General features: G+C 47.4%; 8 protein-coding genes across 14 annotated transcripts in view; 5 read left to right on the top strand and 3 right to left on the bottom strand.

Moving 5' to 3' along the window:
• Positions 1-3,740: 3,740 nt before the first annotated feature.
• Positions 3,741-14,994, bottom strand: ppp1r13l (protein phosphatase 1, regulatory subunit 13 like). 2 transcript variants are annotated; one of them, XM_076146373.1, is made up of 13 exons: positions 14,808-14,994; positions 9,545-9,606; positions 9,308-9,420; positions 8,647-9,220; positions 7,636-7,728; positions 7,382-7,470; positions 6,679-7,030; positions 6,100-6,518; positions 5,856-5,993; positions 5,628-5,761; positions 5,355-5,521; positions 5,045-5,238; positions 3,741-4,940 (listed from the first exon to the last, which is right to left on the bottom strand). In XM_076146373.1, exons 2-13 carry the CDS (start codon positions 9,579-9,581, stop codon positions 4,905-4,907), a joined length of 2,346 nt encoding a protein of 781 aa, XP_076002488.1. In that variant the 5' UTR covers positions 9,582-9,606; positions 14,808-14,994; the 3' UTR covers positions 3,741-4,904. The 2 variants fall into 2 exon arrangements, with proteins under 2 accessions (XP_076002488.1, XP_076002487.1); XM_076146372.1 differs by having other exon boundaries at positions 8,647-9,223; positions 14,808-14,993.
• Positions 14,995-15,812: 818 nt separating this feature from the next.
• Positions 15,813-17,801, top strand: opa3 (outer mitochondrial membrane lipid metabolism regulator OPA3). The gene is made up of 2 exons (XM_076146131.1): positions 15,813-16,006; positions 16,813-17,801. The coding sequence occupies exons 1-2, from the start codon at positions 15,865-15,867 to the stop codon at positions 17,139-17,141; spliced, it is 471 nt and encodes a 156-aa protein (XP_076002246.1). The 5' UTR covers positions 15,813-15,864; the 3' UTR covers positions 17,142-17,801.
• A 222-nt stretch (positions 17,802-18,023) lies between these two features.
• Positions 18,024-26,914, top strand: hnrnpul1 (heterogeneous nuclear ribonucleoprotein U-like 1). Of its 2 annotated transcripts, none has more exons than XM_076146471.1 (16): positions 18,024-18,113; positions 18,588-18,852; positions 19,127-19,744; positions 19,927-20,143; positions 20,657-20,730; positions 20,831-20,970; positions 21,075-21,174; positions 21,268-21,380; positions 21,491-21,757; positions 21,873-21,995; positions 22,095-22,223; positions 23,862-24,030; positions 24,852-25,118; positions 25,285-25,433; positions 25,551-25,826; positions 25,949-26,914. In XM_076146471.1, exons 2-16 carry the CDS (start codon positions 18,621-18,623, stop codon positions 26,060-26,062), a joined length of 2,988 nt encoding a protein of 995 aa, XP_076002586.1. In that variant the 5' UTR covers positions 18,024-18,113; positions 18,588-18,620; the 3' UTR covers positions 26,063-26,914. The 2 variants fall into 2 exon arrangements, with proteins under 2 accessions (XP_076002586.1, XP_076002585.1); XM_076146470.1 differs by having other exon boundaries at positions 25,285-25,445.
• A 91-nt stretch (positions 26,915-27,005) lies between these two features.
• Positions 27,006-37,977, bottom strand: rasgrp4 (RAS guanyl releasing protein 4). Of its 2 annotated transcripts, none has more exons than XM_076146474.1 (17): positions 37,445-37,977; positions 32,853-33,028; positions 32,567-32,678; positions 32,131-32,193; positions 31,917-32,048; positions 31,649-31,787; positions 30,889-31,062; positions 30,591-30,707; positions 30,140-30,415; positions 29,754-29,834; positions 29,399-29,503; positions 29,156-29,265; positions 28,909-29,059; positions 28,769-28,805; positions 28,322-28,450; positions 28,029-28,231; positions 27,006-27,846 (listed from the first exon to the last, which is right to left on the bottom strand). In XM_076146474.1, the coding sequence occupies exons 1-17, from the start codon at positions 37,459-37,461 to the stop codon at positions 27,736-27,738; spliced, it is 2,133 nt and encodes a 710-aa protein (XP_076002589.1). In that variant the 5' UTR covers positions 37,462-37,977; the 3' UTR covers positions 27,006-27,735. The 2 variants fall into 2 exon arrangements, with proteins under 2 accessions (XP_076002589.1, XP_076002587.1); XM_076146472.1 differs by having other exon boundaries at positions 31,649-31,790; positions 37,445-37,976.
• A 4,620-nt stretch (positions 37,978-42,597) lies between these two features.
• ryr1b (ryanodine receptor 1b (skeletal)) lies at positions 42,598-98,229 on the top strand. The gene is made up of 109 exons (XM_076146380.1): positions 42,598-42,668; positions 55,522-55,644; positions 55,788-55,889; positions 56,091-56,111; positions 58,355-58,429; positions 58,525-58,603; positions 58,738-58,850; positions 58,970-59,069; positions 59,612-59,708; positions 59,808-59,882; positions 60,135-60,291; positions 60,404-60,568; positions 60,790-60,911; positions 61,261-61,447; positions 61,571-61,706; positions 61,804-61,899; positions 62,052-62,170; positions 62,430-62,563; positions 62,653-62,894; positions 62,991-63,183; positions 63,641-63,857; positions 63,955-64,059; positions 64,275-64,378; positions 64,471-64,554; positions 64,646-64,805; positions 64,897-65,044; positions 65,146-65,351; positions 65,448-65,622; positions 65,732-65,940; positions 66,022-66,368; positions 66,473-66,605; positions 66,710-66,870; positions 66,969-67,131; positions 67,218-67,304; positions 67,578-67,804; positions 67,970-68,414; positions 68,509-69,048; positions 69,146-69,346; positions 69,437-69,548; positions 69,632-69,775; positions 69,927-70,200; positions 70,316-70,433; positions 70,543-70,675; positions 70,953-71,047; positions 71,135-71,270; positions 71,363-71,546; positions 71,716-71,827; positions 71,907-72,027; positions 72,126-72,295; positions 72,474-72,694; positions 72,788-72,878; positions 72,971-73,111; positions 73,203-73,366; positions 73,525-73,603; positions 73,739-73,828; positions 73,979-74,119; positions 74,242-74,319; positions 74,414-74,489; positions 74,603-74,726; positions 74,818-74,933; positions 75,029-75,096; positions 75,230-75,351; positions 75,621-75,670; positions 76,626-76,686; positions 76,804-76,930; positions 77,026-77,134; positions 77,232-77,313; positions 77,507-77,637; positions 77,743-78,063; positions 78,151-78,391; positions 78,536-78,623; positions 78,725-78,817; positions 79,226-79,240; positions 80,758-80,928; positions 81,119-81,178; positions 81,269-81,403; positions 81,594-81,706; positions 81,802-81,898; positions 81,997-82,103; positions 82,208-82,259; positions 82,472-82,552; positions 84,640-84,739; positions 84,866-84,945; positions 85,058-85,134; positions 85,296-85,369; positions 86,453-86,470; positions 89,192-89,272; positions 89,446-89,534; positions 89,664-89,792; positions 89,913-90,017; positions 91,428-91,457; positions 92,280-92,309; positions 92,497-92,578; positions 92,717-94,023; positions 94,113-94,192; positions 94,362-94,539; positions 94,623-94,709; positions 94,812-95,066; positions 95,215-95,345; positions 95,453-95,495; positions 95,617-95,750; positions 95,832-95,892; positions 95,980-96,126; positions 96,323-96,457; positions 96,541-96,697; positions 96,816-96,880; positions 96,994-97,094; positions 97,221-97,272; positions 97,374-98,229. Exons 1-109 carry the CDS (start codon positions 42,621-42,623, stop codon positions 97,467-97,469), a joined length of 15,264 nt encoding a protein of 5,087 aa, XP_076002495.1. The 5' UTR covers positions 42,598-42,620; the 3' UTR covers positions 97,470-98,229.
• Positions 98,230-101,440: 3,211 nt separating this feature from the next.
• On the top strand, positions 101,441-106,073 carry LOC142995075 (galectin-4-like). 4 transcript variants are annotated; one of them, XM_076145974.1, is made up of 14 exons: positions 101,441-101,573; positions 101,765-101,853; positions 102,801-103,005; positions 103,401-103,514; positions 103,880-103,975; positions 104,053-104,079; positions 104,174-104,352; positions 104,389-104,398; positions 104,702-104,737; positions 104,857-104,883; positions 104,975-105,004; positions 105,135-105,223; positions 105,324-105,489; positions 105,769-106,073. In XM_076145974.1, exons 1-14 carry the CDS (start codon positions 101,532-101,534, stop codon positions 105,913-105,915), a joined length of 1,257 nt encoding a protein of 418 aa, XP_076002089.1. In that variant the 5' UTR covers positions 101,441-101,531; the 3' UTR covers positions 105,916-106,073. The 4 variants fall into 4 exon arrangements, with proteins under 4 accessions (XP_076002089.1, XP_076002088.1, XP_076002090.1 ...); XM_076145973.1 differs by having other exon boundaries at positions 104,174-104,398; XM_076145975.1 differs by lacking the exons at positions 104,174-104,352; positions 104,389-104,398.
• A 33-nt stretch (positions 106,074-106,106) lies between these two features.
• On the bottom strand, positions 106,107-131,504 carry axl (AXL receptor tyrosine kinase). The gene is made up of 20 exons (XM_076145971.1): positions 130,936-131,504; positions 127,871-128,081; positions 126,545-126,645; positions 126,255-126,437; positions 123,666-123,746; positions 123,447-123,562; positions 121,289-121,472; positions 116,533-116,672; positions 115,695-115,839; positions 115,570-115,587; positions 114,733-114,862; positions 114,083-114,174; positions 111,853-111,948; positions 111,110-111,187; positions 110,790-110,882; positions 110,324-110,445; positions 109,564-109,673; positions 109,289-109,448; positions 108,935-109,071; positions 106,107-108,838 (listed from the first exon to the last, which is right to left on the bottom strand). Exons 1-20 carry the CDS (start codon positions 131,015-131,017, stop codon positions 108,370-108,372), a joined length of 2,748 nt encoding a protein of 915 aa, XP_076002086.1. The 5' UTR covers positions 131,018-131,504; the 3' UTR covers positions 106,107-108,369.
• A 4,187-nt stretch (positions 131,505-135,691) lies between these two features.
• Positions 135,692-137,488, top strand: part of LOC142995364 (uncharacterized) — a 5,194-nt gene continuing 3,397 nt past the window's right edge. The window contains exons 1-2 of the mRNA XM_076146376.1: positions 135,692-135,985; positions 136,308-136,376. Of these exons, the coding sequence (XP_076002491.1) occupies positions 135,931-135,985; positions 136,308-136,376 (124 nt within the window). The 5' untranslated portion in view covers positions 135,692-135,930. The remainder of the gene's footprint in view (positions 135,986-136,307; positions 136,377-137,488) is intronic.

The following is a 137,488-nucleotide window of genomic DNA, read 5'->3' as shown; positions in this document are numbered from 1 at the left end:
GAGAGAGAGGGGGGGGGGGAGAGGGAGAGACAGAGAGACAGAGAGATGGAGGGAGGGAGGGAAGTTCAGGCAGGATGGGAGATGGAGACCAGCATGGTGGTCTCAGGCCTTTTGGCAATTAAAGTGATTAAAGCGTCCTGTTGGATCTTAATGGAGCTGGATTAAGAAGAACAGCCTGTGTGTGTGTGTGTGTGTGTGTGTGTGTGTGTGTGTGTGTGTGTGTGTGTGTGTGTGTGTGTGTGAGAAGGAATCAAAGAGGCTGAGAACACTCGGCAGACACGGAGGAGAGGCGGCGGTGAAACGCTGACGCCGTTTCCTACAAAGCAACAGTGGCCAGAGAGGATTTGTGGGTAATTTGGCAGCGGAGGAGCGAAGGAAGGAAAGATGAAAGGAGAGGAGGGACAAAGGAGGACATCAGAGAAGCTTTCAAACTGTGTCCCCGTGTCCATCCTGGCACTCGGCCCTCATCTATCATTTCACATCATCTTTGTTTTGTCTCCTGCTTGTTACTTTTTGGTGCAGTTAGCTCCTAATCTCCTCTCTTCCTTTCTTTCCCTGCTTCAATCCTTCATTATCTCTGGACTTCTTTCATGGTATATTGAAACTTAAAGTCCAGTCTTGAGTTTTAACCCAATTGCTTTTACTTAATGATGCAATTGAACCCAACAGAATGCAATCAGGTGTCACATGTCGTCACCCTGAGGCCTCCACATGTTTACTTTGGTAAAGATGGTTTGTTTTGTCTTCCAGCGCTGGGGAGAAGAAGATGTAGGAGATGAGTCATCTGAAAAGTGGTGGCAGGGCTGATAGTGAGCAGGGGCTGTCCCTGGAGAGGAGGAGGAGGAGGAGGAGGAAGAGGAGGAGGAAGGTGTTATGGAGGCTGTGTGCTCCTTGCTTAGCCTGCACTTGCAGACTTGTCATCCTGAAGGCCCGAATGATTTATTAAAGTGAGGAGTGGCAGGAAAGAGGGCAGCCAGGCGAGCTCTGATTAACTAGGGGAGTGAGGGAGGACAAGCACTCCTCTGTTATTCATTACTCCAGAGGAGCGCTGAGTGGGAGCATGGCAGGGATGGAAGACGAGGAGGAGGAGGAGGAGGAAGAGGAAGAGGAAGAGATGCTTTTGCATGCTTTTTTCATGTTTGCTGGTTTGTATCGTTAGAGTTCCATGAAGCCCCAAAGTGCAAAACATCCCCGAAAAGAAGCAAAACATTACGCAATCCAGTTAAGTTTAGGAGAAGATTGCTTTAAACCATCATTAAAATCTTAAAAACAACAAAACAAGATCTGAGCCGAGGGCAAATCTAATGAACCCAGTGACATTTCCCTCATTCTGCTTTGGTGATTCTGCCTCATTCTGTCTTCTTCTTTCCATTATTTCAGGAAATTATACTTTCAGGATTCAAAAACACAACATTTCCCTTTTGTAAGAATTCACAACATTGGTCTGAGCTTGAAAATAAGCAAATGTTGGCTGAATAACAAGACCAGTTATCTTGATGAGAGTGGACGCAGGTAATGCTTGATGATTTTCTCTGAGATGTTTGAATTTGCATCTTGAATTAGCTTTTTCTTTTCTTTTTGCAGTGTGTGAATCTGCAGGTCATGGATCTGTCTGCTCCCCTCAGTGTCTCAGAGTGGAGCAAGCAGAGGGCAGACATGAAAACACACACACACACACACACACACACACACACACACACACAGACTAAATTATGGAGCCCAGTCCTGGCTGGGATCACGTTAGGAGACGCATCCCTGCAGTCCGGGTGACAGAGTTAATGCTTCAGAACACAGATATACAACATTGATGATGCTCGCTGTCATCTGAGGGGGGCGCTGCTCTCCTCAATCACATCTGAAGCAGCCCTTTGTGTGTGTAAACATCTCAAACAGCTCCCTGCTCTCAAACACACACATTAAATAAACATTCCATACATGTTTCTTCCTCCATTACACTTTTTATTTCTCCTCATTCTTTCTTCCACCTGCTGTTTCCTGCTCTCATCTCGTTGCTCTGTTGTTGAAAGTCTGAATACTAACACACAGGTGGGTGGGATTTGTTGCACTTTCATGGTCAATTAGAGTAAAATAATATAAGAGAAAGACAGAATTATGTCAAATTAAACCTTCAGAGAGACGTTTACCTTAATAGGAAAATCTGTGTGTGTGGTAGAGCAAAGAGATGAAGGATCAAGTGGTTGAGTGGAAGCAATAACAGGTTTGGGGTTGGCTGGGTGTGTGTGTGTGTGTGTGTGTGTGTGTGTGTGTGTGTGTGTGTGTTGGGTGGCGGGGCAGTGAGGCAGAATTGACTACTAGAGAGTGAGAGTGGAGAGACATCAGATAAAAATAAACAAGTGTGCACCCTCGGCACAGACGAGGAAGGTGGCCGCTCAACCTACCTCCGGCCTGAACCATCTGCCTGCAGGCCACGTCGATAGCTGCTCATTCGGCTCCATCTTGGTTCTAATGGGGTTTCAATGAGGCCTTAAATGAGTTCTGCTCCAACAGAATCACTATTCAGCACAAAACTCGCCGCCGCCGCCGCTGCTTACGGCTGCAGATACAATTCTCTCTCTCTCTCTGCTGCAGCACTGACCAAGGACGTGAGGTAGCAGAGCCACAGTGAGTCAGGATGTTTGTGATGGAAATGCATTTGTGGTTGCAGGAATTAGTGCGTCTCTCATTCATCATTCATCAAACAATCCGCCGCACGAGGCACTTCAACGCCACTTCCTTCATCAATTTGAGCAAACCTTCAACAGAAAATACTGCAACAAAACATAAACACACATACACATAGTCTTCATTCTGTATTGACTCATATTAGGCCCATAGGGACTCTCCATGTCACAGTTCTTGATGTGGACATTAAGAGATCCGTGATGTTCATACACTAATAATCATTATTGCTTATTAGTGATTGTTGATATTGAATTGTAAGTTGGTGTTTGCTACAATTGTTGTGTCTCGTTCATGTTGCAAACATCAAACGATGGATTTGTGAGCTGAGATGTAAGATAAAGTGAAAACAATGATGATGTCATGGGGCTGTTTGTATTGGAATGCACAAGATTTGTAAAAGTGTATCCAAGTAAAACTGCTGCTGCTGCTGACAAAGCTCCAAACTGGAAAATTACATTACATCATCCCTTGTAGTAGAATTTCTAATAGATTCAATAATATTTAAATTAAAGTAGAAGACTGAGATGATAATAATGGCGTTCTTGCATTAGCCACTTCTTCTGGGTCTAACAGTGATGAAAGGAAGCAGATTCTGTATCTTTCAGTGGGACGAATGGAGTCAGCTCACTTCAATCACCTGAATTATTCAGCAGAAAATTTGAAACACTACATAAGCTCACCACAGTGTGTGTGAGTGTATGAGTGAACTGCGCATGTGTGTCTGTGTAAAGTGTGTCGTCATACGTCGGTGCTTTTACATTTACACTCAATTGTAAAAGATGAGGAGCAGTCGTCTTCATCTTCTTCACATGTTGACACTTACCTTGTAATGAACCACACAGGCCTTTGTGTTTTAAATAGCATCAGGTTGGAGTTCAGTCAGCAGATCAAAAGACTTAAAACAGTATATCATTTGAGTTATTAATTGTGTAGTTGTATGTATGTATAGAAAGAGATCTACTGTATGCAAATTGAAAGAGACAGAAACCAAACTTGATGACAGCACAGAGAGCAGCCGCTGTGACTCTTAGTTGTGAGGAGACAGTGACACCTGCTGGTCAGTATAGGGAGCTTCACAGTCTCCCTTTTCACATGTTTATTTAGGGTTTTGGGTTAAAAGCTTTACTATGAAAGCACAACATGAAAGTAAATGTCTCACTAAACACTGATTTCCTAACATGCTCCTGTAAAATGATTCTGTTTAGTTTAGTTGTTAATGATCTTTGTGTTCCTTTCACAATACAAACACAATTCATTACAGGCAGCAGAAAACATTTGATGTGGCCGACAACATCTAAGGACAGTGGGAGAAGGAACCCAGCCAGACAGAAGTGCTGCTACGTTTTTAGTGGCTAAAGTTATAAAAACACATTATAGCCAATCTGCCGCATCAGCAAAAAACAGTGGACGTCGCTCCTTTCTATACGTTTACAACTAAAAACGACGTTGGGAAGTACAAATCTAATCACACATAATTGTTATGTTGCTTAACGTGACACCCCCCCAAAAACAAATCAACCATTTGGGACCTTGAGAATCAACCTTGAGAAGTGGTTTAAAACCGGTGCGTCCTCACAGGTTGAGCACCAAAGCTTTGCTCGGCCTCCCGGAGGAGAGAGAGAGACTTTGATCATCAAAGGAGGGCGTGTCACTGACATAAGAGCTCTGCTGCTGTGTGGAGGAGAAAAGTGAAGAAACAATATGTACATAGAGACTTACAGAGCCAACACACACACACACACATATACAGACAGAGGTTCAATCTAGTCCAGTCTAGCTCGGGGTGTTTACTGTAGCAGCAGGCTCGTTATGGAAGCGAGGGGGTTAATTTGACCTATAAACTGAACTGAGAGGCGACAGCTCATGTTTGTTAATGGTGCACAGGTATGGTGAAGAGGACAGCTACTGTACAAGATGAGTGTGAGCCAGTGAGTGAGTCAGAAACATTAACACAGCATCATAGTTGACTCATTAGAGAGGAGAGTCCTGGAGGATCGACCAGCAGAGCCAACACACACACACCAGCAAGTCTACACCTGCTCCACCTGCTTACAGGATCATTACAGCCCAAAACATAGTGAGTGACTGAGCTCATCCTCAACATTCCTCAACTGACTGATTGACACATTATGACGCCATTCTGTGAATCAGTCTTCAACAACACTTGGGCAGGCTCTGTAGGAGGAGCCGGGAAACGAACCAGGAACCCTCTGATTCACCACTTAGCAGAGGGATTTGGGCCGGACCTTTGGGAACAGCTGGAGGGAAAAAAAACAAAAACATTAAGGTCTGTTGCTTTAGGATTATAAACTGAAATGCTGCAAATTATTATAAACTATTCAACTTGATATCTTCATTTTACCCCAAAGTAGTTGTTGGGCACAAAGCCCTCCCTGCCACAGAGTGAAGCCCACCACCAGTCTGAACCCTCGGGTTTCTGCAGGATGGTCACCATGTCTCCGTCTTTGAAGCTCAGCTCGTCCGGATTCTGAGCCACAAAGCTCCACAGTGCGTACAGAACCCCGCTGTTCTCCACTCCCATGGCCTCCCCCATACCTGTCAGCATGAAGGACACGTTAAGGGCTGGAGCTTCACACAAAAAACAATGCTGCTGTATGTGTGTGTGTGTGTGTGTGTGTGTGTGTGTGTGTGTGTGTGTATGTGGGCCTCACTCCTCAGGAAGCTCTCGCACTCCTCAAACCCAACAGCGTACGGGTCGCACTTCTGGTAGGCGATGGTTCCGTCACTCTCAGTCATGGCCATGATAGCGGCTCCATTCCTCACCAGGAACTCACACAGAGGACGGTCGTTACAGGAGGCAGCGCAGTGTAATGGAGTCCTGCGGGGCAAAGTGCCAATCAAACACACTCAGGACACACAACACCATGGAGGGAAACAATAGAGGGTAGAGGATAGGTGGGACTGATCTATGATGGAGGGTTTACCAGCCATGGCTGTCCGGTGCGCTGACGTTTGCTCCGATGCGAACCAGGAAGTCCACCACGTTGTAGTGTCCCCCACAGATGGCGTTATGAAGGGCAGTGATGCCTTCATCGTTGGGCTGGCTGGGATCACTTATCTATGGAACATGTGTTTAACAAAGGAACATTCATCAGCTGGGATTCATTATTTGTGTTTGGAAGTTTGCTGCACACACACACTCTCACACTCACCTCCTGCACTGCTTTCTGCACCGTGTCCAGCTCTCCCACCAGCGACCCGTCCAGCAGCAGGACCAGTGGACTGAGCCGAGCTCGCCTCCCCGAACTTTTACGCTCCCGACTGGAGCGCCGCAGGATGGAATGGTAGTGCTGGAATGGAGTGTCACAAAGGAACGGGGGTAAATCTCTGCTAGTGTGATTGTGCATTAATAGAGATTTCATAACATCATCAGCTGCAGTATTGTGTGTTTCTTACCTTGTAGTCATAGGGCACAGCTGTGGGAGTGTGTGTGGCAGGTAAGGTAGGAGACATTTCTTCGTCTGAGGAGCTGCTCGTTCCGCTCCATTGCTCCCCCTTTCTCCGGATGCCCTTCTTGCGAAAAAGCTTGTTGATGAGATGTTTGTACTGGTTCGGCTCGTACTGGGAGGCCATCTTTAGAGGCTGGCACAGGTCCTCCGAGCCCCTTTTCTTCAGGGCCCGGGGGATTTCAGCCCGGATGCGTAGCAGCTCCTCCAGGTTAGCCTGGATCTGGGCCTCGTGCGCTACAACCGGCTGCAACCTGGTGGGGCTGAGCGGCCGGGGGGCAGCGGGGACGCTCTTCTCTGATACGGGAGGCGGGGGCTGAACAAGGTCCAGTCGCTCTAATTCAGCATCTACGTCTCCTGGCTTCAACACTGCAGAGACAAGAGACCAAACAACATGTTTAAAGCCAAGTCAGCTGATCAAAGAGCATAGGAAACAAAACATTTTCATGTGAATGGGACTTATTAACCCCTTAAATCTACTAAAATATAGATTCTGTGTGATGTATCTTTTTCAAACGCAGTGTTGTACCCTCGCTGTAGATGGCGGGCTGCCTCAGCTCTGGCGGCGGTTGCTGTGGCTGAAGAACAGACTTGAGGAAGTATTCCCTGGACATGGGTGAGGCCGGTTGGTAAGGAGACATGTCCGCTTCTCTCTGGTGGTGGGTCGGGCGAGCTCCCCAGTCAGGGTTCTGCAGACGCATGATGACAGACAGGGGGATGGGTTTGCGCTGGCGTGACTGGTTGGAGATTGGAGGGATAGAAATCCTGGAGATGATGGGCTGAGGGTGGTAAGGGGAGTGGACGGGGGAGGAGAGGTCAGGAGGAACGGAGACACGTGCGTTACGGGGCAGAGACGCATGATGAGGTCGGAGGTGGGAATCCTGGAGAAGGGAAAAGAGAAGACGGATAAGAAAAATCACAAAAATGAACGTGAAGGATAAAGGAAACATTGTCTATGTGAGTTTAAGTGAGTTCAAGCATCTAATGAAGGTGTGTGTCATCTTTAATCTCTCTTGTGGAAGGTGTGAATATGTAATTCCACCCTGTGAACATCGACGCTGAGGGAGGAGTGATGCTGATTCAGTGCTTATCTACGTTATCCCCAGAGGGAGACGTGACACATTTTATGTTGCTGTGTGTAAGCAGACGGCTCGGGTGGAAGAATGTTCACTCAGACAGGACAAAAGAGGCACAAAGAAGGCTCCCACAGTTCTTCTGTGAATGTCACAGACCTTTTTGAGGCTGGACGCTGGAGGGGGGCCATCTAAGTTGGATTCTCTCCAGTTGCTGTTTGGCACAGACGGCCGCAGCCACTCAGTCTCTGGAACAGGAAGGGGAAAAGAGAATTAAGACTATGCAGCGGTGGCACAGAGCCAGTCCTCCTTAAGACAGGCTTGACTACTTTTAATTGTTGCTGTACTAAAAACACAAAGTAAACGTTGAGTTAACAAGCTGCACAACCCAAATATAGGTCAGGTCTACTAACTGTCATAGGAGTGTTGAGGCTTTCTCTCGTACGACGCGTCCAGATCTGTCTCATTCCACTTGGCAGGAGTTTTTTGCCGCTGCACGCCTTCATCTGACAGAGAGGGAGGAGGAACAGGAGGAATGAGAAAAGCTCACAGTGAGTTACAGCTGTGTTTGTCAGGCCTGGTGAAGATTCTGAAAACAGCGCTGACTCCTTTGCTGAAAGGAAGACTAATGAAATTCTTTTGAGTGTGTTGTCAGGCTATTTTGAAACAGTGACATCATGCACTCTATGTGAGGTAGAGTTGATGTTTTGCAGGCTATGTTATAGTTATAATTGGTTTACCAGTAGTAATGTGGAAACTCAAGCTAATGAAACTCTTTGTTATGGTTTAGAATCTCTTTAAAGCTGCAATGTGTTAAAATCAATCAGTTAGGTGGATTTTGCTGTCCTCAATATATCGGAATCCATAGGATAGGAATCCATTAACTGAGTGAAACCTGTTCCAATTGGTGGAATCGGATTTGGGAAGAAACCCTTGAGCCCCCAAAATACCACAATTCACCAAAAGGGGCGTTGCTACCTCACATGTCAGTCATGTCTCGTGTTCTGTGGTGTGAGGAGGGGTGAGGAGGTGTGTGTAGGTGTGTTGGTGGGACTCGGGTGCAGCAGGATCAAGGGGGAAGGATGAGTTTTCTCAGGGATTACAGAATGTTGCTTAGTAAGCCATATGATTTCATGTTCTTGCCTGTTTACTCTAAATCATGCAAACTTGGCAATCATCCTGCAGTCTCACATAAAACATGGAATTTTGACAACACTCATGTCAGAGTGGCAGAGTGAGTTCCAGAACCTGCTGAATATTTGTATATTTCATGCAAAGCAATGGCTCCCTGGAAGATTGCAAAGTGAAATGCATTCAAAAATGTTTACACCTGATGTCTGAAGGCCCAAACAGGAAGGATCCTTTATCAAACGGTGGCTCAGATCTGATAGCTGGTCTATAAATGTGACATTACAGGGACTCACCTGGTTGTGCGAAACTGGTAAAGTTCCGGGGAAGAGTGCTGGACATTGGCTGGTTGAACGACAGAGGGGAGGGGCTTCTCTCTCGCCGTGGTGACCTGCGGCCCATCTGGCTGTTGTCATACGGGCTCAGCAGGTTGGAGGAGGTGTGGAAGGGGCCAGAGCGAGGTGGCTTGTCAAAGGGAGCACCTGTGTGGTTTGGGGACGGGCTTCTGTCCATGTAACTCACTGAACCCCGGGGGCTACTGTCATAACCATATGGGGAGGAACGCCTCTGGGTACTGGGCGAATGTCTGGGGCTGCGCTGGCCGTACGAGTAGCTGTCAGATCTCATTTGGGGAAGCGGAGACCTTCCCTCCCTACGAAAGGTAGGAGATGGTAGCGAGCTGGTGGAGAAGATGGGAGGGTGGGCTATGTTTTTATTGCTGATGGACTCCATGGGATGTAATGATATTAAACCTGGAGAGGAAGGTTGAGAGCTGCTGCCATTGCTGCTGTCAGTCGACGTATTTCTAGTGTTAGAGGTCCAGGACAGCTGAGGGGACTGAGGTGTGTCCCTTTGGATCAGGGAGCTGGTCTGCTGGGAATACAAAGGACAGGATGTGAAATATTATAACACTGAAACGCAACAGATTCTAAAGAGCAGGCGTGTGTGTTTGTTTACCTTTGACTTTGTGTTGTTGTTGTTGGAAGCCTCACTCAGCAGGGAGCTGAACTCTTGAGATAACTCATCAGCTGTAGCCAGTGAGGCATTCAGGTCATCATTTATGGATTGGACTGAATATGAACCACAAAGACATCACAGTCAATTAGAACAGGACATTAGCCTGATGCACACAAAGATAAAGAGCTACAGAACACATTTTAGGGATGAGTGATTAGGAATTGGATGTGCACTCACAGAGCATGCTGCTGCCCAAGGTCCCCTGGGAGCTCATGGCTGTGCGGTTGCAGGTCCGGCTCCTGTAAACAGAACCACAGCGGGTGAACACACTCTACCAGCTTCCTAATCTAACCTGATTTCACAATCTCATTAAATCAATGCTTGTCATTCAGCGCCGTCTGCATTTGTTCATGACTTGGCACTTAAAGCATTTGCTGACAGATTTGTATGAACAGGCCCAAAGCTTCCCTTCATTCATGTTGACAAGTTTCAAGTTTTTACTGTGAGTTTGAAGTCATAAAATAATGTTCTGATGTTCTGATCAGTTCAGAACCAAAGAAGCCTTTCAGATGAGAAGTGAAACGTCTTCAAGCCTTCGCTGGCAAGTCCAGCTGCCTGAGATGAACTTTCCTTGGACACCATGATCTGAAAGACTGAGACCTTCACAGACTGTGAAAGTGAAGCAGGTATGCTCCCTCACACCCCTGAGGCCCTGTGCCTGACACAGAGCCATAACCGGAATGCCTTCAAGTAGGAACAAGTCACGATTGATTCAAACCGTGCATGAAACCTAACCTTCTATGACATATTACCACACCACTGCATCATTCAGAAGCTTTTGTCTCATTCACCCACAAAGACTCTGGTAACGGATGTCTGCCATCCTTGCTGACTCAACTCCATTATCTGCCGATTCTAGGTGCTCTGGTTAGTTTGACAGGCAGACAAACAGGTGTAGCACACATCGAGTTGGGATGACAGATTGTATTTACGCACGAAAACGTTGAGGATGCCAACTGATGAGAGACAGCATCTGCAGGGGAAATCATTCTTCACAATTTGTGGTTTGACTTCTTGTTGTTTAACATCTCAGTCAGACATATAGACAGACAGACAGGCAGGCCGACAGGATGTGAAATCAGTCTCTCGGTCTCTGATGTGGTAGAATGTAATGGATGACTCAATAAGGCTGCACCATGTCAACACAAGACATTTTATAATGTTTAGAGAATGATGGGCTGAGCTAACTCGTCCACCAGATGATCTGAACGGTACAAAGTACATTTCTCTGTTTTCAGGTCGAGCATCGCAGGAGTGGCTTCACTTTCCTGTATGCATGTAGCTACACAACATCATGTTGGTAGTAAATAACCCAGTTTAGAGGACGTTACATTCCACAATCACCAAACATGTAACATACAGATTGATTGTGTGGCGTTCTGCTCCATTATAGATGGTGGCAGTGCACGCAATGGCATTTGTAGCTAGGGTCACTCGTGTGGCTCTGTGTCTGCTGAATGAAAGGCAACTGTGAGCTGGGTTTGCTGACATGCAGGCCATTTTGTGTGATGGTATTGTGTCCATGCTGTGTGTCACTCGCTTGTTTTGGTTCCACTGACCAGAACTACTGTATAGTTATGCAGATTTAACTTTCAGTGTGTTACAAGCCGTGTGTGTAGCAGTCCGTTTAGCTAATGGACTCACGTTTAACTTGGACCAAGAAGGAACCACGGCAAGGAAGGAAGGAAGGGAGGGAACGGCTTCTATTAAAACAGTCGATATCGTATCATACAATCATACTTTAATTTAAACTTTAAACTTTAATACCAGTTTAATCTGTGTCTGGATTTGACCCTCATGTCAATCGGTGAGAAGTTAGTGTGTGTTATCTAAAGTGTCTTATCACACATGAGGCTGCAGGAGGGTCAGATAGGAACTCTCCCTCTCTGCTGATTACTGAGGCGGGGACTTGTTGTATCTCTGTCACCTGGGTCGCACACTCTCACATTCCTCACCACTCCTCCCCGTGAGGCATTCACATACAGCCCGTACCAGCTTATCTCTGTTAGTCAAGAGCAGCACGCACAGAAACTCTCGCTGACTCACAGTTAAGGTCGAACGCTTTGTGAACTCTCCCCTTCCTGCCCTGCCATTCATTCCTTCCTTTGTTTTGGCGAACACTCCCTGCTGCGGCTCTGCCTCCATTTCACTGCACTCACGTGGCAACATCTTCTACTGTACAACCTCCAACTGTGTCAACACCACCAAGACCATCATATGTCTTTATTTACTCTCATTAGCTGTGTTTTGACCTGAATAGTAATACTAATATGAGCATGATTACATATATCACATACATCTACCATAGTAGTTTGTTAGAATGCTAATAGTATGCTAGCTAAGATCATGTTTGACTTTATTTAGCAAGGCAAGTCCATTTTATTTTGCCCAATGTCACACACAATGTCTCAAAGGGCTTTACAGACCCACAACATCCGAAAAGTTCCTGACCCCGCCCAAAGCTCTCTAATGTATAAGAGAGGAGAGGAAATTCCAAGAGTGATTCCCTCTCCGTGAATGTCTGCGTGCAATAGGAACTTCCAGTGGGATTATACAAAGGTAAAAATGAGGAATGCAAAGCAGGACACACAAACAGTCATGCATTAGGAAAATTCATGCAAGACAGAGACGAGGGAGAGAGAGACAGGCAGAGAGAGAGAGAGAGAGAGAGACAGGCGGAGAAAGAGAGAGAGACAGGCAGAGAAACTTTCAACTTTCCACCATCATAATTAAAAGAGGTCACTGAGCTGAGACGCCAGTGACGATGATTGACGACTGAATCTTATCAGCATATATTATTGTTATTGTGCAAATAAACTAACCATAAGCATTTAGTTCAAGACAGAGAGAGGATATAAGAATATAATGCATTTGGATTTGTTTCCCAGCAGCTGGTTCACTGCATGTACAGTTGTATACACACACACTCTGCAAACCTATCATCTTCAAGCAGAGGAACATTAATCATCTAAGAGCTTAAAACGGGCTGGCGGCTGCGGTCACTGCTGCTTTCTATTCCCAGATTGGTGACCTGCCATCGCACTTTGGTTGCTTCCTCAAAAGACGTTTACTAAAAGAGAAACTCCCTTTTGCTGTGTTTACATGGAGCAGATTACAAAACCAGCTGGCTCCATCATTTAGCACCTAATAATCAACCTCCCCTAGGACTAATGTGAAGAATCATGCAGGAGTGACAGTTTGCAGACAGACAGAAAGGCAGAGAGATGCTGTGGGAAGCAGAAGAAAGGATTTAAGGACTGCAGAATAATCATTAGGCTGCACATGAAGCCAGCCAGGGTGTGTCTGACCACAACTACACACAGTCTCTCCCTCTTAACCCCTCTTGTGTTCTTCACAAAAAACGATTACAGGCTTGACTCATTCTCAGGACTCTGTGCTGAACTCCTCATCTGAAGTCTCCATTCTTCTCCTCCCTTTACTGTTCCGGTGTCAGCCCCCCTTCCTTTCTTCAGATGTTTATCAATCACAGTGTGTTCAACACAGGTATGTAAGGGAACTTGGCTCACTCTGAACTGGGAGAATCCCACAGATATGAGTGAAAAACTGTTCTTGGCTTTCTTCTCTCCGGTCCAAACCATCTAACAGTTGGATTTATTGAAGCATACAGACAACTCAGACTAAAGTATGTCCCATGAGTGTGAGTAGTATTTCTCCAAACCTCACAGCGGAGTTTTTACAGGAAGCCAGTGATCCACTCTGTTATGTTGCAGTAAATTGCAATTTTACACACAAGCTTACTTGATTACTTTCACACATTGGAGATATTTGGAGCATCAGTGGTCTGAATTCCATTAAAGGAGTTTGATTCTCCTTGACATCCTTTAATAAAGCCAGATAACATCCAGCACAATGCTCACATGGACTCAACACTATCTCGTGTGATGGGAAGCATCTGAACCGGCCTGTTGGCACGTCTGGATCCTGACCGGGAGATTAAGGTCAAGGCAGGAGGGAGGTGCTGTGTAATTATTGTGTAAACAATTGGGAATGTGTGTCACTGAACTCTAGGGAGGAGAATCATTAATCTGCTCCACTTCTGAATCCCTTCTGCATTGCGTCACGTTTATATGAAGTATATAAACCCCCCTCACTCTTATATGACTGTCACAGAGGAAAGACTCCACCCAAAGTTCTGTTTTCTTCTTGCACTCACACCTGTCTGTTCCAAAGGAAGACCCACACACACATACACACACAAACAGCACATTCTATTCATAACCGTGTCCTTCACTGCAGATGAAAAGGTCCTCACACAAAGAAGCTCCATTGATCCTTTAAATCAAAAGAGAACAATCGTCTGCAGACTAAATGACGAACTATGGACCGAAGAATGTCTCTGAGGTGATAACAACTAATCCCCAATAGAATATAACTGGCCTATAATCCTCTGTGTGATTGTAATGCCGCTGGGTCCCGTTTGTCTTCCACCTTCCAACACTCTTAGCCAGTGAACCTCTTCACACCTAAAACCACACTGTTCTGCAGCAACATGTGACTTAGGAATCTCTCAGCGCTCCACAACATAACAGGCTGACATTTCTGGCAAATGACAAATACATCAAATGCCTACAGGCAGAAAAGAGAAGTCAATGTCTGCTGCTGACGAGTGAGAGACTGATGGGTTTGTCTGATAGGCCCTTACATGACCTATTTGACACTTGACACATTGGCACTGACGAGATGTCAAATCACAGATCTGCTGGTGTTATAATTAGTGGTGTGTTTGTAAAACACAATGCAAGCCAGCTGGTTTTCACTGAGACATAGTGCAGAGCTGTAAAGAGCCAGTAAAATAAATCCTGTTCAGACAGGCAGCGTTGGTTGGTCTACTCTACATGCTGGAGTTGTTTAGTTGTGAACAATCCCCCACAGAAGCACAGGAAGTAACTGACATAGTGTTCGTTATACAGGAAGGCATCCTAAAAGTAGAGTTTTACTAAATCGGTGCACTTCAAATCACAGTGTTTCATTCGAAGACATCCCAGATTGACGCCACATACATGAAATGAACATAAAGTCATTATGAAGCATCACAAATACAACACAGACTCCTGATTGGTTGGTTGACCGTTTGCCTCTGTCTGTCTGCTCGTGTGTGTGTGTGCAGTCTGAGAGGTGCGCTGGGCAGAAATATGGCAACATCTGATTTTCATTAGTTTGAGGACAAGCTCGTCCACATTCAAGACGATTTACGAGAAAACCGACAGAAAGAAAGATGTGAAATGAGGAAATTCCAAGTTTTCAGAGCTGTAGACTACTTTGGAAACAGCGACAAACACATACACACATACACACATACACACACACGGCCACACTGTAACAGAAAGATACAGTTACATTAACACGCAGATGAGAATGGATCCTGAGGGTTCCCACGCAGTGAGAGCTGTGAGCGCTACAGGGCGAATGAAGAACTTACCCAGATGGAGGCGAGCCTTTAGTTCTTCAGATCGAATCTCGGGAGTTAAAATGAGCTCCGTTCAGGTTCCTGGCTTTCCTACAGTCGGATTGCTCAGTGTGAGTGTGTGTGTGTCTCGTCTGGGTAGTTCCAGACATTTAGTCATAGCTGCGTGAGTTCCTCTGGCTCGTAGTCCGGCCCCTCTGGCTCTCTACGCGGCTGTAACCCGAGCCAGGTGTTTGCTGCACAGCTGGCTCAGGTGAAGCGGCACCAACAAATACACTCAAGACATTGTTGTGATTTTTTGTGTTTGCCAAATAGAGTTTAAGCACATTTGTAAGGTTGGTGTAGTGCTGATAAAGATTAAACGAATAATGAAAAGTAAATAAATAAACCCAAGTGAACAAAAGTTGTATCGGCCTCATCCGAGCCAAAGTGGAATAAAGCCTGAAACACTGCTGTACAGATATGAATGAATGACTTAATGGTCTTTAACAGACATCAGTTCACATCAGACATCATCAAAAAATACGTTTGAGAAATGCAGAAATCAACCTTTCATTTAGTTTTTTTTCTTATTTTTTGTATTTTCAAATGTATCGTGTTCGACTTATTTCATTCATTTTGATAAACATACCCTGACTTTTCCACCCTGCTGTTCCCATTTGTCCCCAGTTCTGGCGCCACCCTCAGGTCAAGCGTTGCTCCAACGCTAATAATCAAAGAATTGTACATTTAAATGCATGTTTCCTTCCCCTAATAACTTTGATTCCTTGCTACGTGCTGTCTGTTACATGGATTGGTGAAGTGTGCATTGATGGAAACACTAAATGGAGTCATTTCCGGGATAATGTCACAACATCACAGTTTATGGGGACAAACGCCTCAAATGAAAGGTCACACTTTAATCTGACCCTCGGAATTTACGCCTGTGTTGACGCTATTGCAGAGAAATTTGATTCATAAGGCAATGACACAACTGGAGGCGGATCTCTGATAGAGCTGTCCATCATTTAACCGGCGTCATTACGTCACATCTACGTGTTCCGCCCCTCGGTGGTGAAGGGTTTCCGCCAAGATGGTCGTCGGTGCCTTCCCTATCGCCAAGCTCCTGTACCTGGGAGTGAGACAGATGAGCAAACCCGTGGCGAACCGGATCAAAGCGGGCGCCCGGAGGAGCGAGTTCTTCAAGAACTACGTGTGTCTGCCGCCGGCACAGCGTGAGTAACCGAGCTAACGACGGCTAATGACCGCTAGCTTACAGTTAGGAGAAGGTGGGACAGCCTCCAACAACCAATGGGATTGTAGCTTAGGAAACAGTTCAGCCAATCATGTCCCCGCGTTGACGGCGTTGACCAATAGCAGCAGAGCCAACTGTCACAGGGAGAGTTCGGTCTGTCATTGAACGGTTTGTGTTCAGCCTCGAACACTGTCACGCACACTGTTCACATTATACTATAACTGAGTTAATGATTAATAATGGAGATTATGTAGTGAAGTAATGGAAATGATCAAAGCTCTGCGATCAGTGAAAGCTTATTGATCGTCAGGCACAGATCCATCAGTTTACCGACCCTCAACAATGTCAGTGACAGCAAAAGCCATTGTTATATAAATGTGTTTATTCATTTGTGCTTCATAAGGAAGAATGTTTGAATGGATCAATCCTGTCCAGACGTCAGCAAATAATATAATTTCATATAGACTTAGTAATGCAGTTGTCCTCGATTTATTTTTTGACATTTTCGTTTCTTTTATGACAAAGCTGGTTACTGTGTTATTCAGAAGATTATGAGGAAATACGTTCATATTGGCCCTCAATTGGCCTTAAAATGCATCTTGTAAACATTGCAAAGTGCATATGATACTATATGGGCAAATACAGCCTGAGTGATCAGATCCATATATGTCCTCGTATGTTTATAACTGTCAGAACTGTATCTATAACTAGATCACCTGAGAAGCATGAGCACGTTAAAATTGAAGACATAATGTCAACTATCCTCTTTGTTCTTCGTCCCGACAGTGTACCATTGGATCGAGATGAGAACAAAGATGCGGATCATGGGTTTTCGGGGTTCTACCATAAAGCCACTGAATGAGGAGTCGGCAGCAGACCTGGGCGCAGAGTTGCTGGGAGAGGCAATCATCTTCCTCGTTGGCGGCGGCTGTATGGTACTGGAATACAGCAGGCAGGCTTCCAACGCTCGCCGTAAAGAAGATGAGCTGACTGCGTCAATCACAGATCTACAAAGTCAACTAGCAGAGTTAACATTAAGCTCAGAGACTATGGATGCCCAGCTGAGAGAGGTCAACAGGCTGCTGTTGTCCTTCCCAGTTCCCACCAACAAATGATCAAATTCTCTATTTGCTAAATGCACAGGACAGGAACAACATTGTACTGCAATATGTGCAACCTAACAGCAGCCCTGTGTCACACATCATGCCCCCGGCCCACAGAGGCAGGGGGGAGGGGGCGTCACCATGCCAGTGTGCTGTGATTTGGGGTGCCAACACTCGCTCATGTTTGAGCAAGAAATTGTGAAGGGGATTGCTATGATATTCATAGTGTATTTCTATGGTTTATTTTGCTTGTGCACCACAAAACTGACTGTAAATAAAAACTGACAAGGCAGAGGTGACATTTAAAGTAATATATTTGATAAGATTTCAGCATATCTTTGTGCTTCAGCTTCTTCTTGTGGATTTTAAGTACTTAAAAATACTGGGATGAGCCTGTCACCTTCTTGCTCTGGTTATCATGCTTTTGTGATTTGGGTCATCAGTGACATTTCAGCACAGACAAAACAGCAAAGTGTTGATCATGCCAGTGGATTGAATTCAGGATATTCTCCCCCATCCAAGACATCACAGACATGTCATGTGTTGTTTATGTGGTGAATCCCTTTGCTGGTGTGTGTATTTTGCAGGTCATGACATGTCAATGGAGGATTTACAATAAACAGATTGTATGCTGAACATGAAGAGTGTGGGCATATGTCTCTCAATTTTCAAGAGTTGTGAAAATGAATTGAACTGAATTTGGAAAAATATCATAACTTTAAATATATTACAGACCAAATCAGTACATACAGACATAATTACTCGAAATAACCCAAAATCAAACGCATATGTCAAAGTAAGGCATGATTAGTTTGCTAGTTTGGAAACAGGAAGCCTAGTTACCCGGATGTAAACATCTGTGTGCCTATCTCGGCTAACTTCCGCTTTGAGGTGGCGTCATTCTGGACTTCCTCGCTAGGGGGCAATAGCGAGCAACACTCTAGTTTGTATCACAGTTGACCCGCGCAACTCGCGTGAGAAGAGGTAGGCCGCAACTTTATCTTTTGTTCAAAATACATGTCATAACCGCATTATACACTCGGTAGGTTATATATCGCTTCAAAGGTTTGTATGCGAAACGGAATTAGTTTGTTGGAAGCGTGCATGTTGTTGCACTTAGTCGCTCTGCCTCTCTGTTTGGTACATAAAGTAACGCTAGGCTAAGATGCTTTCGCTATCGTTAGCCGCGTAGCCTTAACCTGTAGCGAACTTTGCCAAATATTATAGTTGTAGTTTCAGTTTGCGGACCACTCGCATATTGCTGTGATCGACCAGAATTTCAGAAGAACTTTGTTAATATTTTGCATTCGCCCAGGTGCAGTAATAATGCAACAATCAGTCAGTTAGCTTAGCACTGGTAGCCTAGCGAACCGCTCGACTAGCAAGTAGCCGCGCAACAGACCCACACCGTAAAGTGAAGCGTTTATTCATCGTCCTCCCTTTGCTTTGTGTGAACAGCAAACAACTACAAGAACAAGAATCTTAAACACAATGAGTGTCGACGTGAAGAAACTGAAAGTCAATGAGCTGAAAGAGGAGCTCCAGCGCCGCGGCCTGGACACCAGAGGCCTCAAGGCGGACCTGGTGGAGCGGCTCAGAGGCGCGCTGGAGGCGGACGCGCAGGCTGATGCTCCGGAGCAGCAGCGCGGCCAGCAGCGGGAGGACTACAGCCGCGACTTCCATGGTGATGAAGACGATGGAGAGGAAACCAAAGAGTCTGAAGGTGAGTGCACCTGAAACCTGCTGGGCCTTAAGTTAAAGGAGCTTTTTTCAGCCTCCACAGCCCCAACGGTGGCCTGAAAGCGAGAAGGTCACAGGTTCACTCTAGTGGAGTTGCTGTGTTCTCCACAGGAAGTTTCATCAAATTAAAAAAAAGTTAAATTGGTCTGTTTAAGTCTGTGAAAAGTACATTTAAAAATGAGAAATTCAAATATTGTGATCACACAACTGCATTGCGCTTGGTTCCATCTCTGAATATTAAACTTTTGTACTTTTAGATGTGGAACCACCGGAGGACTTTGATGGTGAAGATGATGTGCTCCAAGACGATGATGATACCCCCCTAGAGGAGAGCGATGCCCCCCTAGAGGAGAGCGATGCCCCCCAAGAGGAGAGCGATGCCCCTCAAGAAGAGAGCGATGCCCCTCAAGAAGAGAGCGATGCCCCTCAAGAAGAGAGCGATGTCCCTCAAGAGGAGAGCGACGTCCCTCAAGAGGAGAGCGACGTCCCTCAAGAAGAAAGCGACGTTCCCCAAGAGGAGGATGATGTTCTCCAAGAGGAAGATGATGTCCCTCAAGATGAAGATGATGTCCCTCAAGAAGAAGAAGATGCTGTTCTTCAAGAGGAAGATGATGTCCCACAAGTTGAAGCTAATGTCCCCCAGGTAGCAGCCAATGTCCCCCAAGAGGAAGATGAGTGCAGGGACTCAGGTGGTTACTATGAGGAAGAGGAGGCAGAAGGTGGCGCTCTAGAAAGCCAGTTGTCTTCAGACTCGGGTCACGGTGTGCCGGACTTCACAGCAGACGTAGAGATGCAGAAAACAGAAGTGGCGCCTGAGCCCGAGGCGGAGGCCGAGGCTAAGATGGAGGCTGAGGTGTCTGCTGAGACCAAACAAGGTGAATGTTTAACTTCATGTGTTCAACACCACTTCTTACTCCAGCGTCTTTGGATTAAATTTTGTATCTGCTTGGCATGTGCCACCTTGATGTGTGAACTTTTGAATGAATGCACCCACACATGCACACGCTCTGTTCTGTGTGTTATCTTCTAACACTGATCCATCACGTCTCCTTGATAGTGGTAGACGTCAAAGTGGAGGTCAAAACCGAAGCTGACACCGAGGCTGCTGCGGACGGACAGCAACGGGAACGGGAAGAACGTCACCGCGAGCAGGACGGCTCCTGGCAGGGCGACCAGGTCAAATCGGAGTCAGAGAAAGGCGGACAGTACGGACGCAAGAGGCCGTACGAGGAGAGCCGCAGCTACGGCTACTACGAGCACCGCGAGGACAAGAGGTACGCTCATAACTGTATTAGTTTACTTTATACTTTTTATTTGACATTAGGGATGTGAGAAAAAAGTAGCTAGAGTTACAAATCAGGATTCCTGAGTGTTCTGTGCCTAATTGTGCACAGAGAGCTCTTAAATCTGGAGCAGAGCGTGAGCTGACACTGCTGACACAGCGTGCAGCAGCCTCTCGCTTTCAATCTGAAGTCTAGACTCTTGTTGGGTTTACAGCCTAAGTGGGCAGCTTACATTGCAAACCCCTGTCACAGAAAAACTAATGTGGTCATAAAAGTAACTTTGGAGCGCCGGTTGAGCTCCGATGCTGCAGAGAGTCCAGTAACTTTGGCCAACAAACACTGAAGCTACGCTGCACAAATCACCCAGTGAATCATAACATTCTGTGCTTTACTGTGTTTTCACTGACGTTCACCCATTCAGCTGTTTTCTCAGTGTTATTGTCTCCTGCTGAGGGACTGACTTTACTCTTCATATGCACTCACATCATCATCACCTGTCTGCAGGTCTCGCACTCCACAGCCCCCCGCAGAAGATGAAGAGGAGAACATCGACGACACGCTCGTCACAATCGACACCTGTGAGTAGGACGTTACAACGCACCTCGGCAACAGTAAAGATTTATTTGTGAAGAATGTAAGCGTTTTTTGAGGAATTAAACAATCCTTCTCTTTTCTCAGACAACTGCGATCTGCACTTCAAGGTGTCCCGGGATCGTTACAGCGGTTATCCTCTGACCATCGAGGGCTTTGCTTACCTGTGGGCCGGAGCGCGGGCGACGCACGGGGTCACCCAGGGACGCGTGTGTTACGAGATGAAGGTGTGAATAATGAGCTTACACCATCACTTGTTTATCACAGTGATTGTATTGGGTCTGTTGTTAGGCAGGCTGGTGTTCTTCAATGTTCCTCTCTCCCTCTCTAGATCAATGAGGAGATCCCTGTGAAGCATTTGCCCAGCAGTGAGCCGGATCCACACGTGGTCAGAATCGGCTGGTCCCTCAACAACTGCAGCACTCAGCTGGGTGAGTCTGGAGCAGCGACGCTCTGTTTGGCACAAATGAAGGCTTTAGGGCCTCGAGAGAACAATGAATAAGTTTCCTTCTGTCTCGTTTCAGGTGAGGAGGCTTTTTCCTTTGGTTACGGAGGAACTGGAAAGAAATCCTCTGACTGCAAGTTTGCAGACTACGCCGAGAAGTTTGGTGAAAATGATGTCATCGGCTGTTATATAGTGAGTAGCAGCATCATTCTCTCTCTCTCTCTTACACTCCATGTAACCTGCAGGACATTGTTAAAGCTCAACCAATTCTCTTTTTTAAATGGTCTCACCTGCACTTTCAGGACTTTGACAGCGGTGACGAGGTGCAGATGGCCTACTCTAAGAATGGAGTCTGGTTGGACGTGGCTTTCCGTACCACCAAGGAGGACCTGGCAGGTCGCGCCCTCTTCCCTCACGTTCTGGTGAAGAACTGCGCCGTGGAGTTCAACTTTGGACAGAGGCGGGAACCCTACTTCCCCCCTCCAGAGGGCTACACCTACATCCACAACCTCAGCATGGAGGACAAGATCAGAGGCACCAAGGGGCCGGCCAACAAGTCCGAGTGCGAGGTACAGACGCGCTTATGTGGTGAAGCAGCTGACCTGTCGTATAAATGCCTGCATGATCATGACGTAAAGGTGTAGAATGAGGAATGAAGCCGCCTCCTTCTCTGTTAACGTCTAGATCTTGTTGATGGTGGGCCTGCCTGCCTGTGGAAAGACCACCTGGGCCATAAAGCACGCAGAGAGCAACCCTGACATGAAGTACAACATCTTGGGCACCAACGCCATCATGGACAAGATGAAGGTCTGTGAGCCGACGGCACACTTCCCTGACATTACCACACATCCTGCCCGCTCTGATCTCACGTCCCTCCCGCCCGCCCGCCCTCCCTCTGCTCCACAGGTGATGGGTCTGCGTCGACAGAGGAACTACGCCGGGCGCTGGGACATCCTGATCCAGCAGGCCACCCAGTGTCTGAACAGGCTGATCGAAATCGCGGCGCGCAAGAGACGAAACTACATCCTGGACCAGGTACTGCGCCCCCACGCACACACACTCTGTCATACTCACACCACAGTCAGTCAATGTGCCCTGATGATCACTCTCTAATGGCCTATCTATTTATCTTTCAGGGGGGCTCTGTGTATTATAGAGTAGAAGAAGCATTGCTCAGCCTCTTGTCACTCGCTTTGTCATGTTATTGTAAAACCGAATGCTTAATGGCTCTCATACGTGACAGAACCTCTCATGTTTTCATCCCTCCGTATACTTGCACATGCTTATTCTCCTGTCATGATACAGTATTGTGTGTCTTGTGAATTCTTTCAACAATGTACAAGTAAACCATGACTATGTAAAGATGTTGAGAAACAAGTAAGCTCTGACTGGTGAGTAAGACAAACACCTTCCGTTGCTAATTCCATAAGACAGAGTTTGATGGCTTTTTTAAAAGAGCCGTTTTTTAAGTCAGATACATGGAACTGTTGAGTGTGTATTTAAAATAAATTGATCCCGGAGGTAAGTAATGACGTAACCCCGCTTTAGCTTTTCAGGCTCCGGCGGTCAATCACATGTTAAACTAAGGTAGGTGGGCCTGATAGTGGATCTGGGTTTGTCCTTGGAAACTGTGAGTATCCGCAGGTGGGTTGTTTCTGTCTGTCTGTTGTCTGAAGCGGGACCGCAGCTCGTACGGGGACAGAAGGAGTCCAGGTGAGTGACGGGGACCCCATCAGAGTGAGAGACCAGAGAAGTGAGCTGCGTTTGAGCCGACGTGCTGTGGACTCTGACCTGCAGATAGGAAGTGGATCAGCGTGTTTGACTTGTAAACGGTGCAGTCAGGCGTTTCTTTTGGCGCGCTGAACAAAGGCAGAGGGTGTGTGCGTGCGTGTGTGTGAGAGATGTAGGTGTGCGTCGAGAAGGTTTAGAGCGTCTGAGGCCGTAAGGAGAAACACGTGGAGCTAGTTTGTTTTGTCTCTTCAAGCAATGAAGACCTCAGCAGTGACCAGGGAAAGGAGAGAAACGTTTACAGTTCCAACTTTTATTCTTCTTCACAATCGCACGACGGTGACTAAGCTGAGGGAAGTTTAGCTGCTGGCTTGTTTCCTTGGTGTGTGTGGAGTCAGGTTGTGTCAGGGGCTTCAGCCGTCAGGACGCAGGGTCGCCTTCGTCGTTTGCGTTTCCTTGTTTCTGTGCAAGAAGGAACACGTCGAGAATTCCGTGTGTAATGGACCATGGGTGGAGAAACGAGCTCGACAAGAAACTTAATTATTTACCAACGGCTAATTATCTACGAGTGAACGTGTGACGAGTCGAGGTTTACTAGCTGCGTGATTTCCTTTCGACGCCGATTAGATTTCTCTTTGTTTACTTTTGGTCCTGATTTTCTGGAAGCTAAGTTGTGCAGTGCAGTGAACACACTGGTGGGGTCGCCCTCGGGTCACGAGGACTTAAAACCAGCAGCCGCTGTGGACACAACGGGGACGAGGTGAGTGTGTGTGGAGTGATGAGAGGCCGTTAGTAACGCAGTAAAAACTCGTAGACAGACTGACACCCAAGCCAAACCTCTCTCACTTCATTATTGCAGGGTTCCAGCTTTCTTTCCAGTGGAAAGCCGTTTACAAGTAAACAATAACAAACAAGCTTCTACTTCTTTCTTGTCACCATTGCTAGACAAATGTATATGGATCAGCAAGGAGACGAAAAATGCGTCCTTTTGAAGGTTTTCAACGCAAGGCTATTGTAATTTGTCCCACGGACGAGGATTTAAAAGAACGAACATTAAAGCAAACCAATGAGCAGGGGAAGGATGTGCCCGATCATGCTGTATTAGAAATGAAAGGTAGGAATGCTATGGAAACAACAAACCAAACACCAGATCTACCTTTTCTATGTTTTTTTGTCTCTAAATCAAACTTGGAAGATGCCCCTCCCCTCTCCCCTCCCCTCCCCTCCCCCCCCCATCATAGCCTTTGGCCAGATTTCAGCCCTGGACTTTATTTAAAGCGTCCATATGAATTTGATTCTTTCTTATTTTGCCCTCTCCCTGCCCACCTGCCATACCGCTTCCTCTTTCACGCACTGCAAACTGAGACTTTGGTCCCGTTTAAGGTCATGCAATATTACTGCTAATATTGCATCATCATCATCTTCATCTTCATCATCTCCCCCCCCCCCCCCCTCTTTCCAAACTCTCTTGGCAAACTTTCCAGCACCAACGTAAACGGCTGAAAGTTAATCTGTAAGCGTTCTCACCTCAGCAGTCGTTGGTTTGCAGTGCTCTGTCCTCACCCGCCTTAGTTGTCCCCCTTTGTCCCCCCCCCCCCTCCCCTCCCCCTCTACTGAAGTCTCCCCCTCCTGTGTTTGCATGAACAAATGTCTCCTCCATGTTCCTCTGGAGGTGACGTTTGTTCCTTACCCCACCAAACACATTTTGCCATTTTGCTGTCATCTCTCTGCTCTGATGTTTCTCTGATGCCCTCTGCCTCTGTGCGGTCCTAACTATTGTTCATTTTGTCTTCCGGTGGTGTGACTCCTCTGGTCTTCACTACACCCCCACCCCTATCTTTCTCCCTCTCTGTCTCCATCCCTCTCTTGCTGGATGGCCTCTCTCTCTCCTCCTCCTCCTCCTCTCGTGCTTTCGGCTCTCTCTCACTCTCCAAGCCAACTTTACTCTCCCTGAGTCTTGCGACTTCCTGGATGCTGTGACGTTCGCTGAGCTGCAGCAGGATGAAGCTGACAAGCTGGTGAAGCAGTACAATGACGACGGCCGCAAGGCCGGCCCGCCGCCCGAGAAACGCTTTGACAACAGGCAGGGCGGGTTCCGCGGCCGCGGCGGTGGCGGTAGCTACCAGCGATACGACAACCGCGATGGCAACCGCGGTGGCTACCAGAACCGCAGTGGGGACGGAGGCAGTGGCTACAGAGGAGGTAAGGGAACGCAGTCCTGATGTCCTCATACATGACCTGCTTCAGTACAGCCCAGTCTGTGTAGTTTATCGTAGTAGGAGCTTGTAAACAGAATTGCTTTGCATGGCTGTGAATTCTATGATAACGGAACTTTAAACATGAAGTTTGTTCACTGTTTGTTTGTCAGGCTACAGCCGTGGCAGCTACAGCCAGCCCCGCTGGGGTAACAGCTACCGTGACGGAGGCTCCGATACACGTAGCGGATACAACCGCAACCAGCAGTCGGGAGGAAGCTACAACCGCTCAGCCCCATACAGCAAGGGAGGATACAGTGAGGTAGAAAATCCTGTATGTCCTTTAAGTTACTCCGATTTGAGGCTTTATTTAAGAACAGGCAGCATTAAGTTTCTGGTCGTGTTTTCGGTCGTATTATACGTTTTGTTTATCCTTCAGGGTTACAACCAGAGCTACGGCCAGGGGTACAACCAGGGCAACTACAACCAGAACTACTACAGCAACTACAACCAGTACCCAGGGTACAGCCAGAGCTACAGCCAGACACCTGCCACTGGACAGACGTACAGCCACCAACAGCAGCAGCAGCAGCAGCCTCAGCAGCAGCAGCAGCAGCCTCAGCAGCAGCAGCAGCAGCTGCAGCAGCAGCAGCAACAACAGCAGCAGCCTCAGCAGCAGCAGCAGCAGCAGAGCTACAACCAGCAATACCAGCAGGTACTTCAGGCTCTAACGCCGGCATCAGGCTCTCTCTTATGAGTCTAATCTGTTCTCTGGTGTTTGTTACAGTCCAGAAAGCGCTCTGAGTGCCGTTTGCTCTCTCTGTTTGTCTCTTGCAGTACGCTCAGCAGTGGCAGCAGTACTACCAGAACCAGAACCAGTGGAGTCAGTATTACAGCCAGTACGGCGGCTACTCTGGACAGGGCAACCAGGGCTCCTCTGGGACCCAGTAAAGCCACGGCCCCGCCCCCCCCTCCTCTCCGCCCTGCGTCTGTACCTGCACCCACTCACATCCTCCTTGATTTGATTTGTACAGATCCACATTTAGTCTCCTACCATGATTGTCTCTTGTCCGGTTTGCCTCCGTAGCTTCATTCCCCATCTGTGTACACAACCTATACACACACTTTGATGTCTTGTTTTTTTACTTAAAGCAGTCTTACTAAGCAGTGAGCGTGACATGGTAGGTGCTAGACGGTCGGAGCATATCATGAATGTCGTCCATTTTTTTGCATTGAATGCGGATGTCTGAAGTTCAAACCCCCCCCCCCCCCCCAGATTCTACAGATTGAAGACTTAATTGTATATTTTAGAACGCGTAGGATGAAAACGTGAACGGGGACAGGAAAACAAAAACATCAACCCGACAGCTTAAATAATTCAGCTGGAATTTGAGAAAAAGCTTAAGCGAGAACAAAAAGGCATGCTTTTACCTTCACCGCCCCTCTTTTCCACTGTGTTGCTTTTATTTCCAGTTTTCTGGCTGAGCACATTTCAGTTCATTTCATTCTTATTCTTGATAGAAACTCAACATTGCAGAACATTTTTTTATAGGTGTTTGATGCTGTAGTATTTAATCGTTAACATTCTTTTGAATATTTTTTGCCACTCTTGTTGACTTTAGATGTATGTGCAGATATGTTTTTCCTTTTTTTTTTATTATTATACTTTGTAATAGTCGTCCATTGAGTCCAGTAGTCTAATCCCGTTCTGTCACAACCATTTTTTCTATCTTATAATGGAATTCTGACCCCCAAGCTTTCTTGTCTTTATACAATAAATCCACTTGTATACGCCTGTTCAAAGTGATGAGGTCATTGTCTTTGTTGCACACACACGCACGCACGCACGCACGCACGCACGCACGCACGCACGCACGCACGCACGCACGCACGCACGCACGCACGCACGCACGCACACACACACACACACACACACACACACACACACACACACACACACACACACACACACACACACACACACACAGGTCAACATCAGGTGCAACACAACGGATTCAAAATGACACAATATGGAGCTGTAAGGTCGCCTGGCAGTCCTGGGACCTAAAGTGTAATGTGAGTGCAGTGAACTGAGTGAACTTCAGCAGGAATTTGAAAGTCAAATACGCCGTCGGAGCAGGAAAGGGCTTCCCAGACATCGCTGTTACTGTTTACCAGCCAAACACATTGAGATTAGCTGGTTCACCTTTCAAATTCACGGAGGAGAACCTTCACGTTTAGCTGCCGGAGTAAGAAATGACCAGAACTTGGTTGGTGGTTAGTGTTAATGTCCAACCCTGCGTCTGTTGTACGTCTATCTACACCAGGGGAGTGTGTGACTGCATGCTGTTACACGCTGGAGCACCAAAGAAGTGAGGCACCTGTTCCAGAGACAAAGAGGTGGGAGGAGCCTAAACAATGACGGTCCAACTAACAAAAGTTGACAAAAATAACTTTAAAAAGCATCACAAGGAGTCCATTTCTCTTCAGCTGGTGTGTGATCTCCTGTCCGTCGCCACTCAGAGTCTGTATCAGTTCATCACCAGTGGAGCACGTGTTTGTCAGAGACTTGGCAGTGTCTGGATGTTGTGATGTCTGTGTGAAGCTGTGGAAAGGCTCCAGGCTCAGTCCGGCTCTCGGCTCTTGTCTTTGTAGAGATGCAGTTCCTCCATCTTCTCCTGCAGGAAGAAGACGGGCATGGAGCATCCTCGGCCTCTCTGGGGCTGCTTGATGACCTTTAGAACACGGCAGAGGGCAGAGGGCACACGTCAGCTTCGAACCTTCCTAGTTTGCATGCTTCAGTAGGTGAACAGTTACAGTTGTCTTTAGGGACTAAGACCTGTATTTGTTTGAAAGCATCTCCTACATTCCTTCTGTTCTGCTGAAGGAGGAAGACTTCTCCCTTTGATTGTCTCACCTTTCCGTCTGGGGACGCTGGCAGAGAGTTGTGATGGTTTGCTCTCTTGTTCCTCTTCTCCGGCGTCCACACCCCAGGGTCGGTCTGAGTGGAGCGGTCCGACAGTGTTGAGTCACAGTCGGTGTTGTTGCTCTGAATGGAAGTGCACCTGTTGTGTTCTGTGTCGTTACTATGTGGGAAAACAAAGGCATCCTCCTCTGAACCTGGCAGGGAACACGAGGCATCAGTGCTGCTGGACTGGAGCCAGGTCGATTAGTGTGTGTGTGTGTGTGTGTGTGAGATGAAGGACATACTGGAGCTGTGGCCCTTGGTTCTGGAGTCGGGCGCGGGGGTGCAGGGGCAGGAGCCGCCTGTGTTTTTGTGTTTCTTGCACTCCATCCTGACCAAATCACGACAATGTCTGTGACAGTTTATACCACAGGCTGAGAGAGAGAGAGAGAGAAAGAGAGAGAGAGACAATAAACATCAAATTATAATAACAATGAAATGATCAAAAGTCTGCTTCCTCATGTTTTTAGGGCTTGTGATCCCTGAGTTATGAGACCAAACAACAATTTGAGCTTCATAAGCGGCCATATACTGCATGTAACTCAGTGTATATGATACTTCTCTCAGTTAAAGCTGCATAAACTCTTACTTCTTCATTTCATCATATGGATGGCTCCTAAGAAATACTTCAGATTGATCAACCCCCCCCCTTAATCACTGATTTGTGGGCGTTCTCATGGAGGGCCTCTTACCTTTACAGTGGTATCCCTGCTTGATGACTCCCCACAACTGCAAGGGAGCAAACACGACACACACACAGGCCATATTACATCAAACGAAACAACAAACTTCATGTCAGCTCTCTGCACACAGCACGGAAACAGATACTCACGAATCCGCCGCATGTGTCACAGAAGGTCGGCCTCTTGTACGTGGTTTCATGAAACTTATGTGCGTCACTGAAGTTGTAGCCCAGTTTCGCACACACGGACATTCCCCTTATGAAGTAAGAGGTTATTTCCTCTCGGCTGATTTGTCCCTGCCTGGGTTTAAAAAATAGCAAAAAAATAAAGTGAGTAAGAGTCAATTTTTCCCTTGACGCCACGGTGACGTCCGGCGTGTTCTTTACGCTTCCTCACCTGTCAGTTTCATGAGTGCAGAAGGTGAAGGGGAAGTTTGCTGCTATTTTCTCAAAGTCCTCCAGGGAAATATAGCCGTCCTGGTTCTGGTCGTAGTTTTTCATGATGGACTGCAGGGGGCAACAGAGGAGTCAGATCAGTCAGGCTCACTCCTCCGGCGCCTCAGCAGCAGCAGTCAGTTCTGCTTTTGTTGCCCAGTAATAAGGAAGTGAAAGGAGGAGTAGGCTGCTGTCACATACTCACATCCACCATCTGTTTGACGTGTTTGGATATGGTGTCAGGGTCGAGCCTGGGGGTGACCCCTGAACCCCACTCTGCTACCACCGGGGGCTTCACTGGAGCGACAGGCTGCGGACCGGCAGATGCACAGATGAGACAGGAAGAAGGCGCATTTGAAAACACCCACCACATAACACGCTTCCCTAACGTACGGCACTCTGATGTGGTTTACTTTGATGCACTGAGCCTGCACTTTTTGTTTCAGAGTACAAGTTACACCCACATGTACGCAGTCCTGTGTGAAAAGAGGTTAGAGCAAGAGCGAGGCTGATGCTGTTAGATACAAGGGCTTCAAAGAGGAATCTCCAACTTCACTGACCTGGATCTTGGGGTTCTTGGGTTCCTTAGTATATGAGAGTTCATATATTTCATCCTCTGTGTAGTATAAATCGAGAGAGAGCTGGAGAATGAGTGGAGAAGTGGAGAAATACTTCATTACATGTAAAAAGGCCTGATTTCTACCTGTACCTGCGTTAAATACACTCATATTAAAAAGGTTCCATGGCCTCAAGTATACAAGGTACAGGTACAACTTCACTATCTACACATTTGTGATGCTTTCAGATCAAATATGTCAAAGAGAGAAGTTGTGTAAGAAAAGAATGAAGGCCAGAGGTCAGGAGGAAGGAAGATAGGTAGATACAAAATGTCTAGGAAGGGATTTGTTTAGAGACGTCTAGTACTTTAGTGAAGCTACTCTGTTACCGTGAGCAGATGCAGGAGGTCTTTGTTGGCCTCAAACGGCGGCGTGCAGCTGTGGATGGCCAGCAGGTCGTTGATGTTACTGTAGAGATGCTGCAGTTTGCTCAGGTTAATTTTGTCGTCCTCCACGTAATCGGGCAAGGCCTCGTTGAGGGAGATGAGGTCCTTCAGGTGAACGCCCAGGATGGGCACCTTGAAGCCGCTGCACTCGTTGTAAATCTTGCGGTAGTTGCTATAGTTACTGCGGGAGGAGAGCAGCTCTGTCATCTCACTCAGGGCCTGTCGGACAATATAGAGTCAGACGATCACACGTGTCTTCATTTATGTCTGTGTGTCTCAGTGTATGTTGTGTAGCGCAGCATCCATCCATCCTGATCCAAACAACATCACCAATCATCCAGGTGAGACATGCAGGAAAGCAACACTGAGCATCATGAAGTGTGTGAATGTGCACCTTTGTGACGTCAGGAGCCAGCAGGTTGGACGTGTCCTTGAGACGGGAGATGGAGCTGTGACAGAGGCCTCCAGTCACGGCCATTAGAGTGTTAAAGTTCTGCAGGGATCGCAGCTTCTGCAGAACAAGAGAGAGAGCCGAGTGAGACTGTGACTCCAGCAGGAGAACGAGTGATGAAGAGAGGGAACAGCAACACAGTCATTGTGGGGAAGCTCCCCAAAGCTACAAAGGAGCTAAATAAGGACATTTCTTGGCAGACTCCCAGTTGTTGGACCCTCTTCTCCTGCAGCTTGTTTACCTGAGCTACATGGATGAACTTGGTGAAGACCTGAGCTCTCTGCTGGGCCGTGTGTCGGCTCAGGATCATCAGCTGGACCCACTGGGAGACGCCGTTACACATCATGACCGAGCGCTCCAGGGCCGGGTTGTCTGTCACTGAGCCTTTCACCACGTAGCAACGGTAGTCCAGGAACTGACCAATGAGAAAGCAGTCGTCAGGCAGAAGAAAATAATTTATTTTCAAATCCTAACTGACTGGAAGAGAAGATCAGGCTTTGCACTCTTGACCTCCAGTATTTGTTGTTTTCATTTTCCCTACATGCAAATAGCTCCTTCATTTAGTTTTTGCCATGCATTGTGGTCCACAGCACACTCAATGATCATGTAAATTTACTTTGCATACTGATAATTCTTCAGTAAACTTCAGAGCCTTTGTAGAGTCTGGTACAAAAGAGGAACTTAATAGCATCAATCATTTATTTTAGAATTTGTTTGGTAAATTTAGTAAACAATAAAAGAAAGCCTTGAGCCCCAGAGCTCCAAACAGCAGGCAGTTATAAACACACAAGCATCTCATTTGAGGAAATGATGAAATCGTTGTTGGGTGTGTCGCTCATCTGATCTGTCACCTGAATCGCTTCATCCTCCTAGAATCACTTGACACGCATGTTGTCGGGGAGTCGTGTGACCTACTTCAGGAAGTCAGCCGATGCTTACATCAACAAACCAGCAAATGTCACTGCAGGTCACCATGACGACGAGACGTGTACTGGACTCACCGAGACACTGCAGAAGTTCTTGAACTCCAGGTAGCTGAGATGTTTGGCCATCTCGTCCGGTTCCATGTGGTCGAAGATCAGCGACACCTTCCTCTTCTTCACAGACGGCGAGGGGGCTTGGGATATGTTCTCATGAGGGCTTCTAGGGACACAAAGGCCCAACAACATGACAAAAACAGGATGTTTCCATCTATAGTCATGACTAACGCTGCTGTTGTGTAACACAAAACACAATTCCACACAGGAGAAGAACCAAAACAAGGCTCACAAGCAGGAGGTGTCGATGAGCTGTGAGTGCATCTCCTCTCCGTCTGACTTGACCAGCGCCCACAGGTCCCCCATGGTCTGCTCCAGGTGGGGGTCCGCTTCGAAAACAGCTGGGAACTGGCCGATCCACTGCCTTTCCACCAAGCACCACAGGAAGACGTTTACAAGCCGCAGATACAGCAGCACAACCTACAGCCTCATGTGTGTTTACTAACCTGACGAGGTGGCAGATCTGTGAGCGTCTCAGGCCTCGTTTGTCAGACGGACAGTCCTTATAGGTGAGGGAGAGTCAAGGATCTCAGCAGCCCGGGGAGTAATGGCACACACACAATCACAGTAACACTCAGAAAAATACTTTAAATCAGCTTTGAGTGCAAAACAAAGCCAAGCCTGTTTCCTAACCGCAGAGATTAATACGCAGTGGACATGTGACTGGGAGTGTGTGAGTGTGTGTGTGTGTGCAGAGCCGGCAGTCACAAACGTGTTTCTGATCACAATGTCATAATCATTCAAAGGCCCTGGTGACCTTAAAGAGTTCAGCAGGAGGAGAAAATGAAAAAGCTGAGAACAGAGACGTCCCCGTCGTCCCAGAGACGAGCTGGACGTGCTGCGGCTCTATTATGAGGGAGAGCGAGGAACAATGGAGGATATAGGGTGAGGAGTTTTTGGGTGAACGTCTCTGAGGTCATCACCCAACTGTGCATCATCAGGGTCATGTGGACCAGCTGGGATCCTCTGGGGCTGGACAGCTTCCCCTCGGAATCTGATCAGACGGGACAGAGGAGGGAATGAACACGGGGCTTTATGGTCCATGGATAAAGGAGAAAAATCAAGGTGACACTAAGATGTAGGTCAGAAAAGACACCAGCCAAAAGAGAGAGAGAGAGAGAGAGAGAGAGAGAGAGAGAAGTAGTCAAGGGGTGAAGGAGCCCAGTACCGAAGCAGTTGAGGCAGCGCTGTACGAGCTCCTCCAGGCTGGCAGCACTGGCGCTGGGGGCGGAGCTGGGGCTCTGCAGGGCCCGGGTGATGTCCTGAGGACTGGGACATGTGTTCCTCCTTTTCTGGATGAGCTTCCTGCTCTTCAGCACACCGGGACTCTCCGCATTGGGCTTCCTGAGAGGGAGAGACAGGAAGAGAGAGAGAGAGATGCGAGCATAAATGATCTAGAAAGAAGTAGTGCAATGTTGTTGTGAGGTTGCGCAGGTCAACATCTGAGGAAACTCGCGATCTGATAAGCTCTGCTACAGAACTGCTAAACCACAGAGCGCAGACAGAATAATCTCACACGTTGTATAAACCACACACCGACTCTCTGTATGCGCACGCGTCTCCATCTGAAGCCACCCAGCAGACAGTATGACTGCAGAGACGTAGGGAAAGTCACCTGTCAGATAGGTCACCAGCTGGGATCAGTGGCTTCTGTGGGACTGAAATGTTGTACAGTCATCACTATTACAGTCACAGGTGTAGATCGGAAGAGACAAATGTCAATTCTGACCTCTTCGTCTGAGATTGAACAGTTGTTGGTGACAGACGTTGGTTGAAACATGCCTCTCTTGTTTAAACTTGGCTCGGAGTTCATTGTAAACTCTTTCTAACGCCCTTGGTTGTCAAAGTGTAAACAACACGACTTCAAAGAGGGTAAATGGCTCAAAATTGAACTTTTGCTGCAAGTGTGTGGCTACCCAGAGTGATGTAATGTGGTCCTGTAATGCAGCTTTACGTCACGCTGTGTGTGTGGGAACAAGTGCAACAATCTATGGAGAACATCCAGTTCCACTTTGTATTCTATTGCAATTCATCTGATGGTGACGGACAGCAGCTTTCTCAATCACATCCTCATATGTTTGCATTAGAAACTTTCCCTCGAAGGTCTGGAATGGGGATGAGATCAACATCAACCCATGAATGGCTCTACTTCAGATCAGAGCTCAGTTTAGCGAGGCCTCGTCTCTCTCCTACACACTTTTGCTTTAAATCTGTGATGAAGATGTGATGCTGTCCTTTCCTGCAGAGATCAGTGAGACTCTCCTTCTTCTCCTGATCACTGTGTGTACCTGACATTGTGTTCATCTTTTGAATACAACATGACCAGCATCCTCTCACACTGAGACACTGTGCGGCGCTTAAGCTGATATGATGACATTACCAGGAAACACTCAGAGCCACTTCAGAGAACTGAGGACAAGTTCCGTGAATGACCGGACCCACATCCCCTTCTGTCAGCCTGATTGTCTGTGTGTCACCTATTTCCCTAGTCCACACACACACACACACACACACACACACACACACACACACACACACACACACAATTAGAGTATGATTGCAAGTTTGCATCTCCCATAAGGCTCGGCGGGGTGACCAGGAAGAATAATGCATGCTGGGATAAGTGTGGGGAAATAGCAGTGACAGCAGTTCAGAGTGTGTGTGTACAGGGGACACACACCAAACCTCTCACCAAAACAACAACCACACTGCACCATAAATGACATCAGTGCACCAAACCAGGTCAAGCAGTGATGAGAGTCGGCTGGTTTGGACACAGAGGTCTTTCTCTCATCAGGGCTCAATACTGTCTGACATGCCTAACCTCCTCCTCTTCCTCCTCCCTCTCCTGCCTCTCCTTCACCTCATCCCACCAGCAGGTTACTGGGTTGAAAACACACACAGCCCAGATGCACGCAGCATCATTGAATGGCTCCCAAGCCTTCACACAAGGAGAAGCGAGAGAGGCGTGATGGAGCTCTGTGGCGAGGGGCGAGCGAGGACAGGAACAAGCGTGTCTCAGTCAAAACTCCAAATCTGTTCCTTTATAAATGTTGTACCACAGTCGAATAACAAACTGGATACGCTAACGTGCTAAAGGAGAGAGTTTAAGTACGAGTGGAAGCCCACTAGCTCCAGAAAGGAAGCAAGGGAGGAAGGAGGGAAGACAGAAGGGAAGGGAGGAAGGAAAGAAGGACGCAATAAAGGAATGAGGACAGACTTTTTAGATTTTTTCAGAATTTATGAATGAAACAAAGCAAAATTAATAAGTAAGTAAAGCAGGAAAGAAGTATTTTATTAGTTTACACATTTATCTAACTTGTAAAAAATGCAAAAGGTGTAATGTTTGACACATACACCCGCCTGTATGTGCTTTGATACACCTCTATGTTGTTGGTGGTACAGTTTGTCACCTCTGTATGACTCACACACACTCACACATACACACACACACACACACACACACACACACACACAACACAGCAGTACAAAGCGGTGGGTAGATGTTACTGATGTCATGGAGGAAATTCCCTGCTGTGCTGATCAGGTAAACGCACAGAGAAACTCTTCTCTTCTTTGCCTGTCCGCCTTAAATTAACCTTTAATGTCAAGAGTGTGAGTGTGTGTGTGTGTGAGTCCAATGCAAATCTAGCCACTGGCCTATCTATTGGTGGATTTGCATTCTCCTTTTAATAAGTAAATAAATAACAGTCGCTCTTACGTCGTATATCACAGCTGAGGGAGGAGAACTTTTCATATCCATGCACAATGATTAAAAAGGTGATGGAAAAATACTCAGTCACAAAGAAGAGCGCTGCATTAGAAACCTGAACTTGCATCTGTACCATATAAGTGTTAATTTACGTATGAGAGTTGGAAAAATGATCTTAATTGCCTTAAAGAAGTCAAAATCAAGTATCAAAGTGCATGAGTGTGAACAATCTTGTATCTCCAATGTCGATACAAGTTTGGTCTGAAAGTGTGACCGTGACCTTTGACCGATTTGAAACCAAATCGATCGCACAGTTGCTGACCGTAACCCCGAGCAACCTGACATGTTTATGACTGAGAGTAAAGACTGTATCAGATGTGAGATAGACGTGGAGCAAAAACTACAACATTCATCACTGTAATGCAGAAGTGGAAAGTCTCACAAAAAGGAAAAACACAAGCAAAGCACAAGAACCACAACTTTGTGTTTAAGTAAGTGAGTAGTGAAGTTTAGAGCAAACAGAAAGTGAGCAGAACCTACAATTTGACCTCCAAAAGCTGCTTTAATGAGTTTGTGTTTGGGTCCATCATATCGCTGCTCTAACGTTTAGTTTCAGAAACACCTCCTCTTCCTCCCTGACTCCTCCCACTCCCACTCTATTCCTCTTCCTTCATCCTTGCTCTATTCAAGCCATTCACAAAATAGCTTCTCCTTTTTGTCTTTGGAAATCCCCCCTCTCGCTCCCTTTCCCATCCGTGTCAGGACTTCTGGCTGGAACTACAGTCCCCCCCCTTTCTCCCCCTCCACTCTCTCGCTCCCTCTCTCTCTCACACACACACACACACAGGCAGGGGATATGCAAATTCCTGTCTTTCTGTCCTTAATTGATTAATTGAAGCCAGGGCCCTTTGAAGGCCTTGTTTGTGTGCTGCTCTTTTTCTCTCAGCCCCCCTCACAACCTGGGTTCTTGTTCCCTCTGCATCATGGGACGCATCTATCTGTATGCACCGAGCCATCCATCTACTGGAGCCAGAGGAAAGTGACAACCATTGTGCTCATCATCACAAACATTACAGCAAAGCCCGACAAACTTTCTCTTTAGGGAAAATGGAGTGAATTCATTTAGAGACACTGAATTCACACAAACACACACACACACACACACACACACACACACACACACACACACACACACACACACACACACACACACACAAGGACACTCAGTAACAGATAATATGATTTTGTCCTTTCACTTGCTTTGTAAACACGTTCACTCACAACGACTTCTTTATCTTTAAATTTGAAAGAAAGAACCTGTTCACTTAAGGGTGACGCATTGGTTTCGGCAACTCCATCAGTCCACCTTAAATTGAGTCAGCTAATCCCATCATTTCTGCGCAGCATCACATTAGATGCAAACGTTTCATTCCAGGGAACTTGATAAGACCTTCAACCCTGACAGTAACACACCAGCAGGTACCGGGTTCAGACTGAACCGGCTTATTATTGACAAGTGAACACCTAAAGCACACGGTGAGAACAGACAACAGAGCATGTTTCCATGGAAAGGTAAGCAGACACGCACAACTGTTGAATGTCAGGTCTTGTTTGTGTGCAGTACACACACACAATTTGAGAAGTTGATATTCTTCACTGATATGCAGGTCAAAGACATGAGCCATGACTGCGTTTGCATGTCTCCCTCTCTCTCTCTGTGTGTGTGTGTGCGTGTGTGTGTGTGTGTGTGTGTGTCTGCAACCTTTTGTTTTAACACAAACGCTCTCTTCACTGCACGCCAACTGAGTGATTTTGTTAGATTCAAACAAACAGCAGTCACAGTTTCTCCCTGAGCGGTAAACAAAAGTTGCCACTGGCCTTGTTTTCTCTCAGCTTCTCAAGAACCTTCACAGAAAACCACAGAGTGTCTCAGATAACCTCACAGATCACACATCCCTCTGCTGCTGACACATAAGACTTCACACTGCAAACGCTTGCTAAGAAACCGAGCTGCAAGTGGATCAAAGTGCACCAGACTTGAGTTTTACCTCTTGGGCTTGTTCATTGCAGAGGTCTTCTCCTCCTCCACTGGTGATCCTCTCAGGCATCTGAGTTTTTCCCTACTGCTCCATGGTTGACCCTGCACCTCCTCCTCCTCCTCCTCCTCCTCCTCCTGTGTGTCCTCTTGTGTTTATGTGCCCAGGCTAGTGTGAGCGGGCGCAGGGCTGAGAGATGCAGCGGGTGAGGGCTGCCCGCCTACCAGTCATCTACCAAACTAGACGCCTCACTCCTCACACCGCCTTATCACTGCACTGTGTATCTCACTCAGCCTGCCCCCCTCTCTGCTGTCTGTCTACGTCTATCACAGATCAGCAACAAAACTGAATTTATGCGCCTTCTTCCTGAGTACAACTGCAGCTCAAAATCAAACACAAACAGCTTCCAGCTCCAGAACGAACCAAAGTCATTCACTTGTCAGTCCTCCCGTAGCATAAACAAGTCAGTGGACAAGATAAATGGAGGAACTGGCTCTGACAGATAGGGGAACTCGCATTACTTTAGACGTGTGTGTGTGTGTGTGTGTGTGTGGAAGGGGGAGGGGAGAGGGCAGAGCATTGAGGTGAAAGTAGTGAACATACAGTAAATGCACCACCAATAAAGGAAGGAGGAGGAGATTTTGAGAGTGATAGTGATAAGCAATCAACTGAGCACCATCGGTGTCATCCAGGAAACGACATGTGCCGCTCTGGTTTTCAGAGCATCAAATGAGAAAAATAGGTCTCATCTACGTAAATGTCACTGTGATGTGAGGACATCGGTTGAATGCAAAAAGAAGGAATCATCAGAAATGAATTGTTAAATGTAAACATATAGAATAACTATATATCCCTCATACTAATATCCTGATACATCTTCAAATCTAGCCATTGAAATGTTAAAACCATGGTTACGTGTAGCCTAGGAGTCTAATGTGGCCTTTTTGATCTAAAACCCCAAACCAATGCTTTCTGTGATAACATTGCTGGATTATAATGTGTATGAAATTTCTTCATCCAGGGTCCTCGGGGCCCCAAAATCACTCCTGTCACCCTGACTTCTTCCTTCCCTCTGTCAATTCTCAGGGTGGCAACTGATTACACAGGGAGTTAGTGTTTGTGCTGGTGAATGTAACTGTGCAGCTGGACAGGGCGGCTCAAAGGCATCCTTGTTCCATCACACCAAGAGGAAGAGGCGACCGAACAGGGGACATTAATGTCCCCGAGTCTGCAGAGGTGGCTGCTGTCTACAGGAAGCACAGAGTTTGGGAGCGAGTGGGCGATATATGGCATTCAAAGACGCACGCAGTGGCTCCCTGCGGCCTCTGCATGCCAAGTCCAAACACCTCAAATCAGAGGTGGAAAGAAGAAAATGTACTCTACTAGTGTACTAGTGTTTACCTCCTTATGTCCTCATGCTACATATACTTACTATCTACTACTAAGATCCTGGCCTTGTCCTCATTTCAGACATTATCTCAAAAGATTTAGACAGATTTAGGAAAAGACACTTGGGTTAGAGGAGCAGGTGATCATTACACCTGAGAGCACTCACATTTACGTTTGCACGAGATGAAAATCCAAAATTTACATTACAATACTTACTAGTTACTTTATCACTTAATAGTTTACATTTAGCATGAAATAAAGATGACTGTATCTGGATGAAAAGAACATGTATAGCTGAATTCTGCTTTGTCTCAGGCTCAGCCCAATAACACGGTGACGTCTAGACAGATTCATAGAATTCACTCTGTCGCAATCAGCAAATGCAACAAACTCTCTAATTTAGGTGTATTTTCAGTGTTAAGTAAGTTTATGTCTTGCACACATTTAATGTAAAATAAGAGTGTTTCCAAGAGTGTATTGCTCCACTGTGGTAATCTGAGGTATTATTTCTTCCACCACTGCCTACACTTATCTTCATTTTGATAGAAAGAAGCTGAAGTATCACTGTGCACGCGAGGGGGGAAAAAAGAGAAAAAGATGACAACCTTTCCTGGCAATGTTGTAATCTTACTGTGAATTGAGCAATAGCGTCTTTAAAACAGGAAGAACTGCAATCAGCTGATTTTAAATTTAAGGCAGGAGAAAAAAAACAATAGCCATAAAGTGTATTTTTAATTTGAACACATCTTATTTATTCGAGCAAGATCTTTTTCCTACTTCTACCTGGCTGTTGTGTCGTCTTGGGTTTCTAAAAGCTGGGTTTGACTCAGGGGCGCGTTCCCACCCGAGTTTCGACAACCGGAGTCAATTGGCCAACCGATATCACGTGACATCGTGACGCACGTTTTGGCGCATTCTCTGTTTTGAACGGATATGTCCGTGTAGTTGTACTTTAGGGCTTCATAACCATAGCCCATACCCCCGTCTCTTTACTATAACCCCGACTCTAAATGTACATTTGATTAAATTATTCGTAGGTTTTTTTTTTACTTCCGTGGAGAACCTCTTATCACTTCCGCATTGGCGAATCTCTGGTGGGAAAAGATAACGCGGGGTTACGTCTCATCCACCGCCGGGTGTCTCTGTACTTGACGGAGCATATTCCACCCATAACGTTCCTATCAGAGGACATCTCGACAAAACAAACACGTTAATGGGCGGTTTAAATTCTTCAAAACAATTTCAGAGAATTCCCGTCCATGTCAGGCTCGTGTAAAGTCGTAAATTCCCGACATAATGTGACGGGAGTGTAACAGAATCCAAGATGGTGCAGGATTCCTTCACGTTCAATCAGCATTACGCTCGGTGGAGCTATACTGCACAATGCAAGATTTATATAATGTTTTACACACAACTGACAACGAAGTAAATTGCACACATTACTCTGGCAGACGCCCCTAAATATTATCTGTACTTTATTAGCACAAAATCCAGCAAACGTTAAACCATCAGGACCATCCCAAGCACTATGTCGCCATCTAGTGGTGCGGCGTTGCAGTTGCATGTTCGTCGAGCAGCAGCATTCCGCCTCAAATTCAAGACTCGAATTCCCAGAGATGCTGCTTCTGCATCAGCGGTGCGTCACGCTTCACCCTCTTCCCCTCCTCCTCCTCCTCCTCCTCCCGGTTCAGTGGAGTTGTAGCCGGTGAGCAGCAGCAGCGAGATCTTCCCGGTGTTCCCAGCTGTTGTTGCAGTGGGAGATGCTGGAGACGGAGAACATGCTGAAGGATGACAGATGGGGACTGAGGAGGTGAGGCTCTGCACACGGTGTGAGGGATACCGGCCCGGTGTGTGTGTGTTGTGTGTGAGAGAGAGTTTATCCGTGTATTGCTTTTTCCCAGGTTCTGTGCTGCCGCATCTGCTGTCTGGTGGCAGCAGGGCAGCGCCTTCATCTTCCTTCATGTGTTGGAGTGTTTCAGGCTCTCTGTAACTGTGACTACTGAGACAAACGGACGTGTGCAGCCAGCAGTGTATGATTTTACAGTTAGATCATGAACATGTAGGTCCTGAAACAGCTGACATAGACATGAATCAATAACAAGTGTGTTTCTGTTGACACTGTCGTCATTTATGAAACAGAAATCCCAGTTATTTGTAGGTTTGAATGCTTTTTGTATCTATTTACTGACCATTGATGCTCTTTTGCAGGGATGTCCTGCTCTACACACTCAACACTTACACACACACCTGGATGTCACCCAGTGTCAGCACAGGCTCATCTGTGGGCCGCCGTCACCCAAATCCACAAACAGTGGGGAAAGCAATCAACTGTCAAATGAAACAAACTAATTGTTAGATCAATCATGAGAATCACCTGGATGCAGTGATTTCCTGTCACCATCGGGGCTTCACCTGCTCTCGTTGGGTTGAAGCTCACATCTGATTGATCAGAAAATTCCCACACTCATCCCAGTCCTCTCTATGGGCTGATGAGTCCCAAATGGCCTCACTGGATTCCTGCCCAGTCCCTAAGACACAGGACAGGATCGTCTGTCTGCAGTCCGTACTGAGACGATTACAGTTACAGGTGGGGTTAAGTGGTTATTAGGAAAGTAAACATTATTGTTGATATTAATTAACCTTCCGGGTGCAGAGAAGCTTTAATGCTTTACCACTGAGGCAGAATAGTTTAGTTTAATTGTCTTTGCAGCCTGACATCACGTCTGTGGGAAGAATCCTGATATTGATTTTGCAGTGAGAGTGCCACTGTAGAATCCAGTGAGCTTAAGCTTGGCTTAGATCAACCAGATCTGAGCTTCATTCAACTGCTTTCTTGCTTTTCAGGGTTTGAGATGAAATGATGGAACATAATGACATTATTAAATATGTGGAGCATCAGGTGAAACTCACTGCAGACATTTATTTTCTGCCCAAATCTGTAATATGTTCTCATGAAGCAGGCAGTGACTCTGCATTCCTGCCTGGTTTGCTAAATGCATGATTGAGCTGATGGATGATTGACAGGGTGGAGTTTTGAAATTGCTCCTCTTCAAAGTGGAGAAATAAATGCACTGATGTTTATTTAAATTATCCTGTAGTGTGTGTGTGTGTGCGTGTGTGTGTGTGTGTGTGTGTGTTTACAGTGCAGCTGACTTCTTCACTTTGAACAGTTAAGGTGTGTGTGTGTGTGCTGCAGAGTCTTCACCCTCTTTCCTTTTATAGCCTCAGACATGTGGAAGCAAGGGAGTGTGTGTGTGTGTGTGTGTGTGTGTGTGTGTGTGTGTGCGTGTGTGCGTGTGTGTGTGTTGGAGGGGGACAGCCTGTGTGAAGGAGTGGCCCACTTCCACGAACATGTGGGATGGGGAGCGTGTAAATGTGTAACAAGGTGCCTGCCCCTCCTCTATTCCCTTCCCTCCCTCCCTCCTCCTCCCTCCCCCTCCTCCCTCCTCCCATCTCTGGTTTTGGGGGTGCAGGGGAGCAGGGGAGAACCTCACCTCCCCGTCACTCTCTCTCACAACACCGTGAGAGCCACAGGACTCGTGCTGTCCTCCAGCACACCCACACACAGGCACTGAGAGCGAGAGGCACTGAGAGAGAGAGGGTGTGTGTGTGAGAGAGAGAGAGAAAGAGAGAGAGAGAAAGAGAGAGAGAGGTACAGCAGCCAGAGAGGAAAAGCAAGAGGGAAACAGAGGCTGAGGTGGAAACGTAGCAAAGAAGATAGGGTTAAAAAAAAAGTCCAAATACTGAAAAGGGATTTTCTCATTTCTCCCGAGGAGCTGCGAATAACCCTCGGTAAAGGATGGCAGAAGGGGGAGAGGGAGAGGAGGAGATTCAGTTCCTGCGAACGGTGAGTGCTGCTTACTTTCCCTTTTCACTCGGGGCTGAGCGAGACTCCTGCTGAGGATTTTAGTGGAGTCTTGGCACCGGAGGAGGTGATGGGAGAGAGCGAGTGTGTGTGTGTGTGTGAGCAGAGAGACCAGAGGAAGAAGCCGCTCGGTTGCTCATTAGAAGGAGCAAATCTTGTGTAATTGTGTTGCTGTCAGCTGTAATGACACGTTGAGGGAGGATCCACTGTGTGTGTGTGTGTGTGTGTGTGTGTGTGTGTGTGTGTGTGTGTGTGTGTGTGTGTGTGTGTGTGTGTGTGTGTGTGTGTGTGTGTGTGTGTGTGTGTGTGTGTGTGTGTGTGTGTGTGTGTGTGTGTGTGTGTGTGTGTGTGTGTGTGTGTGTGTGTGTGTGTGTGTGTGTGTGTGTGTGCTGACCTAAAATTGTCTCCTGATCTCCGAGCATCAACTCCATGTCCTCTGCTTTCTTCCTTTCTTCACTTTGGTCACTTTATCTATTCTAGCAGAGGATATTTAAGTTAATGTGTACTTGCAGTTCTGCGTGCCAAGCCCGGCTCTTTATATAGTGGACTATTTCTGTGCTCTGACCCGCTTAAACTTGGTAATTGATTTCTCTAATCTCTCATGAGCGCAGAAATCTGAGGATGTTAACCCACATCAAGATGATCGCATTCTGATCTTACTCACTCTCACCTAATCGTTTTATATTACTCCCAAGAATGTTCTGGGCTATAGAGTAAGTGGTTAACGCTGTGTGTGTGTGTGTGTGTGTGCGAGCGCAGATAGATAGACAGGGCCTGGTGCATCTGTTAGCATCGTTATCTATTTATATCCCAGGAAAGTAGAGCCTGTCAGTGTGGGGCGAGGAGGCAGAGCAACATGCTACCCACAGCCTGCAGGGGACAGCTGGCCAAAGGCTGCAAGAGCGGATCAATGAAGCCAACCTGCACTCCCGGGCCAACACACACACTTCACCTCTACACTCACACTTAGCGGGGGAGACCCTGAAAAACACCCAGAGACATGTGTGGAGGGAGAGAGAGCCTGACTCTGACTGTACAAGGAGCCTCTATATGTGGCTGTTAGAGAGGGAGTGAGGGTTAAGTTTCACTGATGAGCACTAAACTATCAAAGGTGTCAGGAAGAATAAATACAAACGTTCAGATATGCATCCAAACGTTTAGGTGCTGGACTTTCCTCTGGTATTGACACTGATACGGTTGTCAGAAGTATCAGCTGATCCCGTTTGACATGTTGTCATGTCAGCGACGCTCATAGGCAGCATGGGTGAGTGACAGCTCACAGAGGAGGAGGGGGGGGGGGGGGGTTTGAAGAGGTCTCTGGTTTGGCCTCAAGTTCGTGGCTCAGCCGTGGGGTCGGGTCCCTCGAACGGCCGTGGCTGACATGCAGACGCAGCTGCGGGAGAGTTTTCCTCACTGACAACATGATTGCACCGTTGCTGATATAATTATGAGAAATTTCTGGAGCTGAGAATGAGGTCAGGGGTCAGAGAAGGAGTTTGGTCATAATAATACATGGGATAATAATACACCGTCTCTGTGAAAGCTTTGTTGTGTGTCGAGTTTGTCGTCTGAGATGTGTTGATTCAACTTTGTGGCCATTTTTAGTGCCACAAAACACTAATTACACATTACAGCCTCAGAATGGCCCTTTAGTTTAATCAACAGCAGCCTGTCAGCACTGTCAGCCTGACAAAGGAAGGATGTGTGGCAGTGCAGTTTAAAAGATGTCATAATGCCATCAAGTGATATTGAATGAGTATGAGTTTCAGTGTGTGTGTGAGGTCGTCGCAGCACAAAGGAGCCCAGACCGCAGACTGATTACAATCGGTGATGGACAGGATTCCTTCCAGGCTCACAGACGCTCCTGTTACAAGAGCACAACAACAACTTTAGTTTGGCAGTGAAGCACAGGAGCCGAACACGTCAGAGGCCTTCAGCTGCTTTGTCCTTTAGTCCAAAGGTTCGGCCTAGATGAAGCTGCTACACGCGCTCACTTCAAAAACAAGAACAAGCAGGCCGAGCGTGAATTATTAAGGTCCTCTCTACTTCAATGGCTTCGGTTTGACACTGCCTCTGACGCTGGCGGGGCCAAAGTGTCCATTCCACTGCTAAAAATGTTTGAGCCGGTGACATCATTCGCCCAACGCTCCGTTTTATGAGTGTGTTCATTAGAGGGCAGTGATTGTCTGAGTCAGCTGTTCTCCTCGTGGCTCACCTGGACCAGCAGGCCCTCACAGGTGCAGGTGTGTGTGTGTGTGTGTCTGGGTCAGTGTTCAGGCCTGTGTGGAGCTCAGGGTTCATGCTGGTCATCATAATACGTCCATACATTATAGTTTGTGTAATAACACAGCCAAGCTTCCTGTTCAGGCCTGCTGGAAAACTGCTGCGTCATTCAATACCTTACTAATGAGTGTCACTGCAGATTTGTAGCCAGGTTTTGTAGAGTAAAGTGTCTCTCTTGTACCTTTTAGAACAAACAAATGAAACCTTGAATGTGAGGATCTCAGTCAGGATGAAACTCTGTGATTCTGTGCCCAGAAACAGAAACAAAGCCGCTTTGAATGTGAAGGCTGAATGTTTCACAGAGTTAAATGTAGTCGACTGATATCAGCTGAGCAGTTCATAGTGAGACAGATATGGTTTAGCGTTGAAGCTGATCGCAGTGGGAAGATATCAGAGCTCATTGAGATCTGTGGGAGGAACTGTGAGGCAGCACAAATGCTCCTCTGAAGAAGGGAACCTTTTGTTTTCTATTTGAGGAAAGAAGCAGGAGAAACCCTGATCCTGCAAAGATGTCAGTCTGATTGAGTTTGATCCTTCCCCGTGTTTCATCACTTCCTCTCTCAGCTGATGCTTAGAATGTCCACAGAGCTGTGGGTGTGTGATGCAGTGTTTTGCTCGCCCTGTGGGGTTTTGTTTACTCGTAACAGAAGAAATGAGGAGGAGATTAGAGCCTGGAAACGCTGCGAGCTGAAGACCGCTCAGTGTGACAGATGGGGGAGGCAGGAAAGTCCAGTCCCACACACACACACACACACACACACACACAGATTACTCAGCACACTGCTCTGTTCTATTCCAGGGTTTATGCTGTTATTCTAACACAGCCTAGTGCAGTGACTCACACACACACACACTCACATTGTGATAAGCACTCACACACTGATGAGTGCGCACACACACACACACACACACACACACACACACACACACACACACACACACACACACACACACACACACTGATGAGTGCTCACACTCACACAGACACACACTGGTGAGCCCTCACACTCACTGTGGTCCTGATGCTTGTGTCTTCCCTCGCTCCTTAGGCCCTTAACTGCTGATGAACAGGAGCAGCTAACACAGGGTTGACACACACACACAAACACACACACACACACACCGTCGTCTCACTCCACATTTGGTTTCAACACCACTAAGTTCAGTCCAAATTTCATTATAAAGCAATTATTATTAGCTCCCATGTACACATTAAGATGTTCTCTTAATGGAGGTGAACAGGAACTCTGTGTGTGTGTGTGTGTGTGTGTGTGTGTGTGTGTGTGTGTGTGTGCGTGTGTGTGTGTGTGTGTTAGTAGGCAGATGTTAGCATTCAGCTCGCTTCGTTGCTAATGTTATAATGTGATGATTTTGTCTTGCCCCTTGTTGAGTCTTGGTATTTACAGTTCAGTGATATTGATGTTTCCTGACAGTTTCTTGGCTCCTGTAACAAAGGAAACACCCTCCTGACTGACACTTCCCCCCCTGCCAGCTTTGCACTTCAGCCCCCACACGCTCCAGGCTGTCAGCCATCAGCTTAGCTTGCGGGTTCTTCTTCTGCTCTTGTAAATGCGTCGTGTAACAGCCGCAGATTGCTAGAATCTCTCACTTGGCTTTAAAGGAGCGAGGGTCACCGTGGAGTCAGACTTAATGCCACACTTCAGTTTGATTGGGAAAAGACGAAAAGCTGCATCATGGTTTCAAAACACGACGTCTGCTGTGTGAATCCCAGGCTAAAGCGTTAGCGGGCCGCCAGTGTTCCAGTCTGGAGCAGCAGTTTCTTTTTATAGTGCCATGATAAGCACACACACACACACACACACACACACATACACAGGAGTAGGTGTCCTACTTGCTGGCATCTACTGGGAGGGTTGGCGGCTGTGTAAATGTGTGTGTGTCCAGTTAACAAGAGCTCCTGTTTGTTGTTGTGACAATCAATTTGTAGCACATTAGCGTAGCAGACACGGCGCTGTAGAACTCTCCATCCTGACGAGTCACTTAGCCTAACAAGGGGCTGAGTCTGCCCCTGTGGTGATTGTTGTCATAATATATACGACTCGCTTCAGGAATCTTCTAGAAATCTGTGTCAGTTTGTTGAAACGAGACCAGAAGGCAAAGGAAAGCACAGCATGAGTTTCTCCTCTTGGATCGGGCCATTCCAACTCCAAATGAAAGAGTTTCCTCAAATTGTTGGAGGAGTTATGCAGACGTAAATGAAGATGAATGACTCCTGCACCACGTTATTAGGTTATGTCATCAGTCAATACAAAGAGTTGGCTCCTGGAAAATTTGGGCTTTTGGACCGATTATGAAGGTTTACTGTACAAATACTGTTAAAGGAAGCTAAACATTTGTCCATTAATTGACTAAGGGAAGTTACTTTAGTTATCTATTCATAACTGGTTCGTCCAATATTTTGTCATGCATGTTTATTGAAGCGAGTCACACACACACACCAGTCCCAGATCATAGAATTCTGTGATCGTGGAATCGTGAAAACTGGAGGAACTCTTTTTGCTCTCCTCTAGCTGTGATGGACGCTCATGTAGAGTTGTACGCTAGTATACATGAGTTAGTCGGCTGTGGAAGAGCAGCAGGTCGAGGCTTTGAGAGGGCAGAGGGACAGATGACTGGGGGAGTAAGGGGGAGGAGGGGGGAGGAGGGGGTTGCAGAGTGAAGCCGAGCTTTAGAAGTGCTGAGCCCAGGAGATGAACACTTCCACAGAGGGACTGAACCAGAGCAGCTGTTAGTCTGTCTGCACCTGAACATCTTGCTGCTCTGCTCACAACAGTTTATACAACAAACAGGTGGCCTGGTCTAGACTGTCTCATCAACACACACACACACACACACACACACACACACACACACGCACACGCACACGCACACACACGTGGGGTAGGGTGTGTGTGCCAACAATTGGGTTATGTGTGTGCGTTGAGGTTCTTCCGTAATTCTAACAAAAAGAGAGAGAGAGAGAGAGAAAGGGGGTAGAGATAGAGCTGGATAGAGAGAGAGAGAGAGAGAGATATCTTCCCTGTCTCTTCCAGTATTTCCTGGAGATATTTCCCGTTTCTTCATTCCTTTCATGTCTCTCTCTCCTTGCCTCACTTGCTCCTTCCGTTTTCTTGCATTACTCATCTGTTTGGTTCAGGCAGGACAGGTGAAAAGAGGATTGAACTCAGAATCTGAGCCAGATGCAGTTATTTCTTTATAAAGTTATTTCCCCTGAATTGATGCCATCTTCCAGATTTATCGTCCTGGCCTGAGGTTGTTTAATGTTTGATGTCAGAGGGCGGTAGCTTGTATCAGTTTGACAAAGCTGGAGGGCAAGGAAGCCTGTGTGTGTGTGTGTGTGTGTGTGTGTGTGTGTGTGTGTGTGTGTGTGTGTGTGTGTGTGTGTGTGTGTGTGTGTGTGTGTGTGTGTGTGTGTGTGTGTGTGTGTGTGTGTGTGTGTGTGTGTGTGTGTGTGTGTGTGTGTGTGTGTGTGTGTATCTGAGTGAGTCATCAGAGTTCTTGCTTATCAGCTTTTTGTTGCTATCAGCCGATGGAGCTACGAGTTCAAACACTAAGATTCAAGATTTTAGCCCATTCAGATCATTTCTATATCATCTAATCATGTTTCTTACTAAATCATTGAAGTTATATTCATAAAACAAGTAAAAAATATCTATTTCTATGAATTCTTGAAACAAATAGATTTAATGTTGTTGTAAATTCCCAGCTGCAGTAACTTTTGAACTTGATGGAGAGAGATTCTCTAAACATAGACGAGCCTGGAGTCTGGAGAGACTGGAACATTCTGATACAATTACAGCTTTAACGCCTTTCTCACCTAGCTTTACTCGGAAGGAGAAAATAAGATTCTGAGTGAGCTGCAGTTTAAAGAGACTAAAGTCTTAGTAGAGAGACTGAGACGTCAAACTGCCAGCAGATAATTAGAACAGGAATATTTCTCCTAACAGTCGCTGCTGTTATTGAGACCATCATCTGCTTTAATGAGAGAGAGAGACAGAGAGAGAGAGAGAGAGAGCGAGAAAGAGAGAGAGCTACTGTACATCAGTGCATAAATATGATGGAAGCAGTGTTTCCTTCAGTGTTTCCTTCAGTGTTTCCTTTAGTGTTTCCTCCCTCCTGTACTCGGTGCCTCATGCTGCAGAGTCCATGTTGGCTCTCTCTGTCAGTGGGACCTCTGAATATCTGTTGGTCAGCAGAAGGAGGGAATGTGATAGTGACAGGTGCAGCCCCCTAAAATAGGAGCGGAATGGGGGAAGGCCCCAGAGCGCAGCAGAGCAGAGCAGCCAGAGCAGCCAGAGGGAAAGGAAGAGAACAGCAAATCATAAATGTACAGTGAGTCATTATGGAGGGAGGCACATTAAAGGAGCTCACAGCCCGAAAATAAGAGATCAAGTCAGCAGACAAGTACTGCAGTTAGATTCTGAGTTTGAAGGACTAAACTCCATTTTGAAATGTCTTTACTAAAGAAGAATTTAGTCAAGTTTCCAAGACAAAAGTACTCGCTGTGAAGACAATTTGTGATAAGTAACTGCAGCCATCAGATACATGTAGGAAAAATGCAATATTGTGCTCTGAAATGGATCCATTTACGCTATGAAGCAGTGATTGAAGCTGATGCAACAGAGAAGAAGCTGATCGTGACCACGCTGCTTCATTTAGCTTCTGAGGTCCATCGCTACTTAGATAGACACATATACGTATATATTTATTATTGTGTTCTCCAATGATGGATGATGCATTTATGGCATCACGTGAATGACCTTAATGGTTGTCAATACGCTGCAGTGACCCTGTGAGATCTAGTGAGGTTTCATTTGGGTTTACAGTGAGTTCAGTGTTGCTGGGCCCGAATGTAAGTTTGACCCATGACCTTAAGTGGGTAGAGAAGCATCCTGACTTCAAAATGAACCGTCAAAGCTTTATGTTCTTAATGGAAAAGGTGAAAAGACAGAAGATGAATAAGAGGGCGAAGGGTTAAAGGGTTAAAGGGTTTATTTTCCTGGATAGGTTTAGGAAAGTACACTGTAGGAAATGAGAGCTACTGTATATGATGAGTCAACGCTGTAGAGTCATTCTGAGAGATCAGATTCCAGACTGAGCTGTGGGACGGGCGAACGCTGAGCGTATACGGTCTGTGGGAGTTTGTGCTGAGTGAAAACATCTTCAGAGGGAAGCCCAGGCACTATTCCCTCGGCCATATTGAACCGTGTCTCCTCCGCCCACATACTCTACGATGTGAGCGGCGCCTCACTCTGTTTATGTCCGCAGCACTCAGATCAATGTGCTGGACAGAGGGTGGCCTGCATCAGCACCACACTCCAGCAGTGCGTCAGGCGGAATTAGGGAGTCAAGGCAAATGCAGATGGACTCCTAATCACACTGAGATGAATATGGAGGAAATGAGCTCTGTTCTATTTATTCACATGGTGGAAAAGTCACATTTTCATCTCATTCTTTGCTGTTTTCACTCAGTGTTCACCAGGCCACCATGTGAGGACAGATGATCTAGTGTTCCAGTTAAAGATCAACCCTCTTAACTCTTTGCCCAGTGGTCTTAGTGGAAAATAGGTTACAAATTCAACCATTTTACAGTTTTGCCTGTGAAGATTGCTTTATAGATCAAAGTCCTGAGTCCTGAGCAGTGGCTGGTGACCCCATAAAGCACAGACGGACCTTCAGGTCGTGTGTGTGTGTGTGTGTGTCCTCTGGCTACCCCTGCTGTCACTCCTGCCCCAGGCACCAGGCTGGACTGTAGACCTGGAGGTGATCCCTGGGCTCTGCTCTGCTGCTGCTCGTGATCCTGATGATGGGTGACGAGTTTCCCTAAATGTCTCAGTACTTGGCTGGGGGCTGTGATGTTTCCACCACAGAGGAGCTCAGGTTGGGTCAGTGTAGAGAGTAAACGCTCCCTTACAGCAGTTTAGCAGAGGAACTCCTGCAATGGCCCACTGGGAAATTTAATGTACCTCCACTTCCTGACACAAGAAGCTGAATTGTGCCTTTTGGAGCTCATTGTTTGTCCCTCTGTTTGTCCCTCTGGGGTACAGATATACTCCAGTACACCTGGATGGTAAATGTTGAATTTGTATTTTATCTGTTGGCTGTTTGGGAGCCGGGAGTCAAACACTAAGCCTTTGCTATCAAAGATGTAAATTTTACTGCTGCCCCTCTGTCAAGTGGGGCAGGATTCTTTACATTCACCCTCACAGCTGCCATTCAAAGTGTTGACTTGCTTCTCAGGAACAATTAGCCGCTTAGTATCTTGGTAAAGGACACTTCAGAACAATTAGATACCAGAAGTGAGGAGTAAAGCTGAGGGTAAACACAGAGTTATGTCTCTCTCAGACTGTACGTGCCGGTCCTGTCCTTCTCCCTGGCTCTCTAACAGCGTAAGAGGCTCGGGAGGCGGCGTATTATCTGTCACTGCTTACATCTCTGTTATCCAGCGTGAGGGCGCCGTGCCCGCTCGTCTGTATGTACACAATCAGACGGCCCCTGAGAATATACAAAGGTGTCTGCTTTCAGTCGCCACCCATTCCTCTGGCTGTAAATCTCCTCCGCATCACGCACCTCCAATTTGCACGTACGGGTGTTTGTTTACGTAGCTGTCACTTCATATCCAATTGTCTCTGACCCCGAGCAGCCACATAGCGCAGATGCTTCAGCCGTCCACTTCAAAAAGGGCTCTGGCCGTAAGCGGACACTGATTGCGTGTACGCATCCGTAGCTGCGGCCTCACAGGGTCAGGTGATAACTTGCACATTCTGGCTTTCACTCCATCCCGCCCACTTACCTGTCTGGGCTCGGCTGGACTCGCTCCAATCTCAGATTAACGCATCGTCAGCGGCTGTGTTTGGCTCACAATCACGAATCATGTGCACATCCTTCAAAGCCTGAAAGTGTCCTCTATTAATATAAGGGTGAGATAATCCACAGGGTTTGAGCCAAGGCCCAGTCAGCTTTTCACATGGTTACTTTGGAGGACTTCACGCTGTGGGACTCTAAAAAGGACACAGCGCTGTAGAGGCTGTAGGGAATAACAAAGTACTATTATAAGTCTGACTGCTGGTGCACTCAGGGTGGAATAACAACTCCTACTAGCCGCTGGATCAGGCTGGTTAGCTGTTTGTCTTCACCGGTCGTCCCCAGAGGTCCCGTTTGCTCTTATTTGCATAAGGAAGGTTGAAAGTGAAGTTTAGGCCCCATTAAAAACAATTAGTTCCATGCTTTGCTTTGTTTGTTGAGAGGATTTTCTGCACGTTTCTGTGTTGACTCATTGTAAATTTAATCCTTTTAAATGATTTAAACTGACAAAATGACTAATATTAAGTTTCATCTCAGGCTTCTGGGACCTTGGATAAGAATTGAAATGATGTGTTTGTGTGCGTGTGTGTGCATTTGTAAGGCTTCCCCTCGTCCTCGGTCTCCACCATGCAGGTTCCTGCCAGGGGAGCGTCCACAAAGGTGTTGGTATTTCACAGAGATTCCGTGCGTTGACACAGACTGTCTGCCGCATTTGTGGCGGAGAAAACAACATCCATGCAACTGGAGTCAGGAAGAAGCCCCAGCACCCACGTCATTATATTTATATTTATATTTATTTTGAATGTACTTTGGCAGCACAGAGTTCTGATCTCTGTGCCCTGGCAGTAGAAACCAGGATCTGTCTCCGTCCTGTCATTGGTCCTCTTGATCTATAGAGTGTGAAGCTGAGTTAGTTTGCTGTGAGAGACTGAGGCTGTGGGCAGGACGGCTTTATAACGTGGTGGCATACATCGTCCACAGACTGCATAGTGTCATACGATCACACCTCTGTCTCCCAGCAGTGAGTCACCAGGTGGCTTCAGTCTGCTTTTAGCCGCCCAGAAGCTCCGTCCTGTCTCCTTATTGGGGACTGCAGTCTGCACTGTCCTCAAAAACATGGAGGCTTTAGCCCAGTTTACCCTCATTCAGCCCCATTCAGATGCTCTGTGACTTCTCTGCAGCTCTATGACTTCTCTGCAGCTCTATGATGTCTCTGCAGCTCTATGACTTCTCTGCAGTGATGCTCTGGTTCCAGCTCTTTGGCCGCTGCTTGTAAACAATGAATCCTGATCCATATCACTGTAATGTGTTTATAGTTCCTGCTCTTTGCTTTGAAGTCGTGAGCAGAGGTGGAAAGTAACTAAGTACATTTCCTCTTTCTGTACTTAAATAGTTTCTGTACTAGTTTTGTTGTACTTCCAGTTTTGACTCACTTGTCCTGGTGTTTTCATGTTTTGGGTCTTCTTAACTTCCTTCTTTCCATCTTTAATTGATCTTAAAGCATCAAACCCTCCTAATTGTCATTATTATGTTGTAGACAATAAGAACAGTGAGTGCTTATTACATTTAATAGTACATTATACTTGTAGACCTTCTTTACTTTGACCCAAGTGCAGGACTCATACATGATTGAGGTTTTCCCCATGGTGGTCCTGTGTTTACATCAGTATAGGATGTGAGTGAGATGTGAGTGTTTCGTCCCCTGCTGGTTGTTAAACAAGCTTCCTCGTACGATTCTCATGGGAAAGTTGTTCCACTCCACATGTTTTGTGTGATGCCTCTCTGATTGAGTAGTTTCACTGTACAGTCCTGGTGGTTTGCTCAGCCTGCAGGTTTAGTCACAGTTGGGTTCAGTTGCAGCTCGTGTGAAGGAGAGAGGGCATGTTGCTCCAGTTTCTGGAGTGTAAAGCAGGGAACTCAAGGACAGGACAGAGGAGACGTTTCTAGGCTGAGGGGAGATAAATGATAGCCGGGCGAAGGAAGGAAGAGGGGGACAGTCTTCAGCAGATCCAGCAGAGCCCCCTGAGGGACATGGGAGAGGAGGACATGCTATGAGGTCACTGACCCACTCCTTTTCCCTGACATGTGCTGTTAACATGGACACCAAAACGCTGCAATGCTCTCAGTTACACATCCAAGTATGTGTTCATCATTTGAAACACAAACACCGATACTACTTACAGTCTCTGCCTCGCTCCCTTTGAAGTGGATCAGGAGGATTTCATACTGGATCCACCCAGGGGCTAAATGATGTCAACAAAGGTGGCAGAAATCAGGAACACATTCAAATTTGTAAAGGCAACTGGTGCTGAGTCATTATATAAATGTGGACAGTTTGATTCCTACCTGCTCCAACAGCTTCTCCTCGGCATTCCATCGTATAGGCATGAATAGTTAACGTCACATATCGCCTGAATCTAAATCACCACGCAAAGCGCTTCACCTCAGGTTGTGTCATCGCTCTCAAACTCTGGGAAGTTGACAATTTGCGGGCACAAGAGTTCCATGTAAAATGAAAATCTGTGAAAGAGTAGCTGTCAGGTGTGTGTGTGTGTGTGTGTGTGTGTGTGTAGTGATTCATGTCGTGTAACATTTGCCTCAGGAATGTGGTGAAGGAAACCCGGGTGGCTCTACTTGTACCTCCAAACTGTACTTATTCATGTAAACACTCACTCCGTCCGCTTCCTGTCACGAGACGGGGACTGTGTTTCATTAGGTGCGAGCCAAGAGGAGAGAAAAGTCTAGAAGCTGAGGGGAATATCCGTGAGGTTAATGATGGATCTGCTTGCATTATGACTGAGTGGAGGCAGCAGCTGGGAATGTTGAGTGTCAGGTGTGGGCTTCACAGGGAGGGAGGGAGGGAGGGAGGGGGGGGGGGGTGTTTATGGCTGTATTTACACCGGCCCCCAGAGGATCCTGGCACTGACCAGCAGCAACACATTACCGTCTGTTAGCGTTCACCCTGTGGAATCTTATCACGCCACAGACATCAGTCAATAAAATGTTCCAGGCATAAAAAGTCCGGCTCATAGTTTTCATTCATTCCACTGCTAAATGTCAAATTATAAGGGACAGTCTTTGTTCTCTGACCATGAGGGGGAGGGGCTGGGTTGTTATTGATAACTTTATTGGGTGGGACTAAAACATAAATGATCGTTATGAGCAGAAAGAAATTAGGACTGGATGATAAAGGGGATTTCTGGGTTCCCTAGGATTAAAGACCATGACCAAGTTTGTCCACTGAGTGGCGCTTCAGCTTCTCTGGACGAGGACTCAATGAATGCTAATAAAAATAGTGACCCATGTTATGTTATCAGATGTTACCAGATGTTTGTCAGATATTGATTGATCTGTATCGGCCTCATCTAAGTCCGCTCTTGTCCAGACTCTTGTATGATGATGTTTGTATTGGATTGAACGATGCTGAGAAGTGTTTGTAGAACGTTAAAACACGTCTTCTATCACGATATAAAGAAAACCGATACAGCAGCAGCATTAACTAAGGCCTCAGTAATGACTATGGATTTGAGCACCTCAACAAAAAACATTACAGTCACAAAGAGAGGATTGATTTGGATTAGATTGCACTTTCAAACGCAGTGTACGTTTCAGAATGTGGATCAAAGCCAATGGTTGAAAACAGCAAAGCATAAATGATTCCCACAATGGACAAAAAAAAATGTCTTCCCTGAGCCTTTGTGTCTCTCGTTTGTGTGTCTGGGTGCAGGATGACCAGGTGGTCCTGCAGTGCACCGCCTCCGTCCTGAAGGAGCAGCAGATCAAACTGTGTCTGTCCTGCGAGGGCTTCGGGAACCGACTCTGCTTCCTGGAAACCACGTCCAACGCCCAGGTGAGACGCCGGAAGCTTTCAGGCCTTAATCAAACCTGGATCACACAGAACATAACAGATAATGAGTGTAATATGTGTGTAGCTGTGATCAGCAGCTGTGGCTTCAGAGGATGAACTTGTTTGCCGTGTGTGTGTTTTGGCAGAATGTTCCTCCAGACCTGGCCATATGCTCCTTCGTCCTGGTGCAGTCCCTGTCGGTCCGCGCCCTGCAGGAGATGCTGGCCAACACGGTGGAGATGACCGAGGTAGGACTCCGCTGTAGACAGGCGGGGCAATAGATGGATACAAGGAACGAGATCAGAGTGTTATTGGTGCTTCAGTGGAAGAGAATTCAAGTCTACCATTGATGATCATATGAGTCTCTCCTTTTACTTTACTCTCTTTTATTTTGCCTGTTTTCTGACACCCCGTTCCCCTTCCCTTCCTTAATGCTCTCTACCGAGCAGGCAGTCGATTTGGACCAATGGGTATGTTCTGCTTACATGTTTTATTTCCTGTAACGTGTGTCCCAAACCAACCTGGCAACGTTCCGTCTTCCTGTCCTTTTCCCCACTGGATGTCCTGCTGAGTGAAACAGTGACCCATCGTCTCATCTCATGTCTGTGTGGCTCTTTGATCCATTACAATAAAACTGGCTGAAGCTGAGCAGTCAATTATAGAAGTGTGAGATTTAGAGTTTGTACAGTCAAACACATGGAACATTAAGGCTGCTTCGTAAGTCAAAAATAATGGATATAAGAATGTATTCAAGACATTTGAACATGTGTCAGTATCTGATCAGCTCATACATCTCACCTCGTGTGGTTGATCCTGTGTCCTTCTGTTCTCATCTCTGATCTCAGCCTCATCTCACTGCAATCCTCTGTTTTATTGTATCACAAAAGTGTAAAGAAAACAACAAACTAGAGAGAGGAAGAGCTCAACAAAACTTAATTAAGGGGAAAAGAAAAATCAAAAATGAATGCTGATAAAAACTCATGCATGATTGGACCTAATTAGTTGTTTTGTGTTGTGATTTTGTTGTTTCCTGTGTGTACGTGGGCAATGTGTGTATTGTTTTACAGCCATCTAGGATGTGTTCAGAACAATTAAGAAGAAAGAAGAAAGGGAAATATCACTTAGATCAACAAACAGCAGACGCCACTCTCACTTTTTCTTGACCAGCGCTCACATGCAGGAACAACGTGTCCCACTCACTCTCACACACTCTCACACTTACACACACACACGTAGCTGCTGCCCGCCACTACCACAGGCACGGGGGGATCCAACTCTATCTTATATTCACACACATTCACACTGCAGCAGCACCTGTCCAAACTGAGCCCAGCTAATGCGGTCCAGGCCTCACAGCAGAGTAACAGCAGAGTGGAGCCTCCTGACCCACCTGACCCCCACTCATCCGTGTGGATTAGATGCACTTAGTGAAGGAGAAGGATGCAGCATAAGCTCCCCGCCGGTGCATTCAAGCGCTTATTATGCTAATAAGTGCTGTAATATGTTTCCTTGTGGCGTCCTTGTTGGGGTGTTGAGAAAAGGTAGGAAGGTTTATCGTGCGTGTTTGTCTCCATGGTGATAAGAGCAAGGCTGAATTCCACCTGTTGAACCGGTTGAACCAGGGTTCACGCAGAGGCAGCGGGACTGAAACCCTGATGTCCGGCGGGTGCAGGGTTCACTTGATTGGCGCACATGAGAGGGCGAAGGAGTGTTCACACCTCTTTAGTTCAGTCGGTGTTCGCCAAACAAGGCAGGTGTGAAAGAGCCCCAAAGCTTTGTTTGCTTTGTGTCCAATGTCAATCAGTGATATCAGCACCGTGCTACTGTCAGTGGATCAGGACGTGTAATGTAATATGTATGTGTGTGTACGCTATGTCTGTGATACGTTCTTGTTATTTTATTTGAATATCTTTATAAATGGAAATTCTTTTTAAAGAGAATCTTAGTTCCAGTTTCTCTTATCTCAGTCCAGTATTGTAATGTGTGATTTTCTGTCATCTTTTCTAAATGTATTGACCACAATGCCTACATAAAATGCAACAGAAGCATAACTGGCCTGCACACATTTCCTAGCAACCACATCTTGCACCAAAGGGCCACTGCAGAAGCGGCTACACACTAATAACTGCCAAATATAGAACCAGCGAGCTACAAAAGGAGAAATATCGAATGTCAAACGTAGTTGTGCTGTGTGTGGACCTGCTTAAAAAAGAGACTCTGGTTAAATAGATGAGCTTTTGTTTTTGTACATTCATGCCAAAGTAATCTGAGATCCAAAGCATTCAGTCACGACTTTGCCAAAGCTGCAAATCCAAATCTAATCTAAATCTAAATCTGCCCACTGAATCGATCCTGTGCATCAGTAAAAAGATGATGTTCTATTTTAACCCTCTATGCGCGATGGCTGCTCTATTTGTTTTGTATTTGTTTGTTTCTTGTTTGTGAAACTCCTCCGAATGAGCGCCAACATACAGTACCTTCAAAAAGTGTAGGGGGGCGGTAATGTCAAGTTTTGTCAAAGGACTTTAAAATATCTGAAAATCGATTGTCAACATTTTTGGCGACACAGTTGAGTGAAGATGTCATTGGTTGTTGAAGTTGATTGGGTGCCCTGAGGTTGGATGATGATGTTTCAGCTTTGATGCTGCCCCCTAGTGGATATAGAGGCGTACAGCCAGGCGTGTTCACTCCTCTGCTCTCTTTCCCCCTCCAGTCGTCCCAAGGCGGCGGCCATCGCACCCTGCTGTACGGCCATGCCATCCTCCTGAGACACCACCACTCAGGCATGGTAAGACTAAAACACACCATCAGTGTCCCTTTACTAGCATTTTACCTATCGCCTAAATTTCACTTCCTGTACCCGTTTACAAACTTCCTCCCCAGTATCTGAGCTGCTTGACGACATCTCGGTCCCTCACAGACAAGCTGGCCTTTGACGTGGGCTTACAAGAAGATTCCACTGGTAAAGCTTTTCTGGGAATTGCAAATTTGGGCTTTTACACATTATTATTGACCAACTTTAAATGGATTTGGCAGTGAAAACAAACTTCATTTTCACTAAACGATGGCGTTGTAACCCACCTATAAACACTGCAGGTGAGGCGTGTTGGTGGACCATTCATCCAGCATCCAAGCAGAGGTCAGAAGGTGAAAAGGTCAGGGTGGGAGATGACCTCATCCTGGTCAGTGTGTCCTCTGAGAGATACCTGGTAAGACTCCCTCACTCCGCCCTGGTTCCATTTCAACCTGCTGGAGGATTTAGACGCCTACAAGCTGTGGTACCTTCCCTTTGCTTCTTATCTACTTCCTGTTGTCCTCTCGTCCTCAGCACCTGTCGTACGCCAGTGGAGATCTGATGGTGGACGCCTCCTTCATGCAAACTCTGTGGAACATGAACCCGATCACCTCTGGGTGTGAACTGGCTGAGGGTACAAACCTGCATCTCTCATGTTTCACTCTGCATTCACACTGATGCAGAGCTTGAGACCCTGCAAACACACACAGTTCACACATATAAACACACACACACAAACACAACAGTATATATGTTGATCACAGTATAATGAGTATTGAGCTTGAGGTGTGGGGTGTTGTTGGGATTTTCATAATGTTCTATTCTGGGCTGTCTAAGAGCTCCAGTGGCTCCGGCTAAAAACACTTTCTTGTTTGAGAAGCAGTGTAAGTCTGAGGGACAAATGAGGTCAGTGGGGGTGTGCAGGCGGGGGGTGGCGGAGTGGGGGTGCTGAGCTGAGCTGCTTAACTGTGATCTGCAGTGTATCAGCAAGAACGTTTGACATTGGTCAATGTTGTGCAACTCACAGAGTCTTTGGCAGGGCTTAGAATTTATCAATCGGCTCTCGTATCAGCTGAGAAACCCTGATACTGACATACACACACACACACACACACACACACACACACACACACAAGCTATGATCTCTGTCACCATAGTGTGTGTTCCTCCCTCCAGGGTTCCTGACAGGAGGCCACGTCCTCAGGCTCTTCCACGGCCACATGGACGAGTGTCTGGCCATCGCCACGCCAGAGGAAGGAGAAGAAAAGCGCAGGTGAGAAGAAGAAGAAGAAGCAGCAGAGCGACTCATGACAGAGCGACGTGCTGTTACTGTGCTGTGACTGACAGTGTGTCTGCTCTGCCTCCTCCACAGGATGGCCCACTATGAGGGTGGAGCGGTGTGCAGCCAGGCCCGGTCCCTCTGGAGGCTGGAGCCTCTGAGAATCTGGTGATGGTCCCGTTAAGGCAGCGTGTTCATACATGTGTCATATATGTGCCACTATGCTTCAGTGCTGACAAAGCTGAGCTGTAGAAAGAATCTTTATCTGTCATTCTGTTATTGGTGTAAATGTAAGCAGAGAGCCCCGGGTGTGATCGTCATCACACTGCAGTCAATTAGAGTAGATTTAATATTGGGACAGGAATCCATAAAAAAAATCCCCCAAAATATCAAATCATTCTTTCTTATTTCCCTCTGCAGCTGGAGTGGAAGTCACATGAAATGGGGACAATCATTCCGCATTCGGCACATCACCACAGGCCGGTACCTGTGTCAGGATGAGGAGAAGGGCCTGCTGGTGGTCGACCCGGAGAAAGCCAACACCAAACTGGCTGCCTTCTTCTTCCGCGCGTCAAAGGTCAGACTTACACTCGCCGATCGTTCCCTTTGGTCTCTGTTTCTCCTTCATCCCGCCTCACCCTCGTCCCCCCCCCCCCCCCTCTTCTCCCCCTCCTGGTTCCCCTGAGCAGGAGAAGGTAGACGTGGCTCACAAGCGTGATGTTGAAGGGATGGGCATTCCAGAGATCAAGTATGGAGAGTCCATGTGCTTCGTCCAGCATGTGTCCACAGGCCTGTGGCTCACTTACGCCGCCTTGGATGCCAAAGCTGCACGTCTGGGTATGATGAAGAGGAAGGTAAGGCTGCAATACATCGTCACTGAAACTGTGAAATGAGTTGACATACATAGTGACATCAGCTCTGAGAATCTGCATGGAACATTTCTTTGTGTTTGACATCACCAGAGACACGCAGCACAGCCTAACTTAGACCTTCACCTATAGGCTCACAACTCTGATCATTTAGGGAATAATCTACATAATCTGATCTATTCCACCTGTCCTCTGTGTGTCTCCAGGTCATCCTGCACCAGGAGGGCCACATGGACGACGCCCTGACCGTGTCCCGCTCCCAGACTGAGGAGTCTCAGGCTGCCCGTATGATCTACAGCACCACAGGCCTCTTCAGGCAGTTTATTAGGTGAGGCTACAAACCCGCCGCCTCGTGCATTAACCTGCGTCGGCCTGTTCATTTAGATTCTGTGGGACCGGATGGCTTTACGCCAAAGAGAGATGTTTATGTTTGTACTATACACCAGGAAGCAGCTTTAACAAGCAAACACAACTAAAGGTTTACAGAATCCATGAAAGCAAATGATGGAACAAGTGACCGGCCGATGGAAAATCACTTTGGTGTTGATTTTTAGAAATTGTATCGTAACTTCTATCCTTGGATCTGGACATTATTTTTGTTACTTCAAGTACTGGACACAAAAAAGGGTTTTTACTACATCAAAACTCAAGTCCCTGCCTTGTTTGTCTCCATCCAGGGGTTTGGACTCCCTGAGTGGGAAGAACAAGTCCCCGGCCGGCGTGTCCCTTCCTCTGGAGGGCGTCATCCTCTCCCTGCAGGACCTCATCTTCTACTTCCGCCCCCCTGAGGAGGAGCTGGAGCACGAGGAGAAGCAGACCAAGCTCCGCTCCCTCCGCAACCGCCAGAACCTCTTCCAAGAGGAGGTGACCTCACATCCACACCTCCCATAACTATGACACCACACACACACATGCTGGATTATAGCAGCATGTATCTAACACTGTGTGAGCTGTGTGTGTGTCTCCATGTGTGTGTGTGTGTGTTAGGGCATGATCACCATCGTGCTGGAGTGTATCGACCGTCTCAACGTCTACAACACCGCTGCTCACTTCTCCGAGTTTGCCGGCGAGGAGGCTGCAGAGTCGTGGAAGGAGATCGTCAACCTGCTATACGAGCTGCTGGGTAGACGAGTCGCTCTCTGCGCTGAAAGTAACACTGGACCTGTGTTAAAGACGGTAACCAAGGTGACAAGCTTCTCTTTCTGTGTCCTGCTGAACAGCTTCTCTCATCAGAGGGAACCGATCCAACTGTGCGCTGTTCTGTGACAACCTGGACTGGCTGGTCAGCAAGCTGGACCGTCTGGAGGCCTCCTCAGGTCAGTAAGGACTCTCTAACCTCTTACTGGGGTTTTTGATGTTTTATTTTCCCTTTTTTTCTGACCTGAGCACGTAGTTTGTCGTCTTTTACCTTAATCATTAGTGCATTGTCATCATCTCAGCCTAATGCAGCTGCTTGTTCCCCATGCAGGTATTCTGGAGGTGCTGTACTGTGTGCTGATTGAAAGCCCTGAGGTTCTGAACATCATCCAGGAAAACCACATCAAATCCATTATCTCTCTGTTGGACAAACATGGACGGAATCACAAGGTTTGTGTTTTGTGCCCAGAGGGAAATGAACAAACAGCAGCTGCTCTGGTGCTGCTGCAGCTGGACACTTTGGAGACGGGGATTTGGGATTTTGAAGGATCCTGAAAGTACATTTGTGTGGTGAAAAGGCTCCCTGCAGATAAACTCTCTGTCTCGTCACTACGGGAACGTATGGATGAAAAGATAAATGTTCTGGTCCGGTCAGGGTCCATTAAAGCCCAGCTGTGTGTGTGTGTGTCTGTCTCTGTCCTGCCCTCAGGTCCTGGATGTCTTACGTTCTCTCTGTGTGTGTAACGGTGTGGCTGTGAGGTCCAATCAGAACCTCATCACTGAAAACCTGCTCCCGGGTCGCGACCTCCTGCTGCAGACCAACATTGTAAACTATGTGACCAGGTACTTGACCGTTCTTACTCCTCTATGAAAGCGTCTGACTCTTCCTCTTTGCTTATGTAAGTTGTGATTCTTTCCCCTCCTGCTTTCAGCATGAGGCCCAACATCTTCCTGGGGACATGTGAGGGATCCACGCAGTATAAGAAATTCTACTACGAGATGATGGTGGACTACGTGGAGCCCTATGTGACGGCTCAGGCCACCCATCTGCGTGTGGGCTGGGCTATGACCGAGGGCTACAGCCCCTACCCTGGAGGAGGAGAGGGCTGGGGAGGCAACGGGGTAGGAGACGACCTCTACTCCTACGGCTATGATGGAATCCATCTGTGGTCAGGTAGGTCAACTCCAAATCCAGTCCAAAGCGCACTGACAGGATGAGGACAGTCTGTTTTGCTCTTACTGAAGTATGTCTCTTCCCTCTCCTCCTCAGGAACCGTCCCCCGTCAGGTGGCCTCGCCCAACGTACACACTTTGGAGGCGGATGATGTCGTCAGCTGCTGTCTTGATCTGAGCGTGCCCAGTATCAGCTTCCGTATCAACGGCCACCCGGTCCAGGGCATGTTTGAGAACTTCAATGTGGACGGCCTCTTCTTCCCCGTCATCAGCTTCTCAGCCGGAGTCAAGTAAGAGCTCAGAGTTTAGTTTCCTCTTGGATCCTCTTATGGTTGGACTCACTTTCCAGGGCTGCACACATGGAATGACAGAGACATTTATTCCTCGGTTACAGGACGTTTGAAATGATAAATTAGGCTACAAAAAAGTTTATTTCCAAGGAGTTTATCATTTATCATTAATCTTCCCGGCCCTCCTCATTATCCCGCTCCACTCCGGAGGGTTCGGTCCCCAGAGTTCAGCTTACAGCTGCTGTGTCTAATGATGCTTTACAATGCTGACGGGAGCTAATGATGAATTGACTGATGAGAGCCAGAGAGGGAAACACAGGAGCAGAATCTGGCACCCAGATCGAATAAATGTTTATTTAATTGTTAGAGTGGGAGCGACACGTTCCTCATAAAGCCATTTAGCAGTCTGTAAACCAGCCTGGGGTCAATTAGATGAAGCCGCTTTCTGTCACCTCAGGGCGCGGTTCCTCCTGGGTGGTCGCCACGGAGACTTCAAGTTCATGCCCCCTCCTGGCTACGCGCCGTGCTACGAGGCTGTGCTGCCCAGGGACAGGATGCGCATCGAGCCCATCAAGGAGTACAAGCACGACTTCAGCGGCGTCCGCAACCTGTTGGGTCCCACCCTCTCCCTCAACCACACCTCCTTCACACCCTGCCCCGTGGACACGGTTCAGGTAAGACCCCTCAGAACAGCCCAAACCTGACACCTGACCCGAGCCTAAACCTGCACTGCATTCAGATTCATGTCGTGGACTCGCCCTCCCTCTGTAGATCGTGTTGCCGCCCCACCTGGAGCGGATCCGTGAGAAGCTGGCAGAGAACATCCACGAGCTCTGGGCCATCACCCGCATCGAGCAGGGCTGGACCTACGGGAGTGTGAGTAGGGAGTCTGAATCTGGATATGAATACTGATCTGAACCGTCTGGAAACAAAAATTCACCCGATCATTAAATAAATATCTTCAGTTACTGCAAATAGCTCGAGTGCAGCGATGAGGATTAACCCCAAACCCTCTGGGTGCTTATTTTTAGCACAATAGGATGTGAATGAATGTGTGGTCACAGGATATAATGTTGTCGTCTTGCCCACAGTTCAGGGACGACAACAAGAAACTGCATCCCTGCCTGGTGGACTTCCAGAGTCTCCCTGAACCAGAGAGGAACTATAACCTGCAGATGTCCGGAGAGACGCTCAAGTGAGTTTGTGTCCGCTGGGTTTGAATGTGAGGAGGTTTGACTGTGTGGGACACGATCCTTAATGCCTGTGGTGCCTATTGTTCTCCTCAAGGACTCTGCTGGCACTGGGCTGCCATGTTGGTATGGGAGACGAGAAAGCAGAAGAGAACCTGAAGAAGATCAAGCTCCCCAAGACGTACGGCAACAAACTCTCACTCTCCACATACAAGCGTGTTTCCTCCTGTGTGTGTTGTTTGTATCTGAGCGTGGGCCTCTCTCTCCTCCAGCTATGTGATGAGTAACGGATACAAGCCTGCCCCCCTTGACCTGAACCACGTTAAACTGACACCCAACCAGAACCAGCTGGTAGAAAAGCTAGCGGAGAACGGGCACAACGTGTGGGCCAGGGACCGGGTACGACAGGGATGGACCTACAGCATCGTGCAGGTGACTGAACTCCACATGACTCAGAGCCAAGCACAGCTGAGAGAGAGAGTGAGAGGCCTGGTTGTTATGAACATGAGTGTTCTCTCTCCAGGACATCCTGAACAAGCGAAACCCTCGTCTGGTGCCGTACAACCTGCTGGACGAGAGAACTAAGAAAACGAACCGAGACAGCGTGAACAACGCTGTCCGCACTCTCATCGGCTACGGCTACAACATCGAGCCTCCGGATCAGGAGAGCAGTGAGTCGCCACCCGCCGATACGATCCTCTCGACTGAGAGTGAGGTTAAATGTCACAGAGCGAGACGTTTGCTGTGTCCTCACCCTTCTGTCCCTCTGTAGCCGGCCACGGCCTTGAGAGCACCCCGGGGGACAAGGTGAGGATCTTCAGGGCAGAGATGTCCTACGCCATCACCCAGGGGAAATGGTACTATGAGTTTGAGGCGGTGACCACGGGGGAGATGAGGGTGGGCTGGGCGCGACCCAGCGTCCGCTCAGACACCGAACTGGGAGCAGATGAGCTGGCCTACGTCTTCAACGGCAACAAGGTTTGTCCCCACCGAGCGAGACTGAGACCAACAGTAGGCAACAACAAACATCATCACATGTTTGCGTGTGTTTCATCGGTATTCCTCGATTCCCAGGCTCAGCGCTGGCACGTCGGCAATGAATCCTTCGGTCGCCAGTGGCTGTCGGGCGATGTGGTCGGCTGCATGATCGACCTGACTGAGATGAACATCATGTTCACGCTCAACGGAGAAATGCTGATGAGTGACTCGGGCTCTGAACTGGCTTTCAAAGACATCGAAATCGGAGAAGGCAAGAGTTCCATCTCTCCTCTGACCTTTTTATATACACACACACACTTTGTCCAAACATCTGTCCAACTCTTTCCCTCTTCTGTCCCATTTGCTGCTTTGCCCCTCAGGTTTCATCCCCGTGTGTGCGCTGGGCCTGTCTCAAGTGGGAAGGATCAATCTTGGTCAGAACGTCAGCAGTCTGCGCTACTTTGCCATCTGTGGTCTGCAGGAAGGCTTTGAACCCTTTGCCATTAACATGAAGCGAGACATCACCATGTGGTTCAGTAAAAGTTTGCCTCAGTTTGTTCCCGTGCCGACTGATCACAACCACATCGAGGTGACGATTGAACTCTAAGGAGATCACACTGACACTTTATATACACTCTATTGTTATTCATCACCTGCCTGTCCATCTTAGGTGTCCCGTGTGGATGGGACGGTGGACAGCGCCCCCTGTCTGAAGTTGACCCACAGGACCTTCGGCTCGCAAAACGCCAACACCGACATGATGTTCCTCAGACTCAGCATGCCCGTGCAATTCCACGAGATTTTCAAGGTCACGGCAGGCACCACCCCCCTCACCCGCGCCCTCACCATCCCCGAGGAGGAAGTGGTGGTGGTGGAGCCCGACTCGGAGTTTGAGGTGCTGAAGAAGTCGGCCACCCGCAAAGAGCAGGAAGAGGAGAAGAAGGAGCCGTCGGTGCCAAAGGAGCTGTCTGTGGAGAACGAGAAGGACGCCATGTCAGAGAAGGGCAAGAAGAAAGGGTGAGGATGTCCATCAGTGTGCACAGCTGTGTAATGCTGCTCACGTCCAGATCATCCTAGTGGAGCTGATTATGAGTCTCACCTTTCTATTCTGTGCACATCAGGTTCTTCTCCAAGGCTAAGAAGGCGGCCATGACGCCTCTGGCCCCTCCCCCTCCTCCCACCGTGCCTCGCTTGGTGGAGGATGTGGTCCCTGACGACAGAGACGACCCTGAGATCATCCTCAGCACTACCACTGTGAGCGCCTTCATCAGCACCATGACGACACGATGAAGCTCCTCTGTGGCGTCTCCGTGCTTCACTGTCAGGTTTCTCACTGCCGCTCTTCTTCCTGTTCCCAGTATTATTACTCTGTGAGGATCTTTGCCGGGCAGGAGCCGTCAGGTGTGTGGGTGGGCTGGGTCACGCCTGACTACCACCTGTATGATCCCAACTTTGACCTCAGCAAAGTACGCAGCGTCACTGTTACCGTGGGAGACGACAGAGGCAACATACACGACAGGTCAGATCTTATTTACTCTCTTCCAGGAAAACTCAGAAACAGAATCAGGCTTTGCTCCCATCCTCTAACACTGCAGTGCCTCTCCTGTCTCCCTGCAGCATGAAGCACAGTAACTGTTACATGGTCTGGGGAGGCGACCTGGTCAGCAACCAGCAGACCCGCTTCAGCCAGGAGGACATGGTGGTGGGTTGCCTGGTCGACCTGGCGACAGGTCTCATGACCTTCACAGCCAACGGGAAGGAGATCAACACCTTCTACCAGGTGAGCAGAGGAGAGGCAGCGGTGTGCGGACGGCATTTGTTCGAGTATCAGATTGTGAAAGCGGCCGTGTTCTGTTTTGTTGTCAGGTGGAGCCCAACACCAAGCTGTTCCCCGCCGTCTTCATCCAGCCCTGCAGTCAGAATTTAGTGCAGCTGGAACTCGGCAAGCTCAAGGTCAGAACTTGTATACGTTCATATTTTCAGAAGGTGTTTTTCTTTCTTTCTGCCATCAGTGTTTCCAGCCACCTTTAAAAAATACTTTCCCTGCCTGCTTCTCTCTTCTCGCCTTTTATTTGTAGTTGCTTGCTCATTTATCCTGCTTCCCTGGTAGACTGGCTTCTCTTATGTTAATTTCAGCACCGGTGTGACATTAGGATTCATGAAGCTCCTCCCTATGATCCATCGTTGTCTTCATGACGTAACGCTCTGTTCCCTCTGCCCTATCAGAACATCATGCCCATCTCGGCAGCCATGTTCCGCAGTGAGCGCAACAACCCGGTGCCCCAGTGTCCTCCCAGGCTGGATGTCCAGATGCTGACCCCGGTGATCTGGAGTCGGATGCCCAATCACTTCCTCAACCCAGAGGTTGGCAAAGTCAGCGAGAGGCTGGGCTGGATGGTGGAGTGTGTGGAACCTCTGATCATGATGGCACTGCACATCCCAGAGGAGAACAGGTCAGAGCCCCTGAGCCCCTGAGGTCCTAACCCCCGGGTCATGACCCTGCAGTGGGAAGCAGATAGTTGTACTTTGAATTAGAATTAAGAAAGTTGTGTCTTTAAACTCTCTTGGCAGTGTTAATCTCATGGATGTTGGTGTGTGTCTCTGTCTGTCCTTCACAGGTGCATTGATGTCCTAGAGTTGTCGGAGCGTCAGGACCTGTTGAAGTTCCACTACCACACCCTCATGCTGTACTGTGCCGTGTGCGCGCTGGGCAACAACCGCGTGGCTCACGCCCTGTGCAGCCACGTGGACGAGTCTCAGCTGTTCTACGCCATGGAGAACACCTACCTGCCCGGGCCTCTCCGCGGCGGCTACTACGACCTGCTCATCAGCATCCACCTGGAGTCTGCCAAGCGTGCGCGCCTGGGCACAAACAGAGAGTTCATCGTGCCCATGACTGAACAAACTCTCTCCATCAAGCTCTATCCCGACGCCAAGAAGGCCCACTCTCTGCCCGGAGTGGGTCTCACCACCTGCTTACGGCCCAAGCTGCATTTTTCATCCATCAACTTTGTGGGCACCGATCCGGACCTGTACACCCTCAGTCCCACCTTCCCTCTTCAGGTGAGAGATCCAGACAGATTAGAAAGCTGCAGAAGGCATCGTTCATGTCATGTTATTGTAATAACTGCAACTGCGCTGCCATTTTGTCCCACAGGAGCTGAAGACGGGCGCCATCAGCATGTTAACAGAGGCTGTGATGGACGGCAGCCAGGCCATGAGGGATCCAGTAGGAGGCAGTGTTGAGTTTCACTTTGTTCCAATCCTTAAACTCATCAGCACACTGCTCATCATGGGCATCTTCAATGACGAAGATACCAAGCACATCCTCAAGATGATCAACCCCAATGTTTTCAGCGGTAAGGACGACGAGGAAGAGGAGGGAGAGAAGGCAGGGGCTGGCGAAGAGGGAGGGGAGGAAACCAAGGACAAAAAGGAGGAGGACACTGAGCTGGAGGATGAAGGAGTCGGTGAGGAGGACGAGGAATTGAAAGATGAACAGAAAGGCGAGGAGGATGAGGAGGGAGAGCCGAAAGAGGAAGGAGAGGAGAGAGAGGCCAAAGGAGGAAAAGTAGATGGAGAGAAGGCAGAGGAAGAGAAGGAGGCCGAGGCAGTGGCGGAAGAAGTCAAAGAGGAAGAAGAGGGTCTGGAAGAAGGACTTTTACAGATGAAGCTGCCTGAATCTGTCAAACTGCAGGTTACTCACAATAATAAACAAATATACAGAATCTGTTAGTCTTGTTTACATATTCCACATGTTAACCAGCTGTTCCTCTCTGGCTCTCCGTCACCAGATGTGCACCTTGCTGCAGTACTTCTGCGACTGCGAGCTGCGGCACAGAGTGGAGGCCATCGTGGCTTATTCAGACCAGTTCGTCCACGACATCCAGGGCAACCAGCGCATCCGCTACAACCTGCTGATGAGAGCCTTCACCATGTCAGCGGCTGAGACGGCACGCAGGACCAGAGAGTTCCGCTCACCACCGCAGGACCAGGTTGGTTTGGGATTGAAATGAACCATTATAACTCCTTTGATTGGCTGACACTGATAATGCAAAATATATCTCACTGTGTTTCTCTTCGAGGTGCTGCTGCTGACCAACTTCAAGCACAGTCCAGAGGAGGAGGACTGTCCGGTGCCTGAGGAGGTCCGAGACACCCTGGGAGAGTTCCACAATGATATCCTCCTCCATTGTGGTAAGGACTCCACCACAGATGAGATCTCACTGATGTGCTGACGTGATGTTTTGGCTAAATGATGAACCCTCGCTTCACTCCAGGGATCCACATTGGGCACGAGGAAACTGAGGAGAAAGTGGACACGTCACTCAGGGGAAGGCTCCTCAATCTGGTGGACAAGGTCAGGAACTTGCGCAAGACAAAGGAAGAAGCGAAGCCGGAGGTTGAGGACGAAACAAAACCCAGTAAGATTATAAATACAGATTTCTGGTTAAATATTCAGAAACATTATTTAGCAGCTGCAAACCAAAGATATCGACATTTGCTTCAGAAAATCAATGTAGTGTTAAGTATCACACAACAGTAAAACACTGAAACCTCTCTCACTCCACCCAGACACCCTGCAGGAGCTGATCTCCCACACCATGATCCACTGGGCTCAGGAGTCCTTCATCCAGAACCCTGAGCTGGTGCGTCTGATGTTCAGCCTGCTCCACAGGATGTACGACGGGCTGGGCGAGCTGATCCGCGCCCTGCCTAAGGCCTACTCCATCAACGCCGTGTCAGTGCAGGACACCATGGACCTGCTGGAGTGCCTTGGACAGATCCGATCTCTCCTCATTGTCCAGATGGGCCCAGAGGAGGAGCGACTCATGATTCAGAGCATCGGGTCAGTGTGGGGATGACACTGCTTCTCAGCGATGTCATTGTGTTAATGTCCTTTAATGTATCCGTGCCACTTAACAAGATCCACTGAGTAACAAGCATGATTATGACTTTTCTAGGAATATCATGAACAACAAAGTGTTCTACCAACACCCCAACTTGATGAGAGCCCTGGGTATGCATGAGACTGTGATGGAGGTGATGGTCAACGTGCTGGGCGGAGGAGGAGACTCCAAGGTAACGCCATGTTTGTTTGTTTTCTTTAATGGAGGAGCCATTTCCCCTTTATCATTCACTAAAGACAGCATCTGACAGCTGTGTGATGTCTTCCCTTGCTTGTTTCCAGGAGATTCGATTCCCCCAGATGGTGACCAACTGCTGTCGTTTCCTGTGTTACTTCTGTCGTATCAGCCGGCAGAACCAGCGCTCCATGTTTGACCATTTGAGCTACCTGCTGCAGAACAGTGGCATCGGCCTGGGTCAGTGTCCGCCCACCTGCACTCTACACAGGGCTCATTATTTACATTATATATGTGTATGCATCTGTATAATGAGAATATTCTGTATTTGTTTTGGCCTAATACAGATAATGCAAATATTCTTCTAGTTTCTGACTTCCTTTTGTGTTTTCTTTCCATTTTTCTTTTCACTTTTTTTTCCTGGAACAATAGTCTGAGGTGCCTTTGCCAACTGGCCATAATGAGCCTTCACTGTACGTTATATAATAAAGTAAAGCCCTTGTTGTTCTGCTTACAGGCATGCGTGGCTCCACCCCTCTGGATGTGGCTGCTGCTTCCTGCATTGATAACAATGAGCTGGCCTTGGCTCTGCAGGAGCAGGACCTGGAAATGGTTAGAGAACATCAAAGACCAACACCAAACATGAATACGTCAATCTTTACCATGGATGTGTTGACGTTGTGCTCTCTCCTGGTGTAGGTGGTGACGTACCTGGCAGGCTGTGGGCTGCAGATGTGTCCCATGCTTCTCTCTAAGGGCTACCCTGACATCGGCTGGAACCCCTGTGGTGGAGAGAGATACCTGGACTTCCTCCGCTTTGCTGTCTTTGTTAACGGTCAGCCACCTAACATAGGAACGATCGCCTGCCTCTGCACGTTGTGATTTGTGCGCATCGACGTCTCTAACATGACACGATTGTTCTCACAGGAGAGAGCGTGGAGGAAAACGCCAACGTGGTGGTGCGTCTGCTCATCCGTCGCCCCGAGTGCTTCGGCCCGGCCCTGAGAGGGGAGGGAGGGAACGGTCTGCTGGCTGCCATGGAGGACGCCATCAAGATCTCTGAGGACCCAGCAAGAGATGGACCCACCGTCAAAAAGGACAGACGCTTTATGTGAGTTAAGGCGCATGTATGTTCACATAAGGAAATAGGGATATAGGGGGATGTTTACTTAAATAGTGTAGTACTGTATAGTGTTTATACAACTTTGCATGTTTTCTCATAATGCATCACATTTGCTGGACAGAAGTCAAACTTTGTGTTGCTTATTGTTGATTGAAAGGTTTGGTGGAGAGGAGCAGCAGGAGGAGAACCGTGTCCATCTGGGAAACGCCATTATGTCCTTCTACTCAGCCCTCATTGATCTGCTGGGTCGATGTGCCCCAGAGATGCACGTGAGTACAAACAGGAGGAATCAGTCAGAGATGCAGTCTGTTCAGTGGACTCACATGGTTTCTGTGTTCATTTCTGCAGCTGATCCAAGCAGGTAAGGGTGAAGCTCTGAGGATCAGGGCCATCCTGAGGTCTCTGGTGCCCATAGAAGACCTGGTGGGAGTCATCAGCCTCCCTGTGCAGATTCCTGCTTATGGCAAAGGTTGGATACAAAGCTGGAAATGGGAATGAGTGGCAAACTGGGTGTGTGTGTGTGTGTGTGCTCTAAAGTGATGTCATATTGTTCTGTCCTAACTACAGACGGTCAGATTATCGAGCCAAAGATGTCGGCCAGTTTTGTTCCGGACCACAAGGCCTCCATGGTGCTTTTCCTGGACAGAGTTTACGGTATCGACAACCAGGACTTCCTGCTCCATGTGCTGGAGGTCGGCTTCCTGCCTGACATGAGGGCTGCAGCCTCACTGGACACGGTGAGTCGGCAGACTCGTCTTGACAAATATATTCAAGTACAGCAAGGGTGAATTCCAAGAGTGGAGCCATTACGGTGGCGTACTTTGCTGATCCAGCTGTTTCCCGGAGAAATGACTAACATTCATTGCCAGTGTTGTCACTTTACAGTAGTTTTATTGTCTCCCTCTCTGGCTATAGCTGGCATTCAGCACAACTGAAATGGCCTTGGCACTGAACCGTTACCTGTGCTCAGCTGTTCTGCCTCTGGTCACTAAGTGTGCCCCGCTGTTTGCCGGCACAGATCACCGTGCCATCATGATCGACTCCATGCTCCACACCATCTATCGCCTGTCCCGTGGCCGAGCCCTCACCAAGGCTCAGAGGGACGTCATCGAGGAATGCCTCATGTCGCTCTGCAAGTCAGTCCTAACTCTGTCTTTAAAGCTCAAAGCACTTTGATGATCTGAATGATAACAGTATCTGATGAAGGAACCTCCTCTGCGTGATCCCAGGTATCTCCTCCCCTCCATGCTGCAACATCTGCTCAGACGGCTGGTGTTTGATGTTCCCATCCTCAATGAATATGCAAAGATGCCTCTGAAGGTTTGACTCATATTTATTTCATTTATTTAGTACGGTTTTTATTTTCGGATCTCTCATTTTCCCTCTTTTCCTCTCTTTTCCAATTGTTCCAGCTGTTGACCAATCACTACGAGCGTTGCTGGAAGTACTACTGCCTGCCTAACGGCTGGGCAAACTTTGGGGTGACCTCAGAGGAAGAGCTGCATCTTTCTCGCAAGCTCTTTTGGGGAATCTTTGAGTCTTTGGCCCACAAGGTGAGAGGGGAATCTGTTGGTGTCCACACATGAAGTGAAGGAGCTTATTGTTTCTCTGTTAACTTGTCCTGTCTGACGCTCGCAACTCTAGAAATTTGACGCAGAGCTCTTCAAGATCGCCATGCCGTGCCTGTGTGCCATAGCAGGAGCCATCCCTCCAGACTATGTGGACGCCACCTTCTCCTCCCACACTGAGAAGAAGGCCTCTGTGGACGCTGAGGGCAACTTTGACCCCAAACCAGTGGAGACGACCAAGTAAGCAGGAAAATACAAGAAGAGGACAAAAACAGAGAACTCTATTTTAGTACAAGCTCACAAATTCATTCCAAAAGTTGTGTGTTAGTTAGAATATAATAATAATAAACAGTATTCATAAGGTGTACAGCATTAAATGTGACATCATTTATTTATAGTACCATCATCCCAGAGAGACTGGATGCCTTCATCAACAAGTTTGCAGAGCACACTCACGACAAATGGGCCTTTGAAAAGGTCAGTTATGCAAAACGCTTATATTTAAAATCACGCACACGCACGCACACGCACACGGACACACACACACACACACACACACACACACACACAGGTGCAGGAAGTCACTTTTTCAATGCTCTCATCTATTTTCAGATTCAGAACAACTGGACCTATGGAGAGGCTCTGGATGACAACGCCAAAACTCACCCGATGCTCCGCCCATACAAAACCTTCTCTGAAAAGGTAATGAGTCAGCATTTATACCTCATCTCAATCTTCTGTTCAGACACCTTCATGTAGGTAAACTAATGCAGGACATCATTTCTGATTGTTTGGACATCTTAAGTTTTAAACACCTCGTCTTGCTGTTGAATGCTTGTGTCTGTGTCTCAGGACAAGGAGATCTACCGCTGGCCCCTCAAAGAATCCATCAAAGCCATGCTGGCGTGGGAGTGGACCCTGGAGAAGGCCACAGACAGGGAGGGAGAGGTGGAGAAGAAGGCCGCCACACGGAAGATCTCCCAAACTGCTCAGGTGCTGGACAACTTCCCATCTGTACTACTGTATCTTCTAATGCATGTCCCCATTGGACCTCCTCCGAATGAGTGAAGTAACAGTGAACTTGGTGGAATCTTTGTATGCCTTCATGTCCACAGGCCACTTATGACCCCAGTCATGGCTACAACCCTCAGCCAGTGGACATCACAGCGATGGCCCTCTCCAGAGAGCTGCAGGTGTGTCACCTCGTTCACAGCTCATCCTTCATACACATGTGGCAGGAGCTTGAGAGATTCATCTAATGTGCATGCTGTTGTCATCTCTACGCAGTCCATGGCTGAGCAGCTGGCTGAGAACTATCATAACACCTGGGGACGGAAGAAGAAGTTGGAGCTCCAGTCTAAAGGTACGAGGGGTTTCTGTGTCAAACCTGAAGAAGTTTGATTGTCACTTGCAGCCACAGTGGTAGCCAGTTCCCAGTCGGTGCTTCCCCCCCAAAATAATTTGTGCTGCTGTTAGGTGGTGGCACCCATCCCCTGCTTGTGCCTTATGACACCCTGACTGCCAAGGAGAAAGCCAGGGACAGGGAGAAGGCGCAGGACCTGCTCAAGTTCCTCCAGCTGAACGGATACGCAGTGACCAGGTCGGAGGAATGCTCACACCTTCTCAAACCATCTCACTTTCAGCTCTCTGTCTTGTTCTGTCTTCACCCATCGTCTCCTCTCCATCTTCAGGGGTCTTAAGGACATGGAGCAGGACATCTCCTCTATTGAGAAGCGCTTTGCCTATGGTTTCCTTCTGAAGCTTCTCAAATGGATGGACATTGCCCAGGAGTTCATTGCTCATCTTGGTATTATGCTTCTGATGAGCACTGTGGCTTGTTGCAGATCTTCCGTATGTTGTTTACTGCAGGTGACTGATTTGGTTTGTGCTCTTCTCTGACAGAGGCTGTGGTTAGCAGCGGTCGAGTGGAGAAATCGCCACACGAACAAGAAATCAAATTCTTTGCCAAGGTGAGCTGTGTGATGTTTCTGTGGGTCCAAAGAGTTGTGATTCTTACCACATCTGATAGTTTGGCCACAGCTCCTGTGGGCTCACCTGGACACCTGGTCAGGATGTTCATGTTGCTCTGGCTGTTGTGTTCAGATCCTCTTGCCGCTGGTGAATCAGTATTTCAAGAACCACTGCCTGTACTTCCTCTCCACTCCGGCTAAAGTCTTGGGTAGTGGAGGACATTCTTCCAACAAGGAGAAGGAGATGATCGCAAGGTAGGTTACACACAAGAGTGTATGAAAGGTTTCTATTCCAAAAGATCTCAGAATTATTTGGCCTCCACTCTTCAGCTCAGTACTTTGCCTGTGATGGTGTTTGTCCTCTTCCTCCTGAATATTCCCTCTTCCATGTCCATCTTTACAACCTTAATTCCCTCCACCCCCCCTTTTGCCTTTGGTGTCACTTCAAACATTTCTCCTGCCCTGTCTCCCTCATCGTCCTCCCCTCCTCTCCCCCCCACTCCTCTTCTCTCCCCCTACCTCAGTATCTTCTGTAAGTTGGCTGCTTTGGTGAGACACAGAGTATCTCTTTTTGGTAAGGAACCTGCATGCTGGCGTTTTGCCCTGTCACCATCTCTGTCCATTCCTGTCTGTCCTCTTCATCTCTCTCTCTCCTTTGTCCGGATTCCTCCTTATCAGTGTTTCATCATCTAACTATCTCAACCCTTTCCTCTTCCTCTCTCTTTAATCTCCGCTTCTGCTTGGCTTTGGTGTTTTCCGCAGAACGTTGTCCCTTTTGCTTTTAGGGCCTCTTAATAAATCTTTCTGCTGATAAGATGCAGACAGTGATATCAGCATGAATGTGTGAGTGTGGTGGTGTCAGGAAACAACAACAATGGCGCGCTGCAGCTCCGAGTATTTGCTCTCTCCTCACTCTCCTCATTCACTACCATCTGTGTGTGATAGTCAGTTATGTAATCGGTGGTCAGTGGTCGGCAGCGAACGCTTCACGTTTCTCCTTGCCATGGTTCAAACTGTTACATTTCCTGCCTCTTGCTCACCAGAACACACAACTGTTGTTATCATCATTCGGCGTAAAATATACCATCAGATACTGAATGTTACACAAAGAAACTCCAAAATTATAATCACAGTGTTGGTTGATCTGTTACAATGTCAAAATGCAGTATTGTTTGATTTAACATTCTCTAACATACTGGACTGTAACTGGTGTTGGGGATTAGCTAGCTACAAGAAGAGAAGCTACTAATTAAGCTACTTTTTCAGGAGTTGGACAGTAGAGCAGCTACTTTCATAACAATGTAGCTTTTCCAGAAGCTAGCTTAGCTGCCGCTCAACTACATACCTCAGCCATGAGTAGCTTGTAGTTCAAATGTAGCTTCCCCAATATTAACTCTAACTGTTTTTGTTTTCAGTCAAATTAACTTCTGCTGTGCTTCAGTCTGACCTTCACAATAAAAGGAGCTCTTGTGTGTAAAGCTGCTATGTTGTGCAGCTGCAGCAACGTTTCTCTGATCTGCTGCTTTCAGGAACAGATGCCAGCGCTGTGGTGAACTGTCTGCACATATTATCACGATCACTGGATGCCAGGTAACAAAGATTTACAAGCTGCCACTGTGAAATGTGACGCACTGCATTAATCTGAAGTCAGAATGTGGAGTGATGCGTCCCTTAGCTCGTCTGTTGTTCTGCCTCTCTGTTTTTAAGGACTGTTATGAAATCCGGCCCTGAGATCGTGAAGGCGGGCCTGCGTCAGTTCTTTGAGAGCGCCGCTGACGACATTGAGAAAATGGTGGAGAATCTCAAACTGGGCAAAGTGTCCAGCCGCAACCAGGTCAGGAGCGGCTCCTGTTGTCTTTCACTCTTCCTTCTTCTTCATGTTCCTTGCGAACTCTCTTTGTGTATGTGTGTGTGTGTGTCTGCCTGTAGGTGAAAGGTGTGTCCCAGAACATCAACTACACCACCGTGGCCCTGCTGCCGGTCCTCACCACGCTGTTTGACCACATCGCCCAGCACCAGTTTGGAGATGACGTCATGAGTGAGTGAAGTGCTTCTGTCCACCTTTACAGTTACTCACTCAGGGGGACAGCACAGATGGAAATGTAATCCTGTCCCACTTTCTTCTTCACCCTCAGTGGATGACCTGCAGATATCCTGCTACCGTATCATGTGCAGCATCTACTCCCTGGGCACTGTGAAGACCCCACATGTAGAGCAGTGAGTAGACACTTCCAAGAGGGAATCTAAAGGAAAACTAAAATCATTAAGAGGTCGAATTGTTTTCAGATTTAACCTCCAGTGCTGCAACTAGGCCAGTTTTTATTTTTGCAATACGATTGTTCACTAACTTGACTGTGTGCCGACCTCTTATTTTGCTTCCCTTCTATTCTGTGCCATGTCTGTGATGCAGACAGCGCCCGGCCCTGGGTGAGTGCTTGGCTCACCTAGCAGCTGCCATGCCGGTGGCCTTCCTGGAGCCGGTGCTCAATGAGTACAACTCCTTTTCTGTTTACACCACCAAGACTCCCAGAGAGAGATCCAGTGAGTCCTTTTCCTTTTCTTTTTTTTTGCTTTCCTCCCACAATTTACTGCTGTTTAATGTGTAAGAATAGTTTCCCCTTATCATTTTGCCTTTCCCTCCCTCAGTTCTGGGACTTCCAAACCAAGTGGAGGAGCTGTGCCCTGACATCCCAGAACTTGAGATCCTCATGAAAGAGATCAGTGATCTGGCCGAGTCCGGGGCTCGCTACACCGAGATGCCCCATGTGATTGAGATCACCTTGCCCATGCTGTGTAATTACCTTCCACGCTGGTGGGAGAGGGGCTTTGAGAACTTCCCTGAGCTGGAGGGCCAGCTCTGTACATCTGTCACCTCTGAGCAACTCAACCACCTGCTGGGTAGCATCATGAAGATCGTGGTGAACAACCTGGGCATAGATGAGGCCTCCTGGATGAAGAGATTGGCAGGTCAGTGTGTGTCGGGACTTGTGACCTAAATGTGCCGTCCATGTCCCGCAATGTCTTGAATCCGATGTCCCGCTGTCCCATGCACAGTGTTCGCCCAGCCTATTGTGAGCAGGGCCAAGCCTGAGATGCTCAAATCCCACTTCATCCCCACCATGGAGAAGCTGAAGAAGCGCTCAGGAAAGGTGGTGGCAGAGGAGGATCAGCTGCGAATGGAGGGCAAGACGGAGATGGACAGTGAAGACGGGACCATCAAGGATGAGTTTGCTGTGCTGTGCAGAGACCTGTACGCTCTCTACCCCTTGCTCATCCGCTACGTGGACAATAACAGGTACAATAACATGTGGAGCACCTGCAGTAGACACAGTTACTTGTTGGCGGTTCCAGACTAGTCCATCTCGTACTGTAAACACCGATGATGAAGCACCTGAATCCTGATCAGCTGCGTCTAATCGATTGCTGTGATTGTCTGCAGGGCGAGGTGGCTGACCTGTCCAGACCCAGATGCTGAGGAACTCTTCAGGATGGTGGGAGAGGTTTTCATTTTCTGGTCCAAATCTCATGTGAGTGTCTATACTATCCTCCTCTCCTTGCGTTTGATATTGCTGCATTTGCCCTCCCTGTCTTAGTGTCTTTGGCTCATTCCTCTTTTTCTTCCCTGCAGAACTTCAAAAGGGAGGAGCAGAACTTTGTGGTGATGAACGAGATCAACAACATGTCCTTCCTCACTGCTGACAGTAAGAGCAAGATGAGCAAGGTGAGAGCGGGCGAGCAGACACAGAGCCACATGAACCAGAGGAATCAGATGTTTACTTATATCACATAGCTGTAACACATCAAGTAACTCAACTCTAATCATTAATAATGCACTAACATCTTCCATTCTTAGCAGGACAAAGCTGCGGAAAGGTTACACCAATAAGATATATAGAGCAATCCTCCGCTGATATTGACCTTCTTTCCTTTACATTAGTATGGATTAAGTTATTACCTCATAAATGTAAGAGTAATAGATCTTTATATAACTAATATGTCCCTTTACAGAATATTCTGGAAGTCCTGGAGTAGTAGTGTGGCAGTTTATAGGCCTTAGCCACTACTAGGAGTGTTGCTAACTGTGTTCTCTCCTTATATCCTGCGTTGGTGTTGGACGCCGGGCCACTAGGCCGGAGATGGAGAGGTTAGACTGTGTTTGTGTGCACGAGCGCTGTGCTGACCGCATGGCAACCCGAGTCTTTGGGAGGCATTTCATCAAGCTCTCCCGCAGGCTTACCACACTAGAGCGTCTCTCACACACACAGACACACACACACACACACACACACACACACATACACACACACACACACACACACACACACACATTATTCCGCTCATAAACATACACAATGATAGATCCAGATGAAATGGCTTATTGACATGAGAATGTTGTCTTTGAGTGGGTTGTTGTTGTTGTTGTTGTTGTTGTTTTTATAAATGTTGAAGTGTGAGAGTGTGTTTGTGTCCCTAGTGAGTGTGTCTATGTTGACGATGACACACTCGGCTCTTTGCTGTAGATTGTAGTGGCCTGAGAGGTTTCATGGTTCTTGGTCGAGCAGCTGTGTATCCTGATTCTTACACTGTTGCTGCCGCCGAGCGCCATCACCCTGTTTTGGTTTGATTAATCAGCTCAGATGGCCTTCAGATGGTCCCTGTGGGATACGATGTGGAGTCCATGCTACTGTGCAGTCTGTGATGTTGACACCGGATTGTTGACGCTTGTATTTCTTTCAGCTTTGGTTGGTAGAGGTTCCGGTGCTGGGGGACTCTTCTCTTTCCTTTCCTTCACTACATGTTAACACCAAAAAGTCATCTCCTCACTCTCTGCCATCATATCATTGAATTTGCTTTCTCCATCATGAGCGTAACTAGCTGGATTGGTCGGGTAAACATCACCACATGACTCTCATCGTAGTTACTAACTGGAATCGTTCATCCACACCAACCTAATTTATTGACATATTAATTTGTTTCGATCACTGAATCTCTACTGGGCGTTTGATGTCTCACTTGGTTGCTGAAAGACAGACGAGTCAACCTCCTCTCCTTGGCGACCAGATGGACATTACTGTCTTGAGCTTCTGTTATCTGATCGTCGCAATACCTCTCTCTGCCCAAAGAGCACTTCAGTTTACAGCACACACTCACACACACACTCAGGGCAGAGGGGGTGCTGTGAGGCCAGACAACAGTCAGTAATGAGCACTGGCTGCCTCAGGACAGGAGTGTGTGAGAGGAGCTCCAGGGCAGCAGAGCCCCATCGTACCCCCACCACCTCCATCATAGACTTGTGCTGTTCTGTGTGTCGCGCCCCTGTCCAGCCCGCACTACTAACAGTGAGGCTGCATTGTGTGTATCGTGGATGATGCAGCGCTGAGGCTCCACCAGAAGCTGCACAGACTGAAGCTGTAACCATCTTCAGTCATGTCTTCCCAGCATGTTGTGGTATTTTGTAGAATGTTTCTCAGAAGTAGTTTTGCTATAGAATTGTAAAATATTCCTGTTGTTTTTTTGTTGTTGGTAGTTTTACTTCATAACATTTCCATTAAGTATTAACTGAACTTCCTCATTTGATCCCTGAGACTCTGACTTCCTGCAGGCATGGGGAGTGTGAACTGAAGCGGGTCAAGCCGTCACTCTGACCTTTTCTCTCTCTAGTCTGGAGGCTCAGAGCAGGAGCGGACCAAGAAGAAGCGCAGAGGAGATCGATACTCGGTGCAGACGTCTCTCATCGTGGCGGCGTTGAAGAAGATGCTGCCCATCGGCCTCAACATGTGCTCTCCTGCAGACCAAGAGCTCATCAACCTCGCCAAGATCAGATACTCTCTGGTATTTTAATGCATTTGAAGCCACCCCACCCGCTGTGTCGTTGTGGAAACAGAGGAACATCTACAACACTGTTACATTCATAGATCATAGCATTGTATTTTCCCGTGGGTCAATCATAGGCCTGATTTATCATTTAATCTTGTATGGATTGTGAAGGATGTCGTGTGAACCTTGGCTTCTTCCCTTACAGAAAGACACAGATGAGGAGGTGAGGGAGTTCTTGACCAACAATCTGCATCTGCAGGGCAAAGTGAGGAGGCTTATTCAAAGGTTTTAAATAAGAAAGACAGGACTAAAGACCCGGCAGAGTGTAACTGAGCACCTGGTTGATGTGTTTCAGGTGGAGGACCCGGCTATGCGCTGGCAGATGTCTCTGTATAAGGAGATGGCCGGGAAGGCGGAGGATGCTGAGGACCCTGAGAAAGTGGTGAAAAGGGTTCAAGAGGTGTCTGCTGTCCTTTACCACATTGAGGTGGTGAGTAAACACACAACTCAGTATCCAAACACGCATGTCTGTAATGTGTGTAAGGTGTACTACAGGTTCTGTAATGGCATGATAAGGGTCTCCTTCTGGACTTACACATGACTCTGAATCATGTGAATGTGAAGCAGTCAAACATTCTTGGGAAACAATTGCTTTGGTCCGTGTTGTTCATCTTGTTCAGACGGAGCATCCCTTCAAGTCAAAGAAGATGGTGTGGCACAAGCTGCTGTCCAAACAGCGCCGCAGGGCTGTGGTGGCGTGTTTCAGGATGACGCCCCTCTACAACATCCCCACGTAATCATTCAAACCTCTCTTCAGTAACATCAAACCCAAAGATACGTTTTCCTAACAGCCCTCCTGACACGACCTCCTGACCTCCTCTCCTACAGGCACAGGGCCACCAACATGTTCCTGGACGCCTACAAGCGTAACTGGTTAGAGACTGAGGGTTACTCGTTTGAAGACAAGATGATAGACGACCTGTCGGTAAGTCGGTCCTCTGCCTGGTGACGGCGCTCGTGACTTATTCTCCACATGTGTTTGTCTTTTGTCTTCATGTAACTCATGTCGACCCCAACTATTAGAAAGCCCTGGAGGAAGAGGAAGAAGAGGAAGAGGAGACCGAGAGGAAGCCCGACCCCCTTCACCAGCTGATCCTTCACTTCAGTCGCACAGCTCTCACAGAGAAGATGTAAGAGTGTCTCGACCCGCTTGTGACGCCACTCGGTTTTGGTTGCGTGTTCCTCTGCGAGGCCCATTAACGTGTCTGTTCCGTGTTCTCTCGCCCCGTTACAGGAAACTGGATGTTGACCACCTGTATATGTCTTATGCTGATATCATGGCAAAGGTGAGGCTTCTGTGTAATGAGCACAATCACTTCAGAGGAACAGTATAGCCTCTGAAATGAGCCGCAGACATGACACACACATGTGAAAATGGTGTGTACAGTCCTTATGCTGTCATGTCCACCTTCCATGTTAGAGTCATTCTGCACTTTCACAGCAAACTCAGTGTTGTACAGTGAATCCATGTCCTAAATCTGCTCCTGTCTCCCTCCAGAGCTGTCACATTGGTGAGGAGGACGAAGGGGGAGAGCAAGAGGGGGAGGAGCCGTCCTTTGAGGTGCGACAGACGGAGATGGTATGGGGGGACCAGGGGAAGGGAGACAGGGGAGTCACCGGAGAAGCTTCTCTCCTAAGCACTGAGTGACCACACCAAGCCCACACACACTCCGCACACCCCCCGCCCGCTGCCACCGTTTCTCTTCAAGTCCTTCACCCTCGCTACTCACACTCACACTCACACCACTGTGCATGCCTTTGCTGGACTCTGTGGCCAGGAGTCCCAACGACGACGCCGCCGTCCCAATTTGCATGAGCCGAGAGCAGAGAGATGGTGCCGCTAAAGACAACAAAACAAAACAAAGCCGTAGCTGTGTTTCATGTAGGAATCCCAACATCCAACCCTGGTTAATCAGATTGTGTTCACTCCTAATGAAAGCATTGGCAGCTCAGATCAGGTTTGGATGCTGTGATGATGTAACAGACCTGCTGCATTTATAAGGTAGCTAAGGTTAATCTGGACTTCCTTCAGTGTTCCTTCAATGGGTGGAGGTTTCATCCATTGAATGTGCATTTCTGTTTAGTGCTGTGTTCAAACATGTGATGTCCCCCTCGAGGTCTTCATCCTTCATCTTCCTCTCAGCACAGCAGCTGTCTGAGCTCTGCTGTGATGATGTCATGCGTCTGTGGCCTCAGCCTAACCTCACACCACTCCTTTGTTTCTGTACTCACTCATTTGGCTCTGTGGATTCAGACTCGTCTCACTAACTAACTAATGGTTTTGTTTTGTTCTTTACTTAATTGGACTTTTCTTAACGATCCTCCCTCTCTGTGCTCATCGATCTCTACAGACAAAAGCCTGCACAGTCAGCCAAGACACACTTTCCTCCAACACACACACACTCATGAAGCAAACACACACGCACAGCCCCTCCTCACACACGGCACAGCACTGCAGCACTCACACATACATGCTCATGTTTGTAACACATGGTCAGGCTCAGGAGGGTGGGAGGATGGGCCTCTGGGTGCTCTGGGTGCTCTGGGTGCTGTGGGCGGGGCTTCTGGCATGGTGTGCTGGGTGGGGTGGGTCATGCCTAACCTCTTCTGTCAACAGGATGTTTCTTTTTCTGGCTAAAGCTTCTGTAGCTGAGGCAGCGGTACAGGGTAGAAGCTGTAGTGTCAGCATAGAGACTTGGGATTGCAATCAAAACATTTAACTGTTGAGTGACATTCTGCACAATATAAGCAATATACCGTATTTTAATTCCTCAAATACTAGTCATAGATATAGAGTGCAGAGTGTAGAACTTTAGGCCACATGGCATCATGGTTGCCTCACTGAAGGAGTGTGTACATGTATGTGTAAACTGTGTGTTGTTGTGCTCTGGGAAAGAAATGTGTGCTGCCTTTAAATGTTTGCTGCCCCTGGAAAGTGTTGAGCTGGAATAACGATAACTAGAACTAATCTACACTGAGTTCCAATGGAAGATAATCTGTGTGTGTGTGTGTGTGTGTGTGTGTGTGTGTGTGTGTGTGTGTGTGTGTGTGTGTGTGTGTGTGTGTGTGTGTGTGTGTGTGTGTGTGTGTGTGTGTGTGTGTGTGTGTGTGTGTGTGTGTGTGCTGCGGTCTCAAGCAGTTAGATTTAGAGATTTGCTTTTCTTTTGACTTTTCCAGGTTAGCTTTCTCCTTAAGTTAAGGAGAAACATTGAGGAGAAGAAAAAGAAAGAGGCTAACTTTACTTTGTGAACTCCATTCACTGCTTGATGGGAGCTCACCTGAAGTCATCGGGAGTCTAGACTGGCACAACATAAACATCTGGAGTCCCTGTTAGGCTGCAGTTAAGCCCTCAAGCACAGAGTGTGAACAACGAGAGTGGTTAGAAGTTTATCGTTGACTCGAGGAAAATGTAAATTCAAAGGATGTTTTAATTTCATCGTTAAGAATAGATAGAAGAACAGCACTGTGTGGATGTGTGTGTGTGTGTGTGTGCATATGTGGGAGCCAGTGTGCATAAACTGTGCAAATGTGAGTACAGTGTGTGTGTGTGTGTGTGTGTGTGTGTGCGTGTGTGTGTGCGTGCGTGCGTGCGCAGAGTGTGTGCGGGGGGCCGTGCAGCCTTGCTTGGCAGAGTTACAGCTGTGCCCCTCCTGCTGTGCTCCACAGGATAAGGAGATGGAGAAACAGAGACTTCTGTACCAGCAGTCCCGTCTGCACAACCGTGGGGCTGCAGAGATGGTGCTGCAGATGATCAGCGCCTGTAAAGGTACCACACACACACACACACACACACACACACACACACACACACACACCATCAGCACAGTCTGAGGTAGTGAAGCTTGTGTGTGTGGAGACCAAAGCAGCCTCCTCCTCTGTCTCCTTGTCTCAGGTGAACCTGGAGTCATGGTTTCTTCCACACTCAAACTGGGAATCTCCATCCTCAACGGAGGCAACAGCTCTGTACAGCAGGTACTCACACACTCCCACACTTCGACCCCGATCAATCATAGTAATACAAGTGCTGATTGATAAGTTCTAAGCCTGTGGCGTGGCTCTAATCTGTATTTGTGTCTGTGTGAAGAAAATGCTGGACTATCTGAAGGACAAAAAGGACGTTGGGTTCTTCCTGAGCGCTCAGGCTCTGATGCAGACCTGCAGGTCGGTGAATTTGCTGAGTCAGACGTTGTTGTTCTATCTAGCAGTTTAATTCCTGTGTCCATGTGTGACAAGGAGGTTTGTTTTTATTTGTTGAGATGTGTGAAGCATTTTATAACACAGTTTTCAGATGACTTGTTATTATCTTTGTGTTTTGTCGACAGCGTTTTGGACCTGAATGCGTTTGAGAGGCAGAATAAAGCTGAAGGTCTTGGGATGGTTTCAGAAGAGGGAACTAGTAAGTATAGTGTACAACATCTGAACACACACACACACACCCACACACACACACACACTCTGTTATTTGTATCTTGTGTTTTTTTAACTGTGTTGTTTTTCCACTATGCACTGGTTACACTACATTTACTTCATAAAGTCATTTTCTCTAAAGTGACGGTCATGTGTGAGTATAAAGTCCATAAGAGATCTGAATACAACACAAGCACAGATGTAGTCTGGAGAGAAAAACAAAAGTAAGTGCCAAGTTCTGGTCAAACAAGAGGGCGTAGAGGCAGAGCCTGGAGGAGGTATGGAGAGAGAGAGACATTAGGTAAGGATAGATATACTTTATTGATCCCAAACTGGGAAATTGTTCAAGAGTTTGGTCTTTAACCACGTTTAAAAGACAGCGAGGGGGGGGGTTCAGACTTGGCAGAGCGGAGCGAGTGTGAGGAAGCATCAACCTGAATGACAGAGTTTAGATAAGTGGCGGCCATAATTCAATCTGCTTTGTAGGCCAGCAAGGATTTGTAATTGATGTGGGCAGAGACTGGGAGCCGATGGATGGAAATGAACAGAGGAGTGTTCATAACCCTCCGTTGGCTCCAAAGTGCTGTTTTGGGTGTGTGATGATGTGTGAGATGACAAGAGCCTGTACCAGGAGCTGAGCTGCAGACTCACACAGGGTCTGATGGTCCTGGCTTAGTAGGGATTGGCTGGGATGACAAGGAGCTCAGTCGCTGTCAGGTTGAGCTGAGGGTGCCGGTCTCTAGTGCATAGTGGAAATAAGCACCCTTGTATGCATTAGTGTGCGTCCGTGTGTGCTAGCTGTGTTAGTGGGTACCTGGGTGGTGTGAGTGTGTGTTCAGGTGGATGGCATCGTTGTATAAGTCGGAGCATTTCGACTGTTGATGTATGAAGCTGTCACCCCCTGACAGTGATGGGATTACTGGACTCACCACGTCTCTCTTTGTCTCTCTCTCTTTCTCTCTCCCACATCACATTCACTATGCCTGTTTGACCCCTCCCCTCTCCCCTTCCCTCTCCCCCGCCCTCCCTTGGTCCTACACTCCTGTCATTTTGCTGCTCTCACGGTTCTCAGATATGAAGTTAGAACGTGGTAAATAAGACCTGGCTGTCGTACACTTTCGCTTCTCTCCTCTCTCTCTTTCTCTCTCTTTCTGTCTCTCTCTGTCTCTCTCTTTCTCTCTCTCCTTCCTGTGCTCTCTGTCTCTTTGAGCTCTTATTTACTTCATGGTCTTTTTCTTGCTGTGAACTTAATATGCATTTCATTTCACACTCAAGGGTGCAGTGAAATCTTTACGGTCACTTGTTCACGGTTTATATACAGCGTAGTCAAACTCTATCAATCATACATACTGTAGTGTAAGTCTATGTCACGTTTCCTCTCAAGTGATTGCAAAGCTGCACCTTCATCCTTGAGTGTTTCTCCACAGATCTACTGTAACTCCGACACTTGAAGTCTGACTGATCCACAGGAAGGAAAACTCCCTGTCTTTCCCTCTCCTGATCAGTTCTTCCAAGTAGATCTCAGAGAACGGCACTTGTGTCCTAGAATCTCTGAAACTTGTGTAGTAGTCGGGACTCTCTGAAGCCATTGTCCTTCATTTGATGTAATCCACCCTGTAAACCAAGGAGTAACACACATGGCTACTAGATCAATAGTAACAATTTGTGGCCTTGCTGCCTCTAAGCGTAGTGTTACTAGTGTTTAACACTCTGTTAGTTCCAGCACTTGTATTGTTTAATTGAGCACTGGATACTTTTCAGACGTTTACACAATACAATGTGGATTACAGACCAATCTGAAGCTTAATCTTAATATTCAGCATACATTTTTTGAACAGCAAGGCATTAACTTTGCATTGTAACTTCTGCTTCTGTGCAGTCTGCAGTACTGACACGTCTCTATTTAGTAAGAATTAAAGAACTGCGTAAAGAGGTTCACACACTCTGATTGGCCAATTTGATCATCAATCATTAGATATCCAATCAATTGAAGTCATCCAGAAGATACTGTGTTGTTTTCCCCCTTTTGACCAATCAGAATGGTGAACATAGGCATCATAAACATCAATCGTTGACCCTCTTTGCTGAGTGCTCACAGGTTTTATTCACAGCTTTGCAGCTTAAACAGTCACCTGGCTGCAGGGCTAAAGACGACGAGCCACGATGAGCTCAGAACTCATAACCTAGTGCCGCCAAATGTGTTTAACGTGAAGCTGTGGTTGTATGTTCACACACACATCACTTTTTGTGTTAAACTTCCTTTCCGCCCACCTGTTGTTCTGTTGTCTGTGATCGTGTCTCTTTGCTAGCTCTGGTCCTGCAGCCTCTTCCCATGGCTTTATGTTCCCATGGTTACATACACATTACCATCCTGGTCTCTTCAGGTATCGGGTGTAGAAGCAGGAAGTTTGTAATCCTGCAGATCTGGATGGTTACTGTGTTATGTGAACACCATATCAGTCGCATCAAAAGAGGATACGACCCCAGAACCAGTGCTGCATGAACACAAGCTCATTGTTTTGTGGATTGATGTTTTGTTGCATTGCATTTTGTTTTGTTTCCTTTGGTTTGCTCATGATCACTAGCTAAGCTACTGTCATGGCCAAACGTCAACAAACTGTCCATGTGCGGTGTTGATGCACATGACGTTTATGGCTTCCTGATGCCAGTGCTGAATGAGATCTACTCTGAAATTAGAAGGGAGATTTACTTCCAACATGATGAAAGTAAAACCCACTGCACTTACAGTAAGAGGAGTAATTGTAAAGCAGACTTGTAATGAGCCACATTTGTTACTTCCATCCAGTAACATCATTGGTTAACTGAGGAATTCTGCATTCACCAGCATTAGATCAGATCTCTCACACTCAGTGGAGTTCAGTAGATCTGTCTGCATGTTTGTGCCTTGAGACAATCTCTCTCTCTTTCTCTCTCTCCCCATCTGTGTCTCTGTTCACTGTAAACCAACCAATCCAACTGTTGGTGTGTGTCCTGAACTGTATATGTCTGTTCCTTCCTCATTTTCTGTACCTGTGTATTTCATGTCCATGTGCTTGTGATGATCCCAGTGTTTGATGTGGTTGTGGAGTAGAGTGTGTGTTCTGTGCCCAGTGTGTAGTCTGAGGTAAAGAAACCCTCAGGTGGCGTCAGTATGGAAGCCTCCCGGCTGTCACACACACTGACGGCCACTCAGAGGTCTTTGTGGTTTGGACTAACATCATCTTCTAGATAGAGCCCGATTGATCAAAGCTCAAATCTGTAATCTAAATGTAAACGATTACGCAACTGAATGGCAGAAAAACTAACACAAGTCATTTAGTTCACAGACTAACACAAGACAACATTAGAATCTTAATGCTTTCTGACATGTTAAAGGGTTTTTAAGCATCAATACAGCCACATATTGTTTGTGTTTTTATATATAATAACTAATTTCCTGTCCAATAATTATAAAGATATCAGCCCAGAACCTTCCGTGTCAGTCGGGCTCTAGTGATGAAGGCAGGGAGTGTGATGAGGTGATGGTACTGACAAATACTCCTAGTGGTACACAAACATACACACACATACAAACAATCTTAACACTGGACACAAGATGATTGTGTGTTAGAACTCAAAAGAAAGTTGGAGTTTTGTTGTTTAGATACTCACAGTACTGAAATCCTTCACACTAGTATTTTTCTTTAACATTCCTAATCCTTTGTGTTTTCCTTTGTTCACTTCTTTGTAAACTAAATAGAATTACTGAAACTTGACAGACTTACAATGAGACGTTGGGTTCTCTCTTTAACACTTTTCTCCCTCTGCCCAGATGAGAAAGTGATGGCGGATGATGAGTTCACGTGCGACCTCTTCCGCTTCCTGCAGCTCCTGTGTGAGGGCCATAATAATGGTGAGTCAGTGATCAACAAACTACCTTGAATCCTACTGTGTACCTTAACTACTCATATTGATACTCGTAGATGAAAAACAACATTCTGTGGCTTATCAGAGAGACAAATCATATTAAAATCAATCAATCCATAAAACAACTCCACCTTTCTCCTCTCCACTGTCTGTTTTCAGATTTCCAGAACTATTTGAGAACTCAGACAGGCAGCACCACCACCATTAACATCATCATCTGCACTGTGGACTACCTGCTGAGACTGCAGGTGACTCAGAGCTCTCTGTTTCTCTCTGTATTACATCTACACTGTCAATAACGTAGATGATTGACCTAAGAGCAAGAATAATAATAGTCCATCTATAATTTATATCATCCTTTCCTCCTCTGTGTGCAGGAGTCCATCAGTGACTTCTACTGGTACTACTCAGGGAAAGACATCATCGACGAGCCGGGGAAGAGGAACTTCTCCAAAGCCATGACTGTGGCCAAGCAGGTCTTCAACAGCTTAACAGAGTACATTCAGGTAAGAAGGCTCAAGCAGCTGTTTTCCTTGTGTAAACATTGATGAATGAAATGCTGAAGGTATCTCTCTCTCTCTCGCTCTCGCTCTCGCTCGCTCTCTCTCTCTCTCTCGCTCTCTCAGGGCCCCTGCACTGGTAACCAGCAGTCTCTGGCCCACAGCAGGTTGTGGGACGCTGTTGTGGGTTTCCTGCACGTCTTTGCACACATGATGATGAAACTGGCTCAGGTAAGAAATAAAGAAAAAACAAATGAACCTCCTACACTTCATATTTATTGATCTGTGTATTGTATTGTGTATTTGTTGATGTTGTTGATGTGATGATCATGCAGCTGTGTAGATGTCCACTAACTTTCTGAACTCTCTCTCTGGTTCCTGCAGAGTAAAGTATGTATTTATTTGATTATTCTCTTTTTATTCAACTGATTTCTTTATTCTTAACTGAATTTCTCAGATTGTTTCTGTCTCTTCACTGAACCACAAAGTGTTTAAGGTTAAAGAATTATTACGCAACATCATGAAGGATTTATGCTCTATTGTAAAATGCTTTATTCCATGAAAAACAAGTCTTACCATCACTTTTTAATTGAACGTTTAGTTTTCAGTGGCAGGTTTTGTTGCACATTCGTTTTAGTGGAATTGCAACGATTTAATTCTATCATATGTTTTTTATTGATAGATAGTTTCCATCAGATTGATGGAGAAGGTGCAGGATCAGTTCAAACAGTTACTCTCTATGAGGGTTTGTTCAGAAACTCAAGAGCCAAAAACATCACAGGATTCAGGTTCAGATGGCACAAACGATTTGAAGACAAACTTGTAATAATTTCTCTTTCATTTCCTCACTACTTCACTTTCTATTGACCCTTTATAATGTGATCACTGTTAATCCACGTGTGCGTCTCACTTGTGCGCTTGGTTTGTTTGCAGTCTGATAATCTGATTTGGCTTAACAGGGCGCTGCCGTGTCTAATACGTGTGTTTTTGTGTTTTTATATCTTGGAGGGCTAATAGATTTATAAAACATAACTAAATGAAACTGAATAAGAAGGAGGGGATCACATCAACCTTGTATAGGTTGTCAGGAATCAGAATGTTCATTTTGTTTACATCAACAGAAAAGAATTAGTCAGTTTGTGTCGTTTGTTGTTAGGGCTTAAAGTATATGACTTTAAAGGGACATTTGCTTTTAGTTATTTTCCCTCATTTGTATCAGGTAATGAGCAATAGAAAGCTGAGTGTTTGTTGGCATTAAAGCCTTGGAGAGGATCCAAAGAAGCCCCTATATGAAAATAAGAACATGTAAATCTGTATTAGTTTCCTTCAATATAAATGTTAGATCTTTGAGAAAATCTGATTATGCTCACAATCTTCCTGGAGTGCATACACACACACACACACACACACACACACACACACACACACACACACACACACACACACACACACACACACACACACACACACACACACACACCATCCTCTCACTGCGGAGTGTTGTAAAAGTGAAGCTTCGAACCAAACGTGTTGGTTTGACCTCTGAGCGATTGTAACTCAGGCCTGGACTCAAACAATACAAACAGATGAGGTACAAAGTTTGAATGATAACGTCTTTATTCTCATGTGTAACCCTGTTAGATGCACCCTGATCCTGGACAGCGGAATGGCGTAAGAATCTGTGTCTCTCATTCATAGGCCCTCCTAATGCTCCATCTCATGTCTTGTGCTTCATCATATTCTTCATCAAACATCTTAACACGGGCATCAGTTCCAGTTCCTCATACGTCCCCCTGCAGCTGCCCAACCCCTCCCCCACCCTTTTTGTTTCTTTTAGACTTTCTTAAATGAGCGGTTATTGACATGTTGTCTCTTAGATGGACACTGTCTGTCCAAGGACATCAAGCAATAAGCAAAAAAAGGACTCTGTTCACACCAAATAACAAGTTTGAGACCATTGGACGCACATTCATGCCGTGGTTAGCTGCAGAAACAGTAGTGGATACTGTATCTTAAGGTTTTGTGTGAAAGAAGAGCACAGAATCATCCAGTATCTCCTAATGGACTCGTTTCTCCCTAAAGCATCTTAATCTCCTGCTGAGCTTCTGTTCACTCACCTGTTTGCATCATTCGGTTGTTCATCATTTCTGCTGCAGAGGAACCGAAAGATGCCACCCTGACCCCCCCCCGCCCCTTCTCCTTTAGATCTCCACCAGCCTCATGTGTCTCTGGCTCCTCTTATCTGCTGGTGCAGGTCTTCAGGACGGCTATAAGATCATCGTCTGCAAACCTGTTTCTGTGTTCTTGCCCCCATGCTGCAGGCTCTTCCTCAGATAGAGAGGAAGGGGCTCTGCTGTGTAACCCGGCCTTGTTCTTCCCTCCTATCAGCCCTGATGTTCTCTGTATTTACAGTGTTTGTCTGACTGTCCATCACATTCCCTGACTGTTTGTGTTGTTAAATATACGTATTCTTTATTTAAAATGCAAACCCAGGATCATTTTTGGACTAGAGCACCGTCTGAGGTAGTGTCACTTTATGTTTACATATTGATAATCAACCTAAACTGAAGCCAAGCAGACAGAAGCACATTAAGTCCAGTTAGAGCTGAATCATTATAATAATCTGTTGATCTGATGATGGTTTGTTGGGTTAAATATGTTGTTTTCTCCACTTTCCGTTTGTGTTTCTTGTGTGCGCTCGGACTTGCAGGATTCCAGTCAAATTGGACTTTTAAAGGAGCTGCTTGATCTGCAGAAAGACATGGTGGTGATGCTGCTGTCTCTGCTGGAAGGTACAAAGAATAGATTTCAACTATTTGAAAGTTGAACATCAGCAATATTATTATCATGGGGAACTGAGCTGGGGTAAACTTCATGTCCTCTCCTTCCTGTCCTCTCCTTCCTGTCCTCTACTTCCTGTCCACTCTTAGGCAATGTTGTGAATGGCACCATTGCTAAACAGATGGTGGACATGCTGGTGGAGTCCTCCAGCAACGTGGAGATGATCCTCAAGTTCTTCGACATGTTCCTGAAGCTAAAGGACATCGTGGCGTCTGACGCTTTCCGTGACTACGTGACCGACCCCCGTGGGCTCATCTCTAAGAAGGACTTCTCCAAAGCCATGGACAGCCAGAAGCAGTACTCCCCTTCAGAGATACAGTTCCTCCTCTCCTGCTCAGAGGCAGATGAGAACGAGATGATCAACTTTGAGGAGTTTGCTGACCGTTTCCAGGAGCCAGCGAAGGACATCGGCTTCAACATTGCCGTTCTGCTCACAAACCTGTCTGAGCACGTTCCCCACGACACCCGCCTGCAGAACTTCCTGGAGCAGGCTGAAAGCGTGCTCAACTATTTCCGCCCCTTCTTGGGCCGCATTGAGATCATGGGAGCCAGCAGGAGGATCGAGAGGATCTACTTTGAGATCAGTGAGGCGAACCGCAACCAGTGGGAGATGCCACAAGTGCGAGAGTCCAAGCGTCAGTTCATCTTTGATGTGGTCAACGAGGGTGTAGAGAGCGAGAAGATGGAGCACTTTGTTAACTTCTGTGAAGACACCATCTTTGAGATGAACATCGCAGCATCTATCTCTGAGCCAGAGGGAGACGGTGCAGAAGAGGAAGATGATGACGAGGAGGAGGAAGGTGGAGAGGCCGAAGCGGTGACCGGAGATGGAGAAGAAGGTAACGGAGAAGCAGCAGCTCCAGAGTCGGCTTCAGCCTTTGCAGAGTTCCTGAAAAGTGTAGTGAACTTCTTCAACATGTTCACCTTCCGGAACCTGCGGCGTCGCTATCGTAAACTGAGGAAGATGACGTTGAAGGAGATGGTGATCGGCCTGTTCACCTTCTTCTACACTGTGGTGATGGGCATCCTGATGTTTGTGTACAGCATATGTAAGGGCTTCTTCACACTCATATGGAAGATTTTGTTTGGTGGAGGCTTAGTGGAGGGAGCGAAGAAGATGACTGTGACAGAGATCCTTGCTAGTATGCCGGATCCCACTCAGGACGAGGTTCATGCGGACCTGCCACCTGAGCCGGGAGCCAGAGAACAAGACGCAGACATAGCAACAGATCTTTTGGATGTTGTCGGAGGCGAGGAGGAGGAAGAGGACGGGGAGGAGAGAGAAGGAGGACGCCCACCTGGTTTCAATGCTCCTGGGGGACTCGGAGATTTTGGCGAGACGACTCTCGAAGAGCCTCCTACTCCAGAGGGAACGCCGCTGCTGAAGAGGAAGCTGGTGAGGATCCATCTGATAAACTCTGACTGTACTGTGATCTGTGCACTGATCTAATCTATGGCATTCATCTGTCATTCAAACAGCTGGAGGCAGCAGGGGAAGGCCCAGGAGAGGAAGGAGCAAAGGAGGAACCCAAAGAAGAAGCTCCTCCAGAGACCGAGAAAGCAGAGTAAGCATCATCATCATCATCATCATTAAATGCTAATTCTGAGGCTGTTTCCCACACTGTAGTTCACACTAGATTTCCATTTATCTTCACCTGCAGTCCAGAGTTTATTCAAAGTGTGTGTTTTGTCGGCGGCCCCTTATTTAAACTGCATGTTTGTCTCCGTCCACAGCACAGAGAGTGGAGAGAAGGCTGAGAAGGAAGAGCCTGAACCGGAGGTCAAGGTAGAGGAGCCCGAGGAGCCCAAGAAGGAGGTGGAGGTGAAGACCAAAGCAAAGAAGGAGAAGAAGCATGCCGGGCAGGGCTTTGAGCTGTGGAACGAGCTGGAGATCCAGAGGATCAAATTCATGGTGAGACCTTCACTGACACCTTCCAGCAGATGCAGTTTGTTCCGTGTGAAGGCGTCTGACCCTGAGTCCTTCTTCCCCCTCAGAACTACCTGTCTCGCAACTTCTACAACTTCCGCTTCTTGGCTCTGTTCATCGCCTTCGCTCTCAACTTCATCCTGCTCTTCTACAAGGTCTGTGATGGACAAACTGGGATCTGACCTTTTACGCTTTTGTTAATGTTGATCAAGATTTAAGGCAAAGCTACTCTCTGACCTCCTGACTTCTCCCTGCAGGTGTCTGAGACCCCCCCCGGTGAGGAGGAGTACGAGGGCTCGGGTTTGTTTGAGGGCTCTGGTTTGTTTGAAGGCTCCGGCGCTGAGGAAGAAGGCTCTGGATTGGACGATGGCGGAGAGGATGACGATGAAGAGGGTCCCTTGTATTATTTCTTGGAGGAGAGCACGGGCTACATGCAGCCCGCCATGGCCTTCTTCGGCATCGTCCACACCATCCTCTCCTTCCTCTGCATCATCGGCTACAACTGCCTGAAGGTAAGGTCACACAGCTGCTCTGTGCTCTCTTCTCATCTTCTCTCTCCTTTGTTGGTTTTCTGTTGGTTTGCATGAAGAGTCTGCCTTCGTCTGCTCGGAGGGAGGTATTCACCCGGTTTGTCCTCCTCTGTTCCTCGACCTTTACCAGGTTCCTCTGGTGATCTTCAAGAGGGAGAAGGAGCTGGCCAGAAAGCTGGAGTTTGACGGTATGTACGTCACCGAGCAGCCTGAGGACGACGACATCAAGGGCCAATGGGACAGACTGGTGCTGAACACTCCGTAAGAGCCTGACACACGTCCAGATACACAGCGGGACAGGAGAAGGCTTCAATGTAATCAGCTACAGTTCAACCCTTCATAACTCTCGTGTTTCTCCTTCAATGCAGCTCTTTCCCAAACAATTACTGGGACAAGTTTGTGAAGAGAAAGGTGAGCTTTTGCTTTAATGCGTCGGCCATATGTTGGGTGGGTGGGCTGAATATCTTGTTAAACGGTGTGTGTGTGTGTGTGTGTGTGTGTGTGTGTGTGTGTGTGTGTGTGCCATGCATAGGTGCTGGATAAATACGGCGACATCTATGGCAGAGAGAGGATCGCAGAGTTGCTGGGGATGGACTTGGCTTCCCTGGACGTCAGCGCCATGACCCACAAGGAGAAGCACGAACCCGACACCTCCATGTTCAGCTGGTAAGTGAACGCATCACGGTGACACGTATGTGTGATCAGTCTGCAGTAGCACAAACCCTCACTCACTTTCTCTCCCTGTAGGATCACATCCATCGACATCAAGTACCAGATCTGGAAGTTTGGTGTTGTGTTCACTGACAATGTGAGTGAAGGAAGCTGATGGTATGATGAAGGACATTAAGGACTTTGAGCAGAGCTTCTGTTTCTAACGCTCATGTTTCCTCTTCAGACCTTCCTCTACCTGGTGTGGTACATGTTGATGTCTCTGCTGGGACACTACAACAACTTCTTCTTCGCTTGTCATCTCCTGGACATCGCCATGGGAGTGAAAACCCTGCGCACCATCCTGTCCTCCGTCACTCACAACGGCAAACAGGTGATGAAGTTATATTTTCACCCACAACAGCCAGAATATGAAAGTAAACAATTAAAGGGTTGTGTAAATATTCTGAATAATAATAATTCAACCGAGTTATGGTCATGTCAGTTCAGTAGTTTTTGAGATCTCCTACTGATAATCAAACAAATGTAATCTTCCTCTCCTCCTCCTTCCCCTCCTCTTCCTCTCCCAGCTGATGATGACTGTGGGTCTGCTGGCTGTAGTGGTCTACCTGTACACGGTTGTGGCCTTCAACTTCTTCCGCAAGTTCTACAACATGAGTGAAGACGAGGACGAACCGGATATGAAGTGTGACGACATGATGACAGTGAGCGGAGGCCGTCGATACATTTGAACCGGTGAATGAATGAATGAATGTGACCTCTGACCTATGACCTCTGTCTCCTCCAGTGTTACCTGTTCCACATGTACGTGGGCGTGCGTGCCGGCGGCGGTATAGGAGACGAGATCGAGGACCCGGCTGGGGACGAGTACGAGCTCTACAGAGTGGTGTTTGACATCACCTTCTTCTTCTTCGTCATCGTCATCCTACTGGCTATCATCCAGGGTACCGGCCTGAGCCTCGTCTCCATGTTGTTTCTCTCAGGGTGTTTATTATAGCAGTTAGCTTCATGTTAGCTCCGTATTAACATGTAGAAATGCTCTTTCCTTGCCGTGTGTGTCAGGTTTGATCATTGATGCCTTTGGTGAGCTGAGAGACCAGCAGGAGCAGGTCAGAGAGGACATGGAGGTAAGACACACACACTCTCAGTACCTTCAACTGACACTTTTAATGCTAAATCCACTTGACTCCAGTTCTGAAACAAAGACGTGCATCATCTAAATGCTCATTCTCACCTCCAGACCAAGTGTTTCATCTGTGGAATAGGAAGCGACTACTTTGACACGACGCCGCACGGCTTTGAGACGCACACTTTAGAAGAACACAACTTAGCCAACTACATGTGAGTTACATCACACAACACAAACAGGGATGGCATTGCTTAAAATATTGAGTTTCCAAGGTGCTAGATCTCTGGAATTTTTAACAGAACAGTCCTTAAAATCTTTCAATAATCCTTTTCTTCCAGGTTCTTCTTGATGTATCTCATCAATAAAGATGAAACGGAGCACACAGGACAGGTCAGTAACTCATGAAACACAAGCAGACTCACCAATATGTTTATGAGACAGTTACAGATATTGATCTTTGACCTCAACATCAACATTCCTCCTTCTTTCAGGAGTCGTATGTGTGGAAGATGTACCAGGAGCGATGCTGGGACTTCTTCCCTGCCGGCGACTGCTTCAGGAAGCAGTATGAGGATCAGCTGGGATAACGGCTCACACCCCCCTGAGCGTGTGGAGGAGAGAGAGAGAGGAGAGAGAGAGAGGAGGGGAGGGGAGAGAGACGGGACAGGTTCTAAATGCAGAGATCCAACGCGTCTATACGTCTTAGTTTTGTCCTTTTGTCTGTGCATTTCTCTCTCTGTTGAAGCCGTGCACACTTCAACTCCAACTTCTGGACGGACTGCAGCAGAGATCTGATGGAACCGAGTTATTCTGCTACAAACACACTTCATGGCCTTTTGTGTCAAATAAATAGATTGCCTTGCATATCAGTTGCACCGATCTGCAGTTGCTGCTGCTGTACACATTCTAGTGCCTGTAGCAATGTCAGTGCTAGATTTAGTTTCCACCTTTGTTTTTAGATGAGACTGCGAGTTTGTTTTTATTCATATTGTTTAATAACATCCGTTTTTTTGAGACTCCTGCTGTTTCACACATTTCACCTCTGGTTTCTGGTTTGGAGCATTTGAGAACATGTGAGTGGAGACCCTGACCGTGTTTGGCCCCCTCTCACTCCTTTTCTTCCTCTCAAGATTTACCCACTCACCCTCCGACACGCGATCACGTATGAACTGGACACTCCTGCCGGATTGACTTGCCAACATGACAAACTGAGCATCGATATGAATCAGCTGTACAAACAAAGTCCATTTGCACTCTGAAGTCTTACAATGCGTCCCTGGATGTACGTGGCCCCCCTGTCTCCTCTGGTGTCTCTGTGCCATAGATGATTACCATGACGTACACACACACACATATATATAGGAGGAGGCCACAGCTATTTATTTATTGTTTACATTCAGATCTAATCTTCTGAAGTCTGTCTCGATTACAGGCCAGCAGTCTGTTTCATGAGGCCAAATGCACTAAAAGCTTTGATTCAGTGCATTGAGATCATAATAGTAAGTGATGAATGTATGTACATTTGCTAAAGTGTCATCCGTATCACTGAGTAACCACCAGGCTGCCGAGGCCTTGGGATGAAAAGACATATTTTAAATAACTCATAGATACATATATTTATTTTTCCTTCAGGCTTTGAGGAATCAGATGGATTCGTCTTATTGGACGTGAAGTCGTCGTGCGTCCCGTTTGTTGTCACGTCGGCGTAGCGGCCCAATGTGCTGCCAGAAAAAAAAGGAGGTTAGCTTTTGTTGTTTTTTTTGCCAGTTAGGTTTTTATGATAGCTATTTTTAGGGGAATCTGCATATCAGTTCTTTTGCAGACAGTCATGTGTGATCCATCAACCTCAGACAGTTCAGTGTCGTCTCTCTGTCACCATGCTGGCTCCTCTGCACACCTACAAACTCTCTGTGTTGAGTTTAATGTTGATATTACTTCTCACTATGTTAGAGAGTGTGGCTGTGTTTGATTGCTGATGATTCTCAAGTGTGTATTTACAGAATCGGTCGTCATGGAGATCACCTGCAGTCCACCTGACTGAGTGTCCTATGACTGAACCCTGTGTTTCAATACAGAATAAACAGATTATTTTAAGGAAATCTGATAAAATCATGCCCTCCTCTTTCTCCCCGTGTCTCTCTGTAGGTGTGTGTGTCGTACAGTAACCTTCATGTTTAGCTATAAACACAAATGTCCAGTCTACTAACAAATCTACAATGCTTAAGTCTTTCAGCCTCAAGGTGCCTGCTGTCTGACTTCATGATGCATGCTGAGTGACCTAAACTCATCATCTGTCAAATCAATCACTTCTCTGGTAAATTCAGGTAGTTAGAGACTCTTTTGGCAAAACTCGGAATACAGTCTAATTCATAAAACACTGTCATCATTGTTTACGGACACACACACACACACAACCATAATTCTTCACACTTGTTTCTCACGATGTAATGTAATGGACCCCTAAAAAAGAATTAAGAATGATAAATTATAGAAATTGTTTGTGTATGACTGAGGTTAACATAATGCAGTGACAAACACTTTATAATGAATATAAGTTACACAGTTACATTAATATAAGCATTAATATATTATTCCGATAAATGTAGATGTATTAATGTGACTGTGGTTCTATACATTTTGGCAGTCAGGATTAATTGGATTAATCATTGCTCTTTGTGGTGGAAGCTACAATACATTTTAAGATATTATTATTATAACTGGTGAAGCAGAATTTTAATTGTACTATAGAAGAACCACACTGTGTTTAGTAACGTAAAATATTTTGGCATCAGTAACTAGATCTTGCCATCTTTGTACTCCTCACATTAGTGTGTGTGTGTGTGTGTGTGTGTGTGTGTGTGTGTGTGTGTGTGTGTGTGTGTGTGTGTGTGTGTGTGTGTATCATGAATTATTCACACAAAGCAAACAGAAATAAAAGTGACTTATCTACCTCTCTATACATTGTTGTTCTGTAATGTGCATGCCGAAGGCTTGGCCAGCAAGTGCCTCCAAAGTCAACATGCAGACTGCCCACATACATGCACACACACACACACACTTACTCATCATTAAGGGAACAAAGCCTGTTTTAGTGACACGTGGGTGTAACCTGGGGGGCCAATGTATAATGATGCAGTTTCAATATTTGAGTCAGATAAAAGTCTGCCAGAGCTGCAATGAAACTGCCTGAGCAGGGAGGGTTTGATTGACAACATTTCACAACTGCTGAGACAAATTTTCTCTCAACCTTCACACACATTATACACACTTACAGACTAGCATCACATGGAAAGAAACGGAAATTCTAGCTTTGCGTGGCTAAGATACGGGCCGTCCAATACATGGAAATGTAGTCATTTGCATTGTAAAACCTCAGTTGTGTGTGTTTTGATACTGTGTTTTCACTTCAGTGTGAGATTGTGACGTCATTCCGTGTCGGCGTCTGTACCGCAGACTGCTGTGTGTTTGTTTCCAAGTGCCTGTGTTTTGCTTCGTAATGGCGTTTTACGTTTCTACTTCTTATGACAGCCAGCGACAAGACACACTGGCCGTCCCGTGGCTGTGACGGGGCGATTGAATGCACGTGTGTGTGTGTGTGTCCACTCTTGTTGTTGATTTGTCTCCTTGCGTCTCCGCGTTTGTATTTCCGGGCTGAGCCGTTGCGCTCACGCGATTGGTGAAGAAGAAGCAGCAGCAGAAGGACCCATGCCGTCCTGCTGAGCTGCCCTATCAGCGCCTGTCCTAAAATCTGACCAAACTGTTGCTTATATTTTTAAAACCAGGCGATTTAGACGATTATTTATTTCATTCAATAATAATTACAGACACTTTTCACTGAATATTGTTCTCTTTGTACATTTTGAGTAAAGATTTGATTGAAATTGAAGATGTCTTGTGTTCGAGTAATAGTTCTGTATTGGCTCAGTCAAGTCCACACACAGACACATTCTTCAACGTGAAATGTTTCCCTTAGTCACCCGTGTGTAGAAACCTTTCACTACACTTTACTTTGTTATTAATAGAAAAATAACATCTGATTTAATGATGAAGCGAAATAATCATTATCAGTACACTGTCTATGAATATTATATATATAGTATTATGGTTTTTTAGATAACTAAAATAAATAGTTATTAAACGTTATAACTACAAGTTTACTTCTTATTCTTATTCATATTGTTTATTGTATTGGGATTAGTGTCACATATTTTCCAAACACCAGATTTTTTAATCTCTTCACTTTTGTATGTGAATATTCATCAAAGGTACGTATACAACTTTTCCAAAAAGTTTTATATACTGACACATTTGAAGAAAAGAGAGGTTCAAAATAACACTTAGTTTCCACTTAGTAACACAGTAGTTACCAGAGCGTATTTGCTTGTACATACACATGCATGTACAAACACGCACATATCCAAACCTGAACACAAACGCCTCTGTCTGTGCAGGTGAAGGGCCCCGCCCCTGTTTGATCAAAGAATGGCCTGTGCTGCAGCCTCCAAAGCAAACATGGCAGTGTTGCACCTTTGGGTTTGGTCCTCTGGCCCTGCCTCTCCCGTGAATACTTTGCATATAATGAGGCATCCAGCAGCACTTATTTTCTGGCAAAGCACCTGTTCGCATCTACTCATCTGTCTCCTGCCACCATGTTTGTTGCTCCTCCCGGCTACCAGCCCGTCTACAACCCTGTAAGTACCTGAGATTACAGAGAGAAGACGATACAAGATGTGTAGACCATATATCATTAGTTAAATTATTAGTATTCTTATGGGACTTTTTTACCGACGCCAGTTTGTCTGTCACTGCAGTTTGTCTGTTACAGAACAATACGAGTTGTCGGTGCAGTGTGGATGAGTTGTTTTGTGTGTGTGTTGTACAGACGATCCCCTATCGTGGGCCCATCTATGGAGGTCTGAGGGCGGGAGTGTCCATCTACATTCAGGGCTCCACTCCTGAGGACATCACCAGGTGAGCCGACTCATGAAAATACATATAAACTTTATGATATGGTTTTAACTACAGTCCTTGTCCTTGAATACATTTTCCAATTTTCAGCTCTGCTCTGTAGTCTAAAGGTCATATCTGCTGTTTTGTTTATGCTCTGGTTAATACATTTATACATCTTATGAAGCCTCTGTTTGTCTCACACAGTTCTTACAGATCACTCAGGGTCTGGAGTCTGAACACTGGGGAGACTTCATAAATCTTTTCATCTGTTTATTGTCTTAGATCATTTACATTCAAACATTCAATAGAAAATATTTCTAGCCACTCAACAATTGTGTGTGTGACTATATGCTGATGATCCCTGACGAAGGCCGAAGCTTGTTGGTTTTAGTTGTCCTCAGTAAGGTGTTGCTCACCTCTTCTCACGCACAGGGCTCCAAGCGTCTTTGCCTGCAGGAGAAATACTGGAAGAACCGGACTTTGTATCTTGAAGAGTCTTGGTATTGTTTTGTATACTATACGCTATAATTATTACACAACAGCTTCAGGTTCTTTCCCTTGCTTGAAATACAACTGATTTTTGAAAAGCTCAGGAATTCACTCCACAGAGCACAGACTCCAGACATAAGTTAAGTGCTGTGAGTTTGAAGGGTTAAACTTCCAACAGGTGAGTCAGTTCATGCCATGCTTGTCATTTTCAAGTAGGTGAACAGTGAAGAACAAAGGTCTTGTCAGTACATGAAAAATGTCATTCTTCACCCATTAAACACCAAACACACACCTTGTGTAATTTCACACTGGGTGGAGTCGCCTTCCTGATTCATTCTTTCTTCCTCCTCCTTTAGAAATATCCATGTCCAGCTATGTTCCTGTCTTTACTTTACAGGCCATTAGCAGGCAAAGCAAACACTGCACATACCTCACGCTCTCTTTTGTGCTGGGTCACAATGTCCCCGCTGTGTCTCCAGGTTCTACATCAACCTGCTGTGTGGAGAGTCAGAGACTAGTGACATCGGTTTGCACTTCAACCCTCGCTTTGATGGCTGGGACAAGGTGGTCTTCAACTCCTGCCAAGATGGGAACTGGGGATCGGAGGAGAAGATCCGTGACATGCCCTTCAGCAAGGGCAAAGCCTTTGAGATGGTCATTCTAGCCACTGCAGAGGGCTACCAGGTCAGAACTCACAGGAAGTCACAGGGTTTGAAAGATTCACCTGCAGATTCATTCCTTATGCCTTCCAGCGCATCACTGTCTGTTCTGTTTGACTGTTTGCTGTGAGCTGTCAACAAGTCAGAAATGTCTCTATAGGTTACATTGAAGAACAAACTGGTTTTTAGTGTGGATAGAGTTGTGATGTAACCAGGCTCATAGCTGCAGACCTCAGTGGGGTTTTAGATTCTTTGGTTCAAGACCATGGTGCTTTGACATGACATGAGATTTTGTGTTCACATCCCACTGCCTGTAGCTCACTGCTCATCAGTTTGGTTTGTTTCCCACAACGCACCAAAGCCTTCAAAGCTCTAGTATTCCTCCAACAGCACAAATATCTTTTCCTTTTTCTTTTGCAGATCAAAGTCAATGGCCGTGACTTCCACACATTCCCACACCGTCTGCCTGTGGAGAGAGTGCGTGCCATGGAGATCTCAGGAGACGTTTCCATCCAGACAATTAATATCATTGGGGTGAGACCTCCACGCTTACGGCTGCTACAGTAAAGACTACAGTATCTCTAGGGACGGCTCAGGCAGTTCACTTGTAATAGTTGCAGTTGTATTACTTGTAAAAAATAGTAATAGTACTATTAGTGCTTCCTGAACTAGTAGTCGTATTTGTATTGGTAGGGTTAGGAACAGTAACTGAGGGTGGCAGCTACATAATCACAAGCATCAGATCTGTTGTTCCTTTGTGATTAGAGAATTTGCATACCCAGTTTCCCTGATGCCCCTAGTGGACAACAGAGCTTCTGCCTGCAAATGTTTGAATGTGCCAAATGGTTAAAGCTGGATAACATTTCTTCACTACACACCTCATCAATTGTTCTTTTTAGGGAGGAACACAAGGAGGAATGGGAGGAGGGGGAATGCCTGGAGGAGGAGGAATGCAAGGAGGAATGGGAGGAGGAGGAACACAAGGAGGAATGGGAGTAAGTACACACCTGTGGAATGACACTTTTGTGTTTCTGTACAGTGGAGTATTTAACATGTCCTCTGCTCTCCACAGGGATATCCAGGAGGACCAGGGGGCGGGGTATGTGATCAGCTCCTGTTTGAATGGATTTGTATGTGTGTGTGTATGCGAGCTCTCTGCACTAACCCTTTTGCTTTTGGCAACTAACTTCCAGGGAGGATACCCAGGCGGCATGGGAGGAGGCATGGGCTGTGGCATGGGCGACATGGGAGGAGGCAATGGAAACTACATGGGCGGTGGCATGGGAGGAGGCAATGGAAACTACATGGGCGGTGGCATGGGAGGAGGCAATGGAAACTACATGGGCGGAGGCATGGGAGGAGGCATGGGAGGAGGCATGGGCGGCGGCATGGGAGGCGGCATGGGAGGCGGCATGGGTGTAAGAGCTGCTATCCTCACCCATGTGCTTGCAATGCTTAAGATTTTAAAGTTTTGAAGCCTTTATTACAGATGTATGTTGATAAATGTGGATGTTTAAAGCATCCTTTTGTTCACTTCTTCCATATTGGCTACAAACATTTTGTGTTGGACTGTTGGATGAGACTGAATTCAGCATAAATGTCTGTAGAAAATTAGATGATAATTTATCCAAAAGCTGGCGAGACACAATTCACCCTCTCATATCTGACAGACCAACAATGACAAAACACATTTCTAATGCTGTTATATTGTGTTCATACAGGGTGGCTATCCAGGAGGAAATGAAGGAGGAATGGGGGTATGAAGCAACATGACAGATTAGAGCGACCTTATTGTTACTGCATGTGAATGTTTACGTTCCTCTGTTCATCACACTGATTACAGCACTGAATAACTCTGAGTCTCCTTCTGTGTCAGGGTGGATACCCAGGGTCCAACCTGCCGGTGAGTACGAGTGTGTCAAACATACATACAGTATGTAACATGGTCAGATGAACACATGTGACTGAATTTACTTCCTTTTACCTCATTTTAGCAAATGGGTGGGCAGCCGGTGTACAACCCTGTAAGTAAAGATCATGCTACTAAATGGAACTGTCCCTTGAAATAATAATAATAATAATAATGATTTGTTGTAATCTGCACATCACCATGGTAACATCTGTGTCTAATGACGTCCTTGCTGTGTGTTTAAGCCTGTTCCCTACAGCAGCAAGATCCCAGGAGGCATGTTCCCTAAGAGAACTCTCATCATCAGAGGCATGGTGCCCAATGGAGCATCCAAGTATGTGTGTGTGTGTGTGTGTGTGTGTGAATGTATCCAGATTGTGTGTGTGTGTGTGTGTGTTCTGTGTGGATTACCGTCCTTGCTCTGTGCTTTGCAGAATCTGTATCAACTTCGTGGTGAGCAGATCCGGGGACATCGCCTTCCACATGAACCCCCGGGTTAGAGACAGGATTGTGGTGAGGAACAGCAGGATCGGAGGCAGCTGGGGGCAGGAGGAGAGGCAGCTCAACCTCAACCCCTTCACAGAGGGACAGTACTTTGATGTGAGTCGTTTGCTTCATTGCTTTTGGCCTTCAACATGGTCCATTTGTTTAGGTCTTTGGAAACTAGGAAGGAAAGATGCTTGATTCATTTTTGGTTGAGCTCTCACACTCTTCAATCTTGTTAGCAACATATAAGGTCCAGGTCTGATATTTCCTCTATAAATTACTTTAGATATCAGCTTGTAAGCTTTTAAGAGTGTTAAGGGTTGAAAAACGTGTCATGATTGGTCTCCAGTCATCCCGACTCATCTATGAATCTCGTCTGTGCTCGTCCCTCAGATGTCGGTCCGCTGTGGCAACCAGAGGTTCAAGGTGTTTGTGAACGGGCAGCATGCGTTCGACTTCCCTCACCGCCTTCAGTCCTTCACCGAGGTCGACAAGCTGGAGATTGACGGAGACGTTCAAATCTCCTACATCCACTTCTGAGAACACACACACACACACACACACACACACACACACACACACTGATCCTCTCATATGTGCTTAGACTAGTTCCTGTGTTGGTTTGGTGCCTCATTAGATGCAACATTACCTCATCAGTTGTCTGTGCCTGCACAAACAGAATAAACATCTCAAAATCCCCTTTTTTTTTGTATGAATGAGATGAATCCAGATTCACGAATAAACCCATTTTATTTCATATACAAAATACTGCAGGTATAAAAATTCTGTCTACAAATCATGACATCAATGACATAAATGTAATTATTGTAGCACAGTTTTCTCTCCCACTTCAACACACCTGGACGGTCACGTCTACATACTGGCTCTCTGAAGGCACTTTGAGTTCTGAAGATTTAAGGCTGAGCTGAGTGGAATCACAAAGAAAGTGAAATTCAGTTTACACAGGAATAAAGAAATGAGAAGAACCAGAACCTGGTGTCGTACAGCATCTGCATTACAACGGATCAACTACTGATTTAAACACAATGAAACCAGCGCTCACAGTACTGAAACTCACTGCTCTGAGTGAAGCAAAGTACCAATGATCATTCAGTAATGCTACAGTTGGAATATACCACTGTAAGAAATATGTACCTTTATTTTACACAAATGAGACAGCAACCCGCTTAAATAAATCTCTATCTCCTCCCAAATTGTGTGTTGAAATATGATCACAAACTAAGCAAACATATATAAAAATAAGTGCATGCACGATGACAAAAGTTTCAGCTGGTGAACTTTCAAAACTCCAAACAGAGAGTTGGATTTTCCCGACCTTCCCTTCAGTCCTCGCCTGGGCTGCTGACAGAACTATTTACAGTGTGTGACCTCGACAAACTGACACATCGAGGCGCGGTGACGTCACACCACCAGGTTCAGTCGCGTTTCCAAGTCTCCCCCGTCTTGCCCGGTCGGCGTTTAAAGGCGCTTCCCAGCCCTCTGATGCCTTCACGGCCCCGTGACGCCTTCACAGGCTTCGCTCGCTGACTTTAGGAACACGTGCGTCGTTATTTGCGTACAGAATTCATCAGGCACATCAACAGCGTATACAGGATGACTAACAATGTACAGAAAAGAACAAAACAAGCATGAAAGATATACAAATTATGGACATACATTGATATAAAAACATTAGTGCAAAGTTGTACAAATACCAAAAACAGCATCAAAAAATGTACAAAATGTGTAATAACACTGTGCTTTAGCCAAAAGCATGGTTAGCCTTGGGTACCTCCATCAGGCCCGTACCTCCGGTCTACCTCACCACCTCAGATGGTGTGTACCCACTCCCCCCGCCCACTTCTGACCTCTGCCCCCGTCCAACTGAGCCTCAGCTTCCTGAGTTGTGAGCGTTGGATCGTCGGGGCGTCCACACACGTCGGACCTGTCCATGAGGATACGGTTGCATTGTCTCGTGGTGCTGCGACGTACCAACTGTTAGGAAAACAAGAGCTCCAGGAGGAGATCCAGAGGTCTGCTGGAGCGCTACATTACGCTGCCATACAGCACTACTGTGCGGTCTGCGGTCTGGTTTGCCAATTAATTCTTTCATTATGTTGGATTATTGCTGGAACTGGTTACAAGAATTTCAAAAAGTTTTTATAAATCTCAAAAGACTTGTTGACATTGTGGAAAGTACAATGTTTCAACAAGATGGCAGTGATAGAGAGGCGTAATGTTCCGGACCCTAAATACATCGGTACGGTCCGTCGTACGCTTGTTTCAGTCAGTCTGTTTGTGTTCACGTGACTCAGTGGAGGAGAGACGCTGCTGCTCGGTCCGGTCCAGTTGGTCCAAACCTGAAGATGAGGACGTGATCTCAGCTCGTCTTTGTCCTTGGCTGCAGTCGGCGTCTGTGAGTCCTCTTTGTTTGCGCTGAATGAGGATGATGATGAAGCTCCTGAGTTGGTTGAGTCGTACACAGTGGCAGTGTCTGAGCTGGTTCCGAGGAAGACGTATTGATCTGGTAGCTTAGTTGTATTGGATGAGTTCACCACGTTGTGTTCCAGGTGGCCAGAGGTGCTTTGTTCTTGGCTGGGAATGAGTGTGTGATTGTGCTGCAGTGTGTGTGGGCCACAGGTAATATGTGCTCGAAACACGTTCGCTCAATGTTTGTGTGTAACAATGTTCCTCCTGCTACAATGGATGGGAGCATAAACTGGTTGAGGAAAGGGGGGAGGGAGGAATAAAAAACATCCCGAAACCTTCACTTCCTTGGAATGCCGTCGGCTGTGTGTGTTTGTGCAAAATGCGTATTGAGGGCCTGGTTGAGTTTCGGTACCAAGAGGCAGGATGTGGATTTTTGATTGGGCTGAAAGCTTGACACACACTTGCCTTGACTAGTCTTGTGTCAGTCAGTTTACATGTGAATGTCTGTGTGTGTGTGTGTGTGTGTGTGTGTATGTGTGTGTATGTGAGACAGGATTGAAGCCGTCACTGCCAGGTCATTTTCCTGGACCCGTCCCTGTCCTCCAGCAGCTCTACGGTGGGAGTGGGCGTGGGGGTGGGGATGGGCGTGGAGCGGCAGGACGGCTGCAGGGGCAGCGTGGCCGTGGAGGACGACACCGGCATGTCCAGGCTATCCAGGGAGTCGGACAACGCCAGGCGGTTGGTCTCGTGCTGGGGACAGAGCACGTAGCGGTTGGGGTTGGGATGGTGAACCTCCACCGTGGTCACAGAGTCCAGGCCCTTCAGGCAGAGAGGCGAGGTCACGCCCTGGGGGTCGCGGCCCCCCACAGCCCCCAGCTCGGACGAGGACTCCTCCATGTTGACGTACAGGATCTCGTCCGGGTCCTGCGGGTCCGGCAGATCCTCCAGAGCTTTCTCCAGCTCACAGCGCAGCGCCTCAAACGAAGGACGATCCTTAGGACTCAGCAGCCAGCAGGAGAACATCAGGGCGTAGCTACAGACCACACAGACACAACCATTAGATACTTTACACACTCAACAGACTTTTTGGACAGTAACTCTTCTCTGCGTTCAGGGCTCAGACACTCACATGCTGTCCAGGCAGTCTGGAGGCTGCTTCAGACGGTTCCCCTGCCTCAGGTAATCGTAGATCTCGCTGTTTTCCACCCCGGGGTACGGAGTCTGGCCCCGTGTGGCGATCTCCCACATGGTGACGCCAAACGACCACTGAGGGAGAGGAAGAGGCCACACACACACACACCTTTACACACACATGAACCAGCACTGTGCAAATTCTGTGTATTGGAATAATGTTTGTCAAGCTACGTTTAATACAAAAACATTAGGTCGTTGATTAAAAACTCCAATTATAATTATAATAACTCCTTTATATCGGCAATTGTTCAAGTAGACACACACACACACACACACACACTGAGCTCACCACGTCACTCTTGGTGGTGTAAACGCGATCCGCCAAGCTCTCGATGGCGATCCACTTCACAGGCATCTTGGAGATGCGGCCCTGTCTGTAGTAATCTCCATTGTAGATCTTCTTGGAGAGGCCAAAGTCGGCCACACACACGTTCATGTTCTCATTCAGCCTGGGAACGACAGACCAGAGTGTGTGAAGGAACGGAAAGAAGGAACGAGAGGGCGGAAGGGAGAACGCAAACGGGAAGCGAGAGAGCGAAAGCAGAAGCAGCAGCTGGGACTCACATGCAGTTCCGAGCCGCCAGGTCTCTGTGGATGAAGTTCTTGTTGCTAAGGTACTCCATCCCCCGGGCGATGTCCGTCATGAACTTCACCAGCATCTGGGACGGAAGATACTGCAGGATGGAGAGGAAGAGGAGGACTTACAATCTGACTTATCTGAGCAGTTATTCACCTTTTTCCTTCAACTCATCTGTTACCATGGAGATACCCCCAAAACAGGAGATTCTCTTCTTAACTATAAACACTTATACATTGGACACTTAACGAAGCTTTACTTAAAATAAATGTTTGTTTGCTTAGAAGCGTACAAGTTTGCAGTGCAGTACAACTTCTGACTGCTAGTTCTCTTTCTGTACACTAGGGGGCACTGCAGGCCAGGTGTTTGGGTCTCTGCTGCTTTGTGAGGCTCTCCGGTCCAGAGGGAGTGAGACTTTTCGACACTTTAGTGGTTTCTTGAACGCTTGCCGGGGAGTCAGAGTTGTTTCGACATTCTGCTGGGAGCCTTGTTTTGATTAACGTCATGTTTACCGGCCTCCTCCTCCGCTGGGACACATTGCGTGGTGCAGCTCCTCCGTTCCAAAGAATCACATCATCCGTTAACAGATAGCACATATGGGCCTGTTTTCATTATTTCAGCCTGCAGGGTGGAGCAGCACTGTGACCTTTGGATCGCTGTGTGCTGACGGAAGTTTTGGTGGACTTAGAAACTTCTTCCATTGTGTGTGTCTGTGTGTGTGTGTGTGTGTCTCAGTGTCTCACTCACCACTGGACAGTCTCCCAGCCTGGAGTAGAGCAGGTAGCTGTGCAGGTCCCCGTGCTTCATGTAGGGCAGGATGACAACGGGGGAGGGGTAACCTTCACTCTCCACAGTCTGCAGACACACACCTGAACACACACAGGACATCCATCTGTACCGGCTCAACACACACACATGTATACGTACACGCTGTGCACATTCAGGGCTTAACTACAATTTCTGTCCTAATCCCAAACGCTTACATAACTCAGGCTTAACTCTCGCATTAAATGAAACTGTTACATTTGCGAGTTGTGTCTCCTCAAGGCGCCCTGTGGAGTTTACTGCCTTGTTTACTTATTTTCTACTTAGTGTTTGTTTTTATTTGTAGGTTAGATGAGGGGGTGCAGGCATCAGGTGGCTTTAGAGCTCTAATGATCGTTCCATATGAATGTTATTGATGCTTTAACGCGTTTCACTTTGTTTGTCTTACCCAGCAGCCTCATGACGTTGGGATGGTCAAACTCCTTCATGCAGGCAGCTTCCCGGAGGAAATCTTCCATCTCTGTGCGGGTGCAGATGGCAACTGGAGAGGAGACGGAGCAGAGGTGAGTTGTGGTGTGTGTGTGTGTGTGTGTGTGTGTGTGTGTGTGGGGTGCTACAGCCTCACGCCGGCTCTTGTTCACAGATCAAAGCCGGCGCCATCTTTCACCTTTTTAATTTTCTCTCTGACCCCAACAACAGAACGGCCTCTGGCCTGAAGATGAAAGCCTTCATTGTCGTGGCTGCTAATGAATTTAGCTGCGTACTTACTCTTCATGGTCTTCACAGCCACTTTGAGAACAGACTCCTCCTGAGTCAGCAGTCCCTCCATCACTGAGCCAAACTCCCCTGAAGGCAGAACAGGAGAACACACACACACACACACACACACATGAGTGAGCACCCAGTTTTCCAGGCTGGGAATGTTACTGAGTCATCTTCTGGAAGGAGAACATTAGCAGTAGCAACACCACAATGGAAGTTATGTCACAGTAAATAATTATTTGTAGTTCAATGTGTGTGTAGGATGAAGGCTCAGATGAAGAATGATCCCCAGAGGAGCTTTAAACAACTCAAGAGGCATTAAGTGACTGCAGAGCGTGTAAATGATTAGCATGTATCTGCTACACGTTAACACAACGCACACAGAGTATAAAACCTGAGTGTCTGCTAACTCTGTATTCAGAATTCATCACTTCCAACTCTAAATTCTCTTTTCTTAAACTCACAAAATGCAAGACTGTGTTAACAAAATCTGGATCTGTAACTAGGTCATCCAGTAAAGGTAGTGATGTAAAAAAGTGCTAGCAAAGTTCCTGAAATTGTACTTTAACACGTTGTAACAGTAAACAATCAGAGTGCTGCGCTGCCTCATCATAAACTGTGACCTCAGCTCTGTGTGTGTGTGTGTGTGCTAGATAAGACCTGAGTGTGTATGTGAAACACCACACACTGATATCAACACGTGTCCCCCTGTGTGTGTGTGTGTGTATGACCGCTCCACACTCACTAACCTTCTCCCAGCGTCTTTCCCAGGGTTAGTTTATGTCTGTCCACCATCACGTCTTGGAGCTTCTGCTTCAGCTCGTCACTGATGCCCAAACTGTTCACTGGGGAAAATAAAATAGGAATTTTAATGACGCACAACAAAAAAACACTTTAATGCGCAACACAGAAACACAGAAACACAGAAACACACGCTGCTTCTGCTGTCGATCCAAAACCGCAACAACACACAACAACAGAAGAAAGCGTTGAAGAAACTGTGTGCGGAATTATTCAGAGATTTTACGAAGCTGTAAAAAACATTTGAATTGTTCTTTTTGTTAAAACAAAGGGAGAAAGAATGGAATTTAAAGCGGCCCTGACTTTTTATGATTATTGTGAATTGTACAAAACATTGTTGCAAACATTCTCAAGATGGTACCAAAGATTTAAGGAGGAGAGGAACTAAAGCTTTCGTGCCTCGAGCCAAAACTCTTTGCCACAGTGTTTCTGAAGGGCTGAGGCCGTGTGAGAAGGTTAAGCTCTCTCCCATCGTCCCTCAGCCCGGAGACACGATCATGTGACCTTCCTCAGAGGGAGCAGCAGGTGATGAGGTCAGACGCCCCCTGTAGGATCCTGTGCTCACATCTGGACCTGGATGTCAGAGGGAAGGAAGCATCTCTCTGGGAGAGCCCCCCCCCCCAGCCCCCCCGCCAGCTGCTGCCTCACTATCAATCTGCCACGCGACGCACAGCCATGTGCTCCGGCCACAGGCATGTTCCAGCTCCGCACTAGCGTGACCGGCTATTACCCAACACGCTGAGCCGCCGGGGGGTTTGATTTGTTCTCGAGAGCGCCGGTCGTCATCGGGATCATAAATCCCTCCGATCTCCCTCCTCCTCTCTCTCCCTCTGTACTCTCTCTCCCCCCTCCCTCTCTCCCTCATGCTGCTCTCCTCTGCCTGTGTCTCTCCCCCTCAGTCTCTGTGTGGAGGCGACATGCTGAGACTTGAGTTGGGATCTCGACCCCCAGCCAGCAGGGACGATGTCGGGACTTGAATGCGACCTTCCTGTGAAATATGATTCTGTACGCTGCCTGTACAGGTATGTGTGTGTGTGTGTGTCTAAGCACGATGAGCCGCCTGCTCGGTAACCCTGAGGGACGTCTGTCTCACTGCCTTATGTCCCCTGTCTCACATCTGCTAACGTCTAACGAGACCAGGGCGCAGACAGAAGTGAGTTTGGAGCTTCAGGTGGAGATTCAGCTTCTTTTGTTGTTCTTTTACAAATTCTGCCCTTTGTGTTTCCCCCTCTGGTCCAGATCTCACACGCCACAGGCCACAGGGCACAACTCTCACTTTTGTCTTCATTCATTCATTCACTTTGTCTGCTGTTGGCTCCGGTCCAAACACTGCATCCTTTGAACAAACAGGAGAAAATCCAGAAGCGTCTGAATCCTGGACTGTGATTGAGAGGACAAACATGTAATCTCTTCTTCTCTTTATGTCTCAGTGAACTCCTCCTCTTCCTGTGGTTTGTATGCATCTTCCTCTGCGTGTGTGCGGCAGCTGGCTCCTGCTCGCTCGCTCGCTCCACCCTGCGTGTTCTGGAGGATCCTGGGCCTTCTTAGCAGCATCCAGGGCTGAACTTTGACCCGCAGTGTAAACTCAAATCCAATTCCTCTGCTGTACAGAACAATTAGCTCGATCACATTTGGCACCGCTGCACGTTACATGGTGACATTCTTCTCCTCTTCCTCATCCGTCATTCTGATGAATGGCGGCTCTGCGTCGTGTATTATTGCATAGTTATGGAGGAATTCCACATCTTTGCACTGTAAATCACAGGAGGCAGAGATGTACCATGGAAATGTAAACCCAGCCGGCCAGTCACGCCTGATTTCACACCAGACCACTTGTTGACCTGATTTACAGTAGGCGATCAGACTGAGGCTCACACTGTGTAAGGCTCAGCTGACTGAGCCGCTCTCACAGCTGTGGGGAGCAGATTAACCTTTAGGGATTCTGTGCTGTCGCCTCTGATTGACCTCTGACCCCCTCCCGTAAACGCAGGGTACAGAGCTCAGTCTGCCATCAAAGCCGCAGGTTTCTGCTGAGTCACGCCCGCAGCCTGACAGGGGAAGCGATCGTGTTGCGTGTGTTGTGTCGGTGTGTGTGTGTGTGTGTGTGAGTGGGGGCAGACGCAGGTTTGGGCGTGCAGCAGGACGCTCGGAGGGTCGGGTGCAGACAGAGGAACTCACATGTTGCTTCCGTCGTCCTCCGGCTGTAAGTACGGCGAGCTCGATACCGAACCACCAGCTCTCCGCTTTCCATCATGGGCTCAAACGCCTCTCTGTGAACACACACACACACACAGTATGAGAGGTCACCGCAGCATGGAGAGTAAACACAGCTGAGCCCATGACGTCATTCCACAAACAGATGTCTTCTACTCCACACAGATACTTCTGATTCTCCAGCAGTTCACTTGAGTGTGAGGATGAAGGTGTGAAAGAACTTCAGATCAAGAGAGCAAGACAAAGTGCTGATGAGAGAGGAAACGATGATGTCGCTGCCAGGAGGAAACCTTTGATCTGCAGAGTCTTTCAAATGAGTTCAAGAAGGAAAAGAAGGAAAGAAACGAAAGAGAGAGAAGAGGACAGAAAGTGGATCTCCGATTTAGATTTTGTCCAAAAAATGAAAACAACAAACTACAGCTGTGAAGCAAAGGAAGTACGGTGAATATTGGAGTATCTGCTGTGTTAGTTTCCACCTCTGGTTTGCATAAGTGAGACAAACAGGTCACACACACACACACACACACACACACACACACAGAATGCTCTGGTTTGGCCGGGACATGGCGTCCCTCCCTTTTCACCCACACACTCGCTCTCCCGCTCCTACGCACCCGAATCGAGTCTCCTTGCGTCGCAGCTTGGCCACGTAAACAGCCATGAGCACGGCGATCGCCACGGCCGCCGCCACCGCCATCACAACGTACCACCAGTGCCACGAGAAGGCCTGGGGCGACGACAGACCTGAGGAGAGGGAGACAGGCACAGGGACAGAGATGAAGGTTTAGACATGTGGGGCTTTTCAGAGGAAGTGAGACTTCAGGATTTATTTGAAATTGTGCAATAAGATACAATTTAAATGTTCATTTTCACTTCCTGTTTCTAGTGTGTTTACCTGGGAGCTAAAGATCAAATCCTGCATCATATTGAATTAGATTCTTACAAAGAGGTCAAGTTCCGCAAAATGTGTAACCTTTTTATTAGCTTTAATCCCAGAGGAGTGTGTGTGACACTGAGTGAAACCTTGTCTCTCTGTTCCTGTTGTTGTGATTGTCTGTCTGGCTCAGTTAGACTCAGCAAACAGAGACGCTCCTCTGTTCCTGCCTGCTATAAATATTTATGATCCCCCCCATTTACACCCCCAGACCCCCAGACCCCCAGACCCCTAGACCCTCCTCCCTCCCTAACCCCTCTTCCTTCCCCTCCTCTGGTCTCTCAGCGATCTTCTCTTCTCTTTTCTCAGTTCCTTCCTCTTTCCCTCTCAGGTTTGACAGGAAGAGAACTCTGAGGCTCCTGATTAAGAAGGAGAAGTGTGTGTGTGTGTGTGTGTGTGTGGGGGGGGTCACAGTGAGCTCACTTCCTCCCTCACTAGGTCACTATGTGTCCATCAGAGGTGTCAAAGAGGAGCAGAGTGTGTTTACGGGGTTGCGAGTGCAAAGCTGGTGACTCACCTCTGGATTTCTCCATCTCTGTGGGAGGGAAGAGGAGAGCTGAGGTCAGAACTTCATCTCTAAAGTATCAGAATGTACACACAGCAGCTGAGGCCTTCTTATAGAAGATGTTCTGCCTCACTCACCGGGGGCGATGAGGGTCAGAGTCTGCACGGGGGTCCAGGGCCCCGGCCCCGCCCCCGTGTAGGCGCACACTCGAAACGAGACGTTAGACAAGGGGACGGACAGGTTGATTGACAGCTCGTTGTCCAAACCGCTGTCCACAACAACCTGTCAGCAGAGAGGAAGGAGGAAGGAGGAAGGTTAGACTGAAGCGAGCAAGAGAGTTTGACCAAGCCTGCGTCATGACAGTTGTTTGTGTTGTAACTTGTGTGTGTGTGTGTGTGTGTGTGTGTGTGTGTGTGTGTGTGTGTGTCTCTAACTTAAACTTGGAAGGTCAAACTTCAGATACATACTTTCTTTCAATACTGAGGAATTTCCTAACACGATCGAAAGAGCTGAGAACACAGAGCTCAGCACAAAACAAGACACAAAATGTGAAGAAGGAAGATAAACAGTATACATCTAATCTCCCGTGTAGCACCACTGTGCATATTGAGTGAAACTGCCTGTACTGTCTCTTGTCTATGTGAACGTGTTGTGGTGTTTTTACGTCATGGAGGCTTTGCTGTGTGTCTATCTAATCCCAACTACTCATTACTACAACAGCACGAGAGACAGATTACCCAGAATTCACTTGGTGCTTCTTATGATAGTCAAGCAGGAGAGCTGTGAAACGTTTCCCTGGGATGCGTTCCAGTCTGTATGATTAAGTGGTTACATCTCCTTCCATTTGTATTCCAGTTTAAAGCAAAGAGGTGTGTGGTGGTGAGGCTCCGCCCCTTCGTTTAAATGAACCAATGAGATCGTTCCTGCTTCAAATCTGGGCTTGAATCTCTCCTGAGCGTCTCGTTCCAGACTGACCTGCTCGGTGTTGGGGGTGCTGTACTCCACCGTGTAGCCCTGCAGGTCCCCGTTCAGCTTCCCGGGGGGCCCCTCCCACGTCAGCAGCACCTCCGTGCCGTTTAGCAGCCCGCTCACGTTAACAGGGGCGTAATCCGGCACTGCAACACAAAGAGTTACACAACCACGTTTAGATCTGGCATGTCGGAGGATTAGGAAAACATGTGTGGCTCAGGGGTCACGGAGGTGAACATGTCAGGGGTCTGTGGGTACGGTGAGGAGGAGGAGGAGGAGGCGGACGGTGGGCGAGTGGGCGAAGGGCCAGTGGGCTGAGGGGGGGAGGAGGGGAGACCAGGCCTGTGTTGTTTTGACAGCCTGGAGCCTGGAGGGTGTGGATATCAACAACAGCTGGAAGGGAGAAGATGTCAGAGAATGCCGAGAATTCAGCTTTATAAAGACAAAAAAAGGCTATTTAAGGGCAAACACACACACACACAAACACACACACACACACACACACACACCCACACACATACAGGCGCCCAGATTGAAGAAGAAGAAGAGTTGAGAAGCCAGAGCAGAGGCGCCCCTTTGCCTCAGCACGGTCGGGTGAACACACACACAGGAGGTTGCTGAGGGCCTTTACACTCCTCCGTCTCTGCCCTTCACACACTCTCACACTCTCCTTTCTCCTCCGTCCTCACATCTCTGCCTCGCTCTCTCTCTCTCTCTCTCTCTCTCTCTTTTCTCTAGCTCGCCTTTTTGGAAAGGAAAAAGGTCGCTGGCAGCAAAAATCGCACCCAGCGGACTGAAAACTTACCCGGATAACATGCTGGAAATAGTGTCAGGAATGTGTGTGTGTGTGTGTGTGTGAACGAGCAAGAGAGAGAAAGAGTGTGTGTGTATGTGTGTGTGTGTGTGATTTAGTTTTCTGTGTGGAATTAGAATCCAACAACTTTTCTCCATCAGAGACGTTTCCCTTTGTTTTCCCAGTCTGAGTTCAGGCTCTTTGTCTTTGCCTCTCGCTCTCTTTGGAAGCTTTGAATGTCGTCTCTCCCTCGCTCTCTCACACACTACTGGGACACCCACACACGCCCACACCCACACACCGACCCACACACACACACATACAGCTAGTAATGTGAGTTTGGGAAACATGGATGATGTTATCAGGAAGCGTTTGGCGGCTGATTGTTTCCACATGTGCTCTCTGCTCTCACTGCCAGTGGCAACACAAAGTGCCTCCAAGTCCGCTTCTTTCCAGCCGTGCGTCTCCACCTCTGCCCCGTCATCTTCCTCCTCCTCCTCCTCCTCCTCCTCTCAGCCCCCCCCCTCCCCTCCCTCCTTCGCCTCCTCCTTTCCAACTTTCCTCCTCCCCGCCCCGCTCCGTTGGAACGCTCCTCTGGTTTTCACGGAGCTGTTCCCAGTTCAAGCAAACAGAGGAGTTTAATGTGGACCAGAAAGTTCTTGAGAGGGGGAAAATGAAAAGATTTGGGAGGTTTCAGAAGGAAAAAGAGATGTGAGCTGAAGTGCAGAGAGGGGAGGAGGAGGGAGGGGGAGAGGGAGGAGGAGGAGGAGGAGGAGGAGGGAGGGGGGGAAGCCTTTGTCTTTCACATTAATGCTTTCCAGGCTTGGAACGCTTTTCAACTACAATTAGTTCACAACAGTAAAGGTTAACATCTGCATACGCGCCAGACTACTGTGCTCTTACTTTCTCTCTCTCTCTCTCCCTCCCTCTCCCCCTCTCTCTCCCTCTCTGTCTCTCCCTCTCTTGTCCCTGTGTGGGTCAGTGTGAGGATGGAAACAGACTCCCGTCCCTCAGCCAGGTCGTGACTCATGAACCTCATTAGGATCTGAAGTCGCCGCCTGTTCTCCACAAATGAAAACAAACTCAGCACTCAGACAGGAAACATCTTCCCTCGGTCGGTCACACGGAACAAATGTCTGTGCCGTCACAAACGCCACAAGCACCTCATCCTCCTCCTCCTCCTCCTCTTCCTCTTCCTCCTCAGCATCCACCTCTCTGCTAACAGGGACGCCGGCTGCTTTACTTTGGACCGCTTTCTGTGAAATTGAGTCGTTTAATGGTTGTGGCTCCATTTCTGCAGGCAGGAGCATTAAATGGGATTAACTGCCACAGCGTGTGTGTGTGTGTGTGTGTGTGTGTGTCCATGTGTCATGTTTTCATGACTCACTTCCATACACTCACAGTGTGTGTCAGTGTCCTGTAACTCCAGGCTGTAACTCATCTGTGTGACGCGTGACTCCACATGTGTGCAGCAGAGATAAACATCGCCTCTGTTTAGGCGTTCATGTCGCCTGCCTAGAGTTCAGTCAGTGGCCACTTTATTAGGTACACCGGCACATTCCAATGAGCTTTATATGGTCAGTCTCATCCTCTTTATGCATTGATGTGACTGGAACTGTGTTTTTTTCTGGGATAATTTTAGGAAGTGAAGGGAAAATAATTGACAGAATGTAAACATGTGTAACGTCCAATCAGTGCAGCTTTAGGTTTAGTGGGGTGACGTGGGTCGTGTCACTTCCTGTCCCGCTGGCCTGGACTGTCCCCTCCACTGGTTTCCCATCCTCTGGGGGAAAAGCATTCTTTGGGAAAATAGCTAAACTTGTGTTTTTCCAGAGCGCCCCATCCCTGTTTCCCTGCTCTTCCATCCCTTGCCCAGTCCCACCAGCATCCCTCTCTCTCTCTCTCTCTCTCTCTCTCTCTCTCTCTCTCTCTCTCTCTCTCTCTCTCTCTGGGTTTCCCACACTGCCTGGCTCTGTGCTCTGTGCTCGCTCGCTCTTTTCCACCCGCTGGAAAAATGGAATCGCAGGTCATCTGGGGTCACAAAAGAGGCAAGAACGTGACTTGAAAGACGGAAAAGAGAGAGAGAGAGAGGGGGAGAGAGCGAAAGAGAGAGAGGGAGAAAGAGAGAGAGCTCGTTCTGCACGTTTGGAGACGCAGGAAACAAATTCCTCAGCAGGATTTGAAGCAGGAGAGGGAAAATTAGCACTGGGCTGAGAAAAAGACCTCCATCCGTCCGTCCACTGGATGGAGAGGAGGGCGGATATGAGATGAAGAGAAGCTCTGTGATGAAGGTGAAGAAGAACTGCTGCACAGACACATCTGAGTACGGTGACACACACGAGACCACAGGACTTTAGCTTCCCCAGCAGATCTGTGTGTCCAACATGGAGCCGTGAGAAGGATCACCTCCTCTCTCACTCTCTCTCTCCCTTTGACCTCTGACTCTACTTCAAACTATCTTGGGCCTACAGCTGGATCATCTTGTTGTGTTTGTCTCCCTCTGACTTATTCAAACCTGCAGAGGAGGGAACTGCAGTGAGACAAAGTGTTCAGAGAGGAAATCACAGAATCTGGCAAGAAAAGGAGAAATTTTCCACCGAAACGAAAGAAATGTTGTTAAATGAAGAAGAGAAACTTGAAAATCCTGCAAGTCTGACAAAGCCACTGTGTGTCCTTCTCCTTACAGAGACCAGATCAAGGAGTCCTACTTCTCTCTTTCTCTGTTTTATGAGAAATGCTACGTGGAAGTGTTTTCATCTCATAAGCAGCTTCCATTACAGAAAGCCCTGTCATGTCTCTCCTGTCTCTCCTGTCTCTCCTGTCTCTCATGTCTCTCCTGCCTCTCATGTCTCTCATGTCTCTCCTGTCTCTCCTGTCTCTCCTGTCACTCCTGTCTCTCCTGTCACTCCTGTCTCTCCTGTCTCTCCTGTCTCTCCTGTCTCTCATGTCTCTCATGTCTCTCATGTCTCTCATGGCATATCTGTCCGCTTAGTCAACACTGTTTCCACCGCTATTCATCCCGGGCTCCATGCAGCATGAGCTGGCATGGAAAATCCCACCTTGGTTTAGAGTCAAACACACAGCAGCCCAGCGCTACGGTTTGAACGGAGCGCCGCGCTCCTAACTGAAGCCTTTCACCCACATTTTACCATCCACCCTCCTCCTCCTCCTCCTCCTCACTTCACTTCCAGCCCTCTCCTGCCTTCATAGTTTACATTTGAACGCAGGGTTGTAAAATCCAGAGCGGCACAGTGACTGGTGTGTGTCTGGCACCGTCCTTCATAAGCAGGAGGCGAAGTGAGGGGGCACAGGAAGGCGTAGTCTGCCTCACACAGCAGCGTAACCTGATGCCTCCATGTGTTTGGACTCAGTTAAAATCAGGCTGAATGTGAGGACGGGCCGCAGCGTCACACCTTCACCTCCAGGCTGGGGTCAGGGAGGAGCATCCAGGGCTCAACCAGGTCACTCAGGTGGAGCATTCTGGAGATATTTGTCATTCTCTTCTCAGGCACAGTGGCCTTTAGATGAACCTGTTTGAGCTCAGGCGCTGAACAAGCCTCTAAAGTGAATCATCATCAAGTTAGAAGTGAAGTTAGATACAAATCTGTGTTTCCTGTGACTTTGTCCCCTGACTGAGGGAATGTAGAGAGACACTGTGCCTGCAGTTACCACGGTAACACAGTTCGATTAGGAAATCTACCAGATGTGATTGTGGCAGAACCAGGTGTTACCATGGTAATGACAAAACAGGAGTGAAAGACTTAACTAGAAATCTTAAGCAGCCAGAAGGAGTTTCCCCTTCCTGCCCGAGTGTGTGTGTGTGTGTGTGTGTGTGTGTGTGTGTGTGTGTGTGTGTGTGTGTGTGTGTGAGGACACCTGGACTTAGATCAGGCAGCAGCCAGATCACTCAGCCTCGACCTTGACACACTTCAGAGGACTTGATCACAGACACACACACGCTCCTCTCACCTCCTTCTTTGGTGTGCAGCTCCACCCAGGGGGTCCACTCAGAGGGGCCCTGGCTGCTGTGACAGGCCACCCTCACAGCGTAGGGGCTGTGGGGCTCCAGGCCCTCGATCAGGTGGGTGGCGGGGGGGATGTTGACGTTCTGGTTGTGTATCATCTTATCCGGACCCTCAGCTGAGTACTTGGCCTGGAAGATGGAGACAGAAACATCAGTATAACTTCACTTATTATGCTGCTTTTCAGATCGTGTGCTTGGATTTCTTCTTCTCTTCAAATAAACACAAACATAAAGTAAACATAAAGGAGATAAAACATTACTTTTTGGCAAACGATGAGACGGCAAGGAAGAACTAACTTCAAACTGCTGTCTTAAGAAAAAGCTCAAATCTGAACATGTACTGTGTGTAGAGAGTCATTTCTGTGGACGTAAGCAAACGGCTCCAAAGGACATGTGGCTGTAATTATGAACGACATCCTCACTATGAGACACAGTGGAAAATGGAAATCATCAGAGCCACTTCTGTTTCAGATAAAGTCCTGCTTTCATGCTGATGACCTAAAATAATATCTGAATGGTTGGAGAGGAGCAGAGGAGCTGGAGTGTGTGTGTGTGTGTGTGTGTGTGTGTGTGTGTGTGTGTGTGTGTGTGTGTGTGTGTGTGTGTGAGATGAGGCTAAGCGGGGGTGAGGTCATTATGTGTTAATGGGCATAAAATCCTGTAAACTCTGCTTGTTTGTTGCTTTGTTGTCGATGTGACTCAGGCTCAGTTAAGGTGCACAGAGAAGCAGAAGTCATCAAGGATCACAGGCAGAAACCTGCCGCCTCAGCAAATCCCACCGCTGTAAACATTTAAAGAGGAACACAATTTGCTTTGCTGCAACAATCTGAGAGAAACCACATGAAAGTGTCCGGGTCGGCACGATGCTTCCCTGCTGCACCGCTCAGTGTGAAGCAGCCGGGGTCAGAGAGAACACACACCTGCACACACTGAGCGAGCTGCTACACACACACACACACACACACACACACACACACACACACACACACACACACACACACACACACACAGAATAAATGATCATTGTGAGTGTGTGAGCAGGTGCTATTAAACTAAACACTGTCATCACTATCACACAATTTGAGATCCACTCAGAAGTCCCAAGCAGACAGACTGGTTACTACTCCAAGTTAGGTGGTGTGATCACTTGGAATGTTGTACATGAATGAGGAGCGTGTGTGTATGTGTGTGTGTGTGTGTGTGTGTGCGTGCGTGTGTCAGGGAGCAACAGTCATTCCTGACTCATTGAATCAGCATCCAGCCTGTAAACAAGCCGGCTTAATGTGACTGTGACAGCTCAGCCCTGAGTCACACTTAAAGCCTGCGTATCCTTTGTATGGCGCCGACTCCAAATACCTGCTGTCAGAGCCTCTCTCTCTCTCTCCCTCTCTCTCTTTCTTTCTTTCATTCTCTTTCTTTCATTCTCTTTCTTTCATTCTCTGTCTTTCTCTCGTTGGTTTCAGCGACACAATAACATCTTTCAGTTCTCTGGCACGGCAGCTCTTTTCATGTTTCTCTCCGCCACACAATGAACTGTTAAATTCAGATTTTGCCCCGTTTCGCTCCAGCCGGCCCCTCGGCTCGTTCCCCTGTGAGGGGGTGACGGGGCGGCGGGGGGAGAGGGGAGGGGGGGAGGAGAGGTATGAGCAGCGGCTTTATTAGAACCAGACGTTTAGGGGTGGTGCGGCGCTGCTGCCTGCTCCAGGAGGAAAACGTTCCTCCTCTCGGCTCGGCCACAGAGACGAGCCGGTGGGAGAGAGACACCGGCACAGAGCGGGAGAGAGAGAGGGAGTGGTACTACATAAGATTAGTCCAGGAGGCCACTTTCCCAGAGTGAAACTTGATCTACTGCTGCATGAATAAGGCAGGGAGGGGTGGAGGATGAGTTTAGAAGAAAAGAAAGGCAAAGCCCTCTTTTCTCTAAAATCAGCCTCGTAAAAAGGTGAAGCTCTGCTCTTCACAAATCAGGGCCAGGTCTGGAGATCAGGAGAGAGATGTGTGTGTGTGTGTGTGTGTGTGTGTGTGTGTGTGTGTGTTCAGCGTGCAGTGGTTTGTTTCCTCTGCTTCTCTCTGGCTTCACAGGTTTACCTCCCAGTGTCTCACCTGGACAGAGCAGCGGATCAGAGGGTAGTCGCCTCCAAACCCGGGCTGCCAGGACAGACGCATGGCGGTCTGCGTGATCTCCACCACGCTCAGATTCTGAGGCTGCGACGGGAGAACTGGACATAGACAAACAACACAAAAGAGCAGATCATTAACCTGAGCTGTAAACAATACCACCATCTTAGAAGACAAAGAGGCCAAACGCTTGGTGACACGTACCGGTGATGGTCCCAGAGCCAGATGTTGCCACACCCTTGCGGTTGTGGGCCTCGCAGGAGAAGGTGCTGGTCCGGTTCAAACCTGAAACGACACACGGGTGAGAAACGGGACGACGCTGCATCTTTTAAAACCGCCAGCCCCCTTGGTCAGCAGGCTGAGCTGGACTCACACAGCTGTGAGGAGAGCAGGAAGATAACAGCTCCCATAACACGGGTGAAGGAGTGTGTGTGTGTGTGTGTGTGTGTGTGTGCTGACCAAGAGCTCAGTCTGTACAAGTTCAACAAGTCATTAAGTCATGAAACAGATCACAGATGAGGAAAGCCCCCACTGGGCCAATCAGAAGGCAGAATCATTCATCAACATCAGTCGACAGCTGACCATAACAAACTGCTTCATAATGAGAGAAACTGCCTCTGATGAGTTTTCACCAGAGTGAAGTTCAAACACTCTGACCTCAGTGGAAAGTTGCATCATGTCTGAAAGCTGTGACGGAGAGATCATCTGGGAGTTCCACAAAACTCCTTAGACTCTTTTGTTTATCAGATTTAGCAGCAACATTGTTTTCCCGTGTTTGTTGCTGTGAGGTGCTGAGGTGTTTTTGGTTTCCAGGTGTGTGAGGCCGAGCAGCAGCTGCTCTCAAAGGGCCCCGGCCCCTCTGAAGGGGGCAAAACACTGTGACACACACACACTGACAATCAGCACTGAAAGAGTCCTCTGACACTGACACTGACTCACAACTGCATTCCTCTCTCACACACACACACACGCACACTGGAACATGTGACATGGAGTTTTTATCATGGTTATCTAACACTCCAATGTTGTCACTCAGCCACAAACTGACACTCGAACAGAAACACACAGTGTGTCGCGCTGCGCCGACAGCACCAAGCTTCCATTGTGCTGCGGCCGGAAAGAGAACAGGGGGTACGATCCCTGGGCACGGCGAGGGCGAGAGAGAGAGAGGGAGAGAGAGAGGGGCTGACCACTGACTGCCTACACGGGTCAATGAACTGCTCATCAGGCCACCTCGTGATTGCGCCACTCTCCTGTCTGTCTCCTTCCTTCCTCATGAGCCCGAGCCACAACACAAGAACCCTGAGCAGACGGCGTCATGATCGGTCAGCGTGAGGCATTGAGCGCTCCTGAGCACGAGAGCGCACACACACACGCGCACACGCACACGCACGCACGCACACACACACACACACACACACTTCCTCAGGCCGGGGCTCACTTTCTGTTGCCGTTCTGTTCCATGATTTGAGGAAACGCAGAAAAACAACCATTTTCACAGAAGTGGACAAAACGTACAGAGACGATGGAGGCGGAGGACAGATGTGTGTGTGGATGTGTGTGTGTGGTTCTGTGCATATTAAAGGAGAAACACGGCGTCACCTAGCCTTTAGTGGTTGGTTATGAGTTTATAGATCACTGTAATCTAATCACGTTCTCTGTTTTGTTAGATTTGATCTGTTTGTGTTTGCGTTGCCGTCGGCTCCTCACGGCTCGGCTGGAACGGGCTGCATGCCATTTCTCTTTATGGTCCGACGGGCTGAATATTTATGGTTCTGTTGGTTTGGGCAGCTGTCCATTCCAGAGCTGTGAGTGTGTGTATGAGTGTACATGAGCCGCGCAGCACCAGCCGACCCGCTCCCATGAGTCAAACCAGATCCCAGAAGCCCCAAAGACGTCTCCATGCCCGTCCTCCTCCTCTTCCTCCTCCTTGTCCTGCAGTCTGACTCAGCCCCTCCTGGCCCGCCCCCCCCCTACCAACCGGACTTTAAACAGACCGTCTCTTTCTGGAGGGCAGCTGTGGTTTTGCTTTCAAGCAGCGACAGAAGCCTCCTCCTTTCTCTCCCTCCGGCTTTTATCTCCATCCTGTCCTCCGCTCCTCTATTTTCCAGCCCTCTCTCCTTTGTGCCTTTGGGCCTGCTGCTCAAACTTTGCCCGACAACCACACGACCACAGGGCAGCTCCTCAATAGATCCGGTGGCCCAGAGCCAGCGGTGCCCTGCTCGCTCTGCGGGCACGGCGGTTACTTGGCGGCGGCGTTAAAGCAAAGGCCGGGATCGGGAAAGTCTTTGAAACGCTTCAATTATAGAGGAAGCAGGAGGGATTCAGAGGAAACACAGAGGAAGCTGACAGCATCATCATCATCATCATTTTACTGAACCATGACCTAATGTGTCAGATCACACCTCTAAGCTAGGAAGTCACAATTTCTGATGCACCACAGGCTCATCAACACGCCACCGCTCCATCGTGTCAACAAATAATGACACACTTCCACATCCAAGCATCCACAGCCACAATAACAACTCACACAGTAGTCCTGTTTCTGTCCATGAATGAATCAGTCCAACGTTCACTCCCCTCTAAGATTTGTTTTGGTTTTCCACTCCTGAGATAAACATCTGGGACTCTGGCTGGAGACATTTTTTTAACGTTAATGTTCCAACTCTCCCCCTCCTTGACTGTTATCTGATGAGTGACTCTGATGCTGTGGAGTTCAGTGTGTGTGTGTGTGTGTGTGTGTGCGTGTGTGTGTGTGTGTGTGTGTGTGTGTGTGTGTGTGTGAGCTGATACCTGTGAGGTTGAGTGTGGAGGGTGACAGGGCCACCGGGTCCATCAGCGTGTTGAGAGGGGCGCCGTCCTGCAGCCAGATGACCCTGACCGGCTCCGGGGGTCCGTGGGCCACGCAGCGCACGCTGAGAGAGACGTTGGCCACCACGGTCATGTGGTGTGGCTCCACAGAGAAGTGAGGCAGGCCTGAGGGACAACAGGCCTCTCTTAACACTCCAAACAAAACAGGCTGTGGCCCTGGGATGGAGCCTGATGTTCTATGATGCCAGAGAGCAGGAACACAGTGGACTCACCCTCCAGCTGGATGCTCCCCTCCTCTGACAGAGTCTGGTGGCTCTCTGACAGCACAGCACAGCGATACGCGCCCATGTCAGGGAGCTGGACCTTCTCGATTCTGTTAACACACACAGAGGCAAAGAGAGGTGTGGAAAAGCTTGAATTTCAAAGTCCAATCATGTGGGATTAAACCACTTTTTGGGTTGTAGTTCCCCCGTTGCACAGTAGGGGGTATGTGGAGTAGGAGACAGGTGCGGATAGGTGAGCCTGTAATCAGAGTGCAGGTGGTGTTTACCGGAAAAGGTTTACCGGAAGAGGCCATCACGTCACCGTCAGCTGTGATCTGTAGCGCGTGAGGGGCAGCGATGCATCGAACCGTCTGATTGTTTGCATGTAAGTTGGGACTCAGTATAATGTGTGTGTTCATCTGTGTGTAACTGTGGATCCACGTGTGGTTCTACACACATTACTACACTTCAGTGTCACAGCATGAAGGTCAGAAGCTCCAGCAGCTTCACCGGCATCATACCGGCACCATGTGATCTAATGGTGTTGACTCACACATTCACACACACATTTTACTTTTAATCCACGATGTTTCAACCTAAAACCCTGGTTGCTTGAAAATATTCTTATTATTTAATTTGCCTAATGACGGCACTTCTTTATCTCCACTAAAGCTCTGTGTGATTCTAATGACGTCACTGTGCCGGTTGTGCAAAGTGACGTCATAACTATAAAGACTGTAATGTGTGTCTAGATTTCCATGGAGACACGTCACTCCACAGCTGATCGCGCTCGCTGTATTTACATGCAAAATATGCGCACGGAATTTTAAAGCGATATTCTAGAAAAGCCTCCTGATTCTACAAATCAGACTTTAAAACAGAGAGATTTACACTTTAATCGGATTAATTCCCTAAAAAGCTCTGAGTTTTCCCCAAATAGCTTTAGAGCCGCAGCTTCCACCTGTGCACACGTAATAGACCTGACCTTTCAGAATAAAATCCCTCTGCTATTTAGCAAAACATGAGAGGAGAAGCTCAAACACACGGCTTAGGGGTAAAGGTTGATGTTATTTCTATACACTGAGTTAAACTCATGCGGTAATCTGCTTCATCATGTCAAGTTTAGTGACCCCGAAGAGGAATTTTATTTTGAAATCACCTTTCTTCTTTGTATAGTGACTGTCCTCAGAGCCCAGACCACTTTATCACACTAAAGCTCTATTTGTTTGTATTAAGTTTAAGCTTCGGTCCACTGTGGTGTCTCTGCTCACATACGTCTCCCTTTACTGTTCACTTCCTGTTGTTGTTTGGACGCTGGCATGACTTCCTGCCTACCTGAGCGTGCTGATGATCATCCAGCTGTTGCCTCCTACAGGCACTTGTATCTGGTTGGTGTCGGCGTAGTCAAGTAGCTGTCCGTCTCTGAGCCAGAGCACGTCGGGCGGGTCCTCCTCCTCGCCCCCTTTGCCCCTCAGTGTGCAGTGCAGGGTCACAGGCTTACCCAGCGAGGAGATGACAGTGATGGGACTCCGAGCAAAATCCAATTCTATAAAGAAAACCCAATAAGAGTCAGGTGGAGAAGAACTTGACTGGAAATTTAATAATTATAAATAATCCCAGGGTTCAGCAGAGAGCTTTGACATGGAGCTGATCTGTGAGGAAGCCTTTAATGATAGACTATTACACCACACATTTACTCTTTGTACAATTGTTTAGTTTAACAAAGGTGACATCATCGTCTTAATGTTTTGAATGACAGTATTCTTACTCATCCAGGCCTCACAGCAGCAAACCGGATTCACGAAAAAATAAATCAAACAATCGTTAAAAATGCCACTGGAGCGCTCTAGAATATTTTAATCAATCCTTAAGTCAGACCAGGATGCTGCTGTTATGATTAAGATGCCACTCTGCAGCTAATGAGCTTCATTTGCTCTGATTAATGTGTGTATTAAAGGTCAGGCAGGTGTTTGTTGCTGCCATTAGCGCCGTGCTAAGTGCAGGTGAGCCAGAGTTTATCCAATCTGTCCCTGATAGCGGGGGACTGACCTGAGACGGACAGAGCTGATATGGGGACAATGAGCCGGTTGTTGTTGTTGGAGGCCGGCTGCTCCGACAGTGTCAGAGCACCGAGAGCTCAACACAAACGCACACACAAACACATTCAGGCCGCTTCTTTCCTCAAACGGCCGTGATAAGCCTGAGAGTCGCCTGCCAAGATGTCTGCAAATCTGTTTAATGTCAAACATGCCGGCCCGAGACGGCGGACGTAAATATCCGCCTGTTCTTAACTCTGACGGCATCCAGCAGAAATGCAAGGTATTCCCCCGTAGCTGCTGCTGGGAAAGAACGCACGCTGTTTAGAAGATAAAAGAGCGGTCGCAACCTTGAGCTCCGATTCAGCAGCAGCAAGGCGGCGAGGAGGCGAGGCGGCGTAGACTCATGGAGCTCACACTGCCTCTCCTCACTGACCCGGGCCTATAAAGACTTTCTCAAGCTTGTCAACCTGCCCTTCTCGTCTGTTTCATGGCTGACCTTCCACCTCTATGACCTCGTCACTGTGACCCCAGAGGGCGCCGGCTCACATGAACACCCAGAATTCAGACTTGCTGCAAACTGAGTTTTTGCAAGCAGACTTGTGCAGAACTCTGGTAGACATCAGGTGACACACACACACACACACACACACACACACACACACGTAACCCAGCATTCAGTGTGCAGCAAATGAAGGGTGAGTCTTTGCTTGGCAGCCTCTCTGTCTCCTGCTGATTGTGGCATGAAGACTGGGTCCACCTTCATCTTTAAGCTCGGCTGAGTTCTTACAGAAACCTGCACGCCTCTGACTTGTGTGTCTCAGGCGTGCACTGAACAAACCTGTCCTCTTTTTCCCTTTCTCTGCTTCCATAAGAATAAGCTTGTAAACCTTTTATGATAATGCAAAGTCTCTCTGTGTGTGTGTGTGTGTGTGTGTGTGTGTGTGTGTGTGTGTGTGTGGCCGAGCTCCAGTGATTCACTTGTATCTTCACTCTGTGGTTCCCCAACATTCCCTCAGTCTCACACTTTTGTTGTTGTTGTCTCTCTCTCCCTCTCTTTCTCCCTGGTCACTACTCCCACACACACACACACACTCTCTCGCCCTCAGAAAAGCTCAAATGTTAAATGTCAGTGGTCGTGCACATTCCCAAAATACCCGACACAGTCCGTGCATTTATCCTCCTCGCCCTCCCTCCTTTTCTCTTTCTGCCTTTTTAGCTCCACATCATTCAGCTCGTCCATTCAGCGCCCCGACTCTGCCCTTTTCCATTTAGACCCTTTTCATGCCATTCTTTGGATTCATCGCTACACATTTTGCCACCTCCCCTCCCGACTCTTTCTCCTCCGCTCTCGCCCCCTTCTTCCTCATCCATCATTTCCCCTGCTTGAGTCAGACCCGCTCTGACTCACCAGCACTCCCCCCCCTCTCTCTCTCCCCACACACACACACACACACACACACACACACACACACTCCCAGGCCCCCAACCATCTCCACATCTCGGAGATGTCTGAGAGCTGATGCATCACCGTCCACACTTTTTTGGAGCCATCAGTCTGAGCTCGTAAATCACAGTGATGTCCACTTACTTCTGTCCCTCCTGATCTCACATCTGCTGAGGCCAGAGGTAGACGTCATGGACTTATAATGGTCAAAACACATGAGCGGACAGGTGGAGGCCCCCCGAAGGAACACTAATGCACACAAGTCACAAACTTTTACTGTTTCTGTCTCTAAGTTTTTCTAGAAGGAGCAGCAGAGTCAGACGACGGATTCCAGAACATTGAGAACAGATCTGATCCTCCTAACAACACGGTTTCCCATCTGGGCTCTGGAGAACAAACTCAGCAGTGCAGCTATGGAAGAAGCTGCTCTTGCACATTCTTGTGAATTCACTTGAAATACACTGTATCGGTCAGAATCCCACAATATTCCGGAAATTCCACGACCAGCGGGAATTCTGGTTTGGGATTCTGGTTTGCATGCGTCAACAAACGTCCCAACCACAGTAAACACCAGTGAGCAGGCAGCACTGGTTTGATTTCCCAGTTTAAAGGGTCACAGAGGAGATCAGAGCTGATAAGGACACAAAAAGGTCCAGAAGACCAGACCTTTCAAAATAAAATACCTGTCGCCCCCCAAAACAACAACAACAACAAGATCAGCTGGTTTCTTTGAATTATTAACAGTTCCTCAAACTAACAACCTGATGTCTGTCTAAGTTTGAGGTCTTTTTATGAGCCAGATGTTGACGCTTTTTGCTGATGCGGTTTCTCTCGCGACCCCAAAGCAAATTGATGTAATGAGTAAGAACACAGAGGATCAGAGTCCCGGCAGGTCGGGTTGACGGCGGCCAGTTTACCTGTCAGTGTGCCCGCCGCCTCCGGCCTCCAGGCGGATAGAAGGACGGTGAGGAGCCACAGAGCCCCCGCTGTGCCGCTCATGGTTCCTCCTCTGGGGAGAGAGAGACGAACCTCTGGAAAATCACGCCGCGTAAAAGAACAGAACACACTCGGACTCGGGGGGGAAAGTCCAAATCACTGCATCTCCAAAGAGTCCCAAAAGGTTCGGACGATGATCCACAGATGAACCGAGCCGGACTCCGGTCCTCTCTCAGCTGGAGAGTCTGAAGACCTCCACAGGCTTCGTGTCGCTGTTGTTCCGATCGATCCGGAGACTTTCAAACTTTTAGAATCCTCAGAATAACGCGAAGCGACAAACGGAACGACGCGAACTTTTTCTTCTTCTCCTCCTTCTGACGCTGATCGGGTTGTTCGAGTCCGAATCTGTTCCAAGCGACCCGGGGAAGTTTGTTTTGCTGTTTCGCTGCGATCCGAGTCTCGCCGGGTCCCTCAGACTCCCTCTCTCATCCCCCTCTCGCTCTCTTTTACTCCTCTCCCCCTTCAAACAGGATTGAAATTCCTCAACTCGAGTTCTTTCCACCCTCCTCCTCCTCTCCCTCCTCCTCCTCCTCCTCCTCCCCCCGAGTCTCCTCCTTTTCTCAGAGGATGTGAGGGACCCCGCGGCATGCTGATTGTCTCGGCACAAACCCCCCATTCGCTTTTTAATGACACACGGATCCGTCTCAGTGGTAAATAGTTCAGTAAATCAGCCTTTTCCCGCTGGAAACAAAGTGTCGCTCGCTCTTACAGTCGATGCTCAGAATAACAACACGGTCAGCTTACACACACACACACATTGATCCAGAGCTGATAAACACAAGCAGGAAAAACAGGAAAAACTCACCAAAAAAAGAGATTCGGCTGTTTTCAAGTTATTTCCCCCCCAAAAATAATTATATTTCCATTTTTTAAAGACTAATTCCTGGATTTTAACCCCTCTTTAATGTTTCACTCTTCACTCCTTTCACTCCTTTCTATCTCACCTCTGTAGATGAAATGTAAACAAGTCTGAAATCCTGACAGCAGTGATATTTAGGAGCTTATCTCGGCTTTGATGTGTCAACCAGCAAAGAGAAATGCAGGACAAACTGCTGCAATGTTTCCACTCTGGAATGTAGCAGAGGAAGAGTACAAAGTGCCAAAGTGGTTTGTTCTCAAGCCTTTTCTTTACCCAAAGTGCAGCAGGGTTTCTTGCCAGGTTTGCACTTTTAAATCCTTCCACTTTAATATGTCCAGATTATCTGACATCCAAATCTGTGACTGAATTGTGTGAAATCACATTATGTTGGAAACTCTTCTCCATCCAGGCACATCAGCAGTGACGGCGGCGTGAGAAGAGGAAGCGGCTCTCATCTCTTTATGAAGAACAGGGACGTTGCAGTTTCAGTATTATGGTGCTGAGATATTTGGTCATGAGACGGCGATTGAGGATAAAACTGATCAATCAACAACAATCAAAGGTAGAAATGTCAAGCAGCTTTTCCACGGTTGAAGATTTGCAGCTTCCTATTCATTAAGAGACGTTGGGACTTTGATTGACAGGCAGACGCATTAAGCAAAGTGACATTGAATTGAGCTCTGATGATTTATGAGCATTTCTATTTATGTTTGGCTTTTTCTAGACTAAACAAAGCAAATATCAACAAAATAACCCACAAACATTCATTGAGATATGTTTTCACTCCACATGTGCAGGGTTACGTCATCAGAGAGTCCCAGATTTTGTGAGATTGCACAACAGCTGAGTGCACTAAACAGATCCGTGAGCCAGTTTAGTCTACATAAGGTCTCCTGTCCCTGATTCCCATCAGCTGTGTGTGCAGCCGCTTGTTGTGGCACGGCTGCAGCCTGTGTGTGATGTCTGAGGCGATTGTGTGTGTTTGCACAGAGGTGATGCAGCCTGACAGAGACTTCACATAGCATTCATGAATAATTGATTTGTGGATCCGTGTTTTTTTTCCCATGAAACAGGATGGGAGACTCAGGTTTGCGAGGACCCGGGTCCCACTGGCCCTTTAAGAGTGTCTCTGTGGACAGTGTTGTGTTCCCAGGGTCTTTAATGGAGACAGAGAGGGACTGAGAAAGACCCCATTGTATGTGCTCTCTTTTCAATAGGGGCTTGAGCAATGGTGCTCTCACTGCTCCCAGATAGAGAGAAGCAGGGAGGGAGGGGGGAGGGTCACCCAGGGGGTCCTGCACAAGAAAGAGGGGCTCCACTCCTGCAAAAGTTTTGGGGGCTGGCTGATCCAGGGAGGAGGGAATGTTTTGGTTTTAGTCCTGGGGAGTAAACTGGGAACTCTGGGAACTTTTTTAAAAATGCAATGATATTAAAAGATATTAAAATCCAGCACGATGTCTTTGTTTCTGACGCAGCATTCCTCCTGTTTCCAGATCCCGGTGCTCTTTTGCAGCAAATTCCTGAAAAGAGTTGATTTGTCTTGGGAAAAAGATGGAAATAATCTCATAGCAGCAGCAGCATAGACACATCAGATCTGATAGTCGTGGTCGGGGTGGACCACGACTATCAGATCTGATGTGTCTGAAGGGAAACCATTTAATAGAGATGTTGGAGATATGAAAGTGTCAGACGTCTTTGTTGTCGCCTCGAGCTGAAGACCCACTGTGAGTCTGTTAACGTCTTATTCTTATTCCATGAGCTATATGGACTCATCGTCCTGTATGAGATCTTTAAACTGCACCAACAGTCGTCAAACCTGAATAACTGAACGTTAAAAGTTAAAGTCTTAAAGATGCAGAGCTGTTGTGAGGATTAGCAGACGTGAATGGATGGTGATGCTTTAATACCAGCAGAACAAGTTACATTGGATCCTCTTTCACAAAGGAAACTACAGTGTCAGTTTGCTTGTTGTTTCCTGTATTGTTTCTTTGAATGATGAGGAAGACAATCTGACTTAAACAGGCCAGGAAACACCACCACCACACACACACACACTGCCCCCCCCCCCCACACACACTGCCCCCACACACCCAACAGCACCCACACAACTTGTTCTTCTTCTTCTTGGTCAAGGTAGACTGGACCAGGCTGGCTTTCCTGGTTCCCATCACTCCTGTGATGAGGGTAAGAGACTCTGCTGCCCCCCTGTGGTGGAAACACGCAGCGTTTAGGGTGGATGGGACATTTGGAAACAAGTTATAGTCAGAATTGTACTTAAGCGCTGTATTTAGAGTGAATATTCTAAGTTACATTGACAAAAACAAAAAAGTATTTATGATTAAACAAAATCAGTTTCTTCTCTTTGCTGTGTATTTTATTCACATTCTTTCCAGTGGAATCCTCTGGTGCATCATTTCTCTATAGCAGGGGTATTCAACTAAAATTTGAAGAGGTCCAGTTAGAGAAAATCTCCTCAAGCAAAGGTCCGGAACATGATCATGTCTAACTTGCGTTATGATTTTGATATATACAGAAGTAGCCCAGTAGTTGTATCAATGTCTGTAATCAACAATGGACTGTCAAATCAAGGAAAGTACAAGTTAAAAACATTTCAACAAAATTCATTAACATTGAACTGACTTTAAATGTAAATATAAGAAGGGCTGCATTTAAAAATTAAATAGAGAAAATAAATAAAATAGCTAAAATAAAGTGCTTAAATTCAGAAAAAATTAAAAATAGCAGCAGCTTGACTTGCATCTCAACGTAACAGTCTCAACCAATTTCACAACGGATAGAAACACGAATCTCAAAACATCTTGACAATGTTACAGTTTATCTTTCTTCCTTCCACTTCCCCATTTTCTGTTGTTCAGTGGGAGGATTGGGCTCTAGCTTGTCCTGCCAGGATTTTAAATCTGGGCTTGAATGGTGTCAGGGCCATTCTCATGCACATGTGCAGGTGCTCATTGGTGAGCATGGAACGATATTTAGTTTTAATAATGTTCATTGTTGAGAAAGCTGCCTCACAGCTGTATGTGGAGCCAAACATGGTCAAGATGAGGGCACATTCATGAGCGCGTTGTTGGGCAGTGAATGAATGGGTTAAGATCCTGGTGGATTGATCGTATTGGGCTCTGAGACTGCTAATTTTCTGGGACCTCAGTTCAGACTTGGGTGGGTATGATTGTTCAAAAGCTTTGTGCTTTGTCTCATAATGGCGTTTCACATTGCCACTTTTAATAAGTGCCACGGTCTCTGAGCATATGAGACACACTGGTTTTGTGCTCGCGACGGGAAGAATAAACATGTATGCCTCGGTCCATTCCAAGATGAAAGCTCTGTTTTCGCCGTCAACTTTTCTCTTCTTAGAAAGCGCCATTGTTATTGTACCTCTCCTGACTCCCACTCCCTTGCCTGTCTGTCTTCTCTCGCTGTAACGTTACTTTTCTCACCTGTCAGCCGCCTTTCACCTCTTTCCTCTGTCTGCACTGAGAGTCGCAATGTTTATCTTTTTGAATGCACAGATTTGATCGACTGAGTAGCATCACGTGAGTGGCGTAACTCGCACGCGATTGGTTTGTAAATTTCCTGGTCCACGATTGGCCAAGTACATCAAGTGGGTGAGCATCACGTGGGTGGCTTAACTCGCACGCGATTGGTTAGTAAATTTCCTGGTCCACTGTTCCAGTGCCGTAAACAAAAGTCTAGAAAAGCCCGTCAAAATTAAAAATAATTTAATAATTTGTTGACTATAGGTCTGGGTTCTTATGGGATGGCGTCTGGGTCCGGATCCGGACCGCGGTCCGCCTGTTAGTGACCCAGGCTCTATAGGAATGAAAAAGATTCAGCGCTGAAATCAGATTAGACTCTCTAGCTGCCATCATGGTTTCATGCTGTTATGTAATGTTATTCTAATTGAACGATCATGTGACTTTTAATCTGGCCTGGGGAAGTATGACATTTATAAAGGTTTCATATTTTAGGTGATGCTGGACAGATTAACATCACGTTGGGCCTCGTCCACGCCGCTGCACCGCCGAGCATCCAGCTGTGCATGAAACCCAACCCCTGCTGTTTTAATCTGGAGGTGGTCCAGATGAGAAGCTACTGTGAGTCGCCTGTGTGTAGGCAGGAGTGTGTTTGTGTTCTTCATCCGTGTGTGTGTGAGAGAGGGAGAGAGAGAGAGGAGCAGAACAACGTGACATCTGTTGACCACTGAAATCACAGGATTATCCATCACTGTTATGATTATGTGGGACTCTTCCGATCATGTGATGTGAACGTCTGCATGAGCGAGGAGCGCTTGATTCCCCTCACAACAGCATGGATTTAAAGAAGGCCTGAATAGACGTGATTAATCTCTCTCTCTCTCTCTCTCTCTCTCTCTCTCCCTCTCTCTCTCTCAATCTGACGCTCTGTCCCTCATTTCAGTCCCTGTTGCTTGGACGATGGCAGGCATGAACACAGCAGGCGTACACAGAGGCTTCATCAGGAAATATGGTACGACTGCTTTCTTTTCTCTGCCATCATGGGAAGGTTCTCATCTGTGTGTGTTTGTTTGTTTGTTTGTGTGTCTCCATAGGTGTAGATAGGCTGGTGTTGGGTCAAGGGAGAGTTTCCATTAGATGCTGAGGCAGCTCAAGACTGGGACATGGGTTAGGGCAATTTGTTATAAAAAACAAATTGCAACTAATTTTGTGATTCCAATTTGAGTTCTGCAGACTTTTCTGTATTGTGTTGTCACAGTGAAAAGGTTAAATGCAAACAAAGTGTTTAGATATACAGTATGTAGGCTAGATACACTTTCACAATGCTCCCTAACTGCGACAGATGGATTACCACGCTGTAATGTGACGTATCGCTTCAATCGTGTCTACAGAGATGCCACAAACACTTCAACGGTTCATTAAAAGGATCCGATGGCGAACAAACAGAGATATTGTTTCCCTATTTGTCAGACATCAATCTCTATAAGCTCCATTATGTGATTTCAGTGTAATGACAGTAAAAGTGGGGCTTTAATTTGACAAAATAAGTGAAATCACAGGACTGATTGGCCTTGGTGGAGGTATGTGCCGTCTGAAGCTGCTGTGACAGAAACAACATGGTGATGGTGCGACACAGTAGTGCTCAGGCGCCTGTCGACTTCGGATGAAACCTCTCTCATCAGCTCTTCTGCTTTAACCTCCATGATGTCTTTACGGCCCCAGAGTCGCTCAGGATGATTTAATATTCCCAGATGTGTGTTTGTTAGACTGATGAGATGTTGGCAGAGCTGTGATTGAGGGCAGAGCCAGCGTTTCATGTCCTTGTGTTTGTGTAGCATCTGTTTTAGATCTCCTCTTTAGTTTCCCTGTGCAGAGGCGTCCTGCCGGCTCCCTGCTTGGAGGCACATCGTGTTTACAAGCAGTGTCAGCAGATCAAATGTGCAGCAGCTCAATCTTTGCCTCCCTGCTCGTCTCCGAGTACAGATCCACTGTAGCCGTGGCAGCAGGCAGCCCACTCGGCCTCCTATAGGTCACTTTGTCCGGCTCCCTCTGTCGCAAAACGCACCTGTTCTCCTCTAATCCTCCATGGAGAGAAATGGAGCAAACCTTCCTGTCCATCACTGT

Source organism: Genypterus blacodes, unplaced genomic scaffold, assembly GCF_046128005.1.
Source record: "Genypterus blacodes isolate CSIRO-AG114 ecotype Tasmania unplaced genomic scaffold, CSIRO-AGI_Gbla_v1 ptg000032l_1, whole genome shotgun sequence".
NCBI lineage: Eukaryota > Metazoa > Chordata > Actinopteri > Ophidiiformes > Ophidiidae > Genypterus > Genypterus blacodes.
Note: the sequence above shows the minus strand (reverse complement) of the source record. Positions and strands in the feature narration are given on the sequence as shown.

Coding starts and splice junctions, on each gene's coding strand:
- LOC142995075 (XM_076145973.1), top strand. CDS start 101,532: ATGTTTGTTGCTCCTCCCGGCTACCAGCCCGTCTACAACCCT. Junction 103,515..103,879: donor AGACAATTAATATCATTGGG/GTGAGACCTCCA, acceptor TGTTCTTTTTAG/GGAGGAACACAAGGAGGAAT. Junction 105,224..105,323: donor GTGCCCAATGGAGCATCCAA/GTATGTGTGTGT, acceptor TGTGCTTTGCAG/AATCTGTATCAACTTCGTGG.
- ppp1r13l (XM_076146372.1), bottom strand. CDS start 9,581: ATGAGCTCCCAGGGGACCTTGGGCAGCAGCATGCTCT. Junction 7,729..8,646: donor TACCAGTTTCGCACAACCAG/GTGAGTCCCTGT, acceptor CCTCTCTGTCAG/ATGAAGGCGTGCAGCGGCAA. Junction 5,762..5,855: donor TGCAGAAAGCAGTGCAGGAG/GTGAGTGTGAGA, acceptor CATGTTCCATAG/ATAAGTGATCCCAGCCAGCC.
- hnrnpul1 (XM_076146470.1), top strand. CDS start 18,621: ATGAGTGTCGACGTGAAGAAACTGAAAGTCAATGAGCTGAAAGAGGAG. Junction 21,758..21,872: donor CCAACAAGTCCGAGTGCGAG/GTACAGACGCGC, acceptor GTTAACGTCTAG/ATCTTGTTGATGGTGGGCCT. Junction 22,224..23,861: donor GAAACTACATCCTGGACCAG/GTACTGCGCCCC, acceptor CACCATTGCTAG/ACAAATGTATATGGATCAGC.
- rasgrp4 (XM_076146472.1), bottom strand. Junction 30,708..30,888: donor AGTTCATCCATGTAGCTCAG/GTAAACAAGCTG, acceptor CTTGTTCTGCAG/AAGCTGCGATCCCTGCAGAA. Junction 28,232..28,321: donor AACCAAGGGCCACAGCTCCA/GTATGTCCTTCA, acceptor GTTCCCTGCCAG/GTTCAGAGGAGGATGCCTTT.
- opa3 (XM_076146131.1), top strand. CDS start 15,865: ATGGTCGTCGGTGCCTTCCCTATCGCCAAGCTCCTGTACCTGGGAGTG. Junction 16,007..16,812: donor GTGTCTGCCGCCGGCACAGC/GTGAGTAACCGA, acceptor TCGTCCCGACAG/TGTACCATTGGATCGAGATG.
- axl (XM_076145971.1), bottom strand. CDS start 131,017: ATGAGCGGCACAGCGGGGGCTCTGTGGCTCCTCACCGTCCTTCTATCC. Junction 126,646..127,870: donor ATGATCATCAGCACGCTCAG/GTAGGCAGGAAG, acceptor GTGTGTTAACAG/AATCGAGAAGGTCCAGCTCC. Junction 116,673..121,288: donor GCTGCACACCAAAGAAGGAG/GTGAGAGGAGCG, acceptor TTTGTGTTGCAG/TGCCGGATTACGCCCCTGTT.
- ryr1b (XM_076146380.1), top strand. CDS start 42,621: ATGGCAGAAGGGGGAGAGGGAGAGGAGGAGATTCAGTTCCTGCGAACG. Junction 64,060..64,274: donor AGGGCTGGACCTACGGGAGT/GTGAGTAGGGAG, acceptor TCTTGCCCACAG/TTCAGGGACGACAACAAGAA. Junction 75,671..76,625: donor ACACAGAGTATCTCTTTTTG/GTAAGGAACCTG, acceptor TGCTGCTTTCAG/GAACAGATGCCAGCGCTGTG.